The 144179-nt window shown below is 40.4% G+C and overlaps 1 protein-coding gene across 1 annotated transcript; it reads right to left on the bottom strand.

Moving 5' to 3' along the window:
* Nucleotides 1-54453: 54453 nt before the first annotated feature.
* Nucleotides 54454-134647, bottom strand: LOC124719658 (putative sodium-dependent multivitamin transporter). Its single transcript, XM_047244870.1, has 12 exons — nucleotides 134621-134647; nucleotides 124387-124608; nucleotides 115318-115542; nucleotides 107400-107515; nucleotides 104814-104933; nucleotides 102669-102819; nucleotides 89832-89978; nucleotides 87995-88219; nucleotides 66711-66862; nucleotides 59871-60066; nucleotides 55719-55778; nucleotides 54454-54582 (listed from the first exon to the last, which is right to left on the bottom strand). Exons 1-12 carry the CDS (start codon nucleotides 134645-134647, stop codon nucleotides 54454-54456), a joined length of 1770 nt encoding a protein of 589 aa, XP_047100826.1.
* Between the last annotated feature and the right edge of the window lie 9532 nt (nucleotides 134648-144179).

The raw sequence follows: 144179 nt of genomic DNA, 5'->3' as shown, positions 1-144179 counted from the left end.
TAGGAAGGTAGGGCAGAGGGTGTGTTACTATGAACAGTTCAGTGACCGGGTTGTTCTAATCAGAATCGACAGCAGACCAAAACCAACAATGATAGTTCAGGTATACATGCCGACATCGCATGCTGAAGATGAACAGATAGAGAAAGTGTATGAGGATATTGAAAGGGTAATGCAATATGTAAAGGGGGACGAAAATCTAATAGTCATGGGCGACTGGAATGCAGTTGTAGGGGAAGGAGTAGAAGAAAAGGTTACAGGAGAATATGGGCTTGGGATAAGGAATGAAAGAGGAAGAATCAATACGCAAAGAAGTGGGATACGGAAGTACTAAGGAATGACGAGATATGTTTGAAGTTCTCTAACGCTACAGATACAGCAATAAGGAATAGCGCAGTAGGCAGTACAGTTGAAGAGGAATGGACATCTCTAAAAAGGGCCATCACAGAAGTTGGGAAGGAAAGCATAGGTACAAAGAAGGTAGCTGCGAAGAAACCATGGGTAACAGAAGAAATACTTCAGTTGATTGATGAAAGGAGGAAGTACAAACATGTTCCGGGAAAATCAGGAATACAGAAATACAAGTCGCTGAGGAATGAAATAAATAGGAAGTGCAGGGAAGCTAAGACGAAATGGCTGCAGGAAAAATGTGAAGACATCGAAAAAGATATGATTGTCGGAAGGACAGACTCAGCATACAGGAAAGTCAAAACAACCTTTGGTGACATTAAAAGCAATGGTGGGAACATTAAGCATGCAACAGGAATTCCACTGTCAAATGCAGAGGAGAGAGCAGATAGGTGGAAAGAATACATTCAAAGCCTCTATGAGGGTGAAGATTTGTCTGATGTGATAGAAGAAGAAACAGGAGTTGATTTAGAAGAGATAGAGGATCCAGTATTAGAATCGGAATTTAAAAGAGCTTTGGAGGACTTATGGTCAAATAAGGCAGAAGGGATAGATAACATTCCATCAGAATTTCTAAAATCATTGGGGGAAGTGGCAACAAAACGACTATTCACATTGGTGTGTAGAATATATGAGTCTGGCGATATACCATCTGACTTTCGGAAAAGCATCATCCACACATTCCGAAGACGGCAAGAGCTGACAAGTGCGAGAATTATCGCACAATCAGCTTAACAGCTCATGCATCGAAGTTGATTACAAGAATAATATACAGAAGAATGGAAAAGAAAATTGAGAATGCGCTAGGTGACGATCAGTTTGGCTTTAGGAAAAGTAAAGGGACGTGAGAGGCAATTCTGATGTTATGGCTAACAATGGAAGCAAGGCTAAAGAAAAATCAAGACACTTTCGTAGGATTTGTCAACCTGGAAAAAGCGTTCGACAATATAAGATGGTGCAAGCTGTTCGAGATTCTGAAAAAAGTAGGGGTAAGCTATAGGGAGAGACGGGTCATATACAATATGTACAACAACCGAGAGGGAATAGTAAGAGTGGACGATCAAGAACGAAGTGCTTGTATTAAGAAGGGTGTAAGACAAGGCTGTAGCCTTTCGCCCCTATTCTTCAATCTGTACATCGAGGAAGCAATGATGGAAATAAAAGAAAGGTTCAGGAGTGGAATTAAAATACAAGGTGAAAGGATATAAATGATATGATTCGCTGATGACATTGCTATCCTGAGTGAAAGTGAAGAAGAATTAAATGATGTGCTGAACGGAATGAACAGTCTAATGAGTACACAGTATGGTTTGAGAGTAAATCGGAGAAAGACGAAGGTAATGAGAAGTAGTAGAAATGAGAACAGTGAGAAACTTAACATCAGGATTGATGGTCACGAAGTCAATGAAGTTGAGGAATTCTGCTACCTAGGCAGTAAAATAACCAATGACGGACAGAGCAAGGAGGACATCAAAAGCAAACTCGCTATGGCAAAAAAGGCATTTCTGGCCAAGAGAAGTCTACTAATATCAAACACCGGCCTTAATTTGAGGAAGAAATTTCTGAGGATGTACGTCTGGAGTACAGCATTGTATGGTAGTGAAACATGGACTGTGGGAAAACCGGAACAGAAGGAATCGAAGCCTTTGAGATGTGGTGCTACAGATGAATGTTGAAAATTAGGTGGACTGATAAGGTAAGGAATGAGGAGGTTCTACGCAGAATCGGAGATGAAAGGAATATGTGGAAAACACTGATAACGAGATGGGACAGTATGATAGGACATCTGCTAAGACATGAGGGAACGACTTCCATGGTACTAGAGGGAGCTGTAGAGGCCAAAAACTGTAGAGGAAGACAGAGAATGGAATACGTCAAGCAAATAATTGAGGACGTAGGTTGCAAGTGCTACTCTGAGATGAAGAGGTTAGCACAGGAAAGGAATTTGTGGTGGGCCGCATCAAACCAGTCAATAGACTGATGACCAAAAAAAAAGGTGAGGGAGTGGCTATCGACCTGGGTAGAGAGGGTACCCCAGTAGGAATCCCAGTCGACACGGGATTATTCATGGATGTCTTTCAGAGGAGGGGTGATGTGAGGATTGGTATGGGGGCGACTCCACCATGCACGATCGGGAGGGGATTATCGGAGTGGTAGAGGAGGTAGGGAGAAGTGTGGACATTACGCTGGGGCTGTAGAAAGGTTTTGTTTAAGAGGAAGGCATCCACACCATGGGTCGTAAGGGTGTGCATGAAGAGGTTCTTGTTGGTGGGTAGGGAGCGGATGTTGTTAAACAAAATACAGTGCTGTCGCATCATGACAGGAGTTTAGACAAGGGTGCCGAGACGGGCGAAGGTGAAGTGGGCTTGGTTGTGGGAATAGGTGGCATAAGCGTTAAGGCGGAAGGCGGATTGGGTGGCAAGGGATATCTGCTGGTGGGTGAGGGGGCACTGTAATGGGTGGACATTCTGGAGGACGATGGTGACAAACCAGATGATGTCCTCAGAAGTGGGGAGGGGGGGGGTACGGACGGAGTTGCCAGGAGGAGTGGGGCATCCAGAGGGCGGGTGGGGACGGTTAGTTCAGGAGTTGTGGGGAGGGGGGGGCCTTGCATTTCTGGGAGTAGGTGGGATGCGGGAGGTTGCAGGTATTGCAGGACACAGCCTGAGGAAGTGCACCTGTTTGCAGTGCAGGCAGATGGGGGCCTCGCAGCACTCTGATGTTGGGTGTGCGTTGTAGCACCGGCACCTCTGGCAGCGGATGGATTGAGGAGGGAGGGGTTGACCTTGTACCAGCGATGGAACAAAAGGGCACCCTCCTTCAGGAGTAGGAGAAGAGAGGGTGAGAAGCTTGGGGGATGAATGAGTGGGGGGGCGGCGATTGGGCACACCACATAATTCTGGTGGTGACGGCAGAGGGAGAGCTATATACAATGGCGGCGGTGGTGGTGGTTGTCATGATTACAACAAGAAAAGAACGTAAAGAACAGGACAGGACTGGACACCCACATAAGGTGGGTGGGGCCGGCAGAATTGAAATTCCGGTGCTCCGCACGGACGTCTAGGTAGGGATGCGCCTGAGGCTCCAACAGTACCTCCTCTTCCGTGATCGTCAGACTAAGCTAAGTGATCATGCCGGTAAGGGTTGGCGGGCAACGTGGGGCTTGAGGTTGGCGAGAGGCGGAAGGGGAAGGAGCAGGGGAGAGAGAGGCACTGGGGGGAAAGAGGGTGATGGGGATTCGGGAGAGGATGTCTGAGTGAAGGGTGGAGCAAGGGGAGGTGATGAGAACAGAGTCCCGATGGGGAGTGAGGAGGCAGATGGGAACTCCGGGGTAGTGTTGGCAGAGGAGCTTCATGAGGTTCTGGGCCTCGAGGAGTGAGGGGTCAGGACAGGATAGGAGGTATTTGCAAGAGGAGGGGAGGAGGAGGAGGAGGAGGATGAGGAGGAGGAGTAGGAAGAAGTGGAGGAGGAGGTAGCAGTGGTGGCAGAAGGGACAGGGGGGGGGGGGGTAGGAGGAGGAGATTGGGACGTTTTGGGAGTGGAGGAGGCAGGGGTGCCACTGGGGCACTTAACAGCGACTGAAGGGTGAGAGGAGGTGTGTGGGAAAGGAGCCACTGGGAGATGGTGGGGGGTGGCAGGTCCCAGCATGGATGCTGGTGCTGGCTCCGAATACGGGGATGGTGATGGGCCTCCACCATCGCAGGGGTTCCAGAGACAGAAGGAACAGGGTGAGGGAATGGAAGGAAGGGATCAGAGGAGGAGGCGAGGGAGGAAGGACCAGGGGACGGGGTTACGAAGAGTGAAGGAGAAGGAGAAGGAGAAGGGAGGGTGAGAAGCTTGGGGGATGGAATGAGGGGGGGGGGGAGGTGATTACACCCCGTAATTGTGGTAGTGGTGGCAGAGGGAGAGCTATATACAATAGTGGTGGTGGTGGTAGTGGTGGTGGTGCTTGTCATGATTACAACGAGAAAAGAAGGAAAAGAACAGGACAGGACTGGGCAAAACTAAAGAAGAAAACAAGGAGCTCACAAAGACGGACAAAAAGAAGACTGAGGCCGAAGTCCCACTCCACTGCCGCTGGCAGGAGGTGACTGCAGAGGCTGCCGGGCTGGCAGGCTGGCAGGCTGGCAGGTCCTGGAACACCTAACACTTAGATAACTGGCTATGCCGTGACCGCACGGCGGTAGTCTTTCGAAGTATGGGGCATGATGACACGAATAAAATACATACAAAGTAGACAGGTAAAAAAATAGACAGACAATTAAAAACACACGGTGACAGACTGGTTTCTGCTCGCAAAAGACATAAAATTCACACCCAGCAACAGCATGGTTTCTGTTCACAACACTAGAAAGACGAACAGTGCTGAACATTCACTGGAATGCTGCACTAAAAAGTTGGCAAATGTGACATACCACAGGTGGGAGCAGGTGGGGGAAACTGGACAGATGATGCGAAAATAAAAAAGGGGGGGAAGGAGAGGAAAAGCGAATGGGGGAGAAGGGAAAGGAGCCAATGGAGGATGAGGACCTGTAAGAGGGGAGGGGAGTGCTGGGCAGATGCGACAGGGAGTGGGGAAGGCAGAGGAGGGGAATACAAAAGGACTCAGGGGAGAAGGGAGGTATGGAGAGATTTGGTGGGGAGAAAGAGGGCATCATCCAGGAGGGGGAGTTGATGAAAGCCACCTTGCGAAAGGAGATAAAGGGTGTAGAGACGGAGGGTAGGGGGGTCACAACAGTGAAGGTGTGGCAGGGGGAGGGGACAGGAGAGGAGAGGTGTAGAGTATGCAGATATGTTCGAGGAATAGGAGCAGATGGGGGAAAGGAATGAGGTCATAGAGGATCCACATGGGGGACGGGAGGCGTATACGGAAGACGAGGCGGAGTGCATGATGCTCAAGGATCTGGAGGGCCTAATAGAATTTGGGGGGGGGGGGGGCAGATATCCAGGCAGGACTGGCACAACAGAGGATGGGATGGATTAAGGATTTAAAGGTGTGAAGGATGGTAGAAGGGTGCAACCCCCATGTCCAGCCCGAGAGGAGTTTGAGGATTAGGAGGTGGTTGTGGGCTTTGGATTGGATGGAGCGGAGATGAGGGATCCAGGGGAGGTGATGGTCAATGGTAAGGCCAAGGTAGGTGAGGGTGGGGGAGAGCTGACATGACGGGCACAGACGGTAAGGGAGAAATCCAGGAGCTGGAAGGAGCGAGTGGTACGACCTACGATGATTGCCTGGGTCTTGGAAGGATTGATTTTCAGGTGTAACTGGGTTTTCTCTTTTGATGCTAGTCAATCGTCAGGATGAGCATTACTGCAAAGGGCATTTGATTCTAAAGCATTATGACAGGGTGAAAAAACACTAAATAAATTACTTTTTCTCTCTTAACAACATGGGGGCAGGGTGATTTCTTCCTTGGCTCGGGTATGAGGTAGAATGAAACAGCATTTTTACATACCTTTTATTGAAAGTTTTGTACCACTCAACATTCCTCCACTCGGAGAAATTCACCCTCGAATTTACCACTCCACATTCCTCCACTCTTCACGCGGTAAAAGCACTAACATAAGCTATGAAAACTCACGACTTAGATGATTACACACGCTTCACATTAAGTATGTTGAAAATACTTTATCACTTTACTAAAGCACTGTACACTCATGAATCACATAGTTGACACATAAATTGTTATAATAAGTGTAACAAATCTTGATGACAATGAATAAACAAAAATAGATTTTTCACTTAGAAAATTACATAGCAACACCTGTTTAATCTACCCTATATTAATGCAAGAATATCTATTCTACAGTATTGTTTATTTTAACATGAGTCTGTTTAATAAAGACTGAAGTACAATAAACAAAATTAATACACTAATGCTCAAAAGTAACCACTGAAGTAAACCAGTTAGGGGTGTGGTATCCAGTTAACAGGGATTTGATGAAGTGGTATATTATTATTTGGCTTACTTTTTCGTCTTAAATAAAACAAAACGGTACAAAGCAGAAACACCAACATAAAGGTTCCAGATATACCCGTTCTTAGCATTATAATTTTAGTTTGTGTTCACTTTTTAACTTTAAGGCATGTTGCATCATAACATTCACATCAATTTTGCCTTGCTGTGAGTTTATGAACATATCTAATGATTTCAGAAGGGAACTGTCATGGGAGTAATTGAGGTAGGATAGGTTTTGTGTAGGAAATGCTAGTAAAAACAAAAACAAAGGAAAGAAGGAATATATTGTTAACTACAAGAAATACATGTTTCTACGTTCAACCTTTTTTTCTTAAAAAATAAACCATTATCATTTATTAATTATTTACATTTGTATACTATCCACAGTCTACCATGATTCAACTAGGACATTTGCACCCTTGGTCGAATATGGTATGGTGCCATGTCTGTATGTTGTGCTGGCGTGGCCACTCTTTTTCCTTTTTGGGCACTTCCTCCACTCTTCGGAAAAGCAGACACTATTGTTGAAGGAATTACATCTGGAGTGCCTTTAAAAGGCTTTAAACGACTTGCATGGACAATAGTAGTTCGGGTGGGCAGTTTCAGTTTAACGTTGGCTGGTGATGTGATCTCAATATTTTGATAAGGACCTCTGTAGTTTGTTACAAATTTCTTCGCTTTTCCTTTCGCAATGTATGGGGTTGACAGCATTACCCACTGACTGATGTGGATATTTAGCTTGGGCATTACCTAATCTTTCCTATCGTTCCAAAGCCTTTGTATTAGCTTTTTGAACCTTTTTCCATACATCCTTCATCACTCGACAGAAATCTTTTACTGTTTCTCCGACTTTTCCGTTTTTCTGCCTGATTATATCAAAAGATGACGGCATTTTTATCCCATAGACCACTTCATAAGGTGACAGGCCAGTTGCTTCATGCATTTTGGCGTTGTATACCGATACGATTATTGGTAAATATGTATCCCAATTAGAATGTTGTTCTTTAATATAATGCCAATTGTCCGATGAACTCTTTCTGTGCGTCCGTTGCACTGAGGGTGTAACGGAGTTGTGCATAATTTACGTATTTTTAGTAAGTGGCATAGCTGTTTCGTTTATTCAGACATAAAATTACATCCCTGATCTCTGATAATACCTTCAGGTACGCCAAATTTAAGTATCCAGTTGTTAACTAAAACTTGGGCAACTGTATTTGCTTGCTGATCTGGGAGACTCACCATAGCTAGATAGCGTGAAAAGTGACCTATAATCATAAGAACATACTTATTACCATCAGGAGTTTCACCAAACAGAGTGTAGATATCTACTCCGCAGATTTGAAATGGGCATGAAGCCTCGGGGAGCCTCTGTAAGGTTATTTTTAAACGAGAAAGTTCAGCTCGTTGTGCGGACACAATGCAATTACGAACGTACTGCGCAACATCCTGCTTTCTGATTTGCCACCAAAGTTGCCCAGCTATGCGTCTTTCAGTTGTCCGCTGTCCACCGTGTCCTGCAAGGATATGATCGTGGGCCATTATTTCTTGTCTAAGGTGTTGGGGAACAACAATTCGCGGTCCAAGTTTTGTTTTACGGCATAATACACCATTTTCAAAGCAAAATTGTTTTTTAGTTGCGTATTTTTTGCATTCTGTATCCGTGGTCTGTAATAACCTTGAATTTTCTACCATACAAGTAGCATTTAAAGTATTTGATGTCATAAATAACACTTAACAATTCTTTCTCTGTTGTGGAATAATTTCTTTCTGCCATTGTTAGTTGTCTCGAAGCGTAGGCTATGGGGTGTTCCGCACCATTAATATTCTGACACAAAACAACTCCTACTGAATGACCACTTGCGTCACAGGATAAAATAAATTCTTTATTATAACCTGGGTAGGCTCCATTTGAAATCCAAACTGGAGTGCGACAGGGTGATGGACTTTCACCATTACTCTTTAATATAATTCTTGAAAAAATTATCAGGACATGGGAAAAAGAAGTCAAAGGAATCCAAACTGGCATTAGAAAAGATAATAGATTCAATTTGAAGTGTTTAGCTTTTGCGGATGACCTTGCAATCCTCACAAATAATAGAAAAGAAGCCACTAACGCCATAGAGAAGTTACACGAAATTGCACAAAGAACTGGCCTGCAAATCTCATATGAGAAAACCCAGTACATAGAGAGAGTGCCACAAGACAAATTGCCTATTGTGACAATCCATGGGAAAATCGTACAAGTACCACATTTTAAGTACCTGGGCGAAATCACCCAGCCATCAAGGATCAACCTAAAGGCCAATGAGGAAAGAATAAAAAAACTACAGAAATCATATAAACTCAAATGGAACTATTATAACAAAAAGTCCATATCCATTAACGCAAAATTGAGGCACTACAACACTGTCGTACTTCCAGAGGCACTGTATGCTTCTGAAACTACACAAATAGGTGGGCAAACTAAAATCAAAGAAATAGAGAAACAAGAAAGAAAAAATTCTCAGGAAAATTTTTGGCCCGATACAAGAGCAAGGAATCTGGATGAAGAGACCAACATCATAATTATACAAATACACAGACAAGATTACGGATACAATAAGGAAAAGAAGAATGCAGTTCTACGGACATATCCACAGGATGAATGAAAACAGAATTTCAAAGCGAATTCTTAAAGTCATCAACTCAGGCAGGGGAAAAACAAAATGGATAAAAGAAGTTGAAGAGGACCTCAGACAAGCACACATAACAGTAAACGATGCAGAAAATAGAACTGAATTCAGGAACATCATCAAAAAACATAAATTTGACCAGGATGCAAATGGACAGCGGAGCGAAAGAAACAACACAGTGAACACATGAAGAAAATTTGGGCTCAGAAAAAACAAACAATCATCGTAAAGGAATTCAAGTTCAAACACTCTCTTAAATGGAAATATTCGAAAATAATAATAATAATAATCTGGGTAGGCTAATACTGGACTATGTGTCAACTTATCTTTAAGGGTTTGAAATGCTGATTCACAGTCTTCAGACCAATGAAATTTTGCACCCTTTTTCAATAATTGATTAAGGGTCGGGCAATTTCAGCAAAATTTTGAACGTATTTTCGGTAATATGATGCGAGACCAATGAAACTTTGTACTTCCTTAACACACTGTGATGTTGAGAAGTCCTTAACTGCTGAATTAATCGAGGATCTGTTTTAATTCCTTTTTCACTAATGACATGCCCTAGGTATGTAACCTCTGTCAACGCAAAACTACATTTTTACATATTTAATGTTAATTTAGCTTTTCTAAGTCTCTGAAAAATTTACGCAGACGCACAGCATGTTCATTAATGTCTTTGGAGAATACAATAATATCGTCTAGATATACACAACATCGCTGAGTTTTGAAAAGTTGCTGGTGCGTTTTTCAAACAAAAGGCATTCTTTTAAATTGCCAGTGGCCTCCAGCGGTAGAAAATGCTGTTTTATGCCTATCTTCAAGTGCAACTTCCAATTGATGATATCCGCTACGTAAATCAATTGTTGAAAACTATTTACTGTTACCCAAACTGTCAATGATATCTGTAATGTTTGGAAGAGGATAAACATCTGAGATTGTTTGTTTGTTAAGGTGTCTGTAGTCACAACAAAATCTATATCGTTTTGTACCATCGGGAGACTTCTTTGGAATAATTACAATATTTGAATTATAGGGCGAATCAGAATATTCTATAATTCCATCTTTTAGATGCTGTTCTAAATATTCATCCAGTACTGGCTGTAAGTGATACGGAACTCTATATGGCTTCCTATAAACTGGGGGATATTTCCTGTTGGAATCCTATGCTGTGTGATATCTCTTGCTGGCAGTGGACCTTCTGCATTAAACTCAACTAAAACTGCGTCTATCGTGTCTCTAACATTTCCTTTCAAATGCTCAATCCTCTGGCATAATGTGGTTTTATAGGCGTCTGGTTTCTGACCATCAGTAATATTTGACCAAATGAAATCTTCTTCTTCAAAAGTACTGACTGTAGCTACTAATATTCCCTTATGCAACTCTTTGTCCTCCACTCCGAAATTGTCAATATGTACCGGTACTTTTCTTTCTCCTTCAACGTCTTGAACCCGTACAACACTTCTACGTACAAAACAAAGTGATACATCTAATTCCTCATTTTCGTCTAATGGCTCTATTAGATGCACTGTATCTGTAGGTACCTCAGGGTCAACAGTCATCCAAAACAGTTTTCCTGAGCCAAATGGTATCTTATCCCGCGAATCAACCTTCAAGGACGTTGCACGCAGTGTAGTTGATTTGGCCTTCCGGTTGGGAAATCTTGCGGCAGCAGGCCCTTTGCGGTGGTGTCACCTAGCTGAAACACTATTCCCATAAATTTTTAGGAAACTCTGCCCTTACATGTCAGGACGTTTCAGGAGGTAACCCACGTAAAAATGTATCCAGAGCTCCATCTTCTGCCTCTGTTAAAATAAGTTTATTTGCTTCATCACTAGTTGTCAACTGATAGGTGTTAATATTAAATTTTCTAATCCTATATACAAAGCTTTCTAACAACTCGTTTTGCCTCTGAGCGATAGTGTTTAATTTTTCCCTATAAAGTCAACAGCTGTTCTGTTTGTGAAAACGTTTAAGTAATCCTTTCTTCAATTCCTCAAATGTTAGTGCATTCCATAATTCTTCATGGTATAATACGTATGCTTTAGCCTCTCCTATCAGTTTTAACTTTGTCATTTGTAAGAACTATTCATCTGACCATGATCCTAACTTTGCAGCTGTGACTAAATTGTCAAAAAAGGCTGTTATGTCCTCGTCAGGTTTACCTGAAAAAGGAGTTACCAAGGCTGCTGCTGAGGAATCTAGGGTGGGAGGGATTGAACCGGTTTGCCTAACCTCACACAACTGTTTAAATAAGGCATTACTATCATTTTTAAGCTGCACTATTTGATTAACTAAGCTCTGAATAGCTTCCTCAGTAGAAACCGCTTGTGGTGCTGACTCTGACTTTGTACGATTTCGTGTCATCATTTTACAACCTATTAGTTACACCATCTTACTACACTGAATTCAAAAGATGTTTAAATATTTTCTACAAACTCTTAAAATTATGAGAAAAAACGCACTTCTAAACAAAGAAAATATTACGACTGCTATGCAAATCTCTATCCTTTCACACATTAAACAATACTAACTGTGGACCTTTAGTGACTGTCATTCACACCTCATATTGAGCCAAGGGTTTTTTCTCTGACACCAAATGTAACTGGGTTTTCTCTTTTGATGCTAGTCAATCGTCAGGATGAGCATTACTGCAAAGGGCATTTGATTCTAAAGCATTATGGCAGGGTGAAAAAACACTAAATAAATTACTTTTTCTCTCTTAACAACATGTGGGAAGGGTGGGTCCTTCCTTGGCTCAGGCATGAGGTAGAATGAAACAGCATTTTTACATAAGATAACTTTTATTGAAAGATTTGTACAACGGTTTCTGTACTGGACTGTTCTGGTTGGGAGATCGGCCGCTGTGTCGTTTGTGAAGCCTTCTGCTGCGGCAGCGGCAGCGCCTGATTACGCCTGGCGGTGTGTATCTCGTTTCGCCGTCTCGCCCAGTTGACAGGAGACACGCATCATGCTGTGGCCCCTTTAATTATTGAGAATGAAGTCGTGAATCAGATGGTGATACCTTGGATTTGGTGTCCCAGTGTTTCTCTTCTCTATGCAGCCGCGTGTGACAGTGTTGTGCATCGGCCAGCGGAGCGGCGCGGCGAGGGAAGGCCAGTGTCCCAGACTCAAACAATGGACTCCATCTTGTCAGTCTTTGGCTGTCAGATCTTCATCCCAGCTCACAGGTGACTGTTGATGTGAGGCCGTCTCCTTCCCGTCCTCAAAAGTCACCTGGGTATGTAAAAATCAGTCTTAGAATACCTTCTAACTGCTGTCTTCTGGTGGCGAGGCTGCTACTTGCTATTCCATTACAGCGGCGGACTTGGTGCTTCTGTGTACGATGTAGTCTCTTCTTGCATGACGGTCTTCAGTTCCTAAACTGAACTGAAAACTACTACTCTCAGGCCCACTGCATCTCGCGTATTTATTCACTTCAGTTCACTGGAGGTGAACGACTTCATGGTCATTGCCTCTTCTGTCACGTTGAAAAGTTTCTCGAAGAATCTTCTTAATGTCGGCCATTGGCTCTTGGAATGTAGGCGAGGGCCTTTGATCACATGTGACAATTGAGAAACACGTGAGCCAGTCGGGCGATACTCTGACGGCTGAATTGACAGCTCTTGGAATGTAGGTGAGGGCCTTTGACCACATGTGACAACTGAGAAACTCGTGAGCTGGTTGGGTGATATACTAACGGCTGAATTGACAGTGTTCACTTATGTGGGGAGGGCTATGGCTTCTCCTCCGCGTGCTGATTTCATGGTCATTGGCTATTCTATCACCGCTGCTCTGCCAGCTGTTTGCCAGTGTGTAATTCTTCCAAACTAAGTTTTTCATTTATTTTCTAATTTCCACTTCACTTCACATTGATTTCACTAATTTATTCACCTATCTTAAGTACCACTCAACACAGGAGCCACTGGATACACCATGCAGCAAAAAGGTCAAGTGGATTCTGGAGAAGGCGTTGGGACCGTTGGAGGGTGGGAGCGAGGGCGAGGAATGCAGTGTCATCGGCATATTGTAAGAGGTGCACTGGAGAGGGGGTTGGGGCATATCTGCCATGTGCAGGAGGTAGAGGAGAGGGGAGAGGACAGAGCCCTGGGGCACCCCTGCAGAGGGGTAGAAGGTGTGGGAATTGGCATTATGGATGGTAACATAGGAGGGGTGGTGGGAGAGGAAGGAGGCCATCAGATGGATGTAGTTGACAGGAAGGGCATAGGTTTTGAGTTTAAACAGGAGACCGGGATGACAGACACGGTCGTAGGCCTTTTCGGGGTCGAGGGAGACAAAAACGGTGGAGCAACGGGAGTTAAGCTGTAGCCCTGTATGGAAAGCCATTCTGGGCTTACATTTCAGCAAGATAATGCACATCTGCACATAGCGATAGTTTCTACTGCTTGTCTTCATGCTTAAAAACCCTTCCTTGGCCAGTGAGGTCGCAGGTTCGCTCCCATCTGAAAACGTATGTAACATTATTGGTGAGGTCATCTGACCAGATCAGGATTTTGATGAGCTAAAGTGCCAACTGGACAGTATATGGCTTGACATCCCTCAAGAGGACATCCAACAAATCTATCAATCAATGCCAAGCCAAATAACTGCTAATATAAGGACCAGTGGAGACCAACACTTTACTGACTTGCTCAATTTGTGGAGCTCTTTCTCTTGAATAAGTCGACCAATTTTTCTGCAGTTTGTAACGGAACATATTAAAGGCTTTACTGTACCGAAGTATGTGATACCCTCCAAATTCAACCATTTTAACGAGTATTTATGATTATAGAAAAGTTATTGTGTATGTTAACAGTGATTGCATAACATGTCTCCATAAACAGTCAACCCATTAAATTATACTGAATAACTGACCCACACAAAAGTTAATATCACTTGATCACTGATACAGCAAATGTCATCATGTAAAAACACTAAGTCCATCTTAAATAATTAATATGAAGTACGAAAAATAGTGGCCAACTTCGGTATTTTGGATCTCCTTAAATAAAAATCACCCAGTGAAACCTATTTGTTCACTAGGAGCGTTTTCACTCAGTATTCATGAAATCAATCCTATTTTAGACGAAAACCAATGTAATTCTTAATAATTCATGTTATTTACTTATTTATGCAAATTAGAGAAGTCAATTGACAAACTTCTAAAAGACGGCCTTTTTGAAACAAAGAATTATTCTGTCAAGTCAACAAATCTGTCTGTCATTTTAATAACATGTTAAATTATGTCACTTGATGCAAATTAATAATTTTTCTGCACAAATTATGATAACAGATGTACATGTGACTTATAAACTATATCTCTTTTTAGTAGCTCTTTGACAGTGTTATAAATACAAGCAGCAAGAAGGGTCGGGAGGCAGTCGGAATGTCACTTTGGTAAAGTGTGTTTGTGTGTTGTTGTTTGAGGTGGATAAACAATGCAGAGAACATGTAAAGGAAGTACTACTTTGTGTTGTGTCATGGTCTTTGGTGGACTGTGGAATTAAGATGGCCACCAGAATAATAAATAATTGATGTTTACATATTTGTTGGTCTCGCTCGTTCTTTATCATCAAAAGCACATAAAAAACACGGGACCTCATGTTTTTAACCCTAGACAACCAGATTTAGAGTCAGCATCAGCATCGAGACACAGCAGCGATCCAGCAAGTAGCAGCGATTACCACAACACAATGCATTTTAATGGCGCCAACCTAACATCAAGTGCTAACAAGCTCCATAAATGGGAGTGAATTAGTGCGATTATAGCAATTAGGAATATCTACGACTAGGCAACCATTACAAGTTGTGACCATTTGGTTGGCTGTACATGTACATAACGTCTACCAATTTCAGTCCCAAGTGGACAATTTCTTGTGGGTGAGTTGCTTTTTTTTCTGTCTTAAAGGTTTTCCCCGTGCGGGAATCACGAATTGTGCAAGTATAAGGGTTGTGACTATGTGACACGTGTAAGTTTTGATTGATACTGGAAGTGTGCTCAAGTAGTTGTAGTTCTTAAGGCGAGCACTTGTGGTAAGCGACAAAACTGGGTTCGAATCCTGGTCTGGCACAAATTTTCTTCTGGTCCAAATGGCTGATGTCAATATAGTGTCTCAGTACGTGAAGTTATTTTGTAACATTTCGGAAGTATTCGTAGCTAGCTGCACTATTCAGCAACAAGAAATGCTTTTTTTGCCATAATACTGTTCATTCCGTTCAACTGCTCTTCATAGCCTTTTGCTGTCTCTGAGAGAGTTACCATATCATTAGAAAACCTCAATGCCTTTGTTGTTTGTCCCAGAACTTAAATTTCGCTCACAAATTACTCCTTGATTTCCTGTTCTCCTTACTCAGTGGTACACTACAACCCACTTTTCCCCCTTAGCCACTGCTTTCCTTTCACATTCTGTGACTCTTGAACTGCAGTCTGGTTTCTGTACATGTCTTGAATAATCGTTCACTCCATTTTCTAAAAATCTGTGATACCTTCAAACTTCAAAGTTTGGTATATAAGTAAAAATTGTTACAATCTCTTTCTAAATCGGCCAATGTTACGAGAAGAAAAGTATAATATATTATTTCTCAAGACAACAAATATTTTGTGACCATGTACTAATTGTACACAGCTGAATGTGGTATCACTAGAAATAGTTCTATTTGGCACTGCATACCAATTTAGTGCTATGACTTACTATTTTTTGAAAATTTTAATGCAAAATATACTTTTAGCTATTGTAGGCAAAAGGGCATCATGGATGCCCAGGTTCATACCTCTATTTTACGAAGCTAACTCATTAATCATGAGTTAGAGACGGTTTTTCTATACAATCGTATCACAAATGCCTTTTCATTTGTTTTAAAGTGCTTATTAACTCGATAATTTGTACACAGCATTGTCATAAACAATAACCATGACCACTAAGGTAGTCCAATATCTCTGGCCATCGTGCAAGTTGACGTTGCAAAACGAATATACTTTCCGAATTGCTAAATATATTTGTCATTGTTGCCTTGAATTGTAATTTACGTATTGATCCTACGGCCTAATGTGCTTATTGTAACTGAAAATGTTTGTCGTTGTAAAATATTAGGTACAACTAAAACAGGAGTTACGAGGAAATCTGGAAGGTTTCAGACCATGGAGAATTTGTGCAGAGCAGATCATTAGTTTAAAGTTGATTATGGTGTGCTGTAGGAGACAGAACAAATCTACGGCAATAACGTTTGTAAACTTTAAGAAGCCATCCAATGTCTCCATGGAACTCCAGTTTTAAAAATTCTAAGAAATCTAAGACTTTATCCAAAATTAATTAAAGTAGAAGAACTTACTCTAAACAATGCTAAATTGAAAGTAAGGCTTAGAGAAAAAAATTCTGTGACATTTCTCATAAAAACAGGCCTATTACCATTACTGTTCGACTGAGCCCTGGAATATGTAATGAGAGAATGAACAAGGATAATGCAAAGAACATAAGAATTGGAAGTGTGAAAACTGATAAAAGCTTAACTGCTTGGGATTTGTTGCTGATATTATGCTCCTAGTCAAGAACGTTCAAGAAACTACTAAAGTAGTTAAATCATTAAAAAATAGCACAGAAACTCATCCTCAGAATATCATTTGCAAAAACAAATTATGCCAGCTGGTCCACAAAAATACAGCGGAAGAACTGGAAATCAAAATCGGTAATCAATTTAAATATTTAGGTGACATCATAATGGGAAATCTAAATGAGGAACATGGCAAAATAGAATAAAAACCTCACTAAGGAAAATTAAATCAGCAAATAAAAACATACAACAAAAAACGGCTGTCTGTAGTTGCAAATTTAAAACATTATAAAACAATCAAATGACCAGAAATAACATATGCAGCAGCAACCATCTTCAGAGCAAGGGTTGTTGTTGGCGTCTTCAGCCCAGGTACTGTACTTACAGGCATGTACGAGGGCAGTACAATAAGTAATGCAACACATTTTTTTCTGAAACAGGGGTTGTTTTATTCAGCATTGAAATACACCAGGTTATTCCCCAATCTTTTAGCTACACAACACTATTTTTCAATGTAATCTCCATTTAATGCTACGGCCTTACGCCACCTTGAAATGAGAGCCTGTATGCCTGCACGGTACCATTCCACTGGTCGATGTCTGAGCCAACGTCGTACTGCATCAATAAATTCTTCATCATCCGCGTAGTGCCTCCCACGGATTGCATCCTTCATTGTGCCAAACATATGGAAATCCGACGGTGCGAGATCGGGGCTGTAGGGTGCATGAGGAAGAACAGTCCACTGAAGTTTTGTGAGCTCCTCTCGGGTGCGAAGACTTGTGTGAGGTCTTGCGTTGTCATGAAGAAGGAGAAGTTTGTTCAGATTTTTGTGCCTACGAACACGCTGAAGTCGTTTCTTCAATTTCTGAAGAGTAGCACAATACACTTCAGAGTTGATCGTTTGACCATGGGGAAGGGCATCGAACAGAATAACCCCTTCAGCGTCTCAGAAGACTGTAACCATGACTTTACCGGCTGAGGGTATGGCTTTAAACTTTTTCTTGGTAGGGGAGTGGGTGTGGCGCCACTCCATTGATTGCCGTTTTGTTTCAGGTTCGAAGTGATGAACCCATGTTTCATCGCTTGTAACAATCTTTGACAAGAAATTGTCACCCTCAGCCACATGACGAGCAAGCAATTCCGCACAGATGGTTCTCCTTTGCTCTTTATGGTGTTCGGTTAGACAACGAGGGACACAGCGGGAACAAACCTTTGAATATCCCAACTGGTGAACAATTGTGACAGCGCTACCAACAGAGATGTCAAGTTGAGCACTGAGTTGTTTGATGGTGATCCGTCGATCATCTCGAACGAGTGTGTTCGCACGCTCCGCCATTGAAGGATTCACAGCTGTGCACGGCCGGCCCGCACGCGGGAGATCAGACAGTCTTGCTTGACCTTGCGGCGATGATGACACACGCTTTGCCCAACGACTCACCGTGCTTTTGTCCACTGCCAGATCACCATAGACATTCTGCAAGCGCCTATGAATATCTGAGATGCCCTGGTTTTCCGCCAAAAGAAACTCGATCACTGCCCATTGTTTGCAGCGCACATCCGTTACAGACGCCATTTTAACAGCTCCGTACAGCGCTGCCACCTGTCGGAAGTCAATGAAACTACACGAGACGAAGCGGGAATGTTTGAAAATATTCCACAAGAAATTTCCGGTTTTTCCAACCAAAATTGGCCGAGAAAAAAAATTTGTTGCATTACTTATTGAACTGCCCTCGTAATTTTGACTAACATCCCTCGCCACTTTACGCCTTATAACATTATCAATCTATTTGCCGGTTCGCACCTAACGGCACGAACCCTCCAAAAATTGTAAATAATACTACGCCTTACAACATTATCAATCTATTTGCCCAGCAGCTCTCTAGTGTATTCAGTAAAATGTAAATTAAGGTAAGACCGTGTACTTACAGACACGTAATTTTGAATAACATCCTTCGCCACTTCACGCCATATAACATTATCAGTGTATTTGCGGGTTCGCACCCTCCAACCTTCACAAATTCACGCCGTATAACATTATCAATGTGTTTACCGGTTCGCACCTAACGGCACGAACTATCTGAGGCTCTCCACATATACTGCTCGCATACACCTGTGGTTGCCCAAATTTTAGATCAAAATGTCCATGCTTAATTTTCAGATAAAATTTATGATCAACTTGAATATCTGGTTTAAAAGTTTTGAACATCTGCCACATAATCTTCACATGTTTATGGTCAAGATAATTCCATTCTTCATTGGCATAATGTGCTTTCTGGACTGGAAATGATTTGATGCGATTTTTCATTTCCATTTCTTAAGCCACTGGTTTTGCACTGCCAGTATGTCATTTTCCCCTCTTGCAATACTCCAGCACCTGTGTTATTCTGAATTATGATACAATGTCCCTTCGGATATGCCTCCTCTTAATAAGTGGGTTATCTGGATTCGAGTCCGAGTATGGCACAAATTTTCATTGTCGTCATTCCATCATACAGCTGACGGTTGTCCATATTCACAACTGTGAATACATTTCATGTTTTCCCCTCTTATCTCTTGGAGATTTACCTTCTTTCAACATATTGCCCTACTCAGCCATTGCTGACACCAGCAACAATTTGGAAGGCTGTTTTCCAAAACTGAATCTTTTTTTCAGACCTTGATAACCGATAAATGCATGACTGCAATTTTGGTTTCTTCCACCTAAATTCCTTATCACTTCTAGGCTTCTTCTTTGCCACTTGTTTTACTTCTCTGAGGCTTTGAATGATTCCATCCTGTTCATTTTTTGTTCTATTGTGCTCCCCTCTGTTATCTTGTCATGCCTTTCATCTGACACGTGGAAACATAATGACATATTCAGCTGAACTTCATGTTCTACATTATAATGTTCACTGTGGTAGTTAAACTTTAATTCTGAAGTAATACTACATTTCAGGTTAGAACTCACATGCTGTTAGAACCATGACGTTTTGGTTGAACTCGGTTCCCTCCCCAATTCATACAAGCTTCATTTATCACTCTGCTCGCTCTATGGCTACATGTTTTGGGAGCTCCACTACATTCTTTCTTTCTTCATCACTCCCTGACATTTGTCACTAACTTTATGACTGTCTGACATTTTATCACCAATGACAATAGAGATTAATCAATGAGAATGAGTCAATAATGATTATTTGCCCTTCTTAAAATTGTGTTGACAATATAAAATTTTGTGTGAACCCCAATCTTTTGTACCTGTGGGCATTCTCTTCAGTGAAAGTGATAATAATGACTGCATAACAATACAAAAAGTACCAGAACAAATTGGATTTTTATACATCTTTATCAGGCTACATCATTATAGCACAAAACCATACCTAACTCAATGTTGTCAAAAAATGGATGTGTGTATTTTCTTAATATTCCCATTCATTTACAAAATAATTCAGTATTGCTTCTTGTGTTCTTACCTAACTCCTAAATCTTATCTGATCTTTCTTGAGGTCATGTTTTACTATCTATTCACTACTTCTGTATACAATTCCTGATAGTATTTTTCAGCCATAAATACTCTGGATTTAGTACATTGTTAGACATAAAATGGACTGATGGATCATAACCTACAACTGCAAGTGTAAGAGGCAAAGGGCACGAAAGAAGAACAGTGGCTGAGAAGGGACTGAGACAGGGTTGTAGCCTATTCACCGTGTCATTCAATCTGTGCACTGAACAATCTGTCAAGGATACCAAGAAAAGTTTAGACATGATTTTACAGTTCATGAATAAGAAAATACAGCTTTAAGGGTTGCCAATGACAGTGTAGTTCTGTCACTGTTGGCAAAGGACTTGGAGGGTAAGTTGAATGGAAGGAATAGTGTCTCTAAAAGAGTGTATAAGATGAACAACAAGAAAAGTGGTATCCTTCAGCTATTGTCATTAGGGAGTTGATCGTCATTTGTTTTACATGTCATTTGTTTCGTGGGTAACAGTGCTCCACATTTCGTAATTGAAGGATCAAGTGCTTTAATCCATTATTAAAAGTTGTTATCTTTTGATAACTGGGTCAAGTTATTTACAATATGGTCCATGGGCAATTTTAAAGTCTTCATTACAGCTAGTTCTCTGCATTAAACACAGCTCTCTCTTCCCAGTACAACATACATTGATCCAGATGAAGGAAAGACTTCTTGCTTTTCATCCATGTGGTAGGTCTCCCCAGACACAGTTTTTGGGTGCCTTTCCCAAAACCTACCCATCTCCTAAACCTAACCAGTCCTTTTCCTTCGCCCCTCTTCTTTCCTCTTCAATCCTTCTACAAGAATATGGAGCCACTGCCTCCAAAATCTTGCACATTTCTATAATCTTTGTATATCTTTTCTCCTGCCACCAGTTATTGAGTAGATCAGCATCTACAAAATTACATTACGTCTTCAATGAGAGGAGGAGGCACTGGCTCAGACCACTACATAGCTGAAATTAATATCAAATTTACACCTTTAAAGAAAATTAGATACAACCTACATCAGCTGATTAAAAATGAGAAGTACCACCAAATAAAACAAATCATTAAATTAAAAAGAACCATAAACCTCAAAATCACAAAAATTCCCGGAGATTCTACAAAATCCTTGGGAATTAATTGCAATAGTATGAACTACCTATGGTAATATTTAAGGATAAAGCTAGAAGACACACACACACTAATAAAGAAAATGCTGAAACCATGACAGAGGTATTTAATAAAGTTTTGGACTGTGAAGAAGGCAAAGATCTCTTACTGACCAATGTAAGCAACCCAACAAAAACCAAACCTAACAAATCAGTCCCTTCAGATTTCCCAGATGTAGAAAAAGAAATCAGAGGTCAGAAAATTGTGACACAGCCAAGATCTCCTTACACATACACAGCCCTCTCTTCCCAGTATAACGTAGATTGAACCAGAAGGAAAGACTTCTTACTTTTCATCCATCTGGTAAGTCTCCCCAGACCCAGTGTTCTGGGTGGCTTTCCCAAACCCTACCCATCTCCTAAACCTGGTTCACGACATTCTTCCATTTTTCTGGTGTTATTCATATGACAGCCTCGTTTACCAGCCTCTCTGTGTCACCCAATGTAAAGGTTTTTTTTTTCGCTCCGCAACATCTACTTTTATTTGAGCCGAGATGAGTTCAGTTGTGTTGTAATGGCAGTAGTACAGTGGAAGACAAATAACTTTGTAGCCGTGGTTATCTGCTAACATATCAATTACATAATGCGTCTTCTGTGGCTTGTATCATTTGACTACTTCCAGAAGTTCTGATTTCCACATATTCTGTTCGAAGCCAGTTTTATTATCTTTCAACCAGCTGACTACTCCGCCTCTCCTTGCAGCAGCTGTTGGTGCCTTATCTAATTGTACAAATGGTATGGCGCGTTGTCCTTTACAAAAACACTACCAGAACTGACGTTTGGTAGCAAACGAGTAACAAACCAGTCTTTGAATGTATCTGAATTCATCTCCTCATGGTAGATGAGAGATTTTATTGACTGAAATATCATCATAGCACTGGGCACAAAACCGTTCATAGAGCCAGCATGGCATATAATTAGTCACCCTCCCTTACCAGTTGGTACACACATAGTTCCATGGTGCGTGTCGTCTGTCCTTGTGACAGAATGTGCGTGACGCACATTGACCAATGTTTCGTCCATCCATATTACATTTTCCAGATTGACTGCTAGCAACTCGTGCACGAATCGACATATCCGTGCTACAGTGTCTCCGCATTCCGTTAATACCTTTCGTACTGAGAACTTTTTCCAATGGAAGCCAATTTTTTTTTCCCCCACCCTCTCCAGAACAATGGAGAGACTTGTCGTTCTGCCTGCAAACAAACCACTGTCCGACAGTGATGCCATCAACTTTTTAAGTTTCGAATTCTCCTTCCTGCTGTAGTACGCGTATATGTGTTGCCTGATAGCAGTTTCGATAAAGTTGTCTGTTTCAGTCACACAACACGATCTCTTCCTGGAGTTTCCAGGCGTCACAATAACAGGGCTCGCAGCTGAATTGGCAGCTTCTTCAGCATTTGTAACTCTCTTCACTGTTGCTGCAGAGATGTGCAATGCTTCTGCCTTTCAGTCAACCAATTTTCTCACTGATAACAAAAGGCCCACCAATGACCCTTTCCCTTTCAAAGTAAACACGCAATCTGTATATAAATTCATGTGCTTGGGATTTCAGCGTAGCTTCTTTCCCAAAATCCATTTTCCCCTTGTACACACTTTTGCACTTAGACGGCAAGACTCACAGATGTAGCAGCACACACACGTGTACACACAAACCTGAAAGTAGCACGAGGCACAATTCGCAGTGGTTCGGCGAGCACTACGGCAACACTGAGGCATTGCCACGGTAACGTAAACAAAAGCTCATGATCCGATTGGCCGTTGCGGATGCGCGAAGCAAGTGCGCCGAGGCCGCGTCAACTGTCGGGGCTCTTCTCTCTGCTGTATGGAGTATAGCTGTGCACGCTGTGAACACTACACGTTGTTTATCAAATTTGTATCTATTTGGCCCGTAAGGCAATTACATCATACCAGTTTTGCATGTGCAGAAGCTCCTTAAAATTGCACAAGTGAAGGTGTGCTCGCGATCCTGATGCCAGTTTCCACCGAATCTAGAGGAGTAATCCAGCACAGCGTGGTAGACTTAGTGGCGTGTATTTCAGATTACCGCATATACATTACATTTTAACAGCATTCAGAAATAAAAGAAAACAATAAAACCAGAAGGTGTCAAAAGTTAGGGTGCTCACAGGCTCTTGTGCTCTGACACAGCAGCTTCCACTGGTAACATTGTAATGGCTACTGCTGTGATCTACAAGTTATTATTATTTCTCTCCCCTCTCAGACGCCACGTCTGGTCAAAGATGGAAAGTGACGCAAACCTTGATCGAGCGTGACTTCCTTTTAACTGTACAGTATATGTTATATTGCATTTAGGAACTTTCGGGTAATTGAACACGTATCAATAATTACTGATTTCTGTAGTTGTATATATAAATTTAGATGTAGCTGTATTGCATTGATGTACTGGTGGATATTGTGTGTGGCATGACTCCTGTAGTTGATAGTATAATTGGTATAATGTCAACTTTATCCTGATGCCACATGTCCTTGACCTCCTCAGCCAGTTGGATGTATTTTTCAATTTTTTCTCCTGTTTTCTTCTGTACATTTGTTGTATTGGGTATGGATATTTCGATTAGTTGTGTTAATTTCTTCTTTTCATTGTTGAGTATGATGTCAGGTTTGTTATGTGGTGTTGTTTTATCCATTATAATGGTTCGGTTCCAGTATAATTTGTATTCATCATTCTCCAGTACATTTTGTGGTGCATACTTGTATGTGGGAACGTGTTGTTTTATTAGTTTATGTTGTATGGCAAGTTGTTGATGTATTATTTTTGCTACATTGTCATGTCTTCTGGGGTATTCTATATTTGCTAGTATCGTACATCCGCTTGTGATGTGATCTACTGTTTCTATTTGTTGTTTGCAAAGTCTGCATTTATCTGTTGTCGTATTGGGATCTTTACTAATATGCTTGCTGTAATATCTGGTATTTATTGTTTGATCCTGTATTGCAATCACGAATCCTCCAGTCTCACTGTATATGTTGCCTTTTCTTAGCCACGTGTTGGATGCGTCTTGATCGATGTGTGGCTGTGTTAGATGATACGGGTGCTTGCCATGTAGTGTTCTCTTTTTCCAATTTACTTTCTTCATATCTGTTGATGTTATGTGATCTAAAGGGTTGTAGAAGTGGCTATGAAATTGCAGTGGTGTAGCCAATGTATTTATATGAGTGATTGCTTTGTGTATTTTGCTAGTTTCTGCTCGTTCTATAAAGAATTTTCTTAAATTGTCTACCTGTCCATAATGTAGGTTTTTTATGTCGATAAATCTCCTTCCTTTCTGCTTAATGTGAATCTTTCTGTTGCTGAATGTATGTGATGTATTCTATATTTGTGGCATTGTGATCGTGTAAGTGTATTGAGTGCTTCTAGGTCTGTGTTACTCCATTTCACTACTCCAAATGATTAGCTCAATATTGGTATGGGATAGGTATTTATAGCTTTTGTCTTGTTTCTTGCTGTCAATTCTGTTTTCAGTATTTTTGTTAGTCTTTGTCTATATTTTTCTTTTAGTTCTTCTTTGATATTTGTATTATCTATTCCTATTTTTTGTCTGTATCCTAGATATTTATAGGCATCTGTTTTTTATATTGCTTCTATGCAGTCGCTGTGGTTATCAAATATGTAATCTAATTGTTTAGCTTGTTTTCCCTTGACTATGCTATTTTTTTTACATTTGTCTATTCCAAAAGCCATATTTCTGTCACTGCTGAGTACTTCTGTTATCTTTAGTAATTGTTTGAGTTGTTGATTTGTTGCTGCCAGTAGTTTTAGATCATCCATGTATAGCAAATGTGTGAATTTGTGTTGGTATGTTCCAGTAATATTGTATCCATAATTTGTATTATTTAGATTGTTGGATAGTGGGTTCAGAGCAAGGCAGAACCAGAAAGTACTTAATGAGTCTCCTTGGTATATTCCACGCTTATTATTATTATTATTATTATTATTATTATTTAGTGGGAGTGCTAAGACATGAAGCATTGGCATGCTGAAGCCTTCTAATTTCTGTTAGTATGGAAGGTTGTCCAGCAATCAAATAATTTCCAAACAGGAAGAACCACATTTTAAGTGTGTTGATTTTATCTGAGGGCAAAGTCTGTGGAAGAAGTAAATGCCAGTAGGTAGAACAGTGCATATTTCTTTTCTGAGGTGGAGTTGTTGATGGCACTTGTGATGCACTGGGAATTACTTTATCGTTCATTTTAGCTCACAGACTGCTGCAACACACACACAATGAAAGAAACACTGCTGGTGCCAGCGAAGATTAGAGTCCTCCCTCGGGCATGGGTGTGTGCGTTTGTCCTTAGGATAGTTTAAGTTAAGTAATGTGTAAGCATAGGGACTGATGACCTTAGCAGTTACGTCCCATAAGATTTGACAAACATTTGAACATTTTTGAGAAACACTGCATTCAAGATTTACTCATTTGAAAGTAAATTTTTGATTATGATATCAAAGAAACAAAAAAAACCTGAATAGACTTTGTGCATGACTTACAATGTGTAGTGCCTAACAAGAAACCAGATGTAAAAAAAAAAAATGAATAAAAATAAGCAGCACCCATATCTCACAGACTCACTAGTTCTTGGTTCAGTATAATAGAAACAAGAACCAAATATTATTTATCTTTAATCATTTTAAAATAAAACTAATAGAATTTTTTTCTAAAATTAAGTTTGGCAATAATGTTTGTGATATAGGAGGGAGGGGGAATTAGCTAATACCTTACACACTCAAGGGTAGGGACAATGACTTTATAATTGTTGCCACCACAGGCAAGAAGTAACATATACTTTATCGACTATAGCAGGTCATTTCTATATTTTGAATTTACATTGTTCATATTTACTGAAATTATTTTCCCGACATTGATATAATCCTCGAGTGCTTCGCATATGTGCCACTGCAGATTTCAGGAACTTTGTGTGATGCAGCTGTTGTTGAAATTCGAAATAAATGTTTTAGACTTGTGTAAATGTTTCCAGTTGTTGGCACGGAGCGTAAGTGCAAGTCTCTCTTCAGCCGAGGTCTCTAGTCTATAGCCACGGTCTTGATTTTAGTTTTCCTTTCAATACGTGTTACCAACCAGCGAAAATCATCCACCGACATACATATCGAAGCAGGCCTTATGAAGTTAGTGACTAGTGAACTACCACCACATATCTGACGCTTCCACAAAAATTCAGACCGAAATTTTTCTCTTCGTTCACTGCTTTGTTTCCTGCATCAGCAACAGCGCAGTTGACATACATGACAATCCTGTCTAGATATCACTGTTTTCATCGCAACTATTTCACTGCAGTGTGGTTCTATCGGGTATCTGTGTAAGTAAGTTTAGTGCCAAAGAAACAAAATCGCAGACTTCACTTTTGTTCGCTCTCTCAATACTCGTTTGGTGGTGCTTTCTTTCACTCGTCTAGTGTAAACACTTGTTCGTAAGTACAAGCGAATTGTAGTGAACTGTTGTCTGGATTGCTCGTTCGCTTGTGTTTGCTGCGGTGCACAGTCACTACACAGCAGACGGCGACAGGAGAGACAAGACTACACCGACAGAGTAAGGGACGTAGTTCACATAAGTTACGACATCCAGTTGAAGAGTTAATTGCAGTGTCTGATTCCAACTGTCGGCTTTGAAAAGTGATGTCATATCTAAGGCAAAGACGCTACATTGAGGTAATCTATGAAAGTAACTGATCAAAAAGTAACTGATAAAAGAAAACCGAATATAGCATACTATAAAATTATGTACAATCACAGGTGATTCATTACTTAGCTAAGATTTATATCGGAAAGAACTGAAGGTAATGAAAATAAAATAACAGAAAAAGAGTAATATCCATGTCTGGAATAAATCAGTGTGCGATTTGCAGGGGGGATGGGAGGGATCCCCCCTTTCTGAATCAGACCATCCCCTCGTCTGGTTTTGGTTTATGCATCCCAACCTGGGATGTTTATTTCCCACACACTGGAGTAAAACTTGATATATAATGTAAATTTGTGGAGCCGAACACAAAGTATGTCTATTAACACTATTAATATGTTTCAGTTTTCCATCATCACCATAAGTACAACTTTTCACAAATGTGCCTCTACGTTTTGAATTCCCCTTGTGTATCTGTACCTGTATGTAGATGATTTTGTAAATAAGCTTTACCTATTATGTACTTTTAAAGACATAACAGGGGATGGCATTTCTGATAGTGCATACGCGTCAATAGTGAGTTTCGGCTTTAACATCTATTTATAAATAGCTGTTTAACCATGCGTAATGCCATGGTCCAAGCTAGTAACATATATAATTCTACTAACTCCCTATGACTTCCCCCCCACTGGTAGAAGCACAAATCGCACCCTGGAATAAGTTAATATCGTAATTTATGTGAGTAAGAAAAGGACAGATAACCTTTAAATCTATTACAGTATAGCATGTGGTGAAGTCATTATATTATAAAATAGCGTTAATATATAATAATTATTGAATCTAAAAATTCTACTGTGGGAAAGTGGGAGTTTTTGTGCATGCAGAAACTAAAATGTAACACAATAACAGAAAATGAAATAAATCGAACATATATGAAACATTACAAAAACAGTAGCAAGAAATCTGAAGAAACTGACACACAAATCCTGAAAGAGCTGTCGGTATACAAGTAATGAACAGTCACATAAAGTAACAAATGTTGGCATCAGTAAGTAGCATTAAACGATGCAGGTCAGTTCTATTTACCGATTCCAGTCATTTCATGGTTCATTATTTAGATAGTTTATCCAGCAGGTTTGTGCACTGGGTAATAGGGTTTCACCATTAATAATTACTCTCTGAACTACTACGGGAAAGTAACAAATATTGGAATCAGTAACCCCAATTGACCTAATTGGTTTATTCTATTTACCGATTCCAGTCCTTCCCCAGTTCGTTATTTAGACAGTTTTAATAACACATATATACAGTACAGTGTTATAGGACTTCTACATTTACTATTACTTTTTGCACTACTATGAAAAAGAAAAAAAACTTGGAATCAGTATGGTAGTTTCGTATCCCCTGGATCATTTGCACAACAAGTTGTAATGATGTGGAAAGAATCATTTTACGCTCAAGTAACAAATTTACAATATGCTGCTACATCCAGACTATTTACAGGGTGTTTTTATTATTTTTTAATTATAAAGAAGTTAATTACTAATTACTACCAACCACATTTTACACATTATCGGTACACAAACAGAAATACAGAACAGTTGTTATCGAGGAGAATCTTTTCAGTTGGTTTTCAAATTTAACTTTGCCGCATGTCACATGTCTCTGATCAAAATTTTGATAGTTGTATTGTGCTTCACTTTTTGTGCAAAAGACAACCTCAAACATGGATAGTGAACGTCATTTTTTTTCTTCTGGTATAGTAATTATGCACATCATTGCTCCTTTTGAATTGTAGTGGATTATATACAGCAAACTTAATGAGGGAGTTAACATATTGTGATGCAGTAGTCAAAATAACAAACTCCTGAAACAGATGTCTACAAGCTGACCATGGGTAAGCACCACTTTTCCGAGCAAAGAAGACTTTCTCAAAGATAACTTACACCAGAACTTTATTCCACGTGACATTATTGTCTTACGTTAAATCAGTAAGTGGCTCGAAACAGCATATCCAGACACTACGGGATGATGATGGCATTGAAACAGAGGATGACACGCGTAAAGCTGAAATACTAAACACCTTTTTCCAAAGCTGTTTCACAGAGGAAGACCGCACTGCAGTTCCTTCTCTAAATCCTCGCACAAACGAAAAAATGGCTGACATCGAAATAAGTGTCCAAGGAATAGAAAAGCAACTGGAATCACTCAATAGAGGAAAGTCCACTGGACCTGACGGGATACCAGTTCGATTCTACACAGAGTACGCGAAAGAACTTGCCCCCCTTCTAACAGCCGTGTACCGCAAGTCTCTAGAGGAACGGAGGGTTCCAAATGATTGGAAAAGAGCACAGATAGTCCCAGTCTTCAAGAAGGGTCGTCGAGCAGATGCGCAAAACTATAGACCTATATCTCTTACGTCGATCTCTTGTAGAATTTTAGAACATGTTTTTTGCTCGCGTATCATGTCATTTCTGGAAACCCAGAATCTACTATGTAGGAATCAACATGGATTCCGGAAACAGCGATCGTGTGAGACCCAACTCGCCTTATTTGTTCATGAGACTCAGAAAATATTAGATACAGGCTCCCAAGTAGATGCTATTTTTCTTGACTTCCGGAAGGCGTTCGATACAGTTCTGCACTGTCGCCTGATAAACAAAGTAAGAGCCTACGGAATATCAGACCAGCTGTGTGGCTGGATTGAGGAGTTTTTGGCAAACAGAACACAGCATGTTGTTATCAATGGAGAGACGTCTACAGACGTTAAATTAACCTCTGGCGTGCCACAGGGGAGTGTTATGGGACCATTGCTGTTCACAATATATATAAATGACTTAGTAGATAGTGTCAGAAGTTCCATGCGGCTTTTCGCGGATGATGCTGTAGTACACAGAGAAGTTGCTGCATTACAAAATTGTAGCGAAATACAGGAAGATCTGCAGCGGATAGGCACTTGGTGCAGGGAGTGGCAACTGACCCTTAACATAGACAAATGTAATGTATTGCGAATACATAGAAAGAAGGATCCTTTATTGTATGATTATATGATAGCGGAACAAACACTGGTAGCAGTTACTTCTGTAAAATATCTGGGAGTATGCGTACGGAACGATTTGAAGTGGAATGATCATATAAAACTAATTGTTGGTAAGGCGGGTACCAGGTTGAGATTCATTGGGAGAGTGCTTAGAAAATGTAGTCCATCAACAAAGGAGGTGGCTTACAAAACACTCGTTCGACCTATACTTGAGTATTGCTCATCAGTGTGGGATCCGTACCAGGTCGGGTTAACGGAGGAGATAGAGAAGATCCAAAGAAGAGCGGCGCGTTTCGTCACTGGGTTATTTGGTAACCGTGATAGCGTTACGGAGATGTTTAATAAACTCAAGTGGCAGACTCTGCAAGAGAGGCGCTCTGCATCGCGGTGTAGCTTGCTGGCCAGGTTTCGAGAGGATGCGTTTCTGGATGAGGTATCGAGTATATTGCTTCCCCCTACTTATACTTCCCGAGGAGATCACGAATGTAAAATTAGAGAGATTAGAGCGCGCACGGAGGCTTTCAGACAGTCGTTCTTCCCGCGAACCATACGCGACTGGAACAGGAAAGGGAGGTAATGACAGTGGCACGTAAGGTGCCCTCCGCCACACACCGTTGGGTGGCTTGCGGAGTATCAATGTAGATGTAGATGTAGATGTAGATGAAGTATGGAAAATATGCTGCCTCTCCCCAATATCTGCAAGGTTTTCGAGTGCAAATGTGAACTAAGTTGTTTTAGGACTTACAAAAGCTTTTTATTTCCCTAGTAAGTCTAATCAATACAGATACTAAGAAAATTTTGATGTTCCACCCTATGTATCATTTCCCCCCCCCCCCCCCCTCCAACATTTGTTACAGTTATCATGGGTTTAGTACCCCTAAGAAACTGCATAATTTGTGCCTTTTGAAATTGAGAGCGAAACCATGTGAAGAAAACAGTCAATGATACGTTTAAGAAGACTGTTTCTCATTTCTTCTCCTGCTGTATACATGCTTGGATTGATTGCAAAACTAGTGTCATCTACAAAAGGAACTAACTCTGTTTGTTGTGTGTTAGATGAGTGGTAATTTACATGATGGCAAATCTATTATGGGTCCTTGGGGAACCCTATATATGATTTCTCTCATTAGAAGAATCTACTCTGATTACATTGGTTGGTTTACTATGCATAACTTTTCACATTCTATTGGTTATGCATGATATTATCTGTTGGTTGGCTGTGCCATCAGTTCCATAAAACCTCAGATCATCTACAAGAATGTTGTGATTTACACACTCAGATGTCTTAGATAGATCACGGAAAATAACAACTGGTGCTATTTTGTTACTTCACGTCACAAGTTTTCATGCTCATCATGGAGCATTATGACTCCAGAAACTGAGTGTCTCCATCCTGTTAGGCCCTGTTGAAGAAGTAGACCAGAGATTATCTTCTCCTCGGTCTCTTGCCTTCGATGTTCCCTTCCGAGATTATTTTCTCCACATCTTCTCACAGTATGGCCAAAGGGTGGAGAATTTTTTGATTGATACAAGAAGAAAGGCGTCTGGAGATATTCAGTTGCTCAACAACAAACATCTGTTCTTCTTTCCATCCATTTTATGTACAGTAATCTGTCAGCACCAAAGCTCAAATGCATCACTATGCTGCACACAGGTGCGTCTCTCGTGTCTTTGGACAAAATGATGGGCACTATTGATGCTCTAAAAATTAGTGAATGACAAATAATAAGAATTAACAGTGAGACATTAGCAAAAGAAGATTAGCCATCATCTAAATTGGTGATGCTTGGGAAGCAGAAGCACCTCAAGAGGACAGTCGCAAATTGTATTCTTTCTCATCATAAAATATACAGTTTGTGTATTATTCGAGAAAGGAACAGCCAATGCATATAAAACTATCTGCTTCTCTTGTGGCAGCAGACCTGTTTCAGGGTAGTTAATCGTTATTGCCTCAATTTGTAAGAAAGTTAGGATTCCATTACATGCCTGTTTGTGGCTGGATGTTATTAATGCAGCACCAAGATACTACAGCCTGGCACTGCCGTTTTCTGAGTGAATCAGTAGGGACAATTTTTTGCAAAATCATTTGGCTTGATGAAACCTGGGTAAAAGCGGGACGCAGCTTTGGAAAAGGTTGTAAATATGATACCATCAGCAGTAGTGTGGCAGCTCAAACTGACATAGAGAGGTAAAATAATTGTAGAGCACACTGGAACTTCAGAAAGTTTCATTCCTAGTTGTCTGCTGTTATTAAGTTCGCAGAAGACCTACGAAGAAGAGGTGAGGCACAGGACTTTTGTAAAATGGTTTTAGGATACTGTACTTAAAAACGTTACAAAATAAGTCAGTGATTTTTATGGATTACTATTTATATTATTCAGTACACAAGGTAGAACACCCACAAAGACAGTGAGGGGAAAAAAAAGACATTATTTGCTGCCTAGAGAAATGAAACGAACCTGTTGACAGTAACTTGAAATGCTGGCACCTCCAACATAGTAGTTGCCCATTCACTTGCCAGTCCATTCAACTGTGGACTGGCTTTTCTGGGTGATGTCTAACTACTTATAGATGTAGGTAAGGAATTACGAGGGTTATTCCAAAAGTAAGGTCCGATTGATTGCCAAATTGAAACCACAGTGAACATCAGAAATGTTTTACTTGTAACAATTAGCTACACCTTTCAGCTACTTCTCTACGTAGTCGCCGTTCTGACTTAGACTTTTGTCATAGCGTTGTACCAACTTTTCAATAGCCTCATCATAGAAGGCAGCCGCCAGTGCTTTCCGCCAATTCTCCACGCTGACCTACACCTCGTTGTCTGTGTCAAAATGTTGTCTTCAAAGACAGCGGTTCATGTGACCAGAGATGAAACTCAGGGGGAGACAATTGCGGACTGTATTATGGGTAATCTAACATTTCCATTTGAAAACGATGCAGGAGCATCTTCATTGCCCCTGCAGAATGCGGCTGAGAATTGTCGTGAAGACGAAACAGCACGACAGTTATGTAATGTTGGCTGCATAGCTTCAGGCGAAATTTCTCACCAGGCCCTCGTACTTGGCGGCAGACACTATTTTCTAGACATCTTTACGCACTCACTGCGAGCTCAGAAATGAGAAGAGCGATGTGATGCTAACTGGGGTTATACTAGAGACACTACCCAACACATCTGTGCAAAGCTTTATCGGATTTTCATAGTCGTTTCCATTTCGCGACCGATCGGACCTTACTTTTGGAATAACCCTCGTATTATTTAGAAAAGAACATAATGCAAAGAAATATGGCTTGATTGGAATTTAGTTTTTTATGGCCTAAAGAATCAACAGAATTCTGAATTACATACAACTTTGCTGGCTAAAAATTTACAAAAATGAACATTATTTTTCTTCTGCATTGTGAGCCTTGTCTTCTATATGAATGAGAAAAAGTGCAAATTGAAATGGATTACTTGAAATAATCAGTATGTTGATTCATCAATGCTGTACATCTGATGGTACAGAAAATTTAAGGTAAGAAAGTAGTTGAAGTCCAGAGTCTAACAGTGGCTCTGACTAAATCTGCAATGGAAAACACTACTGTATAAAAACTTCATGGGCAGTGCCGTGCAAATGTCAACATGTGGTCAGGATTCTGGTGTGGTAAGCATGAAGGGACCTTAGAAGACAAGTTACACATATCATCCCATGCAAAGATCACTGTCCAAGGAGATTGACTCATTGTCAGAAAGGGTACACATTGCAGGTTTCCAGCACATACAGGTGTGTTACAGTACCGACTGGAAATTTACTGTAAGTTCATATATAAGGTGCAGTGTACTGAATTTCTGTGAATGCCTTTTGGTGTATGGACCAAATGCAATGTCATGTCCATCCGCAGTGAAATTGTGGCAACAATTTGACCAAGGTCGAACAGACCTGGGCAGTGCTGGTTGGTAACTTAACTCCAGGTCCTCCACTGTGCAATTTTCGGCAAGGGGGGGGAGAGCTTTTCCAAAAATGTCAACATTCATACAGCATGGTTCCATGGCCTAGGAGCAGATTTCTATTGTTGAGGAACTGAACAACTGTTCAACGTTCTGACCATTGTTTACAGAGACTTGGCGACTGTGCTGAAAAAAATAGTGCCACATATCTGTGTCACTTGGAAGTGTAATGCAGCATCCAGTAAAAGTTATTCTGCCTGCAATGATAAAGTTTACCATACAAAGAGTGGTTCAACAATTTGAGATTTATCACGTCACGTTGTTCTGGGTCTGGTGAGCTTATAAAAGTATTTTTTAAAAAACTGCCATAATTTGAATTTGTTGCCACATAATTTGCAAATCTCTTCAGTATGTTGCTTCAGAGTTCATTGGTTTCTGGTGTGAATTTACTCCCTTTGTCAGAAAAGTTCCAGGACAGGTATTTTAAAAATTAGAAAATTACACTTACCAAGTAATTATCTTAGCTCCTATTGAAATTAGTCCCCTTGGCTCTCTATACATAGTGGCCAACGTTTCTGGAGGTCTTGGAAGCAAGCAGGAAAATTTTCAACTGCAATTGCTGTAAGGTCATTTCTCACAGCCCGTTGGATGTCTGCAACATCCTGATGGAGCTTTCCTTTCAGTCACCCTTTCACTCAAACAAGGAAAAAACAAAAAACTGTGAGGTGAAAGGTCAGGTGAATACGGTTGATGTGGGATGGCAATAACAGAATGTCTGCCCAGCTTTGGGGTATTGCATTGTCATGCAGTGAAAACCAGTACTGAGAATGTCACAAATCAGGGTGGTGATATCAAATGACTTGTTGTAAATGTTTCGAGGCTTCAGTGTAAAGAGTTTGGTTCACTGTTTGAACTGTAGGAGTATACTTATGGTGAATAATCCCTACCAAAGGATGCGGTCAACATTTCCTATATTCTCAAAGGTTGTCATTTGACTTGTATTTTTTAGGCTGGAAATCCAGGTCTCCGCCATTCAGCACTTTGACACTTGGTGTGAGGGCTATACTGGTAGCACCAACTTTCTTCCTCAGTAATAACCTTTGACAGAAATGAGGGATTGTCCAATTTTCACAAGTGGTTTTCCAGAGCGTAAAGCAGAACATAATGTTAATTCATTGCTCACAATCGGCATTCATTGTGTGACCATAACTAAAACCTAAACAGCATGTTGCTAAGCACAGTCCTGTCACTTAGTGATTTTACATGGCAATGTGGCCAACTTCATTTCAAGGACACACTCGTACCATGTCACATAAAAACAACATTTTACAGTTTTGCAAACTTTGAAATAAAAAAAAAGAAAAACCTGTCCTGAAACTTTTTTGACAGAGGGAGTATTTTAACATAATTTATATATGTTACAGTGACTGATTATGAAAAAAACATGATAGTTCCACAGCTACATAGTATTCTGCAGTCAGTGTGAAGTGCATGGCACAAGGTACTTCCTGTTGTAATTGATACGTCTTCCAATTCCATTAGTTTGTATAAATCTGTTTGTACTATGTTTAAAACGCAAAGTATTTATAGTAAAGTAAAAGGGTATGTTACATCCAGAGAAATTATGCTGTTCGAGCAATGACATTTCTACAGACTAATAGTATGCTGACTGGGAAAATTCTTTAAAGGAATAAAATACAGGATGTACATAAAGTTTGGGAACACGTTGAATTATTTATTGCACAAGAACTAAATATTGTAGAGATGTCATACATATGGCATTTTGAAGAGGAAATCTGAAAGTGTTTCCCCCCACCCCCCCCCCCCCCACCCCCCCAAACATTTGGTGTGTGAACCATGAGTGAGCTGGCAGATGTCAATATGGTAATCAAATTCCTGCCATACCCGTCTGAGCATTGCATTGTCGACTGTGGCAGTCACTTCCAGTATTCTCTCCCGGAGATCTCCTACATCACGTGGTAGAGGCGGTACATGCACCAGATCTTTAATGTCCCACAGAAAGAAGTCACACCGAGTGACATCTGGGGATCTGGGAGGCCATTTCGAACTCCAACACACAGAAAGCTTGCTCCGCACCTGAACTCGCCATGTCTGCGACTGGCGCTGACTATCGGCAAATTACCAAACTACACTGTGGCGGAATAAGTGAAGAAAGAAAAAAAAAAAAAACTTTCAGGGTTTCTCTTCAAAATGACATATGTATGATATCTAACAGTGTTTGGTTTTTGTGCAATAAATAATTGAAAGTGTTCCCGGACTTTATGTACCTCCTGTATTTATGTCGGTGGATTAGCTTCCACCTAACACAAAACATGACACTGCAAATTGCCACCAGTTAAACAAAAAATTAAATGAATGCACTTCCTCCACAACTGACCTGACTACCTACATTCAAGGTTTAAACGTTACTGTCAGCTACTGACAAGTAACAGTATTGGCTATAAGGATGCACAAGTGGTGATATAACATAACAACAACTTTGTTACAGGTGTAGGGAAACATTTTCTGCAAAACACGGAAATCCACTCAAGTAAACATTAAGCTACCAATACAAGATAAACAGTGAATATCTGGTACAACTGAGTCAGTAGTAGCACTGTTAAAAATGGCAGCATTCCTGCTGATTCACTATATTTCATTTAGCGGGCATAATCACAGAGCATATTAAAAGGTTTAGTAACAGTTCATCCCAATGTATTATTTTCCTATAATTTCCTTGTTCCTTATTAAGCACTGTATTCAGCATTGAATAGTAGCTCTAGGAAGCTTTGGTCCTGATGCACCATATTGAACCTTCAGTAGATGGAGACTACTTCCTGCCATCTTTTCACTGTTTTCAGATTGCACCTGCTGCTTACACCTTCTTTGCACATTCCAACGATGTGAAAATACAGCCCGTGTGATGACCATTAAATGCAGTTTAGTGGACACCTTTTGTGTAACAAATTAAGTTATATTAACCAATAACAATAATAAAACCATGAGGAAGGAAGAATGGAGTAGGAGTCTATTGTTGAAGTGGTCTGCAGATTTACAGCACAGGTTATAAGTTATTATCTCAAAAAGTTTATTATTCTTTTCCCACATCACTAACACATTCTGTATACCACAGTTGTCACTATAATACTGCTAAATGCTCTCACTTATACACTAATATAAATTTTTTTCACTGAACACACATTCTCTTCATCACTTCTTGTTGCTGGAAGACATTTGGAAAGAGTACAAGCTTTTTGTGCAAATTAGACATTTAACAAGTAATCTACTGCAATGAACTGCAAAATTATCAATGACAGACAAAAGGCAATTACCAACAGCTCAATGGAGAAGTGCATTTTCTACATATGGTATTGTCTGTCTGTCTGTGTGTGTGTGTTGGCAATTGCCAAACACGCATTGCAATAACAATACTGGAAACCCATGTGCAGAAGAATTCATCCACACACACACACACACTCCAATACAAACTGATCACAAAATTCTGACCAGGAAACTTAGCTTCTCAGTTATTTCGAAAGTGGAAACACTTTTATCTTCCTCAAACAACAATATTGCTAGCACATTTCTTTTAATTATAAGTACAACAAACACTGCACATACACTCCTGCAGAACCACAAAAACACACACACACAGGGTATTAGGAACCTAAGGATGCACCAGCAGGTGAAAGTATTTTCCATTACCAGTTGCCATGTGCCACTACAATAAGGCAGTCATACACTATCACATTACATTTTTATGTGCGGATAACTTAACAACAAGACATAGCCAATAATCACCAAACTACATTAGGAATGATTTAAATCAAGTTTTTCCTAAAGTGGCTCTTACTCCTTTCTGTTTGATACATCCCTATAGAGCTCATCAGTGTTCTTTCCCCAACCAATGGATATTCAAAAACCTCAATGTAATATTTGATGAGAGTTTTTTTATTATTTATTTTTCATTTTTTATTTATTTATCTGTACATTTTGGTTGCCATGCTATCACAATAAATAGCAGCCTGCAAGAAATACCATGTGGAATAATCTGATAAAGGAAAGCTTTAAAAAAAGAAGGGGTTCACCACAAGTATTTACCTTTGGGAATGATTTACTACGAGTTTTGAGTGTGATGTGTCTTTTTACAGATATGAAAGATGAACAGCTAGTGGAGAAGTAGGAGAGCAAAGGACAGACATGTTAGATATATGGAGCCGTCTTTAGATGGCAAAGGTACCACTGCCTGTCAAGAGCAGCCAGGGTATTCCACCAACAGGATACACCCTTCAAACGCCATTACGACATGCCACTACTCCTGCATTGGTCCTATAATTGATGGAGGTATGTTATGAACCATATTAGAATGTCCTGAAGCCTGTTAGGATGTAAGATCAGTACCAAGAATGTTGTATACTGATCAAGGAACATCTACACTATCAACCAAATACAGAAATGAAACATATGATGCACAGGACATGAGATAATCCAAGAGAACCAACATTTGGTTCAAAGGTTACAGAAGAAGGCTGCCCTCAGTTCTTATGACGTGGATCACCCAGCGTCAGAGGAATACGAGAAGATTAATTGGATACAATAGAAAATTTTCCCCAAATATGCCAATGGAGCAAAGTACAGCTTTCATATATTAATTCCCCGCAATTTACGTTACCCAAATTTTTTTTTCTTATTTTGACACTTATCCAAAAGATTCCACTTGTATTGGCAAGTTCTTGGCCTCACACAACTTCACTTAATCTGCACAAGTCCTCTTTATGAAACGATATGCTTGTGATTGTTTTACTATTGCAATAAACATTCTCAACAAAGAGTTCAGCATTACACAATACCTCCGAGCTCCTGGCCACATAAGTGTAATCAGTGAGCTTCCAACAAATTGGCCTACAGTAATAATTAGGACTTCGAGTACAAAATAGTGGATCTTTCTCATGAGTTTTAGCCACTTGTGTCCTCACATTTCAACGGAACTCACATAAACACAAGTATGGCAACACAAGACCGCCCGGTTTGGTAACAGCACTACATAACAGCTAACAGTTCCAGGCAAAGATCCAGCTGAGGTAACTGCATTTCTGTTGAGCCAATGCTCTGTTTTAGACTGCGTGTAGTATAATAGGTTGGTAGATGGAGTTGGAGTGAAACCTGCAGTTTTAAAGAGAATTCTGTTCAAATGTTGGGAGGATCCTCAGCAAGCAAACTGGAAATTAGTGGGAGACACATGGAAGCCAATAGCTACACAAATAAGTAGATGACATTAGAAAATGACAAGCAGCAGCAGTAGGAATGGATGTGGGTGAAAATTTGTAAGGTGTGACAAAGTGAAGAGGCAGCTTTTATTTAGTAGTGGGTGTCAAATGGATGGTGATGAAGAATGAAAGTGAGGACTGATGGTCAGGGGCAATAGCGGAGAGTAATGACAGTCTTAAATAACTGCTAAAAGCGGGTAAGTTGCCAGTATTCGTGACAGTATTTATGAAACTTAATATTCCATTTTTTAATTTTTTCCTTGAGAATTAATTAATTCGAAACAGACTCATGCACAGTACACTCAAGTAGGGACTCATCTCATTTTCTGCCATTAAAAGAAGGGTTTTCAAGTTTAAATGTGTCCCTAAGATCCTTGAAGATGACCCACCTTAAGTGCATCTGAGAAAACATGTATGACAGTAGCCACAGCCGAAACGCAAAATTTTCATCACCCAGTTACATCTCTAATCCACAGTTAAATGGTTAAAAAAATCCTGTCTCCAAAAAGTTTATGGCAGAAAGAGTTTCTGTCATCTGACACAGGTTATTTTTGTGAGAAAGCTAGCATGAGCTCAAAGTCACTCATTGTTTCACTACCTGACCATCATAGCTTACCTTCAACCCAACAGAGGCCATTTTTCCCCCAAATCAGGATTTCTCATTAATTTCCTTTGTGAAGAATCTAGTTGTCATAGTACCAAATGACTAGGACACAGTCATTACTTCCTCTATACAATATACGGTACCCTTCAGTATCTGTAATATAGAGTATTCCTATGTGTGGGAGGAAGCTGTTGCTCAGCCTTTCACATGTCCAGTGAAAAAACGTGACAACCACAAAGTATTGAGAATGTATGCAGCTACAGTATGTGCCAGAACTGCTAGGCATATCTTCGAGATCTATTGCACTCTGAAACAAAATGAAATCTCTTCAACAGTTTACCAGAAAGAGATCGAAATTATTAAGTCAGAAGCCCACCTCAAATTCATCTCTCCTTTCTCAACCCAAAACTTCAAAACAGTGATAGCTTTGGGACAGTAATTTTTGAGAACATTTTTCTTGAACAGTAGTTTTCCTTAGTACTTTAAAATGTACATAAACAGTCTCGACCACAAAAACCGTTATTTTTGAGGTTGCTAGTTTCCTTCCGTTACTATCTGATGGTAGGTCGTATGGACTCCACAAAACTCCGCTGTTGACATTAATGCAGTTCGTAATGCCTGCTCTGTTCTCTGCCAACACCTGTCAGCATTATATGTGGTCTGAAGGTGGTCAGTAACTGACAGAAACCGATAACTACAGAAATAAAGTTTTTTGCAGTCGAGACTGTTTATGTTCATTTTTAAGCTCTGGGACAAGCAGAAAATCGACCAAAGTTGGTAGTGAGTGAGTCTGACAACACTAGTTGGGAGGCAACATAAATGGCAGAGTTTTCTGCATTTCTAATGTAATTTTTGTTTTTCTAGGAACTTGATATGTTCCAAGCGTGATTTTCTGACAAGACATTCATCACTGAGGACTGTATTTTATTAGAATATTCATTTTTGTTAGGACACAAATTACATTACTTGAGATGCCAAAGGCACATTGCTAGAAGGATTAGGAAGTAACATACAAAATGTAATGGAGACGAGACAGCAGACAGTCAGATTGAGAAGATTTTAATTGCTGGCAAATCTTTGGGGTTGCACTTTCATGGTCCACAAATGTTTTTGGCCCTGACATGTCATATAGAGCAGAGTCAGATATCTCCACAGCTGCTTCTGATTCTGTCATGTCTTGCTGAGACTCAGGTCAGTCATGTGACACGAATATTGTGAAAAGTGGGCATGGTACGTGTTTTAATGTGATTGACAGACATCCAGCAAAGATGAAACTTAACTATTGATTCTTTGCAGCTACTGTTCATCAAGAAATTAATAGTGGACAAAGAACAGCAGAATTAGTACAGATCATTGACCAAAGTGTCCCTGCATAACACTGGTATTTAAAATTGTGAAAGTGCATCTATGCCATTGTTTAAAACATGCATCAAAGCCAGTTTGGAATAGGGGTTCAGTATTTTGCTTTTTGATCCACTGTTTTAAAGCTGATTTTATGTCATCCATGAACCAAGCGTGTGGTGATGCTGCAGCCAACATCAGCTGTGTGTGGTATTGCGTGAAAGAGTCGGGTTACAGAGAAACAGATACTGCTGTGCCAACAGATGTCACAGATGTCAATTGAGGATGTGTTGATGAAGTGATTCACAGTGACAGACATGGTGACATAAATAGGTTAAGAAGCAAAAGTGTGATTTTTTTTTTCCCCAAAATTGGTTTTGATGCCTGGGTTCAATGATGGTGCAAATGTGTATAAATGCATGGCAACTATATTGAATAGTTGTGTTGTCTAGAGGGCTATGATCTGTAACAATTCCAGTGCTGTATGTTCATTATTAAATATTTTTATCAATCCACATACCACTAAGTCTCATGGCTTCTTTTCTGTTATAATCATCCAGATATTTATGTACTTTGATGGCTTCTTTATATAGCTGTGGACAACATTTCATCACTGTATATGAAATATTTGTATTTACATTTCTTTCCAATGCCTAACTCTTCATTCGGCAAAACAAAGTGGCACCAGGAGCATCTCTGAAGATGTCAAAACACAGCTCTGGACAAAATGCAAGACCTAAAACGTTAACCACACAAGTTGGAAGATTCGTTAGCAACTAAGACAACTGACCATGAAAGCATTAACTGTGTGCTGAGCAGGTTTTACCACTGTCTTGAAAAAGTTTATTTTTGACTGGGGATAGTTTTGTAACCCACACCTATTTCAGTGGTGGTGCAATCAGTGTACCCCCTGCAAATCCTATAGCCACTCAGTGGGAACTGAAGACAGTGTTAACTAGTAGACAGATTACCAGAGACAGGATGCAACTTTAATGAAAGACAAAGGGGCTATATATTGAAAGATGTCCGGCCGAGGGATAACGATATGCGGAACGTGATGGCGATGGTGCCAAATTGTGGAGGATGATGCAATACTTAACATTAAGAAATAAATCGGTCTGACATTTATTTGGATGCTGTTGGTCCCTTTGCCACATTTTCCAGAATATGATGTGATGACAGTTTTGGATGGATTATATAACTAGTGGAATACAAAAAGAAAACTACATAGGATTCGGAAGAGGTTCTAGGCAGTGGATGCACACACAGGTAAAGTAGTAAACTTTGTGGCTAATTTTTGCAGCTCTGTACTTCAGTCTGCAATGCAATGTTGTCACTGTTTTTCATCACAGCCAGAATTCTTAGAACACAATTTGTGTCCAAAACTTACTGTGTTTTGCGGTAAAAAATGAACACAGTCTGTGGAATTTGAGTGCTTGGTAACAGTGTACCTCGCACATTTTCACTCAGTGTTGGCCTATGGCATAATCTTCACTCATTCATTAATTCACATACTGTGTACGGTAAATCCCATCATAGTGGAGAGCCTGAAGCAATGCGGGCTGATATGAGTCATGGATCACCAGGCAGAAGCAGCCACTCTAGGAAACATCCACAAAGCACACTCACTACCAATTGAGGCTCTATCGCAGAGAAGCAGAGGTCAAAAAAGTACTTAGTCTATAGTGAGAATATTGAGTAAAGTGGAAAAACCAACATCAACAGATAAACATATGTTCACTCTTTTGTCTTATCTGAGGTAAATAATAATGAATTTAAGACAAACAGCCAAAATACTAGAAGTAAAAATGCTTTTCATGTAGACTATGATTCCTGACTGGGGTTTGGGACTGAGTTTTATGTTCTGGTGAAAATGTTTTTGGAATGTTGCCAACAGACATCAGGTAGAGAACTGGAAATCTCCAAATATTCAAAACTAAGGTGCAGTGGTACCATCACACTTACAGGTTATCAGAACAATGGAGTTTTAAATGCCCTAACACTGATAATTAGTCAGGTTTAACTAGGGTCTAACACATACAGTCATGACATTCCGACTCATTTTTGTTATATATTGCAACAGCAGCATTCCAAGCCAACAGAAAGCTACGTTTACAAATATGGTATCAGACTAGTGCAAACAGTATCATTTATGTTGATTTCTAACAGTTTTTACAATAGGGAACTTCATGTACTGCCGTAAAAATAAGCACTAACTAAGAAATAAAAAGAAGGAAGAGTGGGTGAGACCACATTTGTCTTTCTTTAGTTTCCTAAGGGCCTTGGGAGGTATAAAACAGTCCGTTACAGAATAGTTTGTTTATAGTTCCCTTATAGCCTACAGATATTTGCTGAAGCATGGTTTTTTTTTTTTTTTTTTTTTTTTTTTTTCTTTAACCCTTGATCCAAAACAATAGTCTCTCAGACCCATCATTCATTTTAAACATTCATTCTAAAACATGTGGCATGTAAAGCAACATTCATCAATGAGCTTGACTTTGTCAGCCTAGCAATAAGGCATATCATTTCGAAGTTAGTGCAAAATTGAGTGCCTGTGTGACCACGTTTCACATTATGTGTAATAATTAGGTGGGTCCAACACACTGCATGTTTCTAGTCACTACATATTTTGCTTTCAGTTGATATTTTGGATATTCTTATTTTATAGCATTTTATTGTATGTGTGAATTTATGCTATTTTTAGCTTCAGCATGCAGCAACTTTCTAAGAAGACTAAGGGGTCTGCAGTTGAACCAAAGAAGATGAAGTGGAAAATGGGAAAAACAATAACATTTTTGATGATTCTAGTATCGATTCTGACTTTACAGCAAGAAAAACAGCTCAGCATAATATTTTGGAAAGAGGAATGGTTCTACTAAAAGCAGAAATCGAATTTTGGTGCAAATGCCTATTAAATCTCAAACACAGGAGAATTTGTTTGATGACACCTTAGAGGCATACCAAATGATAGAAGGGAAAAGAAGAAGATGTGTATAAAGTACCCAGCATAAAAGAAAGAACTGGTGGTCTCATAAGTGCATCAATCGTGCTCAGCCAACATTCATGGAATGCAATAGGAAGATGTGCATTGAGTGTGAAAAAGTTCTCTGAATTGCTTTTGTTTGCATTTTCTGCAATCTTTCATTTATACTCATGAACATCGTGATTGATGTCACAATATTAAATCATTTCAAGATTCTTACTAAATGACTGCACATATGTTTTGTATTCATTTTGAATACTGTAAGTTCTCAATAGTATTGCATCTACTCATAATATGAAACAGTTGACTATTCACTTAATTTTTGTCAGCTAATGTGGGGATATGTGATAACAATATTACAAGCTTTAGGAGACATGTTTCTTGTTACATACTTGAGAGATGTTTTGGGTTAGGGTCTTAAGAACAAAAAGTACTAGTAAACAGCAGAAGAACTGACTTTTTGCAGAAAGACACCCATGTTGAGTATCTACTCAATGATGTTAACTCTTTTCATTACAGTTCCAATCAAATCAGAGAATATGTAATGTAGGAAAGCTGTTTGGAACACAATACCTGCATTATTTAATGTACTACATATGCCTCCACAGATGCAGCTGAAGGTGAAACCACACAGACATTACAGTAAAATGTCAAAAGCAGTAATCCTGCAGGCTTTCTCGCTGCAATGTGCACTAGTGTTGTTCCAGCTTGCAGATGGTAACAGTTCCCACAGCAATGAATATCATGACCATATATGTTAAACTGTGCTTTAACTTTAATGTTCTGTAGGCAGCTGACACTGTTCTGTGCAAATTTACACAAAACTATTAGATAAAAACAGCAGCTAGTAGTATGATAAGATGATCAGTAATTTCCTTTAAAAAATAATAATGTTGCTCTTGTCCAACTACATTCTGCTAAACAAAATTCTGGAAACTAAATACAAAACAATTAAGTGTTTCTTGAGTCAAATATTTGGATAAATGGTTCTAGGAACTAGTTTTGAAAACATAATGGATGTAGCGTAGCCCACTGACAAAGTATTTAAAATGGGCAAAGAGGCACTGAGGAAATATAGAAGAGAAGAAAGTAATGACAAATTATTTTGTTAAAAAAAGGATGGATGAAGGAGCAAACAAGGAGATTCTAAATTAGATCAGTATTTCTTCACTTGTAAAAATATGCACTAAACTTCTACGGGATATTAAAAGAATGCAGTCAACCACATTAACCAGGTAAGTTGTGGAGCTGTACAAAACCAGCAGTAAAGCTAGAATACAGACAATGGAACTTGTCATGACAGTAAAGATGACTTGAAAAAAGCAGGGATAACACAACAGCTAATGTTCAACAAATTTCATGTCTCTACCCACACCTTTTAATGAATACTTTAACTCACTCCATACCCCTAATGTGGAGCCAGAACAAAATGGGTGAATGAATGGATGAAAAACATGTTTACCACTAAATTCTTTTTACACTGTACAAGTTGAACCCACATTATAAATACCATATTTGTTGATTTCTTTGCCAATTATGCAATATGTGTTTGTATAAGTTCAGCTGTGGTGGAAATGGTGCAGATAGCAATGCAGTGTGTTGTATTGAGTTCTATTTAAACTGATGCATTATTCAAAAGAGTGAAGTACAGATGCAGCTTGATTTCGAATTACTCAATTTACTACAGGTGCCAAAAATCAGCTGACAGTGGGTGAGTGAATGATGAAATAAAGAAACATTCATATTTAAAAAAATTTTAAAGCTGAAATGGCAAAATGGTTTTAACCTTCAAAAAATTTACTTTGGCTAGGAACCCATACACACAAGACAAGACAGATTCTTCTAAAGTGCAATGTGCTCTAGAAAAATAATTACGGTGCAGCAAATATGATGAAAAATGTACATGTGCAAATTTTGTGATTGGTTTGTATCTGTGACCTTTTATAGGCAACTAGTTTTATTTTGGAGGCATCTTTTCTATGCCATTCAACAATATTATTCAGCCATCTTTACACCATCCAATGCCTCCACCCTCCTGTAGTATTGATCTTCATCACACGATTATTGATTTCCTGGTCAGAACTTTTTCCAATATTGTAATAATTATTGTCATACTTTTGCTCACAGTTTACCAGGTAAGCAATTGCCCATATTTAATAAGTCCACTGAAATGTTACATTTGTGAAAGTTTCTACACTGCGCAGTATTGCATCACCAGTTAACTTCAGCAACATTTTGCTGTCTCATATAATCTCTCCCACTCTCTTTGGCTGCTTCTGTCGAAGCTTCATGCACCTATAAAACTGATTTTGCAGTGCTTCATTATTTGCAGCAATTCAGCTGAACAGAAGAGAACTGAGAATAAAAAGCACAGCTATTACAAACTGAGGAATACTGAGTGTTTACATTTTTTTCCCTTTTTTACAAAACTAGAAAATAAATAGACTAAGTTGTTGCAGCCTCTGTAGAGAAGGCTGGAATGTCTCAGGCTGGGAACCTGCACATCAGCACCTGCAACACAATAACAGGGAAAACAAACAGTCACACACACTGGATTTCAAACATTCAGTTTACGTGGTTGTGGGAAACATAGATGCTGTGTAAAGGGAAATTAAAGAAACCTTTGGAAAAGCTCAGAGGGCAAACTCATATTTAGCAAAGAAAGGAAGGCTGAAATGTGGAAGAAATATACAGAGGCAGTAGATGAACATGATATGGGAGATATGACATTGTGAGAAGAGTCTGACAGAGCATTGAAAGATGTAAGTGAAAACAAGGCACTTGGAAATAGATGAAATTCCCCCAGAAATACTGAGCTCCTTGGAAGAGTCAGCCATGACAAAACTATGCTGCCTGGTGTTCAAGACATGTGTTACAGGTGAAATACCCACAAACATCAAGAAAAAGTTTATAACTGCTATTTCAAAAAAGGCAAGTGACAGGTGTGAAGGCAAATGACAGGTGTGATAATACTGAACCATAAGTTTAATAATTCATGACTGCAAACTTCTAGCAAATTATTTATAGAAGAATGGAAAGAATCATACAAGCCAAATCAGAGGAGAATCTCCTCTTTGAAGTTGCTAAGATAGCAGGAATAAAATTCAGGGTGCACAAGCTTACAGTCTGTAAAGAAACCAGAGTACAGGTATATGAATTAAAAAGCATGAGAAGAAAGAGTCAGGGTTGTAGCAAACTAGACTGCAGTGAGAAGAACTGAAGGACACAAACGGAATGAGACCAGGTTTTAGCCTATATCCCAAGTTACTCAGTTTGTACATTGAGCAATAGAAAAGGAAACCAGACAATTTTGGACAGGGAATTATAATTTAGGGAGCAGACAAAAAATCGAAGTTTATTGATAACATCATAATTGTATCAGAGACAGCAAAGGACTGCGGGAATCAGTCGAATGGAATGGATAACGCCTTCAGAAGAGGTTACAAGGTGAACACCAACAAAAGTAAAGCAAGGCTAGTGGAATGTAGCCTAATTAAATAAGGAGGGGGCAGGGCTATTTTATTAGGAAATGAGACACTGAAAGCTACAGATGAGTTTTGCTATATGGACAGCAAAATAAATGACAATGACCAAAGTAGAGAGGATGTAAAATGCAAATAGGAAGGTAATTATTCACAAAAAAGAGAAATTTATTAACATCAAATACAAATTTAAGTGTTAAGGAGTCTCTTCTGAAAGTATCTTTCTTAATTGCAGCCCTGTATAGAAGTCAAATGTCAACAATATGGACTTCTGGGAAGAAACATGGTGCTATGGGAGAATTCTGAAGATTAGATGGGTAGACTAATGTGGAGGTACAGAACCAAATTATGGAAAAAAAAAGAAATTTATTGTTCAACTTGACAGAAAGAGTAGTTTGATTGAGAGGACTTAATCCTGAGGTAGCAATGAATTGTTGGGGGGAAGTATCTGCAGGGAGGGGGGGGGGGGGGGGGAAATTGTAGAGCTTTGCTGCAGAAATAAGGCTGATAACAACGTAATCTCAGTCTCTTTTACAATGAGAAGATATGTTGCATATTTGATACTATTTTCGCTATATTGAGTCATACATAATTGAAAATCATATCTACATCTACATCCATATTCTGCAATCCACTGTGAGGTGCGTGGCAGAGGATACATAACATTGTACCAGTTATTAGGCTTTCTTCCTGTTCCGTTCATGTATGGAGGGCGGGAAGAATGATTGAATGCCTCTGTGCATGCAGTAATTATTCTAATCTTATCCTCACAGTCCCTGTGTGAGTTATACATTTGGGATTGTAGTATATCCCTAGAGTAATCATTTAAAGCTGCTTCTTGAAACTCTGTCAGTAGACATTCTGGGGATACTTTACACCTATCTTTGAGAGTCTTCCAGTTCAGGTCCTTCAGTATCTATCTGACAATCTTCCACGGATTAAACAAACCTGTGATTATTTGAGCTGCCCTGCTCTGTATACAGGGTGACAACTATTGAACTATATGAAAAAAAGTTAAATTAGTTACAAACTATGGCATGCATACACTTTATTCAACATGTAAATGTCACTACAGATATTTGGATTTAGGTTATGACACGTTTGATATATCTGCCAACATTGGCAATGATGTGGCACAGATGAATAGCGAAATTGTACACGACTTGTTGAATTGTCTGAACATTGATGCTGTCGATGACCTCCGAAATGGCGTTTTCCAGCTCGGCAATGGTTTTGGGGTTATTGTGTGCACCTTGTCTTTAATATAGCCCCACAAAATGCAGTCACATGTTTTCAGATCCAGAGAATCTGGATGAGGGGAATGTGGCTTGTGCCAGTGGCCTCTGGGTACTCCAGAGCCAGAATGGGGTCCCCAAAGTGCTCCTCCAGGGCATTAAACACACTCCTGCTTTCGTGGGGTTAAGTTCTGTCTTGCATGAACCACTTATTGTAGAAATAAGGGTCACTTTAGATAATGGGGACAAAATTGTCTTACAAAACATTCACATACTATTAAGAAGTTACTGTGCCAGTAAGAGAGATAGCACCGATTATTCCATGACTGGACATTGCACACCACACAGACACCCACTGAAGGTGAAGAGACTTCTCGATAATGAAATGCAGATTCTCAGTCCCCCCAAATGCACCAATTTTGCTTGTTGACAGACTCGTCTAAATGAAAATGCACTTTTCCGTTAAACCGAACAATATTCAGATCAAAGTCCTGTTTGTCACTTCTGTGTACAATAGTGCTGATGAAACACAACCACTGTTCCATACCCTTGGGGCTAAATGGCTGACGGGTTTGAATTTTGTACGGGAATAGACGCATGTTTCAACAACAATTTGTCGCAGTATCTCCAGTTGGTTCCCACCTGTTGTGCAGCTCATCTCATCAATTTCCTGTGGCCGGTTTGAAACACAGCATGCATATTCTTGAAGTTTTCAACCTTTTTGGATGACCAATATTGCTGACACTGTCCTCACGACACTACCCATTCTCTCAAACTTGCAAATCAAATTGTTGATTGTTAGCACACTTGGACCAGTTGTCTTCTGCTTGAACTATTTCCTTCGGACCACAGTTGGGGTGCTATTGCTCGTATGGTAGGCCTTTACAAGCACTATACACTCAGGCACACTGTGCTGTGACATTTTCGCATGCAAATGGTGAAAGGCATGTGTGAATTCACATACCAATTCCCATCATGCCCTGCAGCCAACCGTGTAGTTTGAACATCCTAACGCAAGCCATTCAGAATTTGATGATGATTTTATTTCATATAGTTCAATAGCTGTCAGAATGTACGTTCAATATCTCCTGTTAGTTCTGTCTGGTATGGGTCCCACCCTTGAGCAATATTCTTGAACGAGCCGCACAAGTGATTTGTAAGCAATCTCCTTTGTAGACTGAATGCACTTCCACAGTATTCTACCAATGAAGCACAGTCTAACAGCAGCAACTACCCACAACTGAGCCTGAGTGAACATCCCATTTCATATCCCTACAAAGCATTACAACCAGTTATTTGTATGAGCTGGATAATCCAAACTGTGGCTCATTGATGTTATAGTCATAGGATACTGCATTTTTTCATTTTGTTGAGTGCAAAATTTTACATTTTTGAACATTTAGAGAAAGTTGCCAATCTCTGCACCACACTGAAATCTTAACAAGATTTAACTGAATATTTATAAAATATTTATCCCACTTTCTTTCAGATAGTACTTCATTATAGATAACTGCATCATCTGTGAAAATCCTGATTTTACTATTAATACTATCTGCAAGGTCATTAACATACAACAAGAACACTACTTGCATCACAACAGCCAAAATGACTTCTGCATCTGACAATGACTCTCCATCCAAGATAGCATGCTGCATCCTTCTTACCAAAAAGTCCTCAATCCAGTCACAAATATCACTTGATACCTCATATGATCATACTTTTGACAATAAGCAAAGCTGTGGTTCTAAGTCAAATCCGTTTCAGAAAACAAGAAACATAACATCCACCTGGTTGCCTTGATCCAAAGCTTTCAATATGTCATGGGAGAAATGTGAAAGTTTGGTTTGAAAACCATGCTGTCTGGCATTGAGGAGGTCATTTTATTCAATGTACATCATTTTGTTTGAGCTCAGAAAATGTTCTAAGATTCTACAACAAATTGATGTCAAGGATATTAGATGACAGTTTTGTGGATCACTTCTACTACCTTTCTTGTAGATAAGTGTGACCTATACCTTTTTCGGAGAACTTGACACAGTTTTTTGTTTAAGGGATCTATGAGAGATTACAGTTATGAGATGGGCTGACTCAGCCACAAATTCAATATAGACTCTGACAGGGATTCAATCGGGCCTGCAGCTTTGTTCAGTTTTAACAATCTCAGCCATTTCTTAACACCACTGGCACCAATACTTCTTTCATTCATCTTTTCAGTGGTACAAGGACTAAAGTTGAGCAATTCTCCTGGGTTTTCCTTTGTAAAGTAAATTTGAAAAAGTAGTTAAGCATTTCAGGTTTTGCTCTGCTACCCTCAATTTCAGTTCCTGTCTCATTCACTAGGGCTGGACGCTAACTTTGTGCATTAACAGCCTTTACATAGGAACAGAATTTCTTTGGTTTTTGTGAAATGTCATTTTCACAATATTCTGCTATGGTGGTCATTGAAGGCATCAGTAATTGATCTCTTGACAGCCAAATGCATTTCATTCAGCACCTATCTATAGCCCTACTATTTGTTTTACACCTGTTATGCAGTAATCTTTGTTTGTTTAGAAGTTTCTTTGCAGTGACAGTGTATCATGGAGTTTCCCTAATGGCAGTAAATAGACAACCTTGACATAATTTACTTTTTGATATGCACTGTAAAGTGTTGGATGAAAGTTCAGCCTATTCCCCTGGCATGTTTCACTCAGACTTCCATTTCCTCTTAAAATTCAAAGTTGCTCTTGTTCATCAGCATTTTTCACCTAACACAGAAGCAACTCCAGCTGTGGAAGAGTGCCTTGCAGCCCTTCCAATGGTACACTACAAAGACGAAATTTCACTGGATGAAATATGTTAATGTTAAAGAAGATTATGTTGAAAAACATTCTGGAAACATAAATGCACGTTTTTCAGTATGAGGCAGAGAACTTTCGAGACCTCCCTCCTACCTCCACTGATTTCATCTCTACTGATTACACTTATTACACATTTCAGTTAATTCTGAAGTTCATTATGAAGTGCACAGCAGAAGACACAGCCCACTGTACCACATATTTACATTTCATCCTGCTCCATTACCTCGTACAATTCTGTCTGTATTATGTCTGAAATGCAAAGTCTTTTTTGTGAGGTAAGGGAGATTGTTACACACAGAGAAATAATCCATTTTAAAAATGACATTCCTACAGCGTGATTATATCAAACCTATGGAAATGCTGGAAAGGCGTTATTTCAGTGGATAAAAAGTGGTATTATTGGTTTGTCCAATGCATGATATCTTTATGTAATTACTGATGCAAGGGGGTGGGAGATTGTCACCCCCAAGGAAGTTGCATCACAGGAATGCCATTTTTGAAAATACTGCAGTGAATGGAAAGAGTAATGACTCGAGGAATAAACTCTGGAATTTTGGTGTATGGAGTTATTGCTCCTTCTATGAAAGCAGGCAACAAATGTTCATAATATTGAGGTATTCAGTGGTGTAGCTGATTACTATTTGGAAAGCAAGCATTCATTTATTTGCATACCATTTATATAAGAGTAATTTTGTAATTCTTCCATGAGGTCTTCCATGAGATCCTATAGCTCTGATATTTTTCTTGCATGGACTTTTACGTTGTAGTATTGTGATCTTCACTGGATAACTGTCTATTAAAGTTGGAAATCTGCTGCTTGCTTAAGAAAATGTGTTGCTCTGACATCCACAAATCCACAAAAATATTTATACAGGGTGTTACAAAAAGGTACGGCCAAACTTTCAGGAAACATTCCTCACACACAAATAAAGAAAATATGTTATGTGGACATGTGTCCGGAAACGCTTACTTTCCATGTTAGAGCTCATTTTATTACTTCTCTTCAAATCACATTCATCATGGAATGGAAACACACAGCAACAGAACGTATCAGCGTGACTTCAAACACTTTGTTACAGGAAATGTTCAAAATGTCCTCCGTTAGTGAGGATACATCCATCCACCCTCCGACGCATGGAATCCCTGATGCGCTGATGCAGCCCTGGACAATGACGTATTGTATCACAGCCATCCACAATACGAGCATGAAGAGTCTCAACATTTAGTACCGGCGTTGCATAGACAAGAGCTTTCAAATGCCCCCACAAATGAAAGTCAAGACGGTTGAGGTCAGGAGAGCGTGGAGGCCACAGAATTGGTACGCCTCTACCAATCCATCAGTCACCGATTCTGTTGTCGAGAAGCGTATGAACACTTCAACTGAAATGTGCAGGAGCTCCATCGTGCATGAACCACATGTTGTGTCGTACTTGTAAAGGCACATGTTCTAGCAGCACAGGTAGAGTATCCCGTATGAAATCATGATAACGTGCTCCATTGAGCGTAGGTGGAAGAACATGGGGCCCAATCGAGACATCACCAACAATGCCTGACCAAACATTCACAGAAAATCTGTGTTGATGACGTGATTGCACAATTGCATGTGGATTCTCGTCAGCCCACACATGTCGATTGTGAAAATGTACAATTTAATCACGTCGCAATGAAGCCTCATCCGTAAAGAGAACATTTGCACTGAAATGAGGATCGACACATTGTCAGATGAACCATTCGCAAAAGTGTACCCCTGGAGGCCAAGTGGCTGCTGATAGTGCCTGCACATGCTGTACACGGTACGGAAACAACTGGTTCTCCCATACCACTCTCCATACAGTGACGTGGTCAACGTTACCTTGTACAGCAGCAACTTCTCTGACGCTGACATTAGGGTTATCATCAACTGCACGAAGAATTGCCTCATCCATTGCAGGTGTCCTCATCATTCTAGGTCTTCCCCAGTCGCGAGTCGTAGGCTGGAATGTTCTGTGCTCCCTAAGACGCCGATCAATTGCTTCGAACGTCTTCCTGTCGGGACACCTTTGTTCTGGAAATCTGTGTCGTTACAAATACACCGCGCCACAGCTATTGCCCCGTGCTAATCCGTACATCAAATGGGCATCTGCCAACTCCGCATTTGTAAACATTGCACTGACTGCAAAACCACGTTCGTGATGAACACTAATCTGTCGATGCTACGTACTGATGTGCTTGATGCTGGTACTGTAGAGCAATGAGTCGCATGTCAACACGAGCACCGAAGTCAAGATTACCTTCCTTCAATTGGGCCAACTGGCGATGAATCGAGGAAGTATAGTACATACTGGCGAAACTAAAATGAGCTCTAACATGGAAATTAAGTGTTTCCGGACACATGTCCACATAACATCTTTTCTTTATTTGTGTGTGAAGAATGTTTCCTGAAAGTTTGGCCGTACCTTTTTCTAACACTCTGTATAATTTGGTACCAGGTGGTGGTAATGAAAGGACTAACACACATATAGCTGAGCATGACCTCACAAATTAAGTTCTGGCACAGGTAAACAAGAAAAATTATCCAGTCAGTATACTCTGTGACCTAGCTACAGTCTGTGACATCATGCCTTCTACAAATGGCATCTAACCTTCAGAATAGAAAGTAGAGGGTCGCACTGGTGCACTTAGACACAAGAACGAAACAAACTTGACAATTGTATAACATCAAATGTAGGTCCCATAAGTGGCAGTACCAGGTCTGTTGTTTATCTTGGGTCAAATTATGATGATCCCTCAAGTATAGGGAACATACATTCATGGTCGCATGCCATGTGGATTCACCTTTCAGCTCACAGCAGTCCCCACTGTACTCTGTCGACATCACATTGGGGTGACGTGGTGGCCACCTATGCCATTGAGCGGCTCCTCCTGGCTCTTGGTGTCTGCAGCTGGTCCCACACCATTGGACAGGTCACCGGCGACACGTGTCAGCTGCACCGGGTTGGAGCCCTGCACACACATACATACTGGCTGCACCCACTGACTGTGCTAGAGCCAAATAGGAAAAACTTTAAACTGTCAATATTTTATGGAACTTTTCCAAGGCCTTCAGATGCACAGATCTTTTAATTCTACAAGAGAAACCATAAAATGTTGCATTGTGAACAGAGTCTTGTCTCAGTTACAGAAAACAGATCACATTAACAAATTATAATACAGGAATAAAACCAAATTCACAGTGAGAAATGCACTAAGTATGGAGATCCACAAGGATCAGTATTTCGCCCACTACTGTTTTGCCCTAAATAAAATGTGATATAGAGATTCTTGAGCAATATTTCTGGGCGTATTGGTGTGAGAAATCCATGCTATCCAGTGGCTTTTTACAGAATAATTGCTTCTAGTTTGACTCTTTACACAATTTTTTTTTTCATATCTGGATTGGGCTGCAAACTAAGCTTTCATTTGACTCAGCTGCTATATACGGGACCTAATTGTTAAATACTGTATATTGCATTGTCATGGAAAAATATTTGGACTTCACTTGTAACTGCCCGCAATTGACTTTACATGGAGATGATGATTACAGAGCAATCTAATTAACAGGACATTGAACTCACAGAGACACAGAATTCCACTGTTCACTGGTTGTAGCTTTTCTGATGTGGTATGAAGATATTATGATATGGTTTGCCATCCATGTGAGAATATTTCATTATAGCATCGCTGTATTGTTCCTTCCACTGCATTCAGTGAACCTTCACACTAGATGTATTGGCCAACTCGATCCATACTACTCTGCACCACTGTTAACATACAGCTAACACTGCCAGAAAAGAAACCTGAGAAAGTACTGAGCTGTTTGAAAATCCAGCTTGAGGGGAAAGATTAAAATGGACACTACTGATGTTGGCAGCAAGAATTGCGAGCAAATGGAACAAATTTGTTTCCAAACAAGACACACAGTGCATAATGTAAATGTTGGGTTGCAAATGTCTATGATATGCAGACATTTGCAGCACAACCACATCACAATACCTTCACAGCAGGCCAGAATAGCTACACCCAGGCCTATCACTGAAGCCTGTTTGTGTACAGTGTAGTTTTGCCTTTCTTTAAGTTTACAGTCCCGTTAGTTTGGTTACTCTGAAATCATCATCTTCTTCTTCTTCTTCTTCTTCTTCTACTTCTTCATAAGTCAGTTGCTGGGAAGTTATAAGTGAACTTTAAGTAACTTTCAACAATAAGTACAATGTAGAGTAGTTAACAGTAACTTTCTGAATATAGTAGGTGAGTTAAATAAAAACTTAGTTTCTCCAGGTAATTATCTAATTCTCTTAGGAAACGGCTTTCAAAGACTGCTATCTGAAATACACCTCTATGATACTGGAAAGGTGGAGATTCAGTCACTGAGTCAATAAGTGGAGACTAAGAACTCTCAGGTACATGATGGATTATCTAGCAGAATACTAAAGCACTGTGCTGCCTATGTTGGTCCAGTACTTGGCCAAATTTGTAATTCTTCTTTTAGGAATGTTTAGTTTCCTGAATGCTTAAAGAACTCAACAGTGAAACCACTTTATATAAAAAAAATATTAAAAAAATGGATAATGGAGACAAATTCACATTTCAGTGCCAATGGCTTTTCAGAAGGAGTTTAAAAAAATTAATAAGTAGCAATAATATTTTGTCTATTGTAAGTAATTGTGCAACTGGGAATTTGCAGAAGTGACTTTATACTGACTGACCAGCCCAGTGACTGTACATGGTTGTGCACGAACTGCCCTCTGCTCTGTAGCAGCAGCTGTTTATAGATGCATATAAATCTGTCTTTACAGAAAAATAAATTATGTATAAGATTTTTGAAAACATAGTCAGTGATCTTTAAAGTAGTTAAAATCAAGACTGTTTTAAATTTTAATTTTAATAAATTATGCAGTTGCTGAATTTCAACAGTAACATAAAAGACAGAAAAGTAGAGAAAACATATATACATTAAGCAATTAAGTTATTTTGATTAACAACTATCTGAATGCACAAAAAACAACACATGTAGCTGGTTCTAATTTTATGAGCAAAATTTTAAGCGTGTACTAGAATTATGTGGAAGAACACATTGAGATTTGAGGGGACTCACTAAAATTCATCATCCTGGTGCTGTGGGGAACAGAACCCATGTTATAGTAGAAGTAGCTTCTTTTCCACATTTTCAAAGGTCTAAACAAAAAAATTTTACTGTGCAATCAAGTTTTGAACACAAGAACAACTGTTCAGAAGAGGAAAGTTTACACTTTTATCACAAATGCAATGTAGAATGAAATGAGTCAGTTCTTAATTGCAAAAGCCAGAGAATCTTAAATCTGTTCATTACTGCCCCACCTACCACAAATGCAAAGAAAGTTTCAGGTAAACCCTAGGTATTTTTTGGCATAGACTCCAAATCTGCAATAAAATGAAGATTTCCATTTGAAAATAAAAAAAATTGACCACTGCATTGTGGGGAGAGAAGTTAGTGGGCAGCACAGATATATGTCCCCTTTGAAAATATTAACTTTTTATCTGGAACATTTTTTCATACAATTCACATTTTTTGGAGCTATTCAGTTGTTCTATACCAAAACAAACAACCTATACATTAAATACAGGGTGTTTAAATATAGTGTCATATATTCCTATATGAGTTAGTATTGGTGAATAATAGAAGGAAAGTACTTATTTTGATATGTCCAAAAATCAATACCTGTTATGACATGAGCTGTTGAAAATCCGCAGTTCTCAGACTGTATTTTATTTACAGATGAGGCAGAATTCACAAGAGATGCCATAGTAAATTACTACAGTATGCATGTATGGACCAATGCAATACTCGAGCAATCACAGTGATAAGGCATCAGGATCACTTCAGAATGAATGTATGGCTGGGAATTGTCAGTGAAAGGCTCTTAGGGCTGTAGACTTTACCATACAGTTAAACAGGTGCCGCATATCAGTTTTCTGTACAATAAATTATTAGCACTAATGGAGAACATTACCATTACAGAAAGATGATTGTTTTATGCATGACAGGTCACCACCCAATTTTCTACTGATTGTGTAACAGTATCTCACTGCAATGTTCATGGGTAATGGATTGACTGGGGAGGTCCAGTACCATGGTCTCCTCATTGACCAAATCTGAATCCGTTGGATTTCTGGCTCTGGGGATATTTAACAACATTGATGTGTGTCCGACCCATCAACAATGTCAAGATGTTGCAGTAGCTTGTGACCAATGCACAAAACACAATCCAAATGGTGCTCCGTATATCTGAAAGAATGCTTATTCACTGTGAAGTAGCACTGAAGAATGCATCAGAATGCATGGTAAGTGCATGCCTGTAGCATATATTTCTATGTAACACACAGATGGGAATGAGAGAACACATTGAGCCATATCTCAACAGATACTGGTTTCCGGACACATCTTTTATTCCATTTTTGACCAATATTAGCTCCTACAGGTATATGTAACAATTTTCTATAATACCCTGTATATGTAAAGGGTGACATCACAATAAGTGGAGGAACAGTACCTTACTACATTCTGCCATGTCTAAATATAATTTGTGAGGCTCTTACTTTCTCCCCATTTTATTATCAGTTTCTTGGTTGTTCTCCTTTTACCTTAAGTTGCCTTGTTTGCATACATATTGAGTTTTTCGGTCACCCCAACACCGCTATATGTGATCCAGCATGACACGCGGCATTTCCTGTAAGCTCAATCTCTCTGATGAGTGAGACGACCTTTGACAAATGATCGGCATATATAGTGGAGCCATTCTTCTGACTCTCAGCGCCCATTAAGTCATAGAGCATATTGTGTAGCTACATCACAGAAGCTGAGTTGTCAGATCGGCCCCAGTGGGGTCATACCAGAATGGCTCATGTGACTTTTTTTAAAACTAAGTACCAAGATTTGTCTCTTGAGAGCCATTTAAGCCACTAGACTAAATAAGTCTGCAGTCAAGAAAGACACTCTATAATTTAATAATAAAATTAAATAAATTAAGTTTAATAATAAAGTAAAGGACAAAAGAGATAAAGCTAGTATTCTTTACCCCACAGAATCTCGGTCAAACACTTGTAAATAAATAGTATGTGGCCTGTGAAAAGTGCGACACTGTTGGTATATATTGCATCAGTTGTGACAATTGTCCTGCCAGGTATGTGTGGCAGACTGGCAGAGGGCCTGCTATTATGTTTCGAGAACACGACAGTCTGAGAAATTCAAAGTCCACTTTAAGTAGCAGCTTACGTGATTCAGGCCACTCCATAACAGGTGTAGTCAATAATTCAAAAGTCTTAGACAGAGAAGTGAAGGACCATCTTAAACGTTGTGGAAGAGTCTAAAGCTATACCCCAAACATACCCTTAACAATCAGCTGGAGTTAAGACGTTACAATATACTGTCTATCTTTGATCACCTTTCAAAGATGTAGTGTGATATTTGCTAGGTTATTGATCCTGGGCTTGTTGTTTCTGGTCTATTTGGCTTTACAATTTTTTTGCTGACATATTTTATAATTTATATGATTATGCTGTGTAACAGAGGCCTCAAACATTTCCAAAATATTTGGATTGCGTAAAAATGTTTGTAGCTTTCCCTGCTATGTGCACGGTGATGCTAGTGCCCTCCATGATACACATGAACACACTGGCACACTGAGCAGGCTGAAGCATTGCTGTCTGCAGCTTCCCAGTATGAAGTGAGGATTCATAACCAGGGGCGTTCAATGTATCTAACTGGGGCTTTTACTTTTCTTGTTTTGTTATTTTGCTCTTTTCACTGTAGGTAGGTGCACATTTAATATTTCAGTTTTCAACCTGTCAATTTGAATTACGACATCCCGCTTGTTGTGGGTAACAGTACTTTACTTTGAGATGTCGACTACCCCTCCTTTTTGTATCTGGGTTTAAACATGTCACTGATGTGTGAGTACTTCGTATTGGTTGTCGTCAGCATAGGTTATTAGGATAGCTATCTGTTTATCGTAATGTTCATTGTACATTTCCTATCTTGTACACCTGAAGATGTGATTTGAAATCACAAAAGTTTTTGTGTTCCCATAATAGTTCATATACAAGTGAAAGAGGTTTATTTCAGAAACACTTTATAATCAACTCCACCACTAAAACAGCTTTTAATCCAATACTAAATGTGTCTTCAAACAGATTATATCTGAAATTGACTGCCTAATCAGTTGTCAGGACATCGCTCAGCTGGAGACAGTGCTGCCAGTGTTACCACTGCCACTCACCCTGCGCCCTCTCCTCGCGAGCAGCACCCTCCGGACTGGCGGCACGAAGAGGTCGGGGTCTGGCGGCGGCACGCTGCGGTCCCCCTCGCAGGTGACGCCCGCCACCCACGACGCGATGGTGCCCACGACGAGTGTCAGCAGGAATCCCAGCACGACAACCCACAGGTACGACACGCGGTACAGGTAGAAGTACTCGCTGCAATGTGGGGGATAATACGTATTGTACATATGTGTAACATGTGGATCCCAGGTGTGGTGTGCGTGTGACATCATGATATAACTACCAATGTTGTTGTTGTGGTCTTCAGTCCAGAGACTGGTTTGATGCAGCTCTCCATGCTACTCTAACCTGTGCAAGCTTCTTCATCTCCCAGTACTTACTGCAACCTACATCCTTCTGAATCTGTTTAGTGTATTCATCTCTTGGTCTCCCTCTATGATTTTTACCCTCCACACTGCCCTCCAATACTAAATTGGTGATCCCTTGATGCCTCAGAACATGTCCTACCAAACAATCTCTTCTTCTAGTCAAGTTGTGCCACAAACTGCTTTTCTCCCCAATTCTGTTCAATACCTCCTCATTAGTTATGTTATCTACCCATTTAATCTTGAGCATTCTTCTGTAGCACCACATTTTGAAAACTTCTATTCTCTTCTTGTCTAAACTACTTATCATCCACATTTCACTTCCATACATTTCTACACACCATACAAATACTTTCAGAAACGACTTCCTGACACTTAAATCTATACCCAATGTTAACAAATTTGTCTTCTTCAGAAATGCTTTTCTTGCCATTGCCAGTCTAGATTTGATATCCTCTCTACTTCAACCATCATCAGTTATTTTGCTACCCAAATAGCACAACCCCTTTACTAATTTAAGTGTCTCATTTCTTAATATAATTCCCTCAGCATCACCTGATTTAATTCGACTACATTCCATTGTCCTCGTTTTGCTTTTGTTGATGTTCATCTTATATCATCCTTTCAAGACACTGTCCATTCCATTCAGCTGCTCTTCCAGGTCCTTTGCTGTCTCTGACAGAATTACAATGTCATCGGCAAACCTCAAAGTTTTTATTTCTCCTCCATGGATTTTAATTCCTACTCCAAATTTTTCTTTTGCTTCCTTAACTGCTTGCTCAATATACAGATTGAATAACATTGGGGCCGGCCAGTGTGGCCGAGCGGTTCTAGGCGCTACAGTCTGGAACTGCGCGACCGCTACGTTCGCAGGTTCGAATCCTGCCTCGGGCATGGATGTGTGTGATGTCCTTAGGTTAGTTCAGTGTAAGTAGTTCTAAGTTCTAGGGGACTAATGACCTCAGCAGTTAAGTCCCATAGTGCTCAGAGCCATTTTTGAAAAACATTGGGGATAGGCTACAACCCTGTCACAGTCCCTTCCCAACCACTGCTTCTCTTTCATGCCACTTGAGTCTTATAACTGTCATCTGGTTTCTGTACAAATTGTAAATAGCCTTTCTCTCCCTGTATTTTACTCCTGCCACCTTCAGAATTTAAAAGAGAGTATTCCAATCAACTTTGTGAAACACAAGCTTGCCTTTCCTTAATCTGTTCTCTAAGATAAGTCATAGGGTCAGCATAGCCTCACGTGTTCCAACATTTTACTGTCAATACGGAATTTTAATTGAACGCTACTCTTTCTGTTTACTAAACTACCCCATACAGTGTGCATTTTTTCATACTTCCATCCTTTTATTCTCAGGTGATGCTTCATTCCACTATTATGAGCCATATTTGAATGTTTTCTGTATATTCTTTGCTGATTTTATGTTAATCTTGTTTTATGAGACATTGCATTTCATTAATAGTTGCTTGTAAGTGGAAGGTACACAGTGTTTTAATAACTTTTCAATAAATTATTAGGAACAGTAAAAATGTATTGATGTACTCATATATGCAGAAATGTTAAGAATAATCAAGAAGTTAGTATTGATTACAATGAAAGCAGTTGCTGACGTGTGTGAATATTACCAGACTATCAGTTTAGTAAGTCATGGTTGTAAAATACTAAAACAAATTCTTTACAGAAGAATGGAAGAACTGGTGGCAAGTTTGTATAGATTCTGGAGAAATGCAGCAAAATATGAGGCAATAGTGATCCTACAACTTATCTTAGAAGATAAATTAAGGAAAGGCAACCCTACATTTACAGTATTTGTAGACTTAAGAAAGGTTTTGACAGCCATGCCTGGAATGCTCTCCTTAACTCCTGAAGGTAGTAGGGGTAAAATACAGGGAGCAAGAGGCTATTTACACCATGTGGAAGTTATAACAGTTGAGGGAACGGAGGAAAGCAGTCATTGAGTGAGTGAGGCAGGGTTGTAGGCCTATCACTAATGTTATTCAATCTGTACATTGAGCAAGAAGAAAAGGAAGCCTAAGAAATATTTGGAGTGGGCATGGAGAAGAAATAAAACTTCTGAGGTCTGTCAATGACAGTGTAATTCCCTCAGAGGCAGCAAAGGCCTTGGAAGTGCAGTTGAAAATTATGGACAGTGTCTTGAGAGAAGGATATAAGATAAACATCAACTAAAGCAAAACAAGGATAATTGGATATAGTTTAATTAAACCAAGTTATGCTATGGGAATTAAATTAGGAAATGACACACTTGAAACAGTAGACAAGTTTTGTTATTTGGGCAGCAAAATAACTTAGGATGACTGGAGTAGAGAGGACATAAAATTTAGAGTGGCAATGGCAAGTAAGGCGTTTTTGAAGAAGAGAAATTATGTTAACATTATCAATTTAAGCTTTAGGAAGTCATTTCTGAAGCTATTTTTATCAGTGTACGTACCCATGTTCGGAAGATAGAGTTCACACATGAAGAGACTAGAAGCCTCTGAAATGGGGTGCTATAGAAGAATGTTGATAATTTAATGCCTAGATTGTGTAACTAATGAGGAGGTACTAAATACAGTTGGGGGGCACAACCTGACTAGAAGAAGGAATTGGTTGATAGGAGACATTCTGAGATACCAGGTGATCACCAATTCTGTACTGGAGGGAAGTGGGGGTGGGAGGGAAGGGGGCTGTAAGAATCATAGAGGGAGACCAAGACATGAACAGAGTAAGCAGATTCAGTAGGATGTACGTTGCAGTAGTTACTCAGAGATGGAGAGTCTTGCACAGGCTAGAGTAGCATGGAGAGCTGCATCAAACCAGTCTCTGGACTGAAGGCCACAACAATAGCAATAACAAATAATAATAATAAATAACAAAATATATGTTCACATTTTGTGCATGTCCAGGTGTGCAATGGGAACATGTGGTGATAAACACTGGAACCAATCCTTATATCGTTCAGTGTAATAGCATCGGTGCTCTCTTTACACACTCGTGATCTACAGCCTTAACTAAGACAGGTAGTGTGAAGCTGATCTTCACCAATTTTCTCTTTGAGTTCCAGGTGAGAACAGAGGAAGGCAGGTTGTGGTGTTGACACTGCATTATCTGTGGCTAACATTCTCCCAGGCTGAAGTTATTGCTGAATTGTTACTCGACATTTTATTAAAAAGATTTATGAATATAAGTCCTATATCCTATGGAAGGTAGAAAGTGTACGAGATGTGGCAGTAGCTGCTCCATGCCTACTCGGGTGACTTTTGGCACCCACTGTCCACAACCTCCTCACTGCCCCACTACTACTGCAGGCCGACACCACCGTGGACAGTGAAGCTCTTGACACTGTGCTTCCAGGTGATCAGCTGAGTTGTGAAAGGCACGTTCCTGTATGATATTTCAACAACAGACACAGTCGTTACCTTTGGGAGCTGCTAGCTGGGTCACTATGCATACTTGCTGCCTGGCCTACAACTGGACCGAAGCACTGTGTGCGTCACACAGTTATTCGTAGCTGAGGCTGATTCCCAGTGTCAGTTACACACTGTGATCCTCTTTTGTTTTTCAGAGACCGCACTGATATTCCGTGAAATGCAAATGCCTTCAGTGTTTACCACCCCTGGTGGGCAAGGTGCCCAGCCTTATTTAAACTGATACCTCCATTCCAGTTTACTACAACTTTTGGACTTCTTTGTATTGCTAGAATCCTTAATTACAGCGTCCCAGAAACTTTGTGTTTACATGAGGACACTGGCCTTACAGCGTTTCATCTTGAGATTATATCAGAGGCAGTGCTCAGCGACAGCTGATTTTCTAAGCTGTTTTAGTTGGGTGTGTCAGTGAACCTGTCCTCAACTGTTCTACTGCTCTGCCCCATGTAAGATATGCTACATACACTTGACCTTCTGAGAAGCACATCATCTCTAACATTGCAAGCCACATTGCTTATCTTTGTTGACGTGAGTGAAATACTGTGGATGCCATTTTCCATACAGGCCTACTGATATCAGTAGATATTGAGTAATTATTTCTCTATTTCAATACACTTCTTTTAGATGATGTAATTCTGCAGCAGTGCTCTCATGATCTGACACTACACGAGGAAGGCTTCGCTGCAATGCCCATAGTTGGTAATAATGGCACAGTACAATGAGCCTACACTTATGTAGTTCTGGAGTACATCGGATAGTGATTCAGCTGGAACTAATGTATAAAGTAATATATCTTTTGTTATTATAATATTTTGTAACACCAGCAAAGTGTATTTCCTTAGTTTTAATTTATTGAATTATTTTGAAGTTTGGGGACCCATGTTTCTGTCACATTTAACTATTTTCCTTTATTTTTGAAAGCCTATGCCTTTGTATTTTGAGTTTCCAGGATGAAATACTGATAACTATATGTGAAAAATTATGTCCCCCCTTATCAATTATCAGCAGAGAATTTTGGTCTTAACAATATTTAAAACTGTTAAAACCCCATTTTAAATTTATTGCATCTGACACTAATTGATTATTCAAGCTTAACAAAACTTCAATTACTATTTGATTAAAGTATTATACACATTCCATTTGCGAACAAATACCAAGATGAGTGATACTCTACAATCCATCTTGTATCTTTGGTTTATGTTTCTTTAGCTGGAGGTAGCTGGCAGTGAGCTGTGGAGAAAGGAACCCGTTTTGTAACTGTGTTGATGATCAGACATGTGGAGAAAAAACTGCAATTTCTCTCCATTGCACCCATGTGAAACACATTGTTTATGTGTCAACAAATCTGAAAAACTGAATTTTTTTTTAAGAATTTCATTTTATACCTGATTAGATAATTCTGAGAACATGACTGAAATGCATTGTTGACTATTTCATTGCATGAATGAATTGTGCTGGTATACTGAGACCAAGAAGGAGAAGGATATATTGTTCTGAACGTTTTCAAGATCCAGACACCCTTTTGGTAAAATCATACTCCATTTTTTTTCCAGACAGCAAGCAAAAACAACAAGTACAACAATGTACTTAAGATGAGTGTTATTCTTAACTATTTATTGTTCACAATGTTAATGAAATATTTCTAGCACCTGAGCCCTGCAATTTCTTTTAGTCAACTCTACATATTGTGTCCACAGACAGATGTGTGTGACTTTTTATTGCAACAGTTATTCAAACATATTTTAATCATACAGCAGGACACGGTGGCTTTAGAACACCCAGTACATACCAGCTAGCAAAATATCTGGAGCACCAAGAGAATGTGTATTTCAGGCAAAATCGTGTCATCCCAGTAAAACAAACATGTGAAGCAGTGCAGCAGGAGCTAGGAGTCAAACTCAGCTATAAATAGTGGTGTGACACAAATTTTAACATCATTCTTTACAAAAAGATATTTCCAAGTCAAAAACAAAGTCATATTCTATGAGAACATGGAAACATGTCTTTCAGTACCCATGTAAGGAACTATAATCTGGGAACTTCCCTCCATTACTCAACAAAATAGAACAATTAGTACAAAATAAGTCATTAGGTGGAATCTTTGGGAATCTCTGTGCACCCCCCCCCCTCTCACTCTTCCAAATTGGGGCATCTTTACATGCTCACTGTGCACTCAGAACTGAGAACTGTGAAGAGTGATGTGATGCGCGATCGACAGATGTACTAGAGACACTGACCTACACATCTGTGCAAAACTTCATCAGGCTTCCACTGTGGTTTCCTTTTTTGCAACTGATTGGACCTTACTTTCTGAATAGCCCTCATATGATTTTCTTTAAAAAAAATGGTAAATCCAGGGTGGAATGTATTAACATAAGATAATTGCAGTCTCTGGCTACTGAGACCTGACTTGGTTTGTGGCCTCATCAGACAGAGACTGCTGTCATGTATGAGTGAGCCCCATTTGCATGTCTGTGTGTGGAGGGGGACGCGCGCCCAATGAGGTCTTGTTGGCCAAACACTCATTTTCTGGTGCCTGTCTGCAACTCAGTATCTCTGCTATATGGTGAGTAGCAACTATCCTTTTCACAATACTGTTACTAAGAAATGAGATTTATGAAGAAGAATCTAGACCCCAAAACAGGTTCTATGTGCTATTAAAAATTACATATCAATAAGCAAAGTTTTTCCTCTGTAGCACGGAACCCATGAGGTGTGGAACTAACAACTTATGACCCAAACCTTCCCCCAAAGGGATCAAAAGAATGTGTGCCTTCAAGCTTATAAACTAAATATTTTACTGTCATGCAAGTGATAGCAAAGGTGATATAATGTGTGAAAAAGAGGAAAAAAATTGAATTTTGTGACAGTCCAGGCAGCAGGTACACTTAACAGTACATCTCACATCAACTGGAGAAGATGACTGGGTCAGTCACTGAAGTATCGTGTGGAATAATGGAACTGACAACTCTCCTGAGCACCCAAAAGTACAGTGTTAATTTATGATGCTGCGGAAATGTGAGAGGAGATGCTGCGGCTGACCTGGGGTCCTGGGTGGGCGGCGGCGGTGTGGCCGTAACGTTGAAGTCGCAGCCGTCCGTCCTGGTGGGCAGCCTTACTGCGTCTGGCCGGGGGACGCCGAAGCCGACCCACATGGAGAAGGCGAGCCCCGTGGCCAGGCCCGTTATGGCTCCCTGCAACACCGTCACGTAGCAGTAGGCGTTCAGTGGGAAGAGGGGCTGAAAAATAGTCAAAAAAGTCTGCAGGGATCTGAGAAAAGTTCACGTCGCTCTTTCAGTTGACGGTGAGGAGAAAGAACTGAAGGATGAGAAAGCCTTGTGGGCATCTGTAGATATTTATGCAATCTGAGCAAGACTAATATTGCCGTTTTTGATACCAAAGCATTTGGGAAATTCGTGTCGATTGTTAAGAAAAGTAACGAGGAAAAACGTCACTGATTACTACCCTTAAAAGTGAAGCAACAGGAAGTGAACTTAATCATCCAGTGGGCTCGCCATTTTTTGTAACACAAGCCGGCACACGCTATATTTTGTACACTTGTAAAGAGTAGTGGTCTTTATGATACCGTGGTTAAGATATGTGAGCAAAATCATTGTTTAATCTTATTTTGATTACACAACCTTAAAATAAACTTACATAACCTTGCTAGAGGATTGCTTAACTAAACAATAATGAAATAAACTTTCATTATGTCACTCCGTTTCCACGGATAGGTTTTACCTCTCAGTAATGACCTACGGTATACAGCTGCATCAGATCCCAACCAACCAATTATTTTATTACTAATTAACTCGTAGGGAACAGCTTCATTAGGGGGTCGTGCTGCTACCTCAATCTGTGTCACTTTCATGCGCGACGCATAAATTTTTTTTGTTACCTACCTCGCTGTTTATTTTATGTTACTGCTGATCACTTGGACATATGACAACACAATTTATCACCAATCTATCTGAAGCAAAAACGAAGGAATTGGTATAGCCTCACAACTGTGAAACAACAATGGAACAGTGCAAAACAATGTCATTTGTGTTTGGCGGACTTTATACATAGGCAAGGCAGCTCGAGAGTTGAAGTGTGGTTATGCAGTTCCAACTTTATGTTGGTATAGAGAACCAGCAACTAAGTTTATTTAAACTATTATCACAGTTGCACACAATTTTTGATGGTGACTGATTTCACACACTTACATTCATTTTCAAACAACTGCCTTCATTCCAAATGTTTAACTAAGCCTAATTCAATTGATAAGAGTCTTTTGAATAGATCATTGGAATTATGCTTAGTTAGACATTTGAATGTAGGCAGTTGTTTGAGAATGAATGCAAGCATTCAAAACTAGCCACTGTCAAAAATTACAAGCACCTGTAATGGAAACCTAAATAAATAATCAGTTTAAGCATGCTAATTCAACTAATGACAATTACAACACTGTCCTAGTTGTAATATACGTATGTATGTGACTCCTCAGGGAGTCACACCTACCGATTACGTGGCTGGCGACCACGGGGCCCCAAGCTGAGTTCTAACATTGCTTCCACTTACTTATGCCAGGCTCCTCACTTTTATTTTTCCTATCTGGCCACCCTCGGCCAGCTCTTGTTCTTTTCCGACCCCGAAGCTATTAGGTTTCGAGGACTAGGGGTCTTTCATTTTCCAACCTATGCAGTGTCTGACCCAGAGTGTGTGGCTGCAAAAAGCATCTGTATTCCATGTTAGGGGTGGCCTCCAGAACTGCAGAAGGCAACGGAATACCACCACAGATTGTCTTCCCTGCATAATGCAGTCTCCATTTTATGCGCTAAAATGGCGTCCTCTTATGTTAAATCAGTATCCGGAGGTAAAATAGTCCCCCATTCGGATCTCCAGGATGGGGGGTGGGGGGGGGAGGGGGGGTGGGGGGGGGGGGGAACAACTAGAAATGAGGCAAAATATCAAAACGAGAATTGATACCTGGAATGTTAGAACTCTGCTACAAGCAGGAAAACTAGAAAACCTTAAAAGAGATATGGAAAAGAATCATATGGACCTTGTAGGAGTTGCTGAGGTAAGATGGAATGGACATGGAGAGTTGCAGTCAGATGAATATGTGTTGTACTACTCAGGAGGAGAAGTAAAAGGAATTAATGGAGTAGGAATGATTATGACAAAGGAATTGGCTAATATGTAGATTATGCAAATGACCGTGTTAATGGTGTAAGTCTGAAAGGAGCACAAAAAGATTTACTGATTGTCCAGGTGTATATGCCAACTTCAGAACATGATGACCAAATTGTAGAGGAAAGATACAATGTAATAGAGAGAATAATGGATGAAAATAAAAAATGCTGCAAAATAGTAATGGGAGACTGGAACGTCATTGTGGGAAAAGGGAAAGAGGGAAACATAGTAGGCAGTCAAGGTCCTGGAAAGAGAAATGATAGAGGTGAATGGCTAATTGACTTCTACAGAAAACGGAAGCTGATAGCGGCAAACACATGGTTCTAGAACCATAGGAGGAGGCTCTACACTTGGAAATCACCAGGGGATAAATATAGAAACCAAATCGATTTTCTACTGGTAGAAGAAATATACAGGAATGGAATCAAGAAGGTGCACACATTACCAGGTGCAGATATTAATAGTGACCACAACTTACTTATGGCAGAAATAGAAATAAGAATGAAAAAACTGAAGAAGGCGACCATGGTGAAGAAGTGGGATCTAGAGAAGATAAGATACAACAAGGAACAAATTACAGAAATGCTGTCTTGGGAGTTTCTAAACACATTATGAGACAAAGAAGCACCTGATAATGCCAACAAGTACTGGAATATGCTGAAAGAAGGAATCATTAAAGCCGGACAGCAAAATATAGGATATGTAAAATGGAAAAGGTCGAAAAAACGATGTCACACAAGAAGCGATTTCCAAGATGGAGGAGAGAAGAAAATTGAAAAACGAGGGCACTGAAAATGCTAGAAAGATATACCGAAGGTTAAATAATGAACTGCGAAGACAAACAGAGCAGGCTAGGAAAAAATGGCTAAAAGAGGAATATGATGAAGTTGAAGAACTGGACAGGAAGAGAAGATATGACTTACTATACAACAGAGTAAAGACTATGACATGGGAACAAAACAGAGCAGGAAGTGCTACTATGGAAATTTTGAGTAAAGACGAAGAGGTAGTGTACAAAGATTGTGACGATGTCCTCCAGAGATGGGAAGAATATCTAAAAGAGCTATATGACACAAATAGCAAACCAGAAACTCTGGAACTTGAATCACACAACAGTGTAAGTGAGGACGAGAAAGGACCAATCATCATAATGGAAGTAGTAAAGTCTGCCATAGCTGCAATGAAAAATGACAAAGCGGTAGGTACAGATATGATACCAGGAGAAATACTAAAATGCTCGAACCAAGATGTAATAAGAGAAATATTGAGATTATGTAATAAAATATATGACAGTGGTGAATGGCCTGAGGACTTTCTAACAACAGTAATGATTCCATTCCCGAAAAAACATGGAACCAAGAAATGCAGTGAGCACAGGACAATCAGCCTCATTTCACATGCAGCCAAAGTGGTGTTAAGAATAATTAATAAAAGACTTGAAAAAGTAATGGAGGAGAATCTTGGCAAGCAGCAGTTTGGCTTTAGATGGAATACAGGCACCAGAGATGCAATAGGGCTCCTACGAATCTTGGGAGAAAGGTTTATTGAAAAAGGAAGAGACCTATGAATGTGCTTCATTGATCTAGAAAAGGCATTTGACAATGTGGTTTGGGACGAGCTGGCGACTATAATGAGGGAAAAGAGAGTGGACTGGAAAACCAGAAGACTTGTAAACTCATTATATCTTAATCAAAAAGTTTCAATTAAAGTGAGAGGAGAAAGTAAAAACTGGATCGGACTAGGAGAAGGAGTAAGACAAGGATGCTGTCCATCACCTACTCTTTTCAACCTCTACTTGGAAAATATGATTGACCAATGCTCATTAGATGACACAGATGTAGAAATTGGAGGAAGAAGAGTAGGGTGTTTGAGGTTTGCTGATGACATGGTCCTTCTAGCCACAGGGGAAAAAGAATTACAGGATTTGGTGGACACCATTGAAACAAATGGAAAAAAAATATAGAATGAAAAATAACACAAATAAAACAAAAGTATTGGCACTAGGAAGAAATAAGGAAATAAAAATTATGCTGAATGGAGAAATACTAGTAGAACAGGCGCAAAATTTTAAGTATCTTGGAAGAAGGGTAGACACTGAATGGAAGTGAACCACAGAAATTAAAAGAAGGATAGCAATGGCAAAAAGAGGCATTTCATAATAACAGGAGAATTTTCTGCAGTGGTCTGGACAGAGAACTCAGGAAGAGACTCATAAAATGTCTTGTATGGAGTGTTCCTCTATATGGCGATGAAACATGGACTATGAGGAAGAAAGACAGAGAAAAGCTGGAGGCTTTTGAGATCAGGACATGGCAGAGGATGGAATGTATATGTTGGATGGACAGAGTAAAAAATGAAGAGGTACTGAGAAGAGCGGGAGAGAAAAGACAGTTACTAGATGTAATAAAGAGAAGAAAAAGAAATTGGATTGGGGACATATTAAGAAAGAGGGACGGATTTATAAAAACAGTTTTAGAAGGTTATGTAGAAGGGAAAAGGAAACGAGGAAGAAGAGATTCCAGATACTGGATGACATGATGGACGGTACAACATACAGCAGCCTTAAGAAGGAAGCAATGGATCACAGAAAATGGAGAGGCAAAGGACCTGCTAATATAGCAGATAACTGATGATTGATGATGATTTGTTAGTAGATTTCATTGCATTATTTTAATGTCTTCCATTTTTTAAGTTGATTGGCATAATTAAAGTTTAATAAAATGTGGTTTGAAAGCTATAATTGGCGTTGTCTGGGTAGTGTGTCAACCAGGCCAGCATTCAACAAGGTGAATGTGGGCAGCCTCACACAACAACTGCAACCTACTCTTAACAGCCTATTGACCCAAGATGAGCTTCCCCCTCCCCCCCCCCTCCAATCACCCTAACCCCCCCCCCCCTCTCCGATACCACCACCACCACCACCAGAACCACATAATAGTGCAGCCCTGCCAACTAGGCTGCTGAATTCATAATTATATGACAGCATGTTGTGCTTTGTTGCACCTCATGGACTTTGAGAGATATCCTTTCTTGAAGTGGGGATCTTTTCCATCTTGCTTTTTCACACTTTATCACCCCCCCCCCCCCCCCCCCCCCCACCGCCATCTAGTGCAGAAAGTGGTATTTTCTCTTTCAGATCGATGCATGTGGGCTCACAGATGAAAGTGCATATGAGCACACCTACAGTATAGCAAGGCGGTTCTTCAGAGTCTACTACAATCATTCTGCTATTGTAGAACAGAATGTGACCTCATCAAGACAAGACATATATTCTTTTTCCACACACATATGGTAAATTACTGTTGTGACTAACCAATTTATCAGCAGTAGAAGGTATCCTTGTCAGAATTGGTGACTGCTGCTGGGCAGGTACACTGCACCCACATTCATTTATGCTGGGAATAGATACCAGAATCCTTAAACAGATGTGTTAGAATGGTTACTTTCTGGAGCTCAATAAGGAGTGTATGAAGAAGGGATAGAATAGTTTGGGGAATATATTTTGGCAGTTTTCTGTAAAATTCTGCAGCAGGCACCAATGCAGGACAATGTTGAAATCACTATCATGCCAAAGAAAATGCATTATTTATTGGGAACAAAGTGCATGGCACTTCGGTACCCCCACATTCCAGGAAGTGTCAAATGACCCCTTTTGCATCCATTGTGGATTCCAATCCTCAGACCAGAGTGTGCAGTAGGAACAAACAAAGGAAAAGTGGCACAAATAAAGAGTGGCATAAAGGAGAGCATCAACATTGTGGAACAGATTACTGTGCAATATTTACCACTTTTCTATCTGTTTGAATTCATAGGAAGTCTCACTTCCAACTTCATACTAAATGGAAGCTTGTTGAATGTCTTTTCAAGAGAGTAACTAACTCCAGTCTGATTCCTCAGCAAGAACACAAAGATCAAAGAACGTTTTTTAACACTGCATATCACAGTTAGGATTAAGAGCAATTTTTATTAACCCTCAAGTAGGTGCGTGCGCACACACAGACACACACACACACACACACACACACACACACACACACACACACACACACACACATTCCACGTGGGAAAAATATATATCAAAAACAAAGATGGTGTGACTTACCAAACGAGAAAGTGCTGGTAAATAGACCCAATAAAAACACACAAATTTCAAGATTTTGCAACCCAAGGTTGTTTCATCAGGAAAGAGGGAAGGAGAGGGAAAGACGTAAGGATGTGGGTTTTAAGGGAGAGGGTAAGGAGTCATTCCAATCCCAGGAGCGGAAAGGCTTACCTTAGGGGGAAAAAAGGACAGGTATACACTCGCACACACACACACACACACACACACACACACACACACACACACACACACACACACATCCATCCACACATATATACAGACACAGGCAGACATATGTAAATTCAAAGAGGTTGGGCAGAGATGTCAGTCGAGGTGGAAGTACAGAGGCAAAGATGTTGTTGAATGACAGGTGATGTACGAGGGGCGGCAACTTGAAATTAGCGGAGGTTGAGGCCTGGTGGGTAACGGGAAGAGAGAATATATTGAAGGGCAAGTTCCCATCTCCAGAGTTCTGATAGGTTGGTGTCAGTGGGAAGTATCCAGATAACCCGGACGGAGTAACACTGTGCCAAGATGTGCTGGCTGTGCACCAAGGCATATTTGGCCACAGGGTGATCCTCTTTACCAACAAACACTGTCTGCCTGTGTCCGTTCATGCGAATGGACAGTTCGTTGCTGGTCATTCCCACACAGAAGGCTTCACAGTGTAGGAATTCAACCTTTTAATCCTATACAAATTCCATTACTTAATACAGCCATTCTTTTAGCCTCAGGAGCAACCGTAACATGAGCACATCATAGTTTAATAGAATCTAATCACACTCAAGCATTACAAGGATTATTTTTTACAGTATTATTAGGATTATATTTCACAATACTTCAAGCTTACGAATATTTAGAAGCACCTTTCACTATTGCAGATGCAGTATATGGATCAACATTCTTTGTTGCAACAGGGTTCCATGGTCTCCACGTAATTATTGGAACAATTTTCTTAACAACAAGTCTACTTTGACACTCATTAAATCATTTCTCACCAAGACACCACTTTGGATTTGAAGCAGCAGCATGATATTGACACTTCGTAGACATAGTATGACTATTCTTATACATTTATATTTATTGATGAGGTAGATAATTGTTTTTCTAGTATAAATAGTACATTTGACTTCCAATCAGGAAGCTTAAGCTATCTACAAGAGTTTTTATTAAATTTATTATTCCAATAATTGTTATAATCCTCGCAACAACATTATCAAAAAAACTACTCAATGATCGAGAAAAAAGTTCACCATTTGAGTGTGGGTTTGTTCCAAAAAGATCAGCACGAATACCAGAATGATAGTTGCTCCATTAATGGTGAAGCTCTGTCTTGAAGGGATAAATTTGATCTTGTTGCCATTAAATGTTTTTCTAATAAAAGGTCAAACTTTTATTTGTAGAGCTTAAATCTACTGCACTAATCTGCCATATTAGAATCTAGAGATTAAGGGTAATTCTGAGTAACTTTGTTCTGCAGGTGGATTATTTTGTAGTCATTCTGTTGATCTTCTTATATTAGCTGTGAATACAATTGCTCAAACCATTCTTTCTCATATGATTACAATGAATATAATAATTCTTACAATAGAAATTGTAGACCCAATTCTTGATACTACATTTCATGATGTATATGCATCTGGGTAATCTGAATATTGTCGTGGTATTCCTGCTAACCCTAAGAAGTGTTGAGGGAAGAATGTTAAGTTTCCTAAAATAAATATAATTGTGAACTGGATTTTTAATCATGTATTATTTATAGTCAATCTTGTAAATAGTGGGTATCATTGAATAACACCTCCTATAATTGCGAATACTGCTCCTATAGATAGAACATAATGGAAGTGGGCTACTGTATAATGTGTGTCATGTAATACAATATCAAGTGATGAGTTTGCTAGTATTAATCCTGTTAACCCACCAATTGTAAATAAGAAAATAAATCCTAGAGCTCATAGTAATGGTGGGTTAAACTCGAGTTTAGTTCCAGGTAATGTAGCTAGTCCTCTGAATGCCTTAATTCCTGTAGGTACAGCAATAATTATTTGTTGCTGATGTGAAGTATGCTCGTGTGTCAACATCCATTCCTACTGTAAATATATGATATGCTCATACAATAAATCCTATTAATCCAATTGATAACATAGCATAAATTATACCCAATGTTCCAAATGATTCAATTTTTCCTCTTTCTTGACATACACTGTGTGAAATAATACCAAATCCGGGTAGAATTAAAATGTAAACTTCTGGGTGTCCAAAGAATGAGAATAGGTGTTGACATAGAATTGGATCTCCTCCTCCCGCAGGGTCAAAGAATGATGTATTTAGGTTTTGGTCTGTTAATAATATAGTAATAGCTCCTGCTAAAACTGGAAGTGAAAGAAGAAGAAGGAGAGCTGTAATAGCTACAGACCAAACAAATAAAGGTGTTAGGTCTAAAGTTATGCTTTCTGATTGTATATTAATTGCTGTTGTAATGATGTTTACTGCACCAAGAATTGATGATACACCTGCTAAGTGTAGTAGAAAAATGGCTAGATCTACAGATGCGCCCCCGTGTGCAATAGCTCCTGATAGAGCGGGTAAACTGTTCATTCTGTACCAGCACCATTACCTACTATAGAAGATGTAAGAAGAAGGGTTAATGAAGGTGGTAGTAATCAAAAACTTATATTATTTATTCATGGGAATGCTATATCTGGTGCACCAATTATTAATGGTACAAGTCAATTACCAAATCCACCAATTATAATAGGCATTACTATGAAGAAAATTATTACAAATGCATAGGCTGTAATAATAACATTATAAATGTGGTCATCTCCAATTAGACATTCTGGTTGACCAAGTTCAGCACGAATAAGTATTCTTATTGATGTTCCTATTATTCCTGCCCATGCTCCAAACAGAAAGTATTAAGTACCAATGTCCTTATGGTTTGTTGGGAATATTCATTCTTGCAGTAAGATGGCTGAATTTTAGGTGGTAGAATGTAAATCTACTTATGACATATTTTCTCTCTTACCATACTCTGCTCTTATATTCAGTTATGATTCTAGACTGCAATTCTAGAAGTGTAAAGTTTTACTAAGGCCTAAAAGATTATTCTTTTAATTATAGCTTTGGAGGTTATTAGTATAATTAACTTAAGTCCTTAGTACAATGACATTAAGGTAGATGTTGAGAGCAATCCTATTGTTGAAATTATTACGGTTATAGGAAGAATAATTATTGATTTTTAATACTTTATCTTTATAGATCATGAATTTTCGGTATATGACATAATTAAGGCTGAGAATCTAATACGTATGTAATAATAAAGTGTAATTATAGTTAATACGAGTATAATAGTTACAATAGTTGTTATGTTGTTTTCTATTAATGATTGTATTACAATTCATTTTGGTACGAATCCAAGAAAAATGGTGGTAAACCACCTAGAGATAGAAGAGATAAGAATATTATGAATTTAATTTCAGTTTTTATGTTTCTAGCTGAATAAATCTGGTTTACAACGAATAGATTTATTTGTTTGAATAATAAAACCATCATAAAATGGTTCAAATGGCTCTGAGCACTATGGGACTTAACTTCAGTGGTCATCAGTCCCCTAGAACTTAGAACTACTTAAACCTAACTGACCTAAGGACATCACACACATCCATGCCTGAGGCAGGATTCAAACCTTCAAGTATAGTGGTTGCGCGGTTCCAGACCGTAGCACCTAGAACCGCTCGGTCACATCGTCCGGCAAATCATGATCAGCGTTAGTAGTGAATAAATAATAAAGTATAGTTCTCAGATGTTCTCTCTGACTGTTAGAGATCTAATTATTCACCCTAAGTGTCTAATTGAAGAATATGCTAGAATCTGGCGTAGAGATGTTTGATTTAAGCCTCCTATTGCCCCAATAACGATTCTTAAAATGATAATGGTTCAAATAAAGGTTCTTAGTTGAATACAATATGATAGTACTATTATTGGGCCAATTTTTTGTCATATTATTAATGATAAACAGTTATTCCATCTTGAAGCGCCTATTACTTCTGGAAATCAGTAACGAGAAGGTGCAGCTCCAATCTTTAATAATAATCTAGATCTAATTGTTATTGAGGGGATAAATTCTGTTTCCCATCCTATTGGATACTTTATTTGAATCAACAAAATTGAAAATAATAGTATTGTCGATCCTACTGCCTGGACAATAAAATATTTAATTGATGATTCATTTATCATTATATTTTTATTTCTCATTAGAAGCAGACTAAATGAAAGTAAGTTGATCTCAAGTCCTATTCAAACTGCAAATCAGGAATTTGATGAAATGGACCGGGTTGTTCCTATCATTAATGTTGAAAGGAAGAGAAGTTTTGTAGAGTTGTTGGTCATTAAAAAGGAGAGGATTGATACCTCTATAAATGGGATATGAACCCTTTAGCTTGATTAGCTTACCTTTTTACATTTCGGTGTATGATGCACGTTAGTTTTTGATACTAAATGAGGTAGTTCAATTCTATCTTATGTAATTTGTTTATTGTACGTAATTTTTATTTACTTAATTTACCCCATCAAGGCAACCCTCTAATTATGCACTTCGTTTATTTAATATATAAATATGTCTGCTTGTGTCTGTATATGTGTGGATGGATATGTGTGTGTGTGTGTGTGTGTGTGCGAGTGTATACCCGTCCTTTTTTCCCCCTAAGGTAAGTCTTTCCGCTCCTGGGATTGGAATGACTCCTCACCCTCTCCCTTAAAACCCACATCCTTTCGTCTTTCCCTCTCCTTCCCTCTTTCCTGATGAGGCGACAGTTTGTTGCGAAAGCTTGAATTTTGTGTGTATGTTTGTGTGTCTGTCGACCTGCCAGCACTTTCATTTGGTAAGTCACATCATCTTTGTTTTTTTATATATATATATATATATATATATATATATATATATATATATATATATATATATATATATATATATAAAAACAAAGATGGTATATGTGTGGATGGATATGTGTGTGTGTGCGAGTGTATACCTGTCCATTTTCCCCCCTAAGGTAAGTCTTTCCGATCCCGGGATTGGAATGACTCCCTACCCTCTCCCTTAAAACCCACATCCTTTCGTCTTTCCCTCTCCTTCCCTCTTTCCTGATGAGGCAACAGTTTGTTGCGAAAGCTTGAATTTTGTGTGTGTGTTTGTGTTTGTTTGTGTGTCTATCGACCTGCCAGCGTTTTCGTTCGGTAAGTCACATCATCTTTGTTTTTAGATATATTTTTCCCACGTGGAATGTTTCCCTCTATTATATATATAATATATATCCAGCAGGGATACAACTTCCTCAAATCCTGCCCTGAAATGAGATCCATCCTTCATTAAATCCTCCCCACTCCACCAAGAGTGTCTTTCCGCCGTCCACCTAACCTTCGTAACCTGTTAGTTCATCCCTATGAAATCCCCAAACCACCTTCCCTACCCTCTGGCTCTTAACCGCCCCCCGGTGTAAAACCTGTCCCATGCACCCTCCCGCCACCACCTACTCCAGTCCTGTAACCCAGAAGGTGTACACGATCAAAGGCAGAGCCACATGTGAAAGCACCCATGTGATTTACCAACTGACCTGCCTACACTGTGATGCATTCTATGTGGGAATGACCAGCAACAAACTGTCCATTCGCATGAATGGACACAGGCAGACAGTGTTTGTTGGTAACGAGGATCACCCTGTGGCTAAACATGCCTTGGTGCGCGGCCAGCACACCTTGGAACAGTGTTACACCGTCCGGGTTATCTGGATACTTCCCACCAACACCAACCTATCCGAACTCCGGAGATGGAAACTTGCTCTTCAATGTATCCTCTCTTCCCGTTACCCACCAGGCCTCAATCTCCGCTAATTTCAAGTTGCCGCCACTCATACCTCACCTGTCATTCAACATCATCTTTGCCTCTTCACTTCTGCCTCGACTGACATCTCTGCCCAAACTCTTTGTCTTTAAATATGTCTGCTTGTGAGATGTCTGCTCGTGTCTGTATATGTGTGGATGGATATGTGTGTGTGTGCGAGTGTATACCCGTCCTTTTTCCCCCTAAGGTAAGTCTTTCTGCTCCCGGGATTGGAATGACTCCTTACCCTCTCCCTTAAAACCCACATCCCTTCGTCTTTCCCTCTCCTTCCCTCTTTCCTGATGAGGCAACAGTCTGAATTTTGTGTGTGTGTTTGTTTGTGTGTCCATCGATCTGCCAGCGCTTTCGTTCGGTAAGTCACATCATCTTTGTTTATATACATATATATATATATATGAATATAATAGAGGGAAACATTCCACGTGGGAAAAATATATTTAAAAACAAAGATGATGTGACTTAGCAAACAATAGCGCTGGTAGGTTGATAGACTCACAAACAAACACAAACATACAGACAAAATTCGAGCTTTCGCAACCAACAGTTGCTTCATCAGGAAAGAGGGAAGGAGAAGGAAAGATGAAAGGATGTAGGTTTTAAGGGAGAGGGTAGGGAGTCATTCCAATCCTGGGAGCGGAAAGACTTATCTTAGGGGGAAAAAAGGACAGGTATACACTCGCCACACATGCATATCCATCTGCACATACACAGACACATATATATACAAAATCAATAATTTATATTAATATATTACATTTAATTAAATTTAAATTCTTATAAGTTTATTTTATTATCATTAAGTGATTATTTCAATAAATTTATTTACCGAGGATTATAGCTACTTATGTTTTTAGCTTAAAATAAATTATTACATTATAAAATATATAATAATATGTAAATTAATATTAAATATTATTATAATAGGATATAATGAATAAAATTAATAATATTAAAGATAAAATATTATGTTAATATAAATAATTATATCAATTATAATAATATAATTAATAAATTGTCTATAATTAGATTAGTCAACTAACTAATATTTAAGTTAACTTAATATAATTTTATATTAATAACATATTACATTAATTTACATAATTGTTTCTAATATATTTATTATATTATTTAATCTTTCTTTATTATTAGTGAAAAGAAAGATTAAATAAGAAAGAATACAATACAGTGGTAAACGTGTTCCATATATATCTTTATTTGTATACAATAGAGAAGTTGTGGTCACAAAGGGGGTCTGCTTCTTTCTTTTTGCTAACATTTGTAATCTTTTTCTTTCTTTTTCTTACATATTTGTATCTTTAATTTTTTCCTCTTTTGGTTAATTTTTAAATTTCTTATTTTTTGTTCCTAAAAGTTTTATTCTTGCTTGTTTATTCACGTTTTCTTTGTATTATTTGTAAGTTTTATTAAACTAAAAGTTCTTTTTGCAGTATTTTGATTTAATTATCAAGTGATTTTGGATTTAGCAATTGATTTAGCATCGGCATAATTCGTGCCAGCAGCCACGGTTATACGATTGATACAAGTGAATATTACTGGTTAGTACAGTTGTTTGTATTATTAGGGCTAAAATATAAATTTGTAGGGTGAAATGTTAAAATTTATTTGTAGCTCTTTTTATAAATCTGTGAAATTTAAATAATAAACTAGGATTAGATACCCTATTATTTTAAATGTTAATTGTATTAACCTGGGTACTATTAGTTAAGGTCTTTAAACTCAAAGAACTTGGCGGTATCTCATTCCATTCAGAGGAACCTACCCCATGATTGATAATACACAATTTACTCTACTTAGTTTATTTGTTTGTATATCTCCGTTATCAGAGAATCTTTTTAGAGTTATAATTCTCAAGATTTATAATTATAAAATATTACAGGTCAAGGTGCAGCTTGTAGTTAAGAGGAGGTGGGTTACAATAGACTTTTGTTTGTAATGGATTTGATGGCGAAATACTGTTAATGAAGGTGTATTTATTTAATACAACTGATATTGGCTCTGAGCTGTGTACACATCGCCCGTCGCTCTCATTATTTATTATTCTATTTTGATTATTTTGAAATAGCTCCAATTTAGATGAGATAAGTCATAACATAGTAGATGTACTGGAAAGTGTATCTAGGAAGAGGTTCAAGATATAACTCATCAGTAAAGTGTTTCACTAACACTGATAATTTTTCTGTGCAAACCAGGATATCTTGATTATTTTTTTTTATTATATTTATTTTTTGTTTCTTTATTTAATATAAATAATTTTGTAGGATTTTGTCTTAGTATATTTTATAGAATTGATTTTTTAAATTATAGTGTATTGGTAATGTAAATGTTTTATGAAATATTATTTTAAATTTTTAAAGTAGATTTTATGTGTTGTACCTATTGTATCAGGGTTTATCAAAATTTAAGTATTTATTTTACTTGTCTCATTTTTGGATTTACATATAAATACTTTATAGTTAATGTATCATAATTATTATAAAATTATTTATAGAAATGAGATGTTAATCGTTTCCTAAGATATCTAGTTTCTTAAGAAAAAATTTAATTTTTTTAAGTTAGTTGTGTTTATTTAATTTTGTAAGTATAAATATTAACTTATTTATCCTTTAAGGGATAAGCTTTGAAGTTATTAACCTATAATTTGTTTTTGAAAATATAATAGTAAGCTTTAATCCATATATGTTTGAGATTACGTTTTAGTTCATTGTTTTATATTTTGATTTTATAACTATTTTAGGTTTTTTATTAAGATTGTTGATTTAATTTTAAAATCTTTGTAATAATGATAGAAATGGTATATTTATTTATATAAAATTTTTGCATTGTAAATTTATTATAAGGAACTAAGTAAAACTGATTACCACTTGTTTATCAAAAACATGTCCTCTTGAAATTCTTTGTGGTCTGACCTGCTCACTGAGCAGATTTTTAAAGAGCCGTGGTATTTTGACCGTGCAATGGTAGCATAATCAGTAGTCTCTTAATTAGTGGCTGGAATGAATGGCTTGACAAGAAATCAACTGTCTCTTAATAAATTTTTGAATTTCATTTTTGAGTCAAAAGGCTTAAATTCTTCTTTAGGACAAGAAGACCCCTTAGAGGTTATCATTTTACTTTTATATAGTTTTTTTGTTTGTCTTTCTACATTTAATGATGATGTTTTGTTGGGGTGACATGAAGAATAAATAAACTCTTCATTATCATATCATTGATTTATGTTTGTTGTTTTGATCCATAATTTATGATCATAAGATTAAGTTACCTTAGGGCTAACAGCGTAATTGTTTTTGAGAGCTCATATCGACAAAGTAGATTCTGACCTGGATGTTGGATTAAGAAAAATTATGGTTGCAGGAGCCCAGTGATTAGGTCAGTTCAACCCTTAAATTCTTACATGATCCAAGTTCAGACCGGCGTGAGCCAGGTCAGTTTCTATCCTAAGACTATTAATCCATATTAGTACAAAAGGACCATATGGTTAAAATATTTTTGACTATATTGATTAATATTAATTAATTTATTATTTTGACAGATTAATGTGTTGAATTTATAATTCATTTATGTAGATTTTTTCTACAAATGGTATTGATACTTTATGATTAATTTATGTTTATTTTAAATTTTTGTTTATTTGTTATTTGTGTTTCAGTTAGTGTTGCTTTTTTAACTTAATTGGAGCAGTTGTAGGTTATATTCAGATTTGTAAGTGTCCAAATAAAGTAGGTTTTGTAGGAATCCTGCAGCCCTTTAGCGATGCTATTAAGTTTATTTGTAAGGAGCAGCCAATTCCTATTGTATCTAATTATGTACTTTATTATTTTTCTCCTGTTTTTAATTTAATGATTTCTTTGGTTGTTTGAGTAATTTTTCCTTACTTAACTTATATGTGTTCTTTTCCTTATGGAATTTTTGTTTTTTTTTGTGTTGTACTAGATTAGGTGTTTATACCGTTATAATTGCTGGGTGGTCTTCTAATTCAAATTATTCTGTTGCTCAAACAATTTCATATAAAGTTAGTTTAGCTTTGATTTTATTATCTTTAATTATTTTAATTGGTAGTTTTAACATGTTTGATTTTATAAATTATCAGCTTTACTGCTGAATTATTATTATTTCTTTTCCCTTAGCTTTAGCTTGTTTTGCTTCTTGTTTGGCCGAAACTAATCGTACTCCTTCTGATTTTGCTGAAGGTGAATCTGAGTTAGTTTCGGACTTTAATATTGAATATGGAGCAGGTGGTTTTACTTTAATTTTTTTAGCTGAGTATACTATAATTGTTTTTATAAGAATATTATTAGCTTTAATTTTTTGGGGGTGATTCTTATTCTTTTATATTTTTTATTAAGCTTGCTATTATATCTTTTGGCTTTATTTGAGTTCGGGGTACCTTACCACAGTTCCGTTAGCTTGAAAAAGTTTTTTACCTTTATCTCTCAATTTTTTTTATTTTCTTTGTTGGTTTAACGATTTTATTTATCTCATTTATTTAGTGAAATTTTTTAAGAAAAGTTAAACTTCTAGTTTTATGTTTTCAAAACATATGCTTTTCCTAAGCTAATTAACTTATTTATTCCTTAATTAGCTTATTTCATGCGTTTGCAACATCTACATTAATTAAGAAGTATGTAAAGTAGATGACTGTTAAGATTTGTCGTGTTATGATGTAAGGTTCTTCAACTGGTCATTTACTAATTTGTGTTAATAGACATACAACAGCTACTATAATTCAGATTAGAATCTGATTAATAGGATAAAATTGGATATCTCGGAATGGTGTTTTGTTATAGAAAGGTAAAATTATTAAGATTCTAATTGATAAGAATAGTGCAATAACACCTTCTAAGTTGTCAGGAATTGATCGTAGAATTTCATATGCAAATACGAAATATCATTCTGGCTGAAGATGGACTGGTGTTACTAACAGATTAGCGGGTACAAAATTATCTGGGTCTCCTAGAAGGTAGGGATTAATTAAACATAATATAATTAATAATGATGTTATTAATACCAATGTGATAGAATCCTTGAAAGTAAAGTATGGGTGAAATGGGATTTTTTTTTTTTTGATATTTCCATTTAGCCCTAATGGCTTATTAGATCCTGTTTGATGAAGGAAGAATAATAAATGGTAACACAAAATTAAATGTAAAGAATCGATTTAATGTTGCGTTATCAACAGCAAATTATCCTCACACTCATTGAACTAAGTCTGTCACTAAGTATGGAATTGCTGATAATAAATTAGTAATTACTGTTGCACCTCAAAATGATATTTGACTTCAAGGTAAAACGTATCCTATAAATTCAGTTGCTATAACTAAGAATAGAATTACTGTAACAATTATTCAGGTGTGTATGTATATATAAGATCCATAGTAAATTCCTCATCCTACATGCAAATAAATACAAATAAAGAATATAGATGCTCCATTTGCATGTAAAGTTCGAATAATTCAACCATTATTTATGTCTCGGCAGATGTGTACTACACTACTGAATACTATTTCAATATTTGATGTATAATGTATAGCTAAAATTAGGCCAGTTACGATTTGAATTACCAAGCATAACCCTAGCAGGGACCCAAAATTTCATCAAATGAAATATTTGTTGGTGCAGGTAAATCAATTAAAGAGTTGCTAATAATTTTAATTAAAGGATGTCTTAATCATAATGGTTTATTCATTAGTAAGTTATCCCATTTTACAAATAGGCCCCTGGTTAATACTAGTAATTTCAACTACTGTTAATAGTGCTAAAAATAAATTATTATTATTATTATTATTATGTGCGATTGGACCCATATGGATCACGCAAAGCTTTTCCGATTCAATTTTTTAATTCTCGAAACTTCTCTCATTCTTTCCCCATGAATTCTCTTTCTTTCCTCTGTCCATTTTGTCCCCTGTCTCTTGCAAACTTCGTTCTCGGGTTGTACTTTCCAACTATTGATTTTTTGCCTTTATACATTTCTGTTTATAACTTCTGAAGAATTTATTTGTGCATTTGCTAGATCTGTTTTGGTTTCTTTTATCCAGGGTATGGTTTTCAATTTTTCAATGTATATTAAAATTTTGTGGGAGAGTCTGGGTGTTGGGAGTCTGTGGATATGACCGTAAAATTTTAGTCTTCTTTTCCGGATGTCTGCGGCGAGGTTAGATAATTTTTCTGTAGTTTTCCGAGACTGTAACCTGTATCCATCTTCAGTTCTTTTTGGGCCAAGAATCTTTCTGATAATTTTGCGTTCCTCTTTCAGGATGCCTTCCAGGTCGCCTTTTCTATGGAGTGTGAGTGTTTCGCTGGCATATAGTGCTTCGGGCTTGATTACTGTATTGTAGTGTCGTATTTTTGAGTGAATGGAGAGACACTTTTTATTGTAGATGTTGTGGGTTTTCCAGTATGCTCTTTTCAGTTTTTCCAGTCGAACTTTTTGTGCAGTTTTCTCTCCCCCTGTGGGTTCTAGGACCTCGCCTAAGTATTTAAAGAATGGAACTCTCTCAATTTGTCCATATTTTGTAGTCAGTTTTTGAGTTTCAAATTTTGAGCAGATGAATTTGGTTTTTTGGAAGGAAATTTGTAGCCCAACTTTTTCGGCGCATTCTTTGAGAATGTCTATCTGTTTAATTGCTGTGGTCTCGTTTTCTGCTAGAATGGCCACGTCATCTGCAAATGCCAAGCATGAAATTTTAATACCATCTTTCGATCTTCCTAGTTGTATAGGCTTCCAGTAATTTTGATTCTTCAGTTCTTTTTCCCATTCTCGGATGACTTTGTCTAAGATAAGGTTGAAGAGGAGTGGAGACAAGCCGTCACCTTGTCTGACGCCGGTTTTGATCAGGAAGGGCTCTGATATTTCACCCAGGAATTTTATCTTAGAAGTTGTGTTTGTGAGCGTTTCTTTGATAAGGTTTAGGGTTTTCAGATCGAGTCCTAGCTCCTCAAGGATAATAACGAGAGATTGCCTATCGATTGAATCATAAGCCTTTGCGAAATCAACAAAGGAACAAATGATCGGACTGTTTCTGACTGCTTTGTATTTTAGTGTTGTCTTCCAATTGAAAATTTGTTCTGCACAGGATCGGTGAGGGCGAAAGCCAGCTTGGTATTCACCAATACTGTGTTCGAGTTGTTCTTGTGTTCGTTGAAGAAGACAAGCTGAGAGGATTTTATAAGTGACTTGGAGAAGGGAGATTCCTCGATAGTTGTTTATATCTGCCATGTCTCCCTTTTTATGCAGTGGATGAATTAGGGCGCATTTCCAATCTTCTGGTAGTTTTTCTGTCTGCCAAATGTCTGTGATGATTTGAGTGAGTTCTTTGAGGGAATTTGGTCCAAGATTTTTAAGTAGTTCTGCAGTGATATTATCTTCTCCGGATGCCTTGTTGTTTTTCAGTCTATGAATATGTCTTTGGATCTCCTCTAGTGTAGGTGGTGGGGATTCTGGATTTGAGTAGACAGCAGTTTCTTGAGGGAATCTTGAAGAAGGTTCAGGGCAATTGAGGAGTCCGGAAAAGTATCTCGCCAGCTCCTCACAATTTTCCCGATTTGTGAGCGCTAGTTTTCCATCTGGTTTTCTGAAACATAGATTTCGTGAGCCGTATCCATTGATTCTCCCAGCAAAGGTCTTATAGAAGTCTCGTACATTATAGTTACGGAAATTTTCTTCAATAGACTCACACTGTTCCTTGACGTACTTCCTCTTGACTTGTCTGATTGTTTTTGCCACTTGTCTTCTGGTGTTGTGGAAGTGATCTAGATTTTCTGGGGATTTTTTACTGTTATACTTCAGAAAGGCTTTCTTTCTTTCTTCCAGCGCTTTTTCACATCCAGAGTCCCACCAGGGGTGTTTTGTGTTCTTTTTCAATGGGATCAGTTCTTTTGCCTTCTTTGTAATTTTTGTTCGAAATTTTTCCCAAGAGTCAGCTGGTTCCTTTTCCCACTCCTCCTTCAGATTGGTTTCTTTGATTGTTCGTGTGTCAAATTTCATCATGTGTGTTTTCTTCAGATAGAATTTTTTTGGGGTGAATTTCACTTTAATGCGTGTTAAGTAGTGGTCTGAGTCAATGTTCGCCCCTCTGCAGATTATTATTATTATTGTAATAATGAATGTTGGTCTATTATATAATTTTTCTAAAGATATTGTTATTTCTTGGTAATTGATGAATCATCAATATTTATGGTTCAGTATTTTTGCAGAAGTCTATAAATATTGTTATGTCTAGTATAATTAATATTGATACAATAAATCCCCATATTGTTAGGGTAATAATTATGCTAATTGATTTAGGTTGAAATATTTCGTTTGATGCAATTCTTGTAATATAAATAAATAGGACTAATATACCACCAAGAAATGTTAAGAATAAAATATATGACAGTCAATATCTTTCCATTATTGTTCCTGTTATTAATCCAACTAAGAAAGTTTGGAGGATAATGAAAGTATTATTGATATTGGATGTCTTAATTTAATAAAATTAATATTTATTGCATTTGATAGTGATATAATTATTATTTTAATCATTTCAGGGGTTAGTTTATTTAAAATATCGGTTTTGGGGACTGATGATGGAAGCTTTCCACCTCTGAAGTTTTAAAAGTGGGGCCTAGACTTATCTCCGGTTTACAAGACTGGCGTTTTTTTTTTTTTTTTTTTAACTATTAAAGCTAATGCTTATATTCTCTGTTTTTACTTTTTTGTTGGTTTATTTTGCTGGTGTTTATGTTTTTTCTTCTAAACATAAACATTTATTAATGGTTCTTCTGAGATTGGAGCATATTGTTCTTTCTTTGTTTATATTAATTATTGTTTTTCATATTGAATTTGATTATGATTACTTCTTTCCTGTTATTTTTTTCTGTTTTTGAAGGTGCTTTAGGTCTTTCTGTTTTGGTTTCAATAATTCGGTCTCATGGTAATGATTTTTTTAATTCTTTTGGTTTATCCTCATGTTAATGTATTCTGCTTTACTTCAGTTATTTCATCATAGTGCTAATAACAAGAGAGAGGCCAAAAGATCCACCCTGTAGATAAGTGAGTTCACTACCAGTATATCTCGGCACCTGAGTTCTACACAACAGACCTCTCTACAGAGTCTCTGGCGAGGCAGCAGGATGAGGAGTACGTACCGGCTCGTTGGCGTGGGGCAGGAACATGCCGAGCGAGAAGAAGCCGAGCACAGGTCCGCCGACAGCGCCGAATATCGTGAGGCTGGCCTGCAGCACGCCACCCAGGAACTGCGCCATGAAGGCCAGTCCCAGGAACAGCAGTCCGAATGCCAGTGCCAGCAGCTTCCCCACAAGTGGCGACCGCGACTCCGCCAGTGGGTGGCCCCGGTACCGCACGTACAGTGGCTGCCGAACACAACAAAACTGCGTCACCATTTCATCACGAACGGCAATCGCACAACTGGCTAGAGACCACATATGCAGAGCCCCTGCACTAACACAGGAACCGATACCTGTCTCCGCAACGTTCCAGCGGTGGTCTCTTGGCAGTGTGCTCACGGTATCGTGACAGTAATCGGTCTTTACACCGGTAGGCCAAAATTGTGAGGCTGCTGCCTATTGCCAGATTCAGTGCCGCCTGGTGCACTGTAGGTATGTGATGTGAGAACAAGTGGCTACTAGCACTGTGGAAACTGCACAGCTCATTGGATTTTGGCGTACTATTGTCATTAGCATCTACGGACAGTGGTCGAAGGGTGGTGGAATCGCAAGTCAATGACAAGGTGTTTGATGTCTGTGCCAGTTAACAGAGTGAGGAGGTCGGTGGCTCGTTTGCTCTGTGAAGAAGCACGGATGGCAGTCTTAGCGATATCTGACAACTTTGCAGGAGTCTCGTTACAACTGAGTAGGAAGTTTAAAAGCAGGTACTAGTTACCGATGAGCAACCTGAAAAAAGTCTAGCAGTTACACTGTGGTTATTTGCAACTTGATACATTTGTGTTTAAAAACTTTTGTATTTCAGTAGCTGCTTTATCTCAGTTTCTGGTGTCTAGAGTGACTTACACAAAGCACTTCTAGTATTTTATTATACTACGTATAATGATTATCATGTGAAAGTATGATTAATAATGTATGTAAATGTGTCAAATGAGTTAGAAGAGAGATTGCATAATCAATGGAAAAGATTTTTATTTACTCAGGTCTAACATTAAAAACCTCTAAAATGACAGGAATCATCAATTTAATTACAGCAAAGAGAATGATAAAACATTTTGTACATTTTTAGTTTAGTCAGCACAATAAACACACATTTATACTTGTTTACTTTTGCAGAAATATATTATGCTTCTCTTTTTTAACAAGAAGAAACATCAAAGCTTGTACTTATTGGCTCCGTTCCCACCTGATAGAAGCATGTAATGGATTTATCATCATTCTCACATCCCCAGCTGGACCTGTAAGAGCTTTGGCAACTATCTACTTATCATATTTCTTTTTGTTTCGCATTTGTGGTGCGAATCACTTGGCTCCCAGAAGCATATATGATACATATATAGTGCTGTCTCACCAACATTACCTGTTTTTTTTTTTTTTTTTTTTTTTTTTTTTTTTTTTTTTTTTTTTTTTTCCAGACCACTCCATCACTCACTCCAATTCAACCAGTCAAACACGTGTGAGTGTAAGTAACTGTGAACCAAATGTAATCAAAGGCTGTTCACTTATGTGCCATTTACAAAAGACAGAACATTTCTTGGCAGATGCTCATTCTCTTGTATCTTCTCCAGTGCAAACCAGGCTCCAGAAAACAAAAATGATTTACAATTCAAAACAAATAAGAAAGTAGGCCCATCCAGTTGATGCATTTGAAAACACACACACACACACACACACACACACACACACACACACACACTGATGCACAAACACCATACATCAACTGTTTTTAATATAGGGACATATGACATCCATCCACCCATAGCCCACATATTCCTCTCATCGCAGCTGCAGTAGGCCTCACCTTAAAGTAATCCTCCAATGTGACGGCAGCCAGCGAGTTGACAGCTGATGAGACGGTGCTCAGGGAACCACTGAAGATGCCAGCGATGAAGAGGCCCGGCAAGCCCGGCATGCCGCTCATTGTGTCCACCACATACAACGGCATCAGCTGCAAATGAAGTGCTCCTGTCATTCCGAGGGCAGCTGCATTACATCCGGCACAGGAGACCGTGACAGCGCTGACTCGGGTAAAGAGAGGATGGACCAACATGTGTCTGATTTCTTGTCAAATACCTCTCATTTCAGTTACTGCAACTGCATTGTAATTTGTACCAACTTGGAACTTCCTGGCAGACTAAAACTTGGTGCAGAGCAGGATTCAAACCTGAAATGTCACCATTCAGTGGAATGCTCTTCCTGGCTGAACTATCCTGGTACAGTTGGCACCCCGTCCTCACAGTCTGACAATTGCCAGTACCTCTCCACTACTTTTCAAACTTCACACAAGACTACCAGTACTCCTTACTCTATCACAAAATTATCTCAAATTACCTTATAAATTATGTAACAAGAACCAAATTTGTTACTGAAATAAAGCATCTAATTTCATTAGATACTTAGATACCTACTTACTGTGAAAAATTGGAAAGAAAGTTTGTGATATTGCTGTAAGTTTTACTGGAGTCAAGAGCAATAATTATATACACTGCCTGGCCAAGAAAGTGAAGCACTCTGAAGACTGATCAGATGTTAATGTAACAGAGCATGCATACACACACACATGTACACGTGCACGCACACGCACCCGCACATGTGCGCGCGCGCGTGCGCACACACACACACACACACACACACACACACACACACACACACACACACACACACACACACACACACCTGCAACAGGTAGAATGGCCATAAGAGTGCATTACTGTTTTTTATGTTTTGTGTTGTTACCAGGTCTGGTACAATATAAAAAAGGCATGAACAGATTAGGACATTAAGTGGTCACTGTGAAGGAGACAGAGAAGCTGCATAATCATGTGAGAAGCGTTATCAGCACTTGCAGAGGCCTCATATTGAGTTTCCATTTGGGCAGATTTTCTAATTATGCAATATCCAAATTAAATTTTTGAAAACAGCTAAAAGTCACACTTTTTTTGTTGTATTGACTGGTTTCACTCTTCAGATTAACAAGAGCATCATCAGAATATACACTGTAAAAGATAAAAATTGAGGCAGTACAGGAAACTTACACTGACATCGCATGAAGTACATATTCTGCTTCCAGTATGGTGATTTACGTTTAAAGTTGGCTGACAGGCCTAAAGATTAATGTGGCTCTACTATAGTACTTAAACTTGTGTTTAAAGTGTGTTTAAAGTACAGCAGTAAACGATGACATAGATATGACAGCACGAGAGGAACATACAAGTAAATCTGTAAAAATCAAAATATCTTTCAAAATACATTATAAAAATACATATTTAAAATATCCATTCAAAAATGCACTCAAAACTACTGTTTTTAAAGATATTTCTAATAGGATGATATGGCAGGTAATATATGTTTCCAGAATGAGATTTTCACTCTGCAGCGGAGTGTGCGCTGATATGAAACTTCCTGGCAGATTAAAACTGTTTGCCGGACTGAGACTCGAACTCAGGATCTTTGCCTTTCGTGGGTAAGTGCTCTACCAAGCTCTACCAACTGAGCTACCCAAGTACAACTCACGCCCCGTCCTCGAAGCTTTACTTCTGCCAGTACCTCATCTCCTAACTTCCAAACTGTATATTAAATCATATACACACATCAAAAAAAGCTTTGCATCACCCCAGTTCCCAGAACTCCTAAAGATAGATGTTGTCTGTGGATATTGTATCACAGACACAGTCCCTTTGACTGTTCAGAGCTCCACTAAAAGTGCCCAAAGATGTAAACAACCATGCATCACCTATTAGATGGAGGGGACTGACAGCCAATCAGTTCCAGTGATTCCACCACGAAGGAGGTACACGGCTCATGTTGTCTATAGTTCAACCGTGCCTAGATGGTTAATTCTGCAGTTTGATCATGTCTGCATTGTAACTTTGTGCCAGGAAGGCTCTCAACAAAGGAAGTGTCCAGGCGTCTCAGTGTGAACCAAAGCAATGTTGTTCGGACATGGAGGAGATACAGAGAGACAGAAACTGTTGATGACATTCTTCAATCAGGCCGCCCAAGGGCTACTACTGCAATGGATGACCGTTACCTATAGACTATGGCTCAGAGGAACTCTGTCAGCAATGCCACGATGTTGAATGATGCTTTTTGTGCAACCACAGGATGTCATGACTCGACTCAAACTGTGCCCAATAGGCTGCACGGTTTAAAACTTCCCTCCCGACATCCGGGGCAAGGTCCATCTGTGCAACCACGACACCGTGCAGCGCGGTACAGTTGGGCCCCTACAACAGGCCGAATAGATCACATCAGTGTATCAAGCATTCATGACTAAGACATCATGACTGAACTGCTTAATCTTCTTCAGCTCTTGCAAACATACTCTTAATACATAGTACATGGAACAGAAAATACATTGGATTAATTAAGTGCTAAAAAAATTTGTCTAAGGTTTTATGGTCAAAGGAGGGGGTTTCTGGAGTTGTGCTTTTATTTATATTGAACTTTTGAAAGCACCGAGATCAGCTTCTAGTCTTTCATATATTGTAGTTACTATTTTGACTACAGTAACTATCCAGTTTGTGTGTCTCTTTCGTATCATCATGGGAAATAAGACGTCATTTGGTTTATATTTGCGCTCCTCCTGAGTGTTTGTAGAACTGTTTGTACTCTGGCAATCTTTTGACATTCAGAAATATTTTGACGTCTACCCCGTGAGCTAAGCACGAGGGCAGATGCGCGGAAGTAGCTGCGCACGGCCAGTGGCATGGGGCTGATGACTGTACATGACCAGTTGCGCACGCGCATTCGATGACTGGTGGTTATTTACTTGTGACGGTCGTAATTTCTTTCGCTGTGATGTGTTGCTCATGAAGACTTAGTGAAGTAAAAACTCGACTGGATCCATTACACTGTCAACACATCGAGTCATATCTGCAGAAACAGAATATAAAATGACTTTTGATCTTAATAATATGAATATTTATATATGTGTTTGGAGAGAAAGACAGAGACTGATTTTTGATTCAGATTTTTACTTTAAGTCAAACGGCTCAAAGTCAAAGATATAGTAGCAACAGCAATTGAGAGATTCATACCTCAAATTGGTAACAGATGTAACTGATCCCCCGTGGTAAACAAAACAGGTCCGAACTCTGTTGCAGAGGCAATGGAAAAAGCATGCGAAGTTCAGAAGAATGCGAAATTCCGAAGATTGGCTAAAATTTACAGACGCGCGAAATTTGGCACGGATTTCAATGCGAGATGCCTTTAATAGGTTCCACAACGAAACATTGTCTCAAAATTTGGTAGAAAATCCAAAGAAATTCTGGTCGTATGTAAAGTACACAAGTGGCAAGACGCAGTCAATACCTTCGCTGTGCAGTGCCGATGGTACTATTACCGACGACTGTGCCGCTAAAGCGGAGTTATTGAACGCAGTTTTCCAAAATTCCTTCACCAGGGAAGACGAATGGAATATACCAGAATTTGAAACACTAACAGCTGCTAGCATGAGTTTCTTAGAAGTAGATACCTTAGGGGTTGTGAAGCAACTCAAATCGCTTGATACGGGCAAGTCTTCACGTCCAGATTGTATACCGATTAGGTTCCTTTCAGATTACACTGATACAATAGCTCCCTACTTAGCAATCACATACAACCGCTCGCTCACCGATGGATCTCTACCTACAGATTGGAAAACTGCGCAGGTCGCACCAGTGTTTAAGAAGGGTAGTAGGAGTAATCCATCGAACTACAGACCTTTATCATTGACATCAGTTTGCAGTAGGGTTTTGGAGCATATACTGTATTCAAACATTATGAATCACCTCGAAGGGAACGATCTATTGATACGTAATCAGCATGGTTTCATAAAACATCATTCTTGTGCAACGGAGCTAGCTCCTTATTCGCACGAAGTAATGGCCGCTATCGACAGAGGATCTCAAGTTGATTCCGTATTTCTAGATTTCTGGAAAGCTTTTAACACCGTTCCTCACAAGCAACTTCTAATCAAGCTGCGGGCCTATGGGGTATCGTCTCAGTTGTGCGACTGGATTCGTGATTTCCTGTCAGGAAGGTCGCAGTTCGTAGTAACAGACAGCAAACCATCGAGTAAAACTGAAGTGATATCAGGTGTTCCCCAGGGAAGCATCCTGGGACCTCTGCTGTTCCTGATCTATATAAATGACCTGGGTGACAATCTGAGCAGTTCTCTTAGGTTGTTCACAGATGATGCTGTAATTTACCGTCTAGTAAGGTCATCCGAAGACCAGTATCAGTTGCAAAGCAACTTAGAAAAGATTGCTGTATGGTGTGGCAGGTGGAAGTTGACGTTAAATAACGAAAAGTGTGAGGTGATCCACACGAGTTCCAAAAGAAATCCGTTGGAATTCGATTACTCGATAAATAGTACAATTCTCAAGGCTGTCAATTCAACTAAGTACCTGGGTGTTAAAATCACGAACAACTTCAGTTGGAAAGACCACATAGATAATATTGTGGGGAATGCGAGCCAAAGGTTGCATTTCATTGGCAGGACACTTAGAAGATGCAACAAGTCCACTAAAGAGACAGCTTACACTACACTCGTTCATCCTCTGTTAGAATATTGCTGCACGGTGTGGGATCCTAACCCAGTGGGATTGACGGAGGACATCGAAAGGGTGCAAAAAAGGGCAACTCGTTTTGTATTATCATGTAATAGGGGAGAGAGTGTGGCAGATATGATATGCGAGTTGTGATGGAAGTCATTAAAGCAAAGACTTTTTCATTGCAGCGAAATCTATTTACGAAATTTCAGTCACCAACTTTCTCTTCTGAATGCGAAAATATTTTGTTGAGCCCCGAACAGAAAGATTTAGGTGTTCGTTTTTCCCGCGCACTGTTCGGGAGTGGAATGGTAGGGAGATAGTATGATTGTGGTTCGATGAACCCTCTGCCAAGCACTTAAATGTGAATTGCAGAGTAATCATGTAGATGTAGATGTAGATGAAGTCTTAACTGGTACCTGAATTTTGGTTGCTATCTCCTTAAATTATCAACTTCTGCACCAGTTGGTGACGTATTATAATTTGTTGGAAGTTATTGTTCTTTAAGGTTTAAAATACCATATTGCAGATAGCTTTGAGGCCAAGTTTTCATTGCTTTTCATACATACAGGACCACCGTTGTAAGTAAATAAGATAAAACAGAAATCTGCTTTTTGTGAGGAAAGGAGATTGCTTGGCACACAAACTTCCTTCAAACTACATGTCCCGCTACATCAAAATTGGTCAGTGGAGTTCAGCAACATATTATTGTACAAGATCATAATCCAATTACTGTAATTAAGAAATTATGAAAGGTTGTTACGTATTGAATGAAAACTGTAGAGAATGCATTTCCTTTCCTGTATTTTAATGAACTTTGTACACTTACAATTCTGTCGATTGATAGCCAGCGACGACAATGAAGTTCACCTCCTTTTCCAAAAACAAGATGTTTCTATTCTTCACTTCCAGAAAATTTGTATACATAAATGTTTGGCAACTCTTACACATACTTTACTCAGTTTTATCACTAAAATATCAATTTTCATTAAATGTCACAATACGTTCTGAGCGACAGCCTAGCAACACATCCTCTTTCCACAAGATACAGATTAACCATCCTCTTTTTTTTTTATTAAATCAATTGTCTTTTTTTAGAGTCCATACTCAAAGATTCACAACTACTATCACTGCGGGGATGGCGCGCTAAAGAGTCTTTTGCTGTCCAGCTGCACTTCACTTCACTTCACATACTTTTTGAATCACATTTACATTTACAGTATTTACATACATTACTGAGATTCTCAGTATAAAATCAGGCACATATTAGTTTCAAAAAAGGGCAGTGAGGCTCACATAACATTACAACATGTTTGGAGACAACCTGATGTCAGGCAGATTGCCTTAGACACACTGTCCAGCGAATGCACTAAGGTGGAGGTTGCCTGCTGTTTTGGGGTGGCATTATGTGGGGACGAGGTACGCTGCTGGTAGTCATGGAGGCACTGTAACGGTGGCATGATACATGAATGCCATCCTCCAACCGATAGTGAAACCATATCGGCAGTATATTGGCATATCTTAACGGACGACAATTTGCGCCCCCTTCATGCACATCTTGTGAATGACTTCCTTCAGGATAATGACACCACTCAACTAGAGTTGCCAGCATGTTCTCTAGACATGAACTCTATCACCTGGGATAGATTGGAAATGGCTGTTTATGGACGTAACCCACCAACAACTCCAAGGGATCTACGCCGAATTGCCATTGAGGAGTGGGACAACCTGGACCAACAGTACCTTGATGAACTTGTGGACAGTATGCCACGACGAATACAGGCATGCATCAATGCAAGAGGACGTGCTGCTGGGTATCAGAGGCACCGGGGTGTACAGCAGTCTGGACCACCACCTCTGAAGGTCTTGCTGTATGGTGGTACAACATGCAATGTGTGGTTTTCATGAGCAATAAGAGGGCAGAAATTATGTTTATGTTGATCTCTATTCCAGTTTACTGTACAGGTTCTGGAACTCTCAAAACCGAGGTAATGCAAGAGTTTTTTGATGAATGTAAATTACGAATGATGAGGAGGAATGCTTTTTTTTATGTTTGTAAACTGACTGGAAAATTTTTGGTGTAATCAGTGACATAAATCCTTAGTTTGTTATTATTTGTCTGCAACTATCAACAATGTTTAGGTTGTATCGATTTTAACCATCCATTTTATGATACATAATAAAAATGATGTTACATCAAAATAAAGAAGGAATTTTTAAATCCAACTGCAGAATTACAGTTGATTAAATCTTTTTCATTGAAAATTAAGCGTGAAGCAAAAGCAAGAGTAAATTAAAGAGTAAATTTATACTATGCATAACCCATCATCCAACTAAGTTCATTGTGTTTGAGATGGCAACTAAACACCCTTCAGGGAGTGAAATCACAAAATAAAGTGAATCTGAACATTTAGCTCAAACTTTAATGTAACAAACAGAGAATGTGAGACTGTTGTATTAAATACACTTGTTTTGTATACAAGCCAATTCAGTTCATTTTCATTTCAAACAATCATGTGTATGATTTTTTTCCAGAACCTATTCTTTATGATATTTGGAAGTATGTATTGAAATTACTTTAACTGAGTGTAGGATCCAGCCTTATAAACAGATTAGTTCAATTGTTTGTAATATAAACCCCTGTTACATTTATTCTCGTAACTGCAAATTGATATGATGTAATGTATGTAAAATAATATGAATTGGCGTAAGAAACCACTACAATTGAAGGGAAGGGATGTTACAATTTAATTGTGTTTAAAATTACACATTTATACAATTAATTTTTTAGGCCCGATGTAAATTTTCATTTGAAGGGATACAAATTGATAAAATTTTACTGCAAAAATTTTAATTATATAATATGATGTATAGCATAGTGTCTCTAGATAGTTTTCTAATTACTATTTATAACTGTACCTAAATTCAAACATAATCATCAATAGTGCATGTACTAGTTTACATTGTCAACAACATGTTTATGTTCTATTGACTCTGCTTACTAAACTAGTATGTTATGATAAAGTATGCATTGTGATCAGTCACATGAAGCTGGAGAAGCTTGAACAATGTTGTGAAAATGGAAGCTGTATTCTCTAGAAACAGTAACGTGTGTTCAGAAGTTATTCTCTGAATAAATCATAAAACTGATCATTTGGAGTTTGAATGCTACCTTGAGACGAAATTACTATTCACAAACTGCAGAATTTAGATGCCATGATATCTTCAGTGAAAAGAACTCATGCCACACACATTAGTTTAGTATGAGTTATAAATGTAGCATCACAGTTCTAAAACATTTCATTGCAAATAAGTCATTAACAACTTTAAGCATTTGCAATTAACTGTCCTTGAAATCTTGAACTTTATTACAATATGTTAAAATGACAATATAAATCTACCATGGATGGTTTGAAGCTTTACTTGAAGAATATCATTTCTTTTTAAGAATAAAATTAAAAAATGGTTCAAATGGCTCTAAGCACTATGGGACTTAACAGCTGAGATCATCAGTCCCCTAGAACTTAGAACTACTTAAACCTAACTAACCTAAGGACATCACATGCATCCATGCCCGAGGCAGGATTTGAACCTGCAACGATAGCAGCAGTGCAGTTCTGGACTGAAGCGCCTAGAACCACTCAGCCACAGCGGCTGGCAAGTATAAAATTATTTCAAAATCATTTTCTTGTGCAAATGTGCACTCCTCTATTTAAAAAAATTTCAAGCTGTCAAAAGAATGTAATGAAATGTGTATGACCTGTAAATTCGGACCAACGATAGAGAAATCAGCCTGTGGCTGAAACAAATCAGAGGAATTTTAATATATGTTAAGAAAAAAATTAGGTGCAAAATTTCTCTCAGAAAACTGATTCTCAATTCTTCTCAAACTGATCAGATGTATTTTGTTAATGTCTCTGTAGTAGATATAGATTTGATTTGTAATTAAATATGTTAAAAAATGGTTACATTCTTGTTTTCATTTATAAGGAAATGTTCTCAGAATTGTCAAGTTGTATGTGAATTAGGGTTTTTGTAATTTTTATTTCAGAAAAGCTAGCTAGAATCATGAGCTCAGCAGATCGTGGTAAAGACACACAAAATGTTGAATGCAATGCACATTCAGCCACTGATTTCATTCTGCTATAAGCAAAGTCCACCCCTGGGGTTATTTGAAGATTATTTAACAGTGACTTGTGATGATTCTGAGCAAGTGTCCTGGGCGAGGGTCATCGTTCACCTCTTCTCGGCCATCCCGGAACCTTTTTAACCACTTATTCATGGTCGGTTCCTCCAGAGAATTGTCCACCCCTGAGGTTATTTGAAGATTATTTAACAGTGACTTGTGATGATTCAAACTGCATGTGAACTGACCATTGTCTCCAAACAGTGAATCTGCTGCTCTCTCTTCTGTCAGATACAGGCCCTGCACAACTGATGGCAATGTTATATTACTATCGCTCATAAATGGTAAAAACTTTAGGAGAAAATTTTATTCTGAAATGCATTCCTTTTAGATGCGTATCAGATGCAGTAGGGACAATACGAGGTTTGTCCGGAAAATACGTAAAAAAGTTGAATAATGTCTTTATGTTACATGTTGCAGTCATTGCCAGGTGGGACTACTGCTGTAATCAATCCCATCAACGCACAGTTCGAGTCAGAGCACTCTGCGTGAGGGTGGAAGTGTGCGGCAGCTTGTTGACAGTCACCCTTTTTCACCTGCCATCGGCATGGAGCTCTCTCTGATTGAGGAACAGCACGTCAACATCAAGTTTCTTGCAAAGCTAGGCAAGAACGGCCATGAGATTTTTGAGTGTTTGAAAAAGGTTTACGAAGGCAATTCTCTGAAGGAACCGACCATGAACAAATGGTTAAAAAGGTTCCGAGATGTCCGAGAAGAGGTGAACGATGACCCTCGCCCAGGACACCCGTCGACATCGAGTTCCGATGCAAATGTTGAACAAATTCGGGCTTGTTTTCTTAAAGACCATAGATTGACAGTCAGAATGATTGCTGATGAGCTGTCAATCCCCAAAACAATCATTCACGAAATCCTGACACAAAAACTTGAAATGAAAAAATTGTATGTGAAAATCGTACCTAAGCTTTTGACGCCAGAACAGAAAGCAAAGAGGGTCGAGTGCTGTGAGGATTGGTTGGAAGCAGAGGAACGAGGGGACTTTCTCAACCGAGTCATCACTGGAGACGAGTTCTGCTTTTACGAATTCGATGTGGAGCTCAAATCTCAAAGCAAGGAATGGAAACTAACAGGAGAACAGAGAACAAAAAAGTCGCGAAAATCAAGGTCCAATGTGAAGACAATGTTGATTGTTTTCTTTGATTCTAGGGGCATTGTTCACAAGGAATTTGTCCCTCCCGGCCAGAGAGTGAATGGAAATTTTTACGTTGTAGCTCTGACATGTCTCAGAGCTCATGTGGCCCGAGTTCGACTGGAGTTGGCAAAAGGGGGGCAGGTGGATCCTTCATCACGACAATGCACCCGCTCACACGTCGCTCGTTGTGCGAGAGTTTTTGGCCCGAAGCTCAATCACCATGACAGACCACCCGCCTCATTCACCTGATTTAGCCCCGCGTGACTTCTTCATGTTCCCGAAATGCAAAATGGTGCTTCGGGGGCGGCACTTGGGAGATGTGGAAGCCATCGAGGTGGAAACGACACGGCAACTGAACAACATCACAACTGAAGACTTTCAGCAATGTTATCAACAGTGGAAACGGTGTTGGCAGAAGTGTATCGCGTCTCAGAGCGAGTACTTTGAAGGAGACCATATTGTAGTACCTGAATAATTGTAAAATAAAGTTATTATTCAACTTTTATACATATTTTCCGGGCAAACCTCGTACATGCCACCTCAACAATGACCATTGCTCAACTGCTCAATAAGAGAGAAATTAAATTCATTTATTCAAATTCTGCTACTTTATTCAAATTCTGCTACTTTATTCAAATATTGGAACAAAAATGCATCATGTTACAAAGTAACCTGAAAAAAATATAAGAGTCTGTATATTGAACATCAGCTACTGCACTCAGTTGGTGAAACATGTAAGTAAAAATTCATTTCTATTTCACATTCTCATACAACTACACAGTATGTGCAACAAACTCAACCACATTTCAAAATAATGCACAAAGTGAATTTAGTCTTCTGCACTGAATGTAAATGGGGATGCTACAACTGGAAATCCTAGAAAAAAGATATCATTGAGAAATGGCCTAGCCACAGCAGAGGGGTCTGTTTCCAGATTGAACCTCTAACACTAAGTCAAGTGTGTATAGTTACAGAAAGGATAGATTGCTGCTCACTGTAAATGTGACACATTGATCTGCAGACAGGTACTATAAAAAGACTGTTACACATTAGACTTTTGGCCAAAGTCTTCATCAGGGAAGAGAAACACACATGCATTCACACAAGCAAGCACACTTCACACTCTACCACTGTCTCTGGCCACTCTGACCAGAATACTAAAAGTTGAATGTGTAACGCTTTGGCTGTCTGCAAGTAAATGTGTCAGCTTTACAGTGAGTAATAATATATCCTTTCCATAATTGTTGATATTCTAATTATAGTTTCGATTGTTTCATACAACTTAGAATTATAAACAATACATCAAATGAAAGAGCAACTCAGTCTTGCTTGTATACCTGTGCTTAAGCATTGCTTTCTGTCTCTTCCATTACAAAGTGCTGGTAACAAAGATGGTGATTAGAGAACTAAGGTTTTTGTATTTTACAGTTTGCCATGTTTGAATTTGTTACTACAGTCCTATGTGCATACCATATTAAGTTTCCCTCTAACCTTCCTGGTTATAACAACATCTGTAAATGATATCATCAGTTTTGAGATACCGGCTCCCTTTGCAGTGACTGAAGAAATTGTACGAATGAGACAGTCTTTCCCAGTGAATCGGTTGGGAAGGCTAGGCATGAATTAGCAATTCCAATGATATCTCTGAGGAGATTTAATGAGACTTTTATAACTATGTCTTTATTATTTGCAGTTGTCACGGGCTCTGAAGCGTACAGACTACAGCTTACATGCTAGCTTTGCTAATGAAGTTTTGCTGCATGACAAAGATTTTCTGCGTCATGTCATCTTCAGTGATGAACTGACATTTCACCTAAGTGAAAATATGTGAACGCACATAATGTGTGCATCTGGGAATCCATAAATCCCCACAAAATGACACAGTTGCAATGAGGCCCTCCTAAATTGAATGTTTTTGTGCCATATCCTGACAGAAAGCTTATGGTCCCTCCTTTTTTGGTGAAGCAACTGTAACTGGTATTTTGTGATGCACAAGAACTCTGGCTCTTTCTTCAATTGGGAGAAGCTCAAGCACAGAACTTTATTTGGAAGCAAAATTGTGGGCGACTTCAGTAACATAATTCAGTATGTAATTGGTTAAATGACGTCATACTCTACCACCGGTTTGGCCTCAGGGCGTGAGATGAAAGAGCTCCTTTTGAATGCCCTCCATTTCACCCAGTCTGACACCATGTGATTTTTTTTCCTTTGGAGGTTCACAACGGGTCACTTAAATGAGCATCTCCTATCAGCTGATCTACCTGATTTAAGAAACAAGACTGAGGCAGCTGCTGGAACAATTGCTACAGACAGATTGATAAAGGTTTGGGAAGAACTTGCCTATTGACTGTGTGTGCCATGTGACAAATATGCTCACACTGAACATTTTTAAGAAGAACCATTGGAGCTGCTCTTTCATTTGGTGTATTATTTATAATTGCAGGTTGAGTATAATAAATGGTATAAAACCTTAAAACCTCAAGATTCAGTTTGAAACATCCAGTACATACTAAAGTGGTTGGTTGCTGTATTCCTTAAAGTAATACAGTTCACAGCCACACAGCTCAATAACCAGTAAAATGCATAAATCAATCTTTTCAGTAATAACGACTACCTCTAATATAGTTCTGTTAACCTTTAAGATCTCGCAACAAATGGAAATGTCTATACTTTGGACCTTGTCCAAATGAAGTTTTGACACCACTCATCAGTCTCCAACCCTCTCCCCCTCCCCCACATCCCCCCCCCACACACACACACAGCACTGACCTGGTCTAGCCTCTCGATCCTCTTGCTGGTGAGTGGGTCACAGGTGTAGTAGTAGGAGTACATGGCCAGACCAGCGAACGAAGTGGTCAGGCTGAGCAAACTAAGTACCGGCCATGACCACCAGAGGGCGCGCTGTGCCGTTGCCAGATCCCTGCAACAAACACATTCACGTCTACATATCTATACCTGCACATCTATATCTGCACCTACATCTACACATCACATGGGGGTTGAGAGCTGTAGGGTGTGCACTACACATTAGAGACTGCTATTCAGGTAGCTGACTCTTCATCCATCTAGATAATGGCAGTTGTAGGAAACCCAAAAGTATCAGTGTAAGATCGAAAGAAATGACTCCCACAGGTGAAAGTATTAAAATCCTAATGGAAAAAAGTTTCCCAATCCCACTGTAATCATCAGTGCAGACTTTAATCATCCAACAATTAATTGTGAAAATTATAGTTTTGTTAGTGGTGGGCATGATAAGACATCCAGCAAAACTTTACTAAATGCCTTCTTTGAAGACTATCTGGAACAGGTACTTAGAAACACCACTAAGATGGAAATATATTGGATGTAATGGCAACAAAGCAATGAATAGACCTGACCTCTTTGGGGACATCCACATCGAAACTGGTATCAGTGACCATGACATGGTTGTGGCAGCAATGATTACCAAAGTACAAAGGACAACTAGACCAAGCAGAAACATATATACAGGGTGTATATAAAGTTCGGGAACACTTTCAATCATTTATTGCAAAAGACCTAAACACTGTACAGATGTCATACATATTGCATTTTGAAGAGAAACTCTGAAAGTTTTTTTTACAAACATTTGATACGTGAACCACGAGTGACCTGCCAGACATCAATACGGTAATCAAATTCTTGCCGTACCCATCCCAGCGTGGCATCGTCGACTGTGGATGTCACTTCCCATATTCCCTCTCAGAGCTCTGCTACATCATGTGGTAGAGGTGGTACACACACCAGATCTTTGAAGTGTCCCCACAGAAGAAAGTCGCACGGAGTGAGATCTGGTGATCAGACAGGCCATTTCGTGAACTCCAACACACAGATACACCTGAACTCGCAAAGTTTACGAATAGCGCTGACTATTGGCAAATCACCAAACTACACTGTGTTGGTGTACATGGAAAAAAAAACCTTCAGGGTTTCTCTTCAAAATGACATTATGTATGATATCTGTACAATGTTTGGTTCTTGTGCGATAAATAACTGAAATTGTTCCCAGGTTTTATGTACACCCTGTATGTTCAGTAAACTACAAAAGGTCTTCAACAGTGTAGGTTTCAATGATTGAACACAGATGGGAACACACCAGGCAAATTGGAATGTTGTGTCTGTACCAGTGTTTTAGCACCACATTCGTGAAGGCAGTGAGCTGGAGCACCATATGTGACAGCCACATTAGTGCTCATACCATGAAAGGCATTGGAGATGGGATCATCCACAGAATCGAACATGTACCTCACCTGTGTGGCATTGTAGAAGGATGACTGGTTCAACAAGGCAGTTGCCATTAATCCCCACCCATACACTGAGGCTGAACTGGTGCCAATTTTTCACAGACACGATACTGTAGCTATACCCCGTAATCCTTCAGATGGGTGTTGTGAAGGTTGACAACATTGCCTCTTGTAAAGGTAGCCTCATCCACGAATGGGACAGATGACTGAAATCCCAGCCCCGTCATGGCCTCTGCAACAAGCCAGCAATGAAAACGTTGCCACGGAGGCAAGTCTGTAGGTAATGAGGCCTGCAGGCATTCTAAGGGATACGGATAGTTGCAGTTTTAATTGTGAATATTCCACACAGTCATACGGTTTACGCTATGCTGGTAAGCCACCTGCCTGGTGCTGATACCAAGGTCACTAACCGAGATCTTTTATCTACACTTTCACATACGTGTGCCTCCCTTGGAATGAATTTCTGGCCATTTGTCTATATGACCTCCTCACTCCAAACAAATAAAACCTGCAACCTTCACCAGTTACCAAGGACACCAGTGGTGAGCACCTCCACTTTACGGATATGTTAAATGCCAAGCATTTTTAATGACAGGATATTTCTGGATCGTGCAACATACCGTGCCCTCCAGCTGGGACACTTGCCACTTACCTGGTAGAGAGCAGCCTCTGAACCTGTGTCTGGTTGACGGCATACAGGCACAGGTAGGTGAAGCCGCCACCAATGATGAGTGACCACCACGTATGGCGCACCGTGGGGTCAGCAGAAATGCTGAAAAACATGTCCCGCCATTAACAGTAATGACGATAGACGACTGACACTATGAGATGTGAAGATAAATCCACAGTGAATGAATTATTACATCAAGATTTTTCGTTACTGTCCACTGTCACATTTGTCTTTACAGAGGTATCCCGTTTCATTTATCAGGGTGTCCAGCAGTTCTTGAAAGATAAAGTTTCCTGGGTTTTCCACGCCACTTTTCATTGATTTTGTGTGGTCCAACAGCAAAAACTGCACACTGACCAGTAGAGCACTGCAAAGCAGCAACAAGAAGGCTTCGAGCCACATGCAAATGGAAAGAGCAGGTAGAGCCACACCTCCAGGAAAACAGAGTTCAGCGCCCCCCCTGTCAACGCTAACTTAACCGACCACCTATCGCTGGTGAGATTCAGTTCAGTCACAGACTTCAAGAGTGTCACTGGCGTCCCATTATACGAGGTGTGATAATCAAGTAATGAGACTGATTTTCTTTGCAAGATGTGGCAACCCTGCTGGCTTGCGTAGGCATTTATTTGAAGAATAACTAAAATCCGAAGGCATCTTTTGGCTTGTCATGAGTCCTTATTACATCTTCATTAAACTATTGTACACTTACTTGTAATAAGGAATGTCAATTGTTTTATCACTTTGATTTGTGCAGTTGAACACTGAGCACTCTTTATTCATGTTTAATTTATATTTCGCTAAACAAACTGCAGAGAAAATTTAAATGTTTTACAAAATAAAGCAGTTCACTTTCCACATTTCCAACAATAGACTGGCTCCAGAATGAGAGCACTTGCCCATGAAAGGCAAAGGTCCCGAGTTCAAGTCTCGGCCTGGCACACAGTTTTAATATGGCAGCAAGTTTTAATAGAATGGCCCCTCTCAATGTTTTCACCATTGTGGAATTGGCAGCTGAGTTAATATTGCTTGCCTCAAAAACCTCTGTGTTAGCCACACTATGAAATTGAAATTGTTTGCTGTGAATCATTAGTACCTTTGGCTCTTTGTAGTAAAGGCTCAATTTGATCCAAATGCCTTTATAAATTTAAAAAAAAAAAAAAAACGCTGTTGTTGTTGTTGTTGTTGTTGTTGTGATTGTGGTCTTCAGTCCTGAGACTGGTTTGATGCAGCTCTCCATGCTACTCTATCCTGTGCAAGCTGCTTCATCTCCCAGTACCTACTGCAGCCTACATTCTTCTGAATCTGCTTAGTGTATTCACCTCTTGGTCTCCCTCTACAATTTTGACCATCCACGCTGCCCTCCAGTACTAATTTGGTGATCCCTTGATGCCTCAGAACATGTCCTACCAACCGATCCCTTCTTCTAGTCAAGTTGTGCCACAAACTCCTCTTCTCCCCAATTCTATTCAATACCTCCTCATTAGTTATGTGATCTACCCATCTAATCTTCAGCATTCTCCTGTAGCACCACATTTCGAAAGCTTCTATTCTCTTCTAGTCCAAACCATTTATCGTCCATGTTTCACTTCCGTACATGGCTACACTCCATACAAATACTTTCAGAAACGACTTCCTGACACTTAAATCTATACTCGGTGTTAACAAATTTGTCTTCTTCAGAAACGCTTTCCTTGCCATTACCAGTCTACATTTTATATCCTCTCTACTTCGACCATCATCAGTTATTTTGCTCCCCAAATAGCAAAACTCCTTTACTACTTTAAGCGTCTCATTTCCTAATCTAATTCCCTCAGCATCACCCGATTTAATTCGACTACATTCCATTATCCTCGTTTCGCTTTTGTTGATGTTCATCTTATATCCTCCTTTCAAGACACAGTTCATTTCGTTCAACTGCTCTTCCAAGTCCTTTGGTGTCTCTGACAAAATTACAATGTCATCGGCGAACCTCAAAGATTTTATTTCTCCTCCATGGATTTTAATACCTACTCCGAATTTTTCTGTAACAAAGTAAGATTGGATAAATGGTCTCCAGCATGGAAACCATGCATTTCCGGACGTAAGTGCACTAGACTTTTTTGTTCCGTATCTTTTCATTGCTCAATCCCTAGAGTTTGTACAGCCTGTGTGTGTGTGTGTGTGTGTGTGTGTGTGTGTGTGTGTGTGTGTGTGTGTGTGTGTGTGTTAAAATACAGACAACATTAACAGAAAGAAAACCAATCCCCATTCCTTACACACATGCTGTTGTACCATGAAGAAGAACAACCCAAGACCAAAAGTTGAGGTACTTTATTAATGTCTTCAAATCTGTGTGCCTATGGACTGTTCAGTTCTTTCTGAACGGAGTGAGTGGTTGTCTTTACTTTTACTAACTTGAAAACTGATTTGAAGATGTTTATGTTTGAACACACAAGAAAATTTGAAAAAGGAGGAAAAAGGTTCTTGTTTGTTCTTCCATAATCAACAACAAAGTGCTACTTTTTAAAATGTGTTCAAGGAGAACAGTAACACAAGAGCGAAGTTAGTAGGCAATGGCTGGCAACACACCTGGAGAAGTCTGCACGGCCCCCAGTGGTGGCTATCTCCCACACCTTGTCGAAGCCTCCTGCATCAATGGAACCTTTAATACTGACCAGGAACACTGCTGCGAACATTAATAGAGACTGAGAACAGAAAAATTCCGGTCATCCAAACAATCCTACTGGAGCAGGTGGTGAAGGAGGGGCTGGTGAGGGGGTGGTGGAATGGGAAGAGAACAAGGCTGTAGCAGAAGGGTTCACAAGTCATACGGACCACACACGTCGTTAGTAATGGACAAAAGAGGGGTCGAAGGACATCTTTGACAGGATTCCTGGGAAAGGAAGACATAAGGAACAGCAACAACACAATCGGAAAGAGAGTCTACATCCATACTCAGCAAATGTGAGTCATAGGATGGTGGTGGGATATTGTGGTCTCACAATCATTCGTAACTACCATTCATAAATGTGTTATCAGAAGAACAAGTGTCGTCAAGTTGCTGGAACATCATGCACGCACATATAATGTAGCAGGCTAACTATTGTAGGCTGCAACCTAGGTGCCAACTCCAAAAACAATTTTGAAAGAATTCTGTCTTTGTTTTAATGTCATTGTGTGGTTTCTCTTGTAAAAACGACCATTGGCACCCGATTACGTTTTTATTTTGGCATGTATATATGAAGATGGTATCTGTTTTTTTCGGACATGTCAGTGACCATGCAGCTCGTTAGAATGAAATTACAATGAAATGAATACCCTTAGCTGTATACAGACGTTCATGTAAGTCAGCAGGGACAGTTGAAAATGCGTCCCCTGACCAGGACTCGAACCCGGGATCTCCTGCTTACATGGCAGACGCTCTATCCATGTGAGCCACCAAGGACACAGAGGATAGTGCCACTGCAGGGACTTATCTCTGGCACGCCACCCATGAGACCCACATTCGCAACTTATTGTCCTGCACCACATTCATAGTGCCCCTGCCCATCATACTCATTACTCGCTGCTTTCCGAAACAACAGATGCCATCTTCATACATACAGGGTGGTCCGTTGATCGTGACTGGGCCAAATATCTCACGAAATAAGCGTCAAACGAAAAAGCTACAAAGAACGAAACTCGTCTAGCTTGAAGGGGGAAACCAGATAGCGCTATGGTTGGCCCGCTAGATGGCGCTGAAATAGGTCAAACGGAAATCAACTTCGTTTATTTTAAATAGGAACCCCCATTTTTATTACATATTCGTGTAGTACGTAAAGAAATACGAATGTTTTAGTTGGAGCACTTTTTTCGCTTTGTGATAGATGGCGCTGTAATAGTCACAAACATATGGCTCACAATTTTAGACGAACTGTTGGTAACACGTAGGTTTTTTAAATTAAAATACAGAACGTAGGTACGTTTGAACATTTTATTTCGGTTGTTCCAATGTGATACCTTTCTGAGAACGCATGCTGTTACAGCCTGATTAGCTGCAAATACCATATTAATGCAATAAATGCTCAAAATGATGTCCGTCAACCTCAATGCATTTGGCAATACGTATAACGACATTCCTCTCAACAGCGAGTAGTTCGCCTTCCGTAATGTTCGCACATGCATTGACAATTCGCTCACACATGTTGTCAGGCGTTATCGGTGGATCACGATAGCAAATATCCTTCAACTTTCCCCACAGAAAGAAATCCGGGGACGTCAGATCCGATGAACGTGCGGGTCACGGTATAGTGCTTCGACGACCAATCCACCTGTCATGAAATATGCTATTCAATGCCGCTTCAACCGTACGCGAGCTATGCGCCGGACATCAATTATGTAGGAAGTACACTGCCATTCTGTCATGCAGTGAAACATCTTGTAGTAACATTAGCAGATCATTACGTAGGAAATCAGCATACACTGTACCATTTAGATTGGCATCGATAAAATGCGGACCAGTTATCCTTCCTCCCAAAATGCCGCGCGACACATTAACCCGCCAAGGTCGCTGATGTTCCAGTTTTCGCAGCCATCGTGGATTTTCCGTTGCCCAATAGTGCATATTATGCCGGTTTACGTTACCGCTGTTGGTGAATGACGCTTCGTCGCTAAATAGAACGCGTGCAAAATATCTGTCATCGTCCCGTAATTTCTCTTCTGCCCAGTGGCAGAACTGTACACGTCATTCAAAGTCGTCGCCATGCCATTCCTGGTGCATAGAAATATGGTACGGGTGCAACCAATGTTGATGTAGCATTCTAACGCCGAAATTTTTGAGATTCGCGATTCTCGCGCAATTTGTCTGCTACTGATGTGCGGATTAGCCGCGACAGCAGCTAAAACACCTACTTGGGCATCATCATTTGCTGCAGGTCGTGGTTGACGTTTCACACGTGGCTGAACACTTCCTGTTTGCTTAAATAACGTAACTATCCGGAGAACGGTCCGGACACTCGGATGATGTCGCCCAGGATACGGAGCAGCATACATAGCACACGCCCGTTGGGCATTTTGGTCACAATAGCCATACATCAACACGATATCGACCTTTTCCGCAATTGGTAGACGGTCCATTTTAACACAGGTAATGTATCACGAAGCAAATACCGTCCGAACTGGCGAATGTTACATGATACCACGTACTTATACGTTTGTGACTATTACAGCTCCATCTATCATAACGCGAAAAAAGTGGTCCAACTAAAACATTCATATTTCTTTACGTACTATATGAATATGTAATAAATAATGGTAGTTCCTATTTAAAGAAACGAAGTTGATAACCGTTTGACCTATGGCAGTGCCATCTATCGCGCCAACCATAGCACCATCTGGTTTCCCCCTTCAAGCTAGACAAGTTTCATTCTTTGTAGTTTTTTTTATTAGACGCTTATTTCGTGAGATATTTGGCCCGGTCACGATCAATGGACCACCCTGTATATAGTTAAGGCTCACCGGCCATTTGAGCATCTTCTCCTGTGTGGATGCACAAACAGTGCCCGAACTCTTACGAGAATCGACGGTAAGGCTGCGAGTAATGAGTATGATGGGCAGGGACACTATGAATATAGTGCGGGACAATAAGTTGTGAGTGTGAGTGTCATGGGTGGCGTGCCAGAGATAAGTCCCTGCAGTCGCACTATCCACTGTGTTCTCGGTGGCTCACATGCGTGGACATCCTAGCCCCACAGCTGACAGAAGATGACAACGAAAATTTTCTCGAGGTTGTCACTGAAAAAGACGTGTATGAGACTCTGTGCACCTCACCACCAAAAAAATCCCCAGGACCGGATGGTCTGCCAGCAGAGTTTTACATCCGTTGCTGGCCAATAGTAGGTGCAAAAATCACGGACATTGAAAATGAGGATATTCAGGGTAAAATGATTCCGGCTGAGTTTAAGGAGAGTAAAATTGTTTTGGTGCCAAAAAATAATGGAAACAAAGATTTAAATAATTTTCGTCCAATTTCACTGCTGAATTCTGATTATAAATTAATAGCTAGAATAATAAACAAGAGAATTTCATGCCTTACAGATAAAATTATTAGTCAACATCAGAACAGTGCGCAAGGCAGAACCATTTTTTCAAAATCTAGCGGTATTCAGGGATATCATTGCAATAACTTCTGTAACAAACATAAAGTGTGCTTTATTGTTTTTAGATTTTTATAAAGCGTTCGATATAGTAAATCATGAATATCTTCTACAGACATAGAAGAAAATAGGTTTCAACGATAGGGTCATACAGCTGATTAAGAACATAGCAACTGGAATAAATGCTAAAATAGCGGTGAATTGTCAACAATCCAGGCCGATGCAAATACAACGAGGTGTTCCTCAAGGAAGTCCTCTGTCCATGTTGCTCTTCGCCATTTCGCTGGAACCTTTCCTCCGACATGTCCATGCTACATTACAAGGCTTAACATTATCAGGAAATAAAACAGTTATAAGAGCCTATGCTGAAGATATAGGGGTCATTATAAGGAATAATGACGAGGTAACCACGCTAGCAACGGTGATTGATTCGTACTGTAGAGCATCTGGAGCCAATGCTAACGACAAAAAAAGTAAGATGTTAAATCTCAGAGGTTTTGATAATATCAACGTCGAGTGGGCAAAAATAGTCCGACAAGATAAAACACTTGGGATCACCCTGACAGCATGTCCTATGAAAATGACGGCTTTAAATTGGAAAGTTGCAGCAGCTAAAGTGCAAGGAGCCATTGTAGAGAATTTAACTCGATATATGAACCAAGTTCAAAGAACACAGTATATCAACTCATGCATCCTTGCTAAGGCTTATTATACTGCCCAGCTGTTTCCAATACCGAGAATGATAGCGAGGAGAATAATGTCCAAAATCACCAGCTTTTTGTGGAGAGGTGAAGTGTTCAGATTACCTGCTAAAGTAGCCACTTTAGATCCTGAAAATGGTGGACTAGGATTAACTGATATAACGGATAAAGCCTCTGCTCTTTTTATCAAAAGGCAAGTTAATTTAATAAGAGACTCGCGAGAAAGCATAACCAGCCAACTTTTCGAGATCATTAAGCCTCCAAGCCTGCTTCCCCCGATTGACGTGCAGAATATCAACAGTCGCTTACAGCACGTGAGGATTTTCTATGTTGAGTTTAGTTATGTCAGTGTCGAACTCAGGCAGTCCCGACACTTAACATCGAGAGCCATAATGCGGGAACGAAAGAAAAGCGAAGGAAGGAACAAAATAGAACGACAGTTTCCAAACATTGAGTGGACTGAGATTTGGAAAAACATTAGTTCTAATGTGCTCACGTCTAATATAAAAACGTCATGGTACAAGACAGTTAACAACATAGTTAGCACCAATGAAAGACTGCACGCAATCGGACTCTGTGAAACAAATTTATGTCAACAATGCCATCTAGTTGACACAGTAATTCACAGATATACTTGCAGTGGTCACATGAATAGTTGGAAGTGGGTCCGAGAGCAAATAGCTCTGATTACACGAACATCCCCTGAGTATATATCGCTGTCATTGCTACACAGGCCTGACGCACGCTATTTCCCAGAAGCAAAAAATAACGCTGTGCACTGGTTGCTGGGAAACTTTGTTAACTACGTCCTTAACAAATTAGGATCCGATAGCATCGTAGAGTTCAAGGTACACATGCTGTGTGAGTTTCACAAAATTAGAAGCTATTCGAATCACTAGAAAAAGTTGGGTAATATGTTAAAAATTGTATTTGAAAGAATAGGCATTGGTTAATATAAAAAAGAAGACTGTGTTGACAGTGATGTATTGTAGTTGCCTTAAGGATACTATTTAAGATTTTACAGTATATTTATGATGTGTACTTTTTCTACTTCAGAGAGTAGTTTTTGCAACTTATAAGCTAATGTACAGACCTTATGTGACATTGAGATTGTGTATCGAAATAGTGTCAAAACACAAAACATTAAAGGTGCATTATTGGCTTATACTAGAAATTTGGAAATAGACAGTTTTTATAGAATGTCCTTATCGATTGTTTAAAGCCATAAGATTCTATCTGATAACTGTAATATTCAATGGCTGGCACATTGCCCTGTTCATTTTTACACTGTGATGTGTAAGTCAGTTTCTCAGTGAAAGACTGATTATATAGATCTGATCCAGTGAAAGACTGATTATATAGATCTGATCACTTCAGATACTTAAGATTCAATTAATGTCCAGAAAGTGTAGTTGGAAGGCTAGTCAACTTTATTATATATCTCCTTTCCGCCATTCTCAAGTATTTCAGAAATTGTCTAATATGATTATAAATTGTTTTAATAAAAATTATCCCATCATCTTGCTGATCCACCATAAAGAAATTATGCTTCTGTAAAGATTGCACCTCATGTAATTCAAAGTGCAGATTTTACTTCTTCAGGTTGAAGTTTGAATGTCTTTAAAAATTTTGTTCTTGAAGTTTAAATTAATTATTTCTGGTAATTAGTCAGTAACACAATCCTCTGTTGTCTTTCCTTAACGTCAGCGTAACTGAAATGATCAAACCGTTTTGTTTCAAAAACTTCATGTATGCATAACTTAGTATGTATTTGGAGTGTAACATTGTTTTTTTTTAAATGTTTTTATAAAAAAAAACATGCATAGAGCGTCTGCCATGTAAGCAAGAGATCCCGGGTTCGAGTCCCGGTCAGGGCACACATTTTCAACTGTCCCAGTTGACTTATATCGACGCCTGTATGCAGCTAAGGATATTCATTTCATTGTGATATCATTTTGACATGTGCCATTTATAATACATTTATGTTACTACGTTGGTGACATGAAGATGGTCGCTTGACCAACTCTTTGGTGGTTTCATGATGCCATTCTTCAAAGATGTATTTTGGCTTTTGGCGTTTCAGTACCATACCACAGGGGTGGAGCACGTTCGTGAGTGAGGAAACAACTTATGTGTGAGAGCTAAACAGTATTTCCTTAATGAAGCTAGCACTCTCATTTACACTACTGGCCATTAAAATTACTACGCCAAGAAGAATTGCAAATGATAAACAGTTATTCATTGGACAAATACACTATACTAGAACTGACTTGTGATTACATTTTCACGCAACTTGGGTGCATAGATCCTGGGAAATCAGTACCCAGAACAACCACCTTTGGACGTAATAACGGCCTCGATACGCCTGGGCATTGAGTCAAACAGAGCTTGGATGGCGTGTACAGGTACAGCTGCCCATGCAGCTTCAACGCGATACCACAGTTCATCAAGAGTAGTGACTGGCGTATTGTGACGAGCCAGTTGCTCGGCCACCATTGACCAGACGTTTTCAATTGTTGAGAGATCTGGAGAATGTGCTGGCCAGGGCAGCAGTCGAACAATATCTGTATCCAGAAAGGACCTGCAACATGCGGTCGTGCATTATCCTGCTGAAATGTAGGGTTTCGCAGGGATCGAATGAAGGGTAGAGCCACGGGTCGTAACACATCTGAAATATAACGTCCAGTGTTCACAGAGGTGACCGAGACTTGCAACCGATGGCACCCCGGACCATCACGGCGGGTGATACGCGAGTATGGGGATGACGAATACACGCTTCCAATGTGCGTTCACTGTGATGTCGCTAAACACGGATGCGACCGTCGTGATGCTGTAAACAGCACCTGCATTCATCCGAAAAAATGACGTTTTGCCATTCGTGCACCCAGGTTCATCGTCGAGTACACCATCGCAGGCGCTCCTGTCTGTGATGCAGCGTCAAGGGTAACCGCAGCCACGGTCTCCGAGCTGATAGTCCGTGCTGCTGCAAACGTCGTCGAACTGTTCGTGCAGGTGGTTGTTGTCTTGCCAACGTCCCCATCTGTTGACTCAGGGATCGAGACGTGGCTGCACGATCCGTCACAGCCATGCGGATAAGATGCCTGTCATCTCGACTGCTAGTGATACGAGGCAGTTGGGATCCAGTACGACGTTCCATATTACCCTCCTGAACCCACCGATTCCATATTGTTCTAACAGTCATTGGATCTCGACCGACGCGAGCAGCAATGTCGCGATACGATAAACCGCAATCGCGATAGGCTAGAATCCGACCTTTATGAAAGTCGGAAACGTGATGGTACGCATATCTCCTCCTTACACGAGGCATCACAACAACGTTTCACCAGGCAACGCCGGTCAACTGCTGTTTGTGTATGAGAAATCGGCTGGAAACTTTCCTCATGTCAGCACGTTGTAGGTGTCGCCACCGGCGCCAACCTTGTGTGAATGCTCTGAGAAGCCAATCATTTGCATCTCACAGCGCCTTCTTCAGTTTCGCGTCTGTAGCACGTCATCTTGGTGGTGTTGCAATTTTAATGGCCAGTAGTGTATTTTACGTGGACAGGCAGGAGCTGCAGCGTGTGTGTTAGGGGCAGGTGGCCGGGCAAGGAGAGGAAGTGGGTGGAACAGGGCGTCAGCTGACGAGCAGCTGCCAGAGGGACAGAGACTCACCTGGAAGACGTCGGTGATGACGACGGCCTTCATGCCGCCGATGGTGGAGTAGAAGGTGCAGATGAGCCCCACGGCCAGGATGGAGGCGTTCTCATCCAGGCCTGTGGTGGCGCGGATGGCGAGCGCTGGCGCGTACAGCACTATGCCCATGTAGAGCACCATCTGCAGCGAGAAGGCAATGCTGGCGCACAGCCGGGCCGCCACGCCGAAGCGCATCTCCAGGTACTGCAAAAGCCGAGCACCGGCCACGGCTGTCAATATGCTCGTGCTCATACGCACGCCACACCCCACAAAGGCATTCGCGGTCAGAAGCACAAAATGGAGCCACGCATCAACATGAAGTTCTGCTTCAAATTAGGGAATGAAACGACCGAAATTCATCGAATACCTGTGCAGGTCTGCAGTATCGAAGCAGGGGGTAAAATGCACAGTCGTGGACAAAACGAGGGAGACCCCTCGCCTTTTCGTTATGCTGATCCGCACAGCTTTAAAGTCTGCTACGCAGTATAACAGGCAAGGTGATGAAGTGCTACCAACATAATACTCAAGTTCACTCACATGGAGACGGCTCGACCGTGGGGTCGGGGATTTGTCCTAAATTGTGTGAGGTGAAACACGACCCCTAACATCTCACGTGGTTAAAATAGTAGGACGCACTACTCGGAAAATCCCGAGAAAAATCGATCCAAAGTTTCTTAGATGCCTTATGAGTATAAAATATTAGTCCATTGCCAAACCGCTGTCTAGCCTACACGAAGAAACGAAAGACAATTTTATCTTTGAAAAACAAATATGATCAAGTGACGAACATCACTGTCTGGTTTAGACTTTGATTTTTTCTAAAATGCCAAGGAACCTGTAATTAATTTTAATTTTTTATTACTTTTAAATGTCAGTTGAAAATTATGTACTACTGTGGAATGTTATGTCTAATAAATTGGAAAAAAAAACGTCGTTGGAGCTCGGACCCTTACGCCGGAGGTCTCGGGTTCGATTCCTCCTCCGGTACCTTTTTTTTCTTCTGTTGCTTGCAAAGTTGCAGCGCATTGTTACAGGAGAATCGTGAAATTAATTCCCGGGAAGATTGTATAAAAATTCATTCTATAATTCACCATCAGTTATCGTCACCAATATCCCGAGACATGATTCAATATGCCGGGTTTGCCTCAAAATTATCAGAAACTCAAAACATTTTCGTAAATGTTAATGGGGCATGTTTTTGTACAGATTTATTGCAAACGCCCTGTGATTCTAAAAAATCCGCTTTTATGTGCTGCGCAAGATGTCGCAAAAATTATTGCTTTGTTTGTTTTTACGATGATTACCACTGCGGTTCTTGTTTATAATTATTATATGTATAAAAATAATTGAATGTTCCCAATCGATTTTGTTATTCTGATTAAAAACGCAATGTTTCTCCTCATCTACTTTACAATGAAAAATGGAAAACCACCGCCATGAATTGTGTTGTTGGACAAAAAGAAAATACTTTTTATTCAATAATGTAACTAATTTGTTAAAGATAATGTAGTTTTGGGAAGCTTTCTGAATAATTGGTGGAATAACCAAAGGAAATTAAAACAGAAGAGAAAAAATAGTGCTAGAGAAGGAATCGAACCCGAGACCTCTGGCGTAACACTCCGCGCCCTAAACACCCAGGCCACACGGCGGCTGGTCAGTGGGCTAACATTTTATACTCATAAGGCATCTAAGAAACTTTGGATCGATTTTTCCCGGGATTTTCCTGGTAGTGCGTCCAAATATTTTAACCACGCGAGGTGTTAGGGGTCCTCTTTCACCACACAAAATTTCAGACAAATCCCCGACCCCACGGTCGTGCCGTCTCCTTGTCAGCTGATTGCTGAGATAGCTAGCACTGGAGAAACAGCATCCTCTGCCACCACTTCGTGGGAAACGAAATACCTCAAGTATAATCCAACGTGTTGTATTTGCATATATGTGACTATGACTTGTATCTAAAGCGTGGTTATGGATAGTACGTATGCTCAGATTGCGAATCTAACATCATGAATAAAAACAAGGGGTAATGAATTAAGCGTCCTTCCTCTTCCGTAACATCAAATACATTTTAGTTATTCTTTTTTAAATGAACTGCGCAGAAAATCATTCACCAGAAGTGAGTAACTTTTTAGTAACGCCGGATCATATTAACAGCTTGCCGGCGCGGGTTAGCCATGCGCTCAACGGCGTCATATCGCGGACCGACTTGCTCCTTGCGCCGTCTGTTCGAATCCTTCCCCGGGCATGGATATGTGTTAGGTTGCTGTTATTCTGGTCTTCAGTCCTCAGACTGGTTTGATGCAGCTCTCCATGCTACTCTATCCTGTGCAAGCTGCTTCATCTCCCAGTACCTACTGCAGCCTACATCCTTCTGAATCTGCTTAGTGTATTCATCTCTTGGTCTCCCTCTACGATTTTTACCCTCCACGCTGCCCTCCTAAACTAAATTGATGATCCCTTCTTCTAGTCAAGTTGTGCCACAAACTCCTCCCCAATTGTATTCAATACCTCCTCATTACTTATGTGATCTAGTCAAGTTGTGCCACAAACTCCTCCCCAATTGTATTCAATACCTCCTCATTACTTATGTGATCTACCCATCTAATCTTCAGCATTCTTCTGTAGCACCACATTTCGAAAGCTTCTATTCTCTTCTTGTCTAAGCTATTTATCATCCATGTTTCACTTCCATACATGGCTACACTCCATACAAATATTTTCAGAAACGACTCCCTGACACTTAAATCTATACTCGACGTTAACAAATTTCTCTTCTTCAGAAACGCTTTCCTTGCCATTGCCAGTCTACATTTTATATCTTCTCTACTTCGACCATCATCAGTTATTTTGCTCCCCAAATAGCAAAACTCCTTTACTACTTTAAGTGTCTCATTTCCTAATGTAATTCCGTCAGCATCGCCCGACCTAATTCTACTACATTCCATTATCCTCGTTTTGCTTTTGTTGATGTTCATCTTATATCCTCCTTTCAAGACACCATCCATTCTGTTCAACTGCTCTTCCAGGTCCTTTGCTGTGTCTGGCAGAATTACAAAGTCATCGGCAAACCTCAAAGATTATTTATTCTCCACAGATTTTAGCTCCTACTGTTAATTTTTCTTTTGTTTCCTTTACTGCTTCCACAATATGCAGATTGAATAAAATAGGGGATAGGCTACAACCATGTTCCATTCCCTTCTCAACCTTCCATATCGTGCCGCTTGACTCATATAACTGCCATGAATACATATGTAATGTATAAAGGAGAAAGTTGTTACCAAAAATCTCCAAAAGATGATGATGTATTTACATCAGATTTTTTCACTATACACTGCTGAACATTCAACGGAAATGGACATAAAGGGGGGGGGGGGGGAGGAATGTGGAGACAGACGGACGGACGGACACACACACACGGACACACACACACACACACACACACACACACACACACACACACACACACAGAGAGAGAGAGAGAGAGAGAGAGAGAGAGAGAGAGAGAGAGAGAGAGAGAGAGAGAGATGGGGAGGAGGAAAAAGTATGGACTTTACTAAACATAGAGGGGGAGCAGAAGAAGATGGACAGGGGTGGGAGGAAGTTATGGAGGGGGTGGGGAGTGGAGGGAGGAGGAGGTGTTGACAGATGTGAAAATTACCGAACTATCAGTTTAATAGGTCACAGCTGCAAAACACTAAAGCGAATTCTTTACAGACGAATGGAAAAACTGATAGAAGCAGACCTTGGGGAAGATCAGTTTGGATTCCGTAGAAATATTGGAACATGTGAGGCAATACTGACCCTACGACTTATCTTAGAAGCTAGATTAAGGAAAGGCAAACCTACGTTTCTAGCATTTTTAGACTTAGAGAAAGCTTTTGACAATGTTGACACACTTTCAAATGCTGTAGGTGGCAGGGGTAAAATACAGGGAACGTAAGGCTATTTACCACTTGTACAGAAACCAGATGGCAGTTATAAGAGTCGAGGGACATGAAAGGGAAGCATTGGTTGGGAAGGGAGTGAGACAGGGTTGTAGCCTCTCCCCGATGTTATTCAATCTGTATATTGAGCAACCAGTAAAGAAAACAAAACAAAAGTTCGGAGTAGGTATTAAAATCCATGGAGAAGAAATAAAAACTTTGAGGTTCGCCAATGACATTGTAATTCTGTCAGAGACAGCAAAGGACTTGGAAGAGCAGTTGAACGGAATGGATAGTGTCTTGAAAGGAGGATACAAGATGAACATCAACAAAAGCAAAACGAGGATAATGGAATGTAGTCGAGTTAACTTGAGTGATGCTGAGGGAATTAGATTAGGAAATGACACGCTTAAAGTAGTAAATGAGCTTTGCTACTTGGGGAGAGCAAAATAACTGATGATGGTCCTAGTAGAGAGGATATAAAATGTAGACTGGCAATGGCAAGGAAAGCGTTTCTGAAGAAGGGAAATTTGTTAACATCGAGTATCGATTTGAGTGTCAGGAAGACGTTTCTGAAAGTATTTGTAGGGAGTGTAGCCATGTATGGAAGTGAGCAAACAGTAGTCTCTTCTGCTTGTGTTATTCAGTGATCTTCTGTGCACAGGTCATCTTGTATGGGTACACATGGAGGTCACTTTTAAGAATGCGTTGAACAGAGCGTCTGGATATTCTCAGTTGCACTGCTGCCTTTCTACACGATTTCCCGGGAGTTCTCTGTACAGCAACTAGTACCGCTTCAATATTCTCCGGTGAACAAACAGGCTCACGACGAGGTCGCTTCGCTTCCAATACTGTTCCTTCCTGTACAAATTTATCGTACAACCTGTGGATGGTCTTCTTGCAAGGGACCGATCGTCTGTTAAACTGCTGTCGAAAACACCTCTGAGTCGCAACAAGACTTTTCGTTTCACGAAAAAGTAACACAATTGCCGATCGTTGCTGTGTCGTCAGTCTTCCATTGTCAGCCATTGCTGCTTACTAGTCTCCTAGCGGCAATATCGTGAATTACACGTCATTCCGTAATTAATTTGTTTTTCCAAGCTGGTACTGCTGTAGAGATCCCAGCGGGATATCTATTGTGCGTCGTAAATTGTGAAAGAAACTATTGGTAACACATTTCGTGCGCCACCCTGTATCAAATTTTTTCAGCTATTACTTTTCAAGAAACCAGGTAAGCATTGCATAATGGCCGGCACACCGGCTATAAGCACAGGTACCAGCACTTAGCGAGCAGTAGGGGAGAGTGGGGCAGTCTGAACCACGGGGCACAATGAATCACGTAGCATAATTTCAGTATAAGGTGGTAAATTATTTTTTCCTCTGTGCATATGTTGTCAGTACTGCTCTACCAACTGACACTTGTTTTCTGCAGTATCTAGTTCCCGCCATTAGTGTTGTAGTGGTGATATGTTAGTTTCGCGACAGTGAAATAATTTTTGGGGACATAGATTGAATTTTGTTCACTCCTTTGTCACCAAATTTTAGACAAAGTAAGTCATTGTAGCAATATCAATACTGTATTTTAATGATATAGATCTTCAAATATTAACAATGCTCATACATAACCTCACATAAGCCTTGTTTGAAATATGTACTGTTGGAGCACATTGAACCAAGCTCTCCCAGGGCACAATGAGCCATGGTTCGTTGTGCCGCAGGAATCTTTTAAGTGTCCAATACAAGCACTCTGTCTTTGTTTCCTTAGCATGGGTAAAACATATGTGTAGGAATTTAAGGCTTTTAAATCACAGACGTTCAGCAGTCCTGTTTTATATTATCAGGTTTGAAGATGATTCTTTCATATCGCAGGAAGACGAACAGAGGTAACACTGACCATTACGTTATGCAAGAAGCTGTACGCGATGTTCTTAATAAGGGCATGGCAGTTCACCAAGCAGCTAAATCTCATTTAATACCTTACCCAATTCTTCATTGATATGTTCAAGGCATTAAATGTGGTTCCAGAGAAAGATTGACACCAAACTGTGACAATTGTAAGGTATTTTCTGTGGAGCAGGAGAAAAAATTAGGTAAAGGATGAAGGTTTTGTTCCAGATAGCAACATACTTTATGTGCTCCTACGACCTGCTACTGATGGTGTGACAAAGAGACAAAAATCATATTTCAAATCTGGAATCAGCTTCGAGTCCACTGATGTTCGGTAATTGCAAAATAAATAACATGATTGTAACAGATGTAATTATATGATTCACACATGGAATATATGTACACATTATGTTTTAAGTATATTTACACTTACTTTGTATGCTAAATAGGCTCTTTCAATTAACCTGTTTAATGTGGTTCATTGTACCGCACATGTGGGGCACAATGAACCATTTACCAAATTTTCTTCAAAGGCCTGCAGCTAAAAAACAATTAATGACAATGCAATCATATAACGCCATTTGCTACTTGAATGATTGAACTGTAACAACTGTAAATCACAACTGTGTAATAAAATTATTGGATGAGTAACATGGAGAAATATTTTTTATGGTTCAATGTGCCCCACTCTCCCCTACAGCTGAAACAAAAGCTGCCCTCAGCACAGAATGTAGAGAGCACGTCTGTGGCAGTGGGAGGATTGATGGTCGGCACTGCACACGTGGGTGGAGAGCTGAATGGTTACCTGTGTAGTATCCCTTTTGCAATATTCACCATTATCGAGGTGAAACATAAATAAAAATGACTGTATGTGACTAAAAATCAATTGCAAACATTGATTTATCATTGATTTGACTGTAAAAATATACAATATATATCGATAAATGCAGAAAAGACATTATTTTTAGTGTATGAGCTTATAATGTGTAGGTAATTAAAACAAGTATTATCATCTCTGTAAGAGTATAAAACACAATGCAATGTTCATTCTTCTGTCTAGTCTGTTTTGTTCTGTTCGCTCTGGTGTTAGCTGGAATAAGGCACGCAAGCTGTTCTTCTGCGCTAGCATTTGTTTCTGTCGTAACCTAATTGCAAATATTTAATGGTGTAAACTGTGTCCTAGTAAGAATATATTAGTATAAAGTGATCTCCGTGTGTTATTTCAAGAACCTACGCCACATTTATCTTATGAAAAGAATATCTAATGAAAATTATTTAGCATGTTTCCAGCTGCTGCAGAGCGAGTAACAGTGATCTCTGATTGTTAACAATTAGCCGCCATTACGCGGTACATTTAAAAATATTTTTTTACAGCACAATGTCTGATAGCCGGAGCGGAAGAAATTATGTAAAAATATTCAGTGAGATTAACTGAAGTATTCCAGTGAAATAATTTTATTAAAACTTGTCCATTTTCTGTGATAGTGAACTGGAGCTGAGTAATACTACGCTATTGCATTTACAGTAATTTGTAGGGAGCCTGGCGCTCGATAAAACCAGATATAATACGTAATTGGCAACCTACGAAATTCATTATTTTGCTTATTATATCTCTTTTGTATTTTTTTGAAAGCTAAAAGTAAAAACTAACTCCACTGAAAATCAGTAACAGATCACGATAAATCAAAGGACAAACAAATTTACCAGGAGAGTGTTTCCTCAAAATAAATCATCATCATCATCATCATCATCATCATTTAAGACTGATTATGCCTCTCAGCGTTCAGTCTGGAGCATAGCCCCCCTTATACAGTTCCTCCATGATCCCCTATTCAGTGCTAACATTGGTGCCTCTTCTGATGTTAAACCTATTACTTCAAAATCATTCTTAACCGAATCCAGGTACCTTCTCCTCGGTCTGCCCCGACTCCTCCTACCCTCTACTGCTGAATCCATGAGTCTCTTGGGTAACCTTGCTTCTCCCATGCGTGTAACATGACCCCACCATCTAAGCCTGTTCGCCCTGACTGCTACATCTATAGAGTTCATTCCCAGTTTTTCTTTGATTTCCTCATTGTGGACACCCTCCTGCCATTGTTCCCATCTACTAGTACCTGCAATCATCCTAGCTACTTTCATATCCGTAACCTCAACCTTGTTGATAAGGTAACCTGAATCCACCCAGCTTTCGCTCCCATACAACAAAGTTGGTCGAAAGATTGAACGGTGCACAGATAACTTAGTCTCGGTACTGACTTCCTTCTTGCAGAAGAGAGTAGATCGTAGCTGAGCGCTCACTGCATTAGCTTTGCTACACCTCGCTTCCAGTTCTTTCACTATGTTGCCATCCTGTGAGAATATGCATCCTAAGTACTTGAACCGTCCACCTGTTCTAACTTTGTTCCTCCTATTTGGCACTCAATCCGTTTATATTTCTTTCCCACTGACATTACTTTCGTTTTGGAGATGCTAATCTTCATACCATAGTCCTTACATTTCTGATCTAGCTCTGAAATATTACTTTGCAAACTTTCAATCGAGTCTGCCATCACAACTAAGTCATCCGCATATGCAAGACTGCTTATTTTGTGTTCACATATCTTAATCTCACCCAGCCAGTCTATTGTTTTCAACATATGATCCATAAATAATATGAACAACAGTGGAGACAGGTTGCAGCCTTGTCTTACCCCTGAAACTACTCTGAACCATGAACTCAATTTACCGTCAACTCTAACTGCTGCCTTACTATCCATGTAAAGACCTTTAATTGCTTGCAAAAGTTTGCCTCCTATTCCATAATCTTGTAGAACAGACAATAACTTCCTCCTAGGAACCCGGTCATATGCCTTTTCTAGATCTATAAAGCATAGATACAATTCCCTGTTCCACTCATAACACTTTTCCATTATTTGCCGTAAGCTAAAGATCTGGCCCTGACAACCTCTGAGAGGCCTAAACCCACACTGATTTTCATCCAATTGGTCCTCAACTAATACTCGCACTTTCCTTTCAACAATATCTGCAAAGATTTTACCCACAACGCTGATTAAAGAGATACCTCTGTAGTTGTTACAATCTTTTCTGTTTCCATGTTTAAAGATTGGTGTGATTACTGCTTTTGTCCAATCTGATGGAACCTGTCCTGACTCCCAGGCCATTTCAATTATCCTGTGTAGCCATTTAAGACCTGACATTCCACTGTAGTTACATTATTTTTTTTTAAGAGATATAATACCTGGTAGGCGCTGGCAGCCTGGAGGCGGAAGAAGACGGGCAGGAAGAGGTAGGCAGCCACAGGGGTGACCAGCCCGTAGCCCAGGTTGATGGCGATGAACTGTGCGCCGTACACGAAGTTCTCGGAGCTGACGCCGAGCAGCGTGATGGCCGACATGAAGCTGGCCATGAGCGAGAAGGCGACGGGCCCCGCCCCCAAGCTGCGGTCGCCCAGCAGGTACTCCTGCACACACACACACACACCCGGCAGCGGCTCAAAACTTGGAGACAGTCAAGTGCTATCAGCTGCCACAGGCTAATGGGGCCAGCAGATCCCTAGCTGGAGGGAGCTTTCTTCCTCCGCTCAATGGTTCAAATGGCTCTGACCACTATGGGACTTAACATCTACATCTACATACATATTCCGCAATCAGCTATGGTGCGTGGCGGAGGGTACCTCGTACCACAACTACGACGTTGGTGGCTGCAGTCGAAACAAAGATTCGTGAGGACAGAAGATTCACAATTTCCACTCTTTCTTTGGAATTTCCACAAGTTTCGAGATCGGTTTTGTACAAAATTGTGTCTGAAAACCTAAACTTTAAGAAACTGTGTTCTCGGTGGGTACCCAGACTCCTCACAGACGACCACAAAGGGAAGGGATTTGCCACTTCATTGGACTTTTTGATTCGTTACGAGGAAGAAGGAGATGACATGTCGAGTCAAATTGTCACTGGAGATGAAACGTGGGTATCCCGTATCACTCCCGAAAGCGAGCGACAATCGATGGAATGGCGACACACAACCTCACCCGTCAAGGTCAAAGCCAAACAGACGCTGTCAAAGCGCAAGATTATGGCAACTGTGTTCTGGGACCGGGCCGTTTTTTATTTTTAAAAAAAGATACAAATACTTTTGTAAAAAAATTTTTGTTTTCTGATTCTACACGCTTTTACCTATTTTTCTACATAGTTGCCTTGTTTATTTCAGCACTTGTCATACAGTACAACTAAGTTTTTAATTCCCTCTTCAAAGAATTCGGCCGCCCGCTCCGGCAGCCAAGAGTTCACGGCCGCTTTCACTTCATCGTCGTCGTTGAAGCGCTGCCCGCCAAGATGGTGTTTCAGGTACCGGAAAAGGTGAAAATCGCTAGGAGCGAGGTCGGGGCTGTACGGTGCATCGTCCAAAACTTCCCAGCCAAAAGAATCAATCAAATCCCGAGTCTTTTGAGAGGTGTGAGGCCTAGCGTTATTGTGCAGGAGCAAAACTCCTTTTGTCAGCATGCTGCGCCTTTTGTTTTGAATTGCTTGGTGGAGCTTCTTTAGAGTTGCACAGTAGGCATCTGAGTCGATTGTCGTTCCTCGTGGCATAAAGTCCACTAGCAAAACACCGCGCTGGTCCCAGAACACAGGTGCCATAATCTTACGCTTTGACAGCGTCTGTTTGGCTTTGACCTTGACGGGTGAGGTTGTGTGTCGCCATTCCATCGATTGTCGCTCGCTTTCGGGAGTGATACGGGATACCCATGTTTCATCTCCAGTGACAATTTGACTCGACATGTCATCCCCTTCTTCCTCGTAACGAATCAAAAAGTCCAATGAAGTGGCAAATGCCTTCCCTTTGTGATCGTCTGTGAGGAGTCTGGGTACCCACCGAGAACACAGTTTCTTATATTTTAGGTTTTCAGACACAATTTTGTACAAAACCGATCTTGAAACTTGTGGAAATTCCAAAGAAAGAGTGGAAATTGTGAATCTTCTGTCCTCACGAATCGTTGTTTAGACTGCAGCCACCAAATCGTCAGTGATCACAGAGGGCCGGCCTGAGCGTTCTTCGTCACGGACGTTTTGACGGCCATTTTTGAACTCTCTAACCCATTGACGCACTTTACCTTCACTCATTGCATTCGAGCCGTAAACTTCTGTTAACTGACGACGAATTTCTGCAGGCGATACGTTTCTCGCGGTCAAAAAACGTATCACTGACCGTATCTCACACGCGGCTGGCGATTCAATAATCGTAAACATTGTAAAGTAGCACAGCGGTGCGTACACGTCAGCTACAGAGCTGCAACTTGCATCAGTGTGAACGGGAAGGATGCCGGCAAGTGGCGCGGTCGCTTGTTGCGGCGTCCGCGCGAACTACGGGACTATACGCGCGAACGGCCCTTACTTAAAAAACAACCCTCGTAGCATCTTCTCTCCCTGTTCCACTCCCAAACAGAACGAGGGAAAAATGACTGCCTATATGCCTGTGTACGAGCCCTAATCTCTCTTATCTTTGTGGTCTTTCCGCGAAATATAGGTTGACAGCAGTAAAACTGTACTGCAGTCAGCCTCAAATGGTGGTCCTCTAAATTTCCTCCAGAGACTCCCACCCGAGCATTTCCGTAACACTCGCGTGATGATCAAACCTACCAGTAACAAATCAAGCAGCCCGCCTCTGAATTGCTTCTATGTCCTACCTCAATCCGACCTGATAAGGGTCCCAAACGCTCGATCAGTGCTCAAGAATAGGTCGTATCAGTATTTTATAAGCGGTCTCCTTTACAGATGAACCACATCTTCTCAAAATTCTACCAATGAACCGAAGACGACACGCTTGTCCTACTTCATATCGCTCTGCAATGTTATGCTCAAATATTTAATCGATGTGACTGTGTCGAGCGTTACACTACTAATGGAGTATTCAATCATTACAGGATTCTTTTTCCTATTCATCTGCATTAATTTACATTCATCTATATTTAGAGTTAGCTGCCATTCTTTACACCAATCACAAATCCTGTCCAAGTCATCTCGTATCCTCCTACAGTCACTCAATGACGACACCTTCCCGTACACCACAGCATTATCAGGAAACAGCCGCACATTGCTATCCACCCTATCCAAAAGATCATTTATGTAGACAGAAAACAACAGCGGACCTACCACACTTCCCTGGGGCACTCCAGATGATACCCTCACCTCTGATGAACACTCACCATCGAGGACAACGTACTGGGTTCTATTACTTAAGAAGTCTTCAAGCCACACACATATTTGGGAACCAATCCCATATGCTCGTACCTTAGTTAGGAGTCTGCAGTGGAGCACTGAGTCAAACGCTTTCCATCTGAGGTCATCAGTCCCCTAGAACTTAGAACTACTTAAACCTAACTAACCTAAGGACAGCACACACATCCATGCACGAGGCAGGATTCGAAACTGTACCGTAGCAGCAGCACGGTTCTGGACTGAAGTGCCTAGATTAGATTAGTACTCGTTCCATACGTCATGAATACGACACTTCGTAATGATGTGGAACGTGTTAGGTTAACAAAAGGTGTCTATGCCAGATATTACAATACACAAAATATTACATGACACTCAATATTTTTAAATTTTTTTTGTGGGTGTTGGGGAAATTGCCCACTTACTATATCCAAAAATTCATCTAATGAGTAGAAGGAGTTACCATTCAGAAATTCTTTTAATTTCCTTTGAAGTGCTATATGGCTATCTGTCAGACTTTTGATGCTATTAGGTAAGTGACTAAAGACTTTTGTGGCAGCATAATTTACCCCCTTCTGAGCCAAAGTTAGATTTAACCTTGAGTAGTGAAGATCATCCTTTCTCCTAGTGATGTAGCCATGTACTTTTGAATTCGTTCGGATTGCTAATAACAAATTTCATAAGTGAATACATATATTGTGAGGCTACAGTGAAGATCCCTGGCTCTTTAAATAAGTGTCTGCAGGATGATCTTGGATAAGCTCCAGCAATTATTCTGATTACACACTTTTGTGCAATGAATACTCTTTTACTCAACGATGAGTTAATCCAGAATATGATGCCATATGAAAGCAGAGAATGAAAATGGGCGTGGTAAGCTACACTCCTGGAAATGGAAAAAAGAACACATTGACACCGGTGTGTCAGACCCACCATACTTGCTCCAGACACTGCGAGAGGGCTGTACAAGCAATGATCACACGCACGGCACAGCGGACACACCAGGAACCGCGGTGTTGGCCGTCGAATGGCGCTAGCTGCGCAGCATTTGTGCACCGCCGCCGTCAGTGTCAGCCAGTTTGCCGTGTCATACGGAGCTCAATCGCAGTCTTCAACACTGGTAGCATGCCGCGACAGCGTGGACGTGAACCGTATGTGCAGTTGACGGACTTTGAGCGAGGGCGTATAGTGGGCATGCGGGAGGCCGGGTGGACGTACCGCCGAATTGCTCAACACGTGGGGCGTGAAGTCTCCACAGTACATCGATGTTGTCGCCAGTGGTCGGCGGAAGGTGCACGTGCCCGTCGACCTGGGACCGGACCGCAGCGACGCACGGATGCACGCCAAGACCGTAGGATCCTACGCAGTGCCGTAGGGGACCGCACCGCCACTTCCCAGCAAATTAGGGACACTGTTGCTCATGGGGTATCGGCGAGGACCATTCGCAACCGTCTCCATGAAGCTGGGCTACGGTCCCGCACACCGTTAGGCCGTCTTCCGCTCACGCCCCAACATCGTGCAGCCCGTCTCCAGTGGTCTCGCGACAGGCGTGAATGGAGGGACGAATGGAGACGTGTCGTCTTCAGCGATGAGAGTCGCTTCTGCCTTGGTGCCAATGATGGTCGTATGCGTGTTTGGCGCCGTGCAGGTGAGCGCCACAATCAGGACTGCATACGACCGAGGCACACAGGGCCAACACCCGGCATCATGGTGTGGGGAGCGATCTCCTACACTGGCCGTACACCACTGGTGATCGTCGAGGGGACACTGAATAGTGCACGGTACATCCAAACCGTCATCGAACCCATCGTTCTACCATTCCTAGACCGGCAAGGGAACTTGCTGTTCCAACAGGACAATGCACGTGCGCATGTATCCCCTGCCACCCAACGTGCTCTAGAAGGTGTAAGTCCACTACCCTGGCCAGCAAGATCTCCGGATCTGTCTCCCATTGAGCATGTTTGGGACTGGATGAAGAGTCGTCTCACGCGGTCTGCACGTCCAGCACGAACGCTGGTCCAACTGAGGTCCGAGGTGGAAATGGCATGGCAAGTCGTTCCACAGGACTACATCCAGCATCTCTACGATCGTCTCCATGGGAGAATAGCAGCCTGCATTGCTGCGAAAGGTGGATATACACTGTACTAGTGCCGACATTGTGCATGCTCTGTTGCCTGTGTCTATGTGCCTGTGGTTCTGTCAGTGTGATCATGTGATGTATCTGAGCCCAGGAATGTGTCAACAAAGTTTCCCCTTCCTGGGACAATGAATTCACGGTGTTCTTATTTCAATTTCCAGGAGTGTACTTTACTCAGATGTATATCTCCAAAATTTGCAATGACCCTAATAGCATAAGTAGCTGAACTCAAACTTTTCAGCAGATCCTCAGTGTGTTTTTTCCAGTTCAACCCCTCATCAATGCATACACCTAGAAATTTTGAATATTCTACCTTAGCTACTGATTTATTGATCGAATGGTCTCATTCCATTCACTGTGTGCAACTGTATATACTGTGTTTTGTCAAAGTTTAATGACAGCCCATTTGCAGAGAACCACTTAATGATTTTCTGATAAACATCGTTTACAATTTCACGAGTTAATTCTTGTCTGTTGGGTGTGATAGCTATACTTGTATCATCGGCAAGAAGTACCAACTTTGCATCTTCGTGAATATAGAATGGCAAGTCATTAATATATATTAAGAACAGCAGAGGACCCAAGACCAATCCTTGTGGCACCACCCCATTCTTGATTGTTCCCCAGTTTGAAAAATCTCCAGTTTTTTGCATATTATGTGAACTGTTTATTTCAACTTTCTGCATTCTTCCAGTTAGGTATGATTTAAACCATTTGAGCAGTGTCCCATTCATACCACAGTATTTGAGCTTATCTGGAAGTATTCCATGATGTAGACAATCAAAAGCCTTTGATAGATCACAAAAAATCCCAACGGGTGACTTCCGGTTACTCAGAGCATTTAATATTTCATTAGTGAAAGTATATATAGCATTTTCCGTTGAAAAACCCTTCTCGAAACCAAACTGACATTTCGTTAAAACCTTATTTTTACAAAGGTGTGAAGCTACTCTACAATACATTACTTTTTCAAGAATTTCGGATAAGGCAGTCAGAAGAGAGATTGGGCGGTAGTTGTTGACATCAGACGTATCCCGTTTTTTATGCTCTGGTTTAACAATGGCACACTTCAGCCTCTCTGGGAAAATACCCTGCTTCAGAGAGCTATTACATATGTGGCTAAGAATCCCACTTATTTCTTGAGAACAAGCTTTTATTATGCTGCTGGAAATGCCATAAATTCCATATCCCATCTATATTATTTTTACAAAGGTGTGAAGCTACTCTACAATACGTTACTTTTTCATTACTTTTATTCTTGAGAGAGTTCATCATCTTCCTAATTTCAGAAGGAGAGCCTAGAAGCGCTCGGCTACCGCGGCCGGCTCCTCCGCTCAATATTCCACTTCCTCAGTGTGTGTGAGTTGTGTGGCTGTCGAGTGTAGACCACTTTCAGCCTCTCCTAATAATGCATCACTTTATTCTCGAATCAGAATCGTAAAATTTACAGTAGCCATACACATCAATAAATATGTACATATGTATACACAAATTGTATTTATATTACATGTGCCCAGTACTTTGCAACCTCCAAGGCACTTGGAGTGGCTTGCAGGAGATCAATCTTCGTGCAGGATTTAGGGCACAAAAGGCACTGGAGCATGTGGCTTGTGGTTTGTCCTTGTCCACAATCACAGGACGTATCTTCTGTTATGAAGCCCCATCTCTTCAGGCTGTCTCTGGATCGTCCAACTCCTGATCGTAATCTGTTTAAAGATTTCCACACCAGCCAGCTCTCGTTGTGTCCAGCTGGTAGTTCTTCAGCTTCTGGCGTCTGCAGGTGAGGCGTCGACTTCTTCCATAACTCCAGCCTTGCCTTCTCTGGTGAAATGGTGAGCTTCTCGGATATCCTCAGGAAGCTCTTTCGCGATCTCAGCCGTTGCTGTGGTGGATTATGTCCGTGCAGTGGATGGGTACTGCCCTGTTCCACTTTCAGTCTCTCCTTGTTTGCAGCTACTGTTCTGCTATCCATGGTGGATACTGGGTGTCAGGTTTCTCTGGCAGCTGATCCTTTCACACTAGAAACATCATCTTGGTCCTTTTCAGGATCACAGTTGACCATCATATCGATGAATGCATCACTGTACGAGGGTGGTCTGAAAAGTTCTCGGAATCACCACGAGAGGTCAGCACTAACGCAACGAGTTGTTCACGTGATATTCGTTGGAGTGCTGCCTGTAAACACGTGCCACGTCAGTGCTCTTGGAAGAGAGCTGTGGCGGTGACATTGCTCTGTTGATGTTCCCGCGTAGTGACTTGCGAAGGTGGAAAAAAATCTAGACTCCAGCAGTGGTTAAATTCTTCGTAAAGAAAGGTATGAAATCAAAGGATATTCATGCCGATATCCAGAATACACTGGGGGACTCTGCTTCTTCATATTCAAGTGTTGCCAAGTGGACAAATGAATTTAAATTTGGTCGGGAGAGCTTAGAAGATGATCCGCGCAGTGGTCGGCCACTATGTGTCACTACTCCAGAAATCACTGCAACATGGTCATTGCTCACACTTGCCACATGTCATATGAAAGGGGATATCATACCGGGTGATCAAAAAGTCAGTATAAATTTGAAAACTTCATAAACCACGGAATAATGTAGATAGATAAAAATTGACACACAAGCTTGGAATGACATGGGGTTTTATTACAACCACCCCATACTGCTCGACGCATTGTAATGGTACTTGAATTACGTAACCAATACGGCACCTCACCTCAACCTCTCGATACCAGCAATATTCTACTGTGTTTCTGTAAAATAGTTAACATATTTCTGTGGCAACATTCAGATTTGATTTCATTAATGTAGAGGTACTTTGATTCATCGATATGTTTATATTGCAATGATATTATTCTTGTGTGTATTCTTTCTTTGTCACTATGATCTTTGACGTACTTGTAACTCTGATTTTTGGGCACGTAAGCAGTTATTAGAGAGTCAAGTCTTGGTCGTCACGTTGAAAAGACGCAAATTGTAGTCAGTTTATGAAATGTGAACTTTAACAGTGAGGAAGATATTTTCAAATATCTTATATTGTGAAGTGATGTTGCAACAAAAGTAATAAAAAAGAAGTGTAACTTAAATTCGGAGTCCTGATTACTTTTTTACATCACCATTGTCTTAACTTGCAAAAGTTTAACCTTCAAGAATGGTTTGTGAAACACATCTATAAAACTTTTGAATATCGCATAATATCACCTAGGCCTCTTTGCATCCGAGCTTGGAATCATCATTATCTATATTTTCGACGATTGAGCCATGAGTTCACAACGAGACCAGTATGGGAAACACGAAAAGATGAGTGCCTAGTTTATCCATTATTTCAGGAAATGAATTTATTAACTGTGCTCTAATGACACCTGCCACATAATATAACTTTGTTGTTGTCTGTAAATGCAATATTTAGCAGCGTGAGCAACACTAAAATCATAATTTTTGACCGTTGTTGTGGTAGGGTTGTTAGAGCGCGAAGGATGTCTTGCGGGCGTCGTTTGATGATGATCGTGAGCTCAGCCGCCACTTTCGCATGCTTGGTCTCCCAGGTTCCCAGATCTCAGTCCGTGCGATTATTGGTTTTGGGGTCACAAGTGTATCGTGATCGACCGACATCTCTAGGGATGCTAAAAGACAACATCCGACGCCAATGCCTCACCATAACGCCGGACATGCTTTACAGTGCTGTTCACAACATTATTCCTCGACTACAGCTATTGCTGAGGAATGATGTTGGACATATTAAGCATTTCCTGTAAAGAACATCATCTTTGCTTTGTCTTACTTTGTTATGCTAATTATTGCTATTCTGATCAGATGAAGCGCCATCTGTCGGACATTTTTGAACTTTAGTATTTTTTTAGTTCTAATAAAACCCCATGCCATTCCAGCTAATTATTGCTATTCTGATCAGATGAAGCGCCATCTGTCGGACATTTTTGAACTTTAGTATTTTTTTAGTTCTAATAAAACCCCATGCCATTCCAAGCATGTGTGTCAATTTGTACCTCTCTATCTATATTATTCCGTGATTTATTCAGTTTTCAAATTTATACTGACTTTTTGATCACCCGGAATTTCAACAGAAGAATTAGAAATGAAACAATTATCTGCAAGATGGGTGCTGGGACTCCTGACACTGGATAGAAAACGCATGCCTTTGCCATGGCAAAATTACACTAATTAAGGTATGAATTGTTGTCACACCCACCTGATTCACCTGATATGGCTCCGTCAGACTTCCATTTCTGGGACTGACGATAACTGAAGAGAATCGTTCAACGTGGCGGAACTGCAACCCTTCTGCAAACTGCTGCAGATTGCAGTGCTGGGCCATCAACAAGTGCCAGCACGCCATTCGACGAAACATCATCGATATTGGCTTTCAGAGCCAGAGTCCCATTTGTGTACCCTCAATGACTGCACGACACAAAACTTTATGCCTCGCCTGGGCCCATCAACGCCGACATTGGACTGCTGATGACTGGGAACATGTCGCCTGGTCGGACGAGCCTCGTTCCAAATTGTGTGCAATGGATGGACGTATACAGGGACAACCTTGCAAATCCATGGGCCCTGCATGGTTAAGCTGGTGGTGGCTCTGTAATGGTGTGGGGCATGTGCAGTTGGAGTGATATGGTTTTCCTGATAGGTTTAGATACGACTCTGACAGGTGACACGTACGTAAACATCCTCTATGATCACCTGCATCCATTCATGTCCATTGTACATTCCGACGGACTTGGGCAGTCCCAGGAGGACAATTCAACACCCCACACGTCCGGAGTTGCTACAGAGTGGCTCCAGGAACATTCTTCTACCGCTGGCCACCAGTCTCCCCACACATGAACATTATTGAGCATATTTACGAGGCCGTGCAATGTACTGTTCAGAAGACATCTCCACCCCCTCGACTCTTACCGATTTACAGACAGCCCCGCAGGATTCACGGTGTCAGTTCCCTCTATACTACTTGAGATATTAGTCAGTTTCTTTGCTCTTCAGTGTATGAAGGAAGTTATGAAAGCAGATCGCTCTTAATGTAGTGGATATATGAGGGTGTTGCGGTGGTATATCAGTGGGTCGAACTGTTTCTCTTCTACGATACTTATAACCCGTCCAGGATGAACATACTCCATCATTCATCTCCTGAATCAGCATTGCTATACAGTTCCAGGTGTGGTGAGAGGGAGATTAGATTAGTTCATCCTGAATACAGAACATACAATGGAAGACTGGTACCTTTGAAAGGTTGGTCTTTAGTTATTAAAAAACGTCCTCACAAGTGAAGCTGCTTTCATCAGTAAGGATATGTGCGAGTACACAACATTTGAGAGAAACGTTTACATCTTTCTCCTCTAAAAAATGGTTCAAATGGGTCTGAGCACTATGGGACTTAACATCTGAGGTCATCAGTCCCCTAGAACTCAGAACTACTTAAACCTTACTAATCTAAGGACATCACATACATCCATGCCCGAGGCAGGATTCGAACCTGCGACTGTAGTGGTCGCGCGGTTCCAGACTGTAGCACCTAGAACCACTCGGCCATCCCGGCCGGCTCCTCTAAAAAGAACCGTTTAAAGCTCTGATTTATAAATAAGGAGACTGACTGTTCAAGCCTGTTGCTGTCCAAATGCTAGTATACGGAAATACATACCAGAAATCAGTTGCCGGCCGCGGTGGCCGTGCGGTTCTAGGCGCTTCAGTCCGGAACCGCGGGACTGCTATGGTCGCAGGTTCGAATCCTGTCTCGGGCATGGATGTGTGTGATGACCTTAGGTTAGTAAGGTTTAATTAGTTCTAAGTTCTAGGGGACTGATGACCTAAGATGTTAAGTCATAGTGCTCAGAGCCATTTGAACCAAGAAATCAGTACAGGAGTTATATGGCATGGCACACAACAGTTTTAATGGAATATTTGTTAATGGTGGGAGGGAGCACCACGCACAGTATCACTGTACTTAAATAGCACTGACTAACGTTTAGAGACTATGCAACACAATTTTGCAAATAATAATTTTTGTATGTTTTGAATTCTACATTCCTGGAAATGGAAAAAAGAACACATTGACACCGGTGTGTCAGACCCACCATACTTGCTCCGGACACTGCGAGAGGGCTGTACAAGCAATGATCACACGCACGGCACAGCGGACACACCAGGAACCGCGGTGTTGGCCGTCGAATGGCGCTAGCTGCGCAGCATTTGTGTACCGCCGCCGTCAGTGTCAGCCAGTTTGCCGTGGCATACGGAGCTCCATCGCAGTCTTTAACACTGGTACCATGCCGCGACAGCGTGGACGTGAACCGTATGTGCAGTTGACGGACTTTGAGCGAGGGCGTATAGTGGGCATGCGGGAGGCCGGGTGGACGTACCGCCGAATTGCTCAACACGTGGGGCGTGAGGTCTCCACAGTACATCGATGTTGTCGCCAGTGGTCGGCGGAAGGTGCACGTGCCCGTCGACCTGGGACCGGACCGCAGCGACGCACGGATGCACGCCAAGACCGTAGGATCCTACGCAGTGCCGTAGGGGACCGCACCGCCACTTCCCAGCAAATTAGGGACACTGTTGCTCCTGGGGTATCGGTGAGGACCATTCGCAACCGTCTCCATGAAGCTGGGCTTCGGACCCGCACACCGTTAGGCCGTCTTCCGCTCACGCCCCAACATCGTGCAGCCCGCCTCCAGTGGTGTCGCGACAGGCGTGAATGGAGGGACGAATGGAGACGTGTCGTCTTCAGCGATGAGAGTCGCTTCTGCCTTGGTGCCAATGATGGTCGTATGCGTGTTTGGCGCCGTGCAGGTGAGCGCCACAATCAGGACTGCATACGACCGAGGCACACAGGGCCAACACCCGGCATCATGGTGTGGGGAGCGATCTCCTACACTGGCCGTACACCACTGGTGATCGTCGAGGGGACACTGAATAGTGCACGGTACATCCAAACCGTCATCGAACCCATCGTTCTACCATTCCTAGACCGGCAAGGGAACTTGCTGTTCCAACAGGACAATGCACGTCCGCATGTATCCCGTGCCACCCAACGTGCTCTAGAAGGTGTAAGTCACCTACCCTGGCCAGCAAGATCTCCGGATCTATCCCCCATTGAGCATGTTTGGGACTGGATGAAGCATCGTCTCACGCGGTCTGCGCGTCCAGCACGAACTCTGGTCCAACTGAGGCGCCAGGTGGAAATGGCATGGCAAGCCGTTCCACAGGACTACATCCAGCATCTCTACGATCGTCTCCATGGGAGAATAGCAGCCTGCATTGCTGCGGAAGGTGAATATACACTGTACTAGTGCCGACATTGTGCATGCTCTGTTGCCTGTGTCTATGTGCCTGTGGTTCTGTCAGTGTGATCATGTGATGTGTCTGACCCCAGGAATGTGTCAATAAAGTTTCCCGTTCCTGGGACAATGAATTCACGGTGTTCTTATTTCAATTTCCAGGAGTGTACATTTACTGCATTCAACACCTGGTGGAGTAGGATACCACTTTGCATTGAACTCTCTTTGATCTCAGACTGATTGAGTGACCGAAATCACATCTCAATGTTCCTGCTGTCTTAAGCAAGACAGCACCACAGATCTACTCTCGCTCCACTGTAGCGTCTACCGCTGCCTGTTGACCACTTACATGCATGACACTTTGATACCTTGGGAATATGCTCTGTGATGACACTTCAGCTGTTAATTTGAACATAGCAGCACCAACCACTATGAGTTGGGTTGGGGTTGGGTTGTTTGGCGGAGGAGACCAGTCAGTGAGGTCATCGGCTTCATCGGATTAGGGAAGGACGGGGAAGGAAGTCGGCCGTGCCCTTTCAAAGGAACCATCCCGGCATTTGCCTGGAGCGATTTAGGGAAATCACGGAAAACCTAAATCAGAATGACCGGACCCGGGATTGAACCGTCGTCCTCCCGAATACGAGCCCAGTGTGCTAGCCACTGCGCCACCTCGCTAGGTTCATGAGTAACGTTGCACTAACACAGCTGCTGACGGAGACAGGAGTGGCAAGATAGAATGTGATCCACTTAACTGTCAACTGCCCCTATCACTATCTGAACGAGGTCATTGTCAGCTGCTATACCGACATCAACACGGTTGAAAATGCCCTGACAAGTTCGTGGCACCCTCCATCGGTAATGCTGGAATTCAGTATGGTGCTGGCCCACTTATGACGGTTTCCATACTCCCAGACATACGTTCAGTCATGTGCTGGAAGATTTCTTTGGGAATGGCATCCCACTCTTGACCGAGTGCTGCACTGAGGACAGGTATTGACGTCGGTCGCTGAGGGCTGGCACGAATTTGGGGTTCCAAAACATCCCAGAGGTGTTCTACAGGATTCAGGTCAGGATTCTGTGCAGACCAGTCCATTACAGTGATGTTATTGTCGAGTAACCGCTCCGCCAGAGGCCGTGTATTATGAATAGGTGCTCGATCGTGTTGAAAGATGCAATCGCCATCCCCGAATTGCTCTTGAGCAGTGGGAAGCGAGAAGGTGCTTAAGACATCAATGTGGGCCTGTGCTGTGATTTATTTATGTAATTTAATCATATGGCTAGGGCCCCCCACCCCATCGGTCAGACCGTTCGCCGGGTGCCGGTCTTTCAATTTGACGCCACTTCGGCAACCTGCAGTCGATGAGGACGATAGGATGATGATGATGATGAGCACAGCACAACACCCAGTCCGTTGGCGCAGAAAATTCCCCGACCCAGCCGGGAATCGAACCCGGGCCCAGAGGATCGACAATCCGTCACGCTGACCATTCAGCTACCGGGCGCGGACTGTGCTGTGACAGTGGCACGCAAAACAAGGTGTGCAAGCCCCCTCTATGAAAAACACGACCGCAGCATAACACCACCACCTCCGAATTTTACTGTTGGCACTACGCACGCTGGCAGATGACATTCACGGGCATTCTCCATACCCACACCCTGCCAGCGGATCGCCACATTCTTAACTTCCACTGTTCGATCGTCCAACGTTTACGCATTTTGGCATTTACTGGCGTGTTGTGTGGCTTATGAGCTGCCGCTCGACCGTGAATTCAAAGTTTTCTCACCTCCCAGATAACTTTCATATTACTTGCGGTGGATCCTAATGCAGTTTGGAGTTCCTGTGTGATGGTCTGGATAGATGTCTGCCTATTACACATTACGACCCTCTTCAACTTTCGGCGGTCTCTGTCAGTCAACAGACGAGGTCGGCCTGAACGGTTTTGTATTGTACGTGGCCCTTCGCGTTTCCACTTCACTATCGCATAGGAAACAGTGGACCTAGGTGTAGTGTTGGCAGAAAAGCCAACACTGTTTTTCTAGAGGAGGCCGAAATGCACGCGTTTAATTACACGCTGACTGGCGTGAGGCCTGAAACAGGACAATATCTTGAGAATTGCCAATAAAGTACGTAGATGATGTAATACTTAACTTTAATCCACAATTGCAGAACATCTCTCGTTACGGTACAGGCTTCACAATATCAATTATCAAATGCTATGGCGCCTTGCTAGGTCGTAGTAAATGTAGCTGAAGGCTATGCTAACTATCGTCTCTGCAAATGAGAGCGTATTTGTCAGTGAATCATTGCTATGAACGTCGGCTGTACAACTGGGGCGAGTGCTAGTACGTCTCTCTAGACCTGCCGTGTGGTGGCGCTCGGTCTGCTATCACTGACAGTGGCGACACGCGGGTCCGACATATACCAACGGACCGCGGCCGATTTAAAGGCTACCACCTAGCAAGTGTGGTGTCTGGCGGTGACACCACACTAGGGATGTTTAGGAGTGTGGAAGTCTCGCGTACAGACGTATGACACAAGTGACACCCAATCACCTGATCTCGTTCGAAGTCCGTGAGTTCCACGGAGCGCCCCATTCTGCTCTCTCACGATGTCTAATGACTACTGAGGTCGCTGATATGGAGTACCTGGCAGTAGGTAGCAGCACAATGCACCTAATATGAAAAACCTATGTTTTTTTTGGGGGGGGGAGGTGTCCGGATACTTTTGATCGCATAGTTTATGATGAGTAGAATACGCTCTTTGAAATTTTGAAGGAAACAGGAATAAAGTGCAAAGAGCGAATGTTAGATTATTAGTTGCGTGTTACAGACTGGTAGTCCGCCCCCCCCCCCCCCCCCCCCGGTAGCTGTCAATCCTCTGGACCCGGGTTCGATTCCCGGCTGGGTCGGAGAATTTATTCCGTCCAGGGACTGGGTGTTGTGCTGTCCTCATCATCATCCTATGATCCTCATGGAATGCAGGTCGCCGAAGTGGCGTCAAATTGAAAGATCGGCACCCGGCGAACGGTCTGCCCGACGGGAGGCCGTAGCCATACGATTAAATAAAACAGACTGGTACGTAATTTGAACGATTTTAATGATCAGCATTAAGACAATTAACATATTTGTTTCTCAGTCCTGTGCATGAAACACCACTTAAAAAACGAACCTTTTTTTTGGAGACCAAAAATTTTTTAAACCAAAGCTGGCCTATGGAACAGAAGGATTTTTCCAGGAGAAAGTGTTCTGAGTTAGATTTTGAACTTGCTTTGCTACGTGTCAGACCTTTATGTTATTGGGCAAATGATAAAAACATTTTGGAATTCCTTTCTGAGTCACTGAAAGCTTTAATAATGGGCGATTAAGATGCATTTTTTCTACTGTTAGTTGTTTCTTTTTTTTTTCTTTTTTTTCATGCGTCAGTTGGATAATAAGTCACTTTAGATTCACACCAAAAATTAATTTATGCATTTTAGAGCCCTTGTTCATTGGACTGTTTTTCGTGTTTTAGATCTCTGAACGTTTTTCAGTGGAATTCTGATTCACCATATTTGTCCCATGGGACATGCCTTTTGACTCATCCCGTAGCTGCAGTTAAAGTGCATAACTCTTTGAAGACATGCCTACAAGATAGCTGTGGATGAACACCATATATTGCTCTCACTGCTCGTTCTGCATAATCATTACCTTCTAAGTGAAGAGCTAATCCGGAAAAATATTCCATAAGAGTGGAAATATGCAGAATATATTAGGAAATTGATTCGTTTGTTTACAAGACTATAAATTAAACGAAGATCAAAAGTAGCTGCCCTTAATCGTTTGATCTGTTCAGTAATGTGTTTTTTGCGAGGTCATGTTTTCGCGAGTATGTACACCCAAAAATTTGAAGGGTTTTATTCCGTTTACTGATTCCTGTTCACGTGCTACATCAATTGTCGGCATGACTACCTGTTGTACAAAGTGTTGGTATGGCTATTTGTTGAACAAAAATTAATATACTGTGTATTCTCAAAATTCAGGGAGTGTAGATTTTCAGAGAACCGTTTAATGATTATTTTAAAATACACTCCTGGAAATTGAAATAAGAACACCGTGAATTCATTGTCCCAGGAAGGGGAAACTTTATTGACACATTCCTGGGGTCAGATACATCACATGATCACACTGACAGAACCACAGGCACATAGACACAGGCAACAGAGCATGCACAATGTCGGCACTAGTACAGTGTATATCCACCTTTCGCAGCAATGCAGGCTGCTATTCTCCCATGGAGACGATCGTAGAGATGCTGGATGTAGTCCTGTGGAACGGCTTGCCATGCCATTTCCACCTGGCGCCTCAGTTGGACCAGCGTTCGTGCTGGACGTGCAGACCGCGTGAGACGACGCTTCATCCAGTCCCAAACATGCTCAATGGGGGTCAGATCCGGAGATCTTGCTGGCCAGGGTAGTTGACTTACACCTTCTAGAGCACGTTGGGTGGCACGGGATACATGCGGACGTGCATTGTCCTGTTGGAACAGCAAGTTCCCTTGCCGGTCTAGGAATGGTAGAACGATGGGTTCGATGACGGTTTGGATGTACCGTGCACTATTCAGTGTCCCCTCGACGATCACCAGTGGTGTACGGCCAGTGTAGGAGATCGCTCCCCACACCATGATGCCGGGTGTTGGCCCTGTGTGCCTCGGTCGTATGCAGTCCTGATTGTGGCGCTCACCTGCACGGCGCCAAACACGCATACGACCATCATTGGCACCAAGGCAGAAGCGACTCTCATCGCTAAAGACGACACGTCTCCATTCGTCCCTCCATTCACGCCTGTCGCGACACCACTGGAGGCGGGCTGCACGATGTTGGGGCGTGAGCGGAAGACGGCTTAACGGTGTGCGGGACCGTAGCCCAGCTTCATGGAGACGGTTGCGAATGGTCCTCGCCGATACCCCAGGAGCAACAGTGTCCCTAATTTGCTGGGAAGTGGCGGTGCGGTCCCCTACGGCACTGCGTAGGATCCTTCGGTCTTGGCGTGCATCCGTGCGTCGCTGCGGTCCGGTCCCAGGTCGACGGGCACGTGCACCTTCCGCCGACCACTGGCGACAACATCGATGTACTGTGGAGACCTCACGCCCCACGTGTTGAGCAATTCGGCGGTACGTCCACCCGGCCTCCCGCATGCCCACTATACGCCCTCGCTCAAAGTCCGTCAACTGCACATACGGTTCACGTCCACGCTGTCGCGGCATGGTACCAGTGTTAAAGACTGCGATGGAGCTCCGTATGCCACGGCAAACTGGCTGACACTGACGGCGGCGGTGCACAAATGCTGCGCAGCTAGCGCCATTCGACGGCCAACACCGCGGTTCCTGGTGTGTCCGCTGTGCCGTGCGTGTGATCATTGCTTGTACAGCCCTCTCGCAGTGTCCGGAGCAAGTATGGTGGGTCTGACACACCGGTGTCAGTGTGTTCTTTTTTCCATTTCCAGGAGTGTATTTGTTAACAAAAATGGGGTATCTCCAACCTATATAGAAACCATAGTGCCGCAAGAAGTCAAAGACACTGAAGAGACGCAATGGTTGAGAAGGAAGAATGTTGCAGCTTATCCATAATGTTTCCCGATTTTACATCGAGTGTGCAGCTAAGCAAGCCATTGGATCCTGGAAAGAGGATTACAGATCAGGTAAAAGAAAGTTTGCCGACGACAATGTGCAGGTAATTCTGTCAGAGGCGGCAAAGGACATGGGGAGCGCAGTTTAGCACAATTTGTCGTCTTGAGAAGAGGTTAAGATCAACGCCGACTAAAGTACGCTTAGGGAAATCGTATGTAGTCAGATTAAACGAGGAGATACTGAGGGAGTTCAGACTAGGAAATGAGACACTAGAAGCAGCTGAACGACAGTAAGGAGTAGAGAAAAAAAGAAAAAGAAAAAAGAGAATTGAAGATTTCGAAGTGTCTTCGTTGATCCATTATGGATCGTGGGACGGCGGCTAGCATGAACTTCTTGATGCAAAAATTTACCAACAGTCGAATGTACTGTAGAAATTTATTTTATTTTATGAACTTCTATGTGCTACCAGTTCCGGCATTACATTGATGCCATCTTCAGGCCCCATTGCATTAATCCACCCAGCGCAGTGTGGGGTTGTCCTACATAAGGGTCCTAATGAAGTGTCTACGGCGACCAGGTGTTTGATGATTTTATAGTACGATTGCATTGGTTTACTTCGGGAATGCAATTGGGTTTTAAGACAAACTCTTTTATGCTTTTTATCGTTAATATTGCGGTAGCTGTTTGTCGTACCACACAATATACGACATAGACCACACGTAAGTAACTATGTATTCTGACATGGTTGTCACATTTTCTTGTAATTTAATTTATTTTATTGTAATTTATATTAGTTAATTTCTATTAAAAAAATCTTCCACTGTTCCACTGGACTACGAATGTATGCAGTACATCTGATGTGTTGCATGGCCTATTACAACCGTGTGTTACGGTTTTATGAATAATAGCGCACACATATGTTGATATATCATGCGTTATTTGAGTAAAACACAGAAAACTATTGCCCGCATCTCGTGGTCGTGCGGTAGCGTTCTCGCTTCCCACGCCCGGGTTCCCGGGTTCGATTCCCGGCGGGGTCAGGGATTTTCTCTGCCTCGTGATGGCTGGGTGTTGTGTGATGTCCTTAGGTTAGTTAGGTTTAAGTAGTTCTAAGTTCTAGGGGACTGATGACCATAGATGTTAAGTCCCATAGTGCTCAGAGCCATTTGAACCAGAAAACTATTAACAACAGCATGACATAGGCAGAAACATATGTGCCCTAATGTTACATATAGTTTCAATGATATACAATATATCTCTTTGAGCCACTTGCATAGTTGGACTGATAACCACAGCAGTTGAGTTCCGTAGTGCTCAGAGCCATTTGAACCATTTGAACTTGCATAGTCAACATACCTGTCAATTGTTTACGCTTTGCCGGCCGAGGTGGCCGAGCGGTTATAGGCGCTACAGTCTGGAACCGCGCGACCGCTACGGTCGCAGGTTCGATTCGTGCCTCGGGCATGGATGTGTGTGATGTCCTTAGGGTAGCTAGGCTTAAGTAGTTGTAAGTTCTACGTGACTGATGACCTCAGAAGTTAAGTCCTATTGTGGTCAGAGCCATTTGAACCTTTTTTTTTTATCGCTTTCCTTTCATCAGTGAATAGATGATCGTATAAAGTTGAATCTGTTTGCCCTCCCCACGAATCGATAATGTACAAAAAAAATTTCTATCCCACGTACGGAAGAAATACAGAACGCAAAAATTGTTCGTACACCAGTTTCGTGAACTTCCCGGATTTCGCGCAGGATACGGCTACATTTCTGTTTCCCATTTAATTTGTCTACTCGT

This window comes from Schistocerca piceifrons, chromosome 11 (assembly GCF_021461385.2).
Source record: "Schistocerca piceifrons isolate TAMUIC-IGC-003096 chromosome 11, iqSchPice1.1, whole genome shotgun sequence".
NCBI classification, from domain to species: domain Eukaryota; kingdom Metazoa; phylum Arthropoda; class Insecta; order Orthoptera; family Acrididae; genus Schistocerca; species Schistocerca piceifrons.
Note: the sequence above shows the minus strand (reverse complement) of the source record. Positions and strands in the feature narration are given on the sequence as shown.

Bases quoted from the DNA above. Each gene is read 5' to 3' on its own strand.
- LOC124719658 (XM_047244870.1), bottom strand. From the start codon at position 134,647: ATGCTGATTCAGGAGATGAATGATGGA. The intron at 89,979-102,668 runs GTCAGTGCTGTG...CTTCATTTGCAG, and splicing joins GGATCGAGAGGCTAGACCAG to CTGATGCCGTTGTATGTGGT. The intron at 60,067-66,710 runs GTCAGCCGCAGC...CCCACATTGCAG, and splicing joins CCGCCCACCCAGGACCCCAG to CGAGTACTTCTACCTGTACC.